The sequence below is a fragment of the Musa acuminata genome, chromosome BXJ3-3 (genome assembly GCF_036884655.1).
Source record: "Musa acuminata AAA Group cultivar baxijiao chromosome BXJ3-3, Cavendish_Baxijiao_AAA, whole genome shotgun sequence".
Lineage (NCBI taxonomy): Eukaryota > Viridiplantae > Streptophyta > Magnoliopsida > Zingiberales > Musaceae > Musa > Musa acuminata.
Genome location: NC_088351.1, coordinates 28,857,487 through 28,970,000, shown reverse-complemented (window position 1 = coordinate 28,970,000; position 112,514 = coordinate 28,857,487). Strand labels below are relative to the sequence as shown.

The following is a 112,514-nucleotide window of genomic DNA, read 5'->3' as shown; positions in this document are numbered from 1 at the left end:
CAATGTTTGAGCATGCAATTTTGCTTCCATTGCAAAGTGCAAGTTTAGCATGTTTAGCATCTTGAGATAGCAACTGTTTGCTTCTCTTTAGACTACAAGCTAGCAATTTTTATGATATACAAGTTTTACTATATACAAGCTAGCAAAAATTTTGAAAGCAAATGCAAGATAGCTTTCTTGTGTAAGCTCATAATTCTTGCTTCCTATTTGCTTTCTAGTTGCAAGTTTTGCTTCTTGAGATAGGCAAGATAGCACATTTGCTTGAGATTACAAGATAGCATTTCTTGTTTTTGAGATGAGCAAGCTAATAAGTTTTGCCCATTTTTGCGATGTGTACGTTTGTAATTTTTTGCTTCTCTTGTCTTGTGCAAGCTAGCTATCTCCCCCTTTATCATTGTCAAAAAGAAGGGAAGACCCTTTACATCAATTATGACAAAGGTAAGTATCAATCTTGTTTGTGCATCATTATATTTTCGAATTAAAACATGCTTATTTTCAAAAACATTATATTTCATTCATGCACGATATTGAATAAATCAATCAACATTATGAGCATATCATCCATGATACTAAAATTTTTAACTATTTATCAATATTTTGATCATGATACCAAACATTCATCATTTAGAGCATTCATGATACAAAACATTAAATCAACATTTATAATACATCATTTTAGCAACAACTCATAGCATTTTAAATAATGATTCACATCATATATAATGCATCATATCATAATTAAAAAGCACAAGTATTGCATGCATCATTGCAAATCATAAATGTTTCATATCATGATGGTATCAATTTTGTCAAATTGCATCCTACCATGCATGATCATAACTTTTTTCATTTTATCATTGTAAACAAGAAAGAAGTAGGGAAGAGCATAAAAGTGTAAAATATTTCTATCATTTCAAAGTCATTTGTATCATAGATACAAAGAAATCATATCATCAAAGATAAGACCATTTGAATACCAAAAGGCATGATTCATTTTATCAAATCTCTTCTTTTTATAAATAACAAAAATTATAGGTGTACAAAGAAGAGATTGTGATTAAAAAAGAATCTCAAGTAGTAAATCCAAGAAATCAAGATCATAATTTGAATACAAACTGATTCAAATTCAAATCGTCAAATTCATCAAAATCTCAACATTACTTTCAAGAGATTCACAATGGTATACATAGATTTATCATAATAATCATCAAGATCAATAAGATAGAGAAAAATAATTTTTCAAGGAAAAAATATTTTTCACTTTTTAGTTGTTTCAATTCACATGATTTTATTTCATTTATGCCAAATAAAAACATGTATCATGTTTAAAACAGAAAGTGTAAGATTTATTACAACAAAGATCAATAAGGCACTTCCATTATAGTAAAAATCAATAATCCGTAAATCGTAAGATTCATCATGTATAATTTCGAAATTTATTAAGCATGATCATTATGTATGACACTAAAACATGGTTTCAAAATGTTTAATATTTTCATAACACAATTTCATCATTATATATCATCATATTTTCAAATTTGAACATGCACAATTTCAAAACTATACCTTTCATTTTTCATGCATGATACAAATAATTCAATGATCGATATGGGTATATCATACATGATATTCAAGCATTCATGATATATCATTTTGGCAACATGATCATAGCTATTCAAATGATGGTATCTAAATGTCAAAATTCATTACATCCTATCATGCATGATCATTAACATCTTATTTGTATTTCATGCATTATTTCATTTCATCACATAAGGAATATAAAGAAGAGTTATTGGATGATGAGATAAATATTTCATGAGTACAAAGAATTACATAAAAATCATATCACGAAAAGATAATACTAAAAGACATGTTTTCTTTTAAAAAATCTCCTCTTAAATAATCAAGGAAAATCTTAGGAGATTATGATATAGATAAATTCATTCAATCTTGTAGGAGTACAAGATATTAATTCAAGGATATAAAATTTCTCAATTCATTATGAATCATAAAAAGAATTGTGGTTCCGAAAAATCACGATTCATTTAGGAAAATTTTCTCTTTAGTGCACGATAATAAGAAATATAGCAATGATACCAATCATAATTCATTTGGATAGTAGATGCTAAAAAGGAACATTGAGGATAAAAGATCTTGATTTTTATAGAGTAAATCTCAAGTTATAAATATTGAAAAATCAAGATAAAGCTCGTTCAAATTCAAATCATCAAATCAAAATCATTTTCAAGAGATTCATAAAAAGATGATAAAATAGATTTATCAAACCAAGAATTTTTAAGAAAAATACTTTTATCTATTTAGTTGATTCATATAAGCATGCCTTTGTCCTTTTTGTGCCAATATATATATATATATATATATATATATATATATATATATATATATATATATATATATATATATATATATATATATATATATATATATCATCAATCATTTAGGATCAAAAAATAAATTTCTTCATAAAAACCATCAAGATCATCATGTATAACTTTTAAAATCTCATGCATAAAATGGTATCAAAACATTTCATATTTTCATTCCATCATTTTGCATTGGTTTTATTGAACAGAATTTTGAATGATTCTTATAGATAACTAAAACTTCTTTAGTTTTAATTTATATGATTGACTTTATCTTAGCATGCTCAAATTTTGTTCATATGTCAAAACCATACATCATGTTTGAAAACCAAAGACAAGGTTAATAAAAAAATCATCAAGCCTTCCATTCAAAAGCCATGCATTGTCATTGAAAATCAATATGGAAATCATCAAAATACATATTCTTGCTTCTCAAGCACATACATAAGATTAATCTTACTAGGCGTACAAGCATTAGATTTATATCTAACATTTTATTGTATTAACATAAAACATACAATTTTCATTGTCATGAACATATTTTTGTATTTTCATTTTTAAACATTTAATTTTAAAAAAAATTGACTCAAAACTAAATTACAAAAAAAGTGCATTATGAAAAGAATTATGTAATTTCGAAGTAAATTAGGGGGGTTTCGATTATCTCATCATTGAAAGTGGTTAAGGCATAGTTTGTCACCTCGCCTTTCTTGATTTTCTCCTCGTCTTCGGAGGAGCTCGATTCATCCCAATTCTTATTTCTTTTCTTGCATTCAAAGCAAGTAGTTCTGTTCTTTTTGTTCTTAAAATTTTATTTTATTAACTTTTTAATTTATTAGTGAGAAGTTCAATTTCACCATCACTTGAGCTTATGCTCAAGTGGTCTTCATGTGTTCTATGTCCTAAATCCTTCATGTCCTTTGGAAGGTTGTTCTCGAGTTCTCTTTTTGTCACATTGTTCATTTAGTAGGTCATTAAAGACCTAATTAATTCTTCGAGAGGAAATATTTTAAGGTCCTTGGCCTCTTGAATGACCGTAACTTTTGGATCCCAACTCTTTGGAAAGGATCTCAAAATTTTAGTTACTAGTTCAAAGTTAGAAAAATCTTTACCAAGAGCTTTAAGTCCATTGATGACATCCATGAAACGGGTGTACATGTCTCTGATGGACTCACTTGGTTTCATCTAGAAAAGTTCGTAAGAATGCACAAGAATGTTGATTTTGGACTCTTTCACTCGGCTAGTGCCTTCATGAGTGACCTCAAGAGTTCTCCAAATATCAAAAGCCGAATCACAATTCGAAACATGATTAAATTCATTTTTGTCAAGTGCACAATATAAGGCATTCATAGCCTTTGCATTTAGAGAAAACATCTTCTTCTTCAAATCATTCCAATGGTTCATTGGATGAGAAGACATTTCAAATCTATTTTCGACTATGTGCCATAAATTCAAATCCAAAGAAAGTAAGAAAACTCTCATTCGAGTTTTCCAATAAGTGTTGTCCATCCCATTGAAAAGGAAGGACGAATGAGAGAGCAACCCTCTTGAAGGCCGAAAAGAGCCATTTCTATTTTGGTGTTAAACCAAAGTAGAAAATCGTGGCTCTGATACCAATTGTTAGGATCGGAGCGGCACTAAGAGGGGGGGGTGAATTAGTGCAGCGGATTAAAAATCGTAAGTTTGAAAATGATTTCGTAAATGCGTAGAGATTTTGATTCGACAATGAATGACTTGGTGAAAGTAGCTTGAGGAAAGTGAGAAGATAAAAACCGAAAGCTTGCTGCTATGTAAATAACGGTTTAAGAAAGGTAAACACTCACACATTCAATGAACACACCAATTTAAAGTGGTTCGGTCAAAATGACCTACATCCACTTGCAAAGCTTTCTTCAACGAGGCTCCCAACTTCCACTAGCAAATCACTTTGAAGGGGAAGGACAAATGCCCCTCTTACAACATTTTATAAGTGGTTCATACTCTTATAGATTTTCAAAGAGAAAGAGGGAGGTGAACACTCAAACAATTGAAAACAAGACTTGGTAAAGACTTTGCTAAGGCTTTTTCTCAATCTCTAACTTCTCAAAAGGTTATATTCTCTACTGATAATTGAGGGGTATTTATAGGCCCCAAGAGGATTCAAATTTGGGTTCCAAATTTTGAATTATCTTGGGTTCCCGATGTTGGTGGTGCCATTGCCTGTCAGTGGCGATGCCACCACTTGTCAGTGTCTGACACTGATAGTGTACTGGCGGTGCCACCGCCCAGTCCAGCGGTGCCACTGCCGAACCTCTCAGGTGCTGGGTGGTGCCACCGCCCAATCCGGCGGTACCACCGCCCAATCCTCGGGTTGTTGGCGGTGCCACCGCCTAGTCCGACGGTACCACCGCCCGGTCCTACGGGTTACTAGATGGGCTTCAAATCTGACCCAAACTAGGTAATATCGGGCCTAGTTAGCCCCTAACTAGGATATAGGATTATCCTTTAATCCTAACCCTAATTACATGCAAACGACGTGTCACCCCCCCTCAAAATATCCATGATATTTAAAATTTCCATCACAGACCAATCCAGGATCCAAACTAACGTTTGAGGACACTGAAAAACATTCAATCAAATTCACATCCATAAAACCTGTGCATTTTAAAATCATATATCACATAACTCGATAATTCACATTTATGGCAACCCAAGCCAACTTGACAAACATAAACAATACTTATAAATCCACAAGCTAAATAAATTATACAATCAGAACTCCAACTATTCACCACAAGTTCATATCATCATAAATTAGGCTTAACATTTCGAAATTCCAAATAAGAGAGATCTTCTAACACTTTTACACAGTATATCCATTTCGATTCATCAACAACATTTCATTACATACAAAATATGCTTATACAACAATAGCATAACAACCAACGAGACTTGCCCATAATTCTGAATAGCTATCCACTGCCTCAGCCCAAATCAAACATCTCGAAGAGTGACACGCTGACCTGAAAGATTTATGTAACAACGGAGTGAGCCAAAAACGGCTCAGCAAGTGACAAAACATATTCAGAACAAAAGGAACGGTTTCAAACGAGTAAGGTATCATAATGTAAGGCAGAATACAAGAATTCTCAAGGATACCATCTCATTAGATACAAAATCATATGTATCAGGTCATTCAAAACATATTTGATTCATAACAAATGGAGCATAGAGTAATTGGAGCATATCAATGGCAGATAGGACAATTCAGAACATATCAGTTCATAGCAAATGGAGCACAGAGTAATTGGAGCATATCAATGGCGTATGAAATGTTCCGGAGTATATCAACGACATATGGAACATTTCGAAACATATCAACAGTGGATGAAACATTTCAGAGCATATCAATAACAAATACCGTACAGAAGCTCAAACGTCGTCTTTGACGTTGCAAACATATCAATCTTATCCAAAGCATGTATAGAAACACATAACCAAAGCTCTGGATATCATATCAAACATACAGAAGGTGTAGTGGGATCTCAGTCAGAATGTGATTCATCCATTTCTGAATGACCACCTGACAAAAGTCTCCCACGTTTGGGAGCTCCATCCACCCACGTCTAGGTGAAGTCAAAGGGGGCCGGCAGAGCATCGCAGGCTCTAATCACATACCCACATAGCGGGCAACAAGCGCATACCCTTTACCATTTCTGGCAAAGGTCCAGAATATCCCATATAACGGGACCCCTCATTGCGGGCAAATAGCGCATACCCTTTACCATTTCTGGCAAAGGTCCAGACAATCCCACACACCAGAGTACAAAAGGGCAGTTTCAACAATAAGTAGTATATATCGGAAGCACACGCGGAACAACGAAACGTGCATGTGCCTTTTCGAGATAATACGAAACAAAGAACAAATCTCTCACAAATGTATTCAGATTTGGAATGAAATGAAAACAAGAGTGTACAGGGATTCCAAGCAATCATATTTAGCTCAATTCCAATAAGAAGGTTAGACAAATTCAAATATCCAAAGGAAATGAAACTAGAATAGGCACACATCGAAAGCAAATGCGGAATCATGGGTTATACATGTGCCTATAGAAGTCAATACGATATAGCTTAAACGTTACACAATAGTTTTCAAGAATGCAAATAACTTTAAGGACAAAAGCATACAAGAATTCAGAGCAGTATTATAAAGCTCAATTGAATAAGAAAGCTAAAGGATATCAATTTCCAAAGGAATGAAACCAGAATATAGAAATCGACCAAAGCTCGATTTCTGGCAGAATACAAGAGGCACATTGAACAAATGATTCAAACTATCAATCGTGCTCCAATTGACTCAGAAATATATCATTGGATTATACTTTCAGATAAGACATGCTTTATATGAATTGAACTGTCCAATAGAGAGAGTTACAAATAATTTGGTAAACAAGGGTCGTAGAACAAAATCTCTGTTTGGCAGAATTCATAATGTCAGATTCAACAGATAACTGGGCAGGTGTTTGGATTCCAAATCTTTCAATCCATATATCAAAAGAAAGATCTATGAGTCTGGTTTCCAATGAAATAAGCTTTGAGTAAATCAATGTTTGCAACAGGGACTTATAAGCAGTTCAGTATCAAAAGGTCAGAAATTACGATCCCTGTTTTGCAGAATCTATAGGCTCATTTGAAACAGAAGTTTGGGCAGACAAACTTACTCCGAATTCTTAAAATAAGCTATCAAAACAAAGGTTTATGAGTCTATATTCTGATCAAATAAGTTTCGTCCAAATCAGAGGTCAATACATGAAGTTATAACCATAACAAAGTAGAAGGGTCAGAAAATCAGAAGTTGCATAGATTCGGATCGATATGTCTAAACAAGAGATATATCAAATGCAAGGCTAGAACAATTCAAGTTCCACATATTCAAATCAAATGTAGAGATCAAATTACACTAAGAAAAGATCAGGATACTTGCAATAGGAAAGACTAGAACAATTACAGGAGGAACGAATCGGGAACTTGCAATAAGAAATATCAAAGCAATTATAGGAGAAACGATCAGGGAACTTGCCTTTCAAAGATTTCGATCCGAAGATTCAAAGAAGGTGCTAGCCCAAATCCTTCTACTTTTCCTCCGTGTCCTCTCTCTTTTTTCGTTTTGTGCTCCCGTTTTCTTCCTTTCTTCGCAACTACACCACGTGTCGAACATCGAGGCACAGTCACCTGCTCTCTCTTACTCTCATTCCTTCTTTTTCTTTCCCAAATGCAGCTGCCACAGCCGCCCTGCTACCGCTGCCACAATCGCAGCCCCTTCCACCGCACTACCTTCCTTCCTCCCTTCTCTCGCAGACAATAACTGCTGCATACGCAGTCGCTGCCGCTGCGGCCGCAATCCCGTCCGCAGCCCCTTTTTCCCCCTTTCCTTTCTTTTCTTTCCCGGCTGCAACTGCCGCAGTCGCAGTCGCAACCATGGCCGCAGCCGCCACAACCGCAGCCTCTTCTTCCTCCGCTACTCTATTTCCTCTCCTTCTTCTCTTCCAACTGCAGCTGCCACTGCCGCAGCTACCACCCCTTCTCCTCTTCCTCTCTTCTTCCTCTCCTCCCCTTTCTCTTCTTCTTCCTTTCCTTCTCTTCTTTCCCAGCTGCACTGCTGCAGTCGCAGCCTCAGCCACGGCCGCAGCCTCTTCTTCCTCCCCTGCTCATCTTCCTCTCCTTCCCTTCTTCCTTCCTCTTTTTCTTTCCCTGCCACAGTTGCAGCTGCCACAGCCGCAGCCGCAGCTGCTTCTTTTCCTTCTCCTCTTCCTCCTCCTTCCTTTCTTCTTCTTCTCTTCTTCTCCTTCCTCCCCTTCTTCTCCCCGACGAACAGCACCTCCTTTCCTCTGTTTCCTCCTGCAGGAAACAGAGGTGCCGCCTCTTCACCCGCTTCTACTTCTTCTCTTCTTCCTCACCATCTCTTCCTCTCCTTCTCTTCCAGCTGCAGCTTCCACCGCCGCAGCCGCAGCTCCTCCTTTCCCTTCTCTTCTTCTTCTCCTCTTCTACTTCCCTCCTCTGTTTCCTCTGCAGGAAACAGAGGTATCACAACCTCTTCTCCTGCTTCCTCTTCCTCTTCTTTTCCTCTTCTTCTTCTTCTCCTCTTCGAATGCCCCACACCTCTCCTCTGTTTCCACCTGCAGGAAACAGAGGTGCTGCAGCCCTAGCTGCTGCCACCTCTCGCTCCTCTCCCTCTTCCCTCTCTTTTCCCTCTTCTTCTCCTTCTCTTCTTCTCCTCTTCCTTTTTTCCTCCCCAACGCCACACACCTCCTCGCTGCAGCCTTGCCGCAGCTTTCCTCCTCTCTTCTTCTTCTTCTTCTTCTTCTTCTTCTTCCCTTCTCCTCCCCAACGCCCCACACATCCTCTCCTCTGTTTCCACCTGCGGGAAACAGAGGTGCAGCAGCCCTAGCTGCTGCTGTTGCCTCTCCCTCTCCTCTCCATCTTCCCTGTCTTCTTCTTCTTCTTTTCTTCTCTTCTCCCTCTTCCTCCTCTCTTCTTTTCCCTCTTCTTCTCTTCTCCCTCTACTTCTCTTCTTCTTCTCCCCACGCCCCACCGCTTCTCTCTGTTTCTCGAAGAAACAGAGAGAGCGTGGGAGGCAGGGGGATAAAACCAAAATTTTCGGTTTTCTTTATTTTCTTCTTTTTACAACTTAACAGTTTAGTCCTTGAAATTTCCATATTTACATATAGGTCCTCCGATTTATAAATAAATCTTTATTAATAATTTTCAAAAGTGAGGGATATTACACTACATAACTGAAAACATAGTCCTAAGCAAGTTTTGAACCGGCAAACGTCGAGTCTCCTTCCTGCAAGCTTTCCGACGATCTTCCGGCGGACTTCCGATACACCCTCGGATTTCTTCTGGTGGACTCCCAGCAGGCTCCCGATCTTGTTGCGTGTTGAACAAGTAGCCGAGCCTTCTCGGTGATCTCTGCGAACCTCCGACGATCTCTTCAGCGGACTTCCGAAAACTCCGACAAGTCCTCGATTTCTTCTCGGTTGGTTCCGGCAATATCTCCGACAAATCTTCGGACTCTCGAACACCCATCGAACATGACTCCGGTAGACTTGTTTTATGTCTTCAATCTATCATAGTTAATCTTGCACATGTAAAACAAAAGTTCGATCTAGACAATTACTTCTAAGCAATTAATCAAGTTGTCCGGCATGTCATTGGTCCCTCGACGCTTAATCCGATTCTTTGGCGCATCGTCCTCTCTTGCGGCCTATTGCCCAATCGGTTAGTTAACTCTGTAACTCCGATATCCTTGGCGCAATACTCGCTCTTCTTGGCCCAATACCCGAATCCATGGCCCGAAGCCTTCTATCGATACGTCGATTGATCCACCGGCTCGACGTCTAATGTTCTGACATGTTCCTCCGGCACAACATGGTTTTCCTGTTTTAATTGTCTTATCCTGATCGAAGCATCCTGCGTCACTCAAAACACAGATTAAATCATAAACACATATCAAGTGGTTTCATAATCAAAATACGAGATTCAACACATGTCGCCTCCTGGTGATATCTCTATTGCATTATGATCCTTGTGGGATGAACTCGAATTGTGATCCCTCCATGTGTAGCCTCTACCAATACATCACAGGGTCTCTTCCACCTTCGATTTTGTTCACTCCTTTGGCAATTGACCTTCATCCACCCGCTCTTGGGTCACACCTAAATGAAGCACCGCTCTAGGATAGTTCATCGCTTAGTAGCTCCCGAAGTCCACCGACTTTGCTGTAATTAGTGCTAGGTCTCTGCCCCTACCAGCATAATCTCCGCTATGCACCTCTTCCTTCATGACAACTTGAATGGCAACACTGTGGCATATTCTTCAAGAGTACCCACCTCCGCGTCCTCTTGCCTCGTGCCAAGGCCTTCTGAACCCAACTTCGCCTTCGCAAGTTGAGTCGCCTTAGTTCCTCCGTCAAATGCTTCTCCGAGATAAGGTGCATGTGCCCAAAAGCTCCCTTCGTCTTTGGCATCATGCAAGATGAGTCCTCTCCATCAGAATAAAGGACCCATGGAACAACATGAACCTGCTCTCGCCTCTGCAAGAGTTCATGTCCTTGACCTCTATCCATGGAAAGCTCTGTGCCTCCGCTCCATGTGCCATCTTCTATGCTGGCTCCCTTCATGCGACTTGGGTACTTCGCCAAGTTACACCCAAGTTGCTCCGCTCCTTGTTTTGCATTAAGTTGATAGTGGCTCTCACATCCACCATTTCACGGGTCAGCCCTCCCTTAAGTCTGATCTCCATATCAGCTCCAAGTGTGCCTTCATTTGTGTTGCTTTAGGTTGCTTCCCCACTTGATCTCGCAATGCATTCACCAATGCATTCTCTCAAACGAGATCATGCGGCGACTCCTTACCGCTTGCTCAGTCCATTGAGTTTCGTGGAGTTGTTGTTTGTTGAGGTACTCCTCAACATGTGCGATCTGTTACACATGATTCTCTCTCTGGAGAAACCGGGATCTATCCCTCTTGGATAACTGTCCCGTTGGAGCAACATCTCTCTTCGCTTCTTTCTCTCTGAAAGTTTCGAAGACCACCATCCCCTTCGGACTACTCTGATTTGCTGAACAAACTGTGCATTATTTTGTCTCCTGCAAATGCACTTGCTAGATTACGACACCACATCAATATATCCCCCGCTGCACCACTCAAGGCCTAGCAACGTGTTGAACTCATTGCACGCTTCAGCCTCCTATGGACGTATCCTTCATATACCGAAGAGAAAGTTTCAATGCTCCATGGTGCCGAGTTTCAGTCACTTAGGGATGGCCACGAACATTCCATCATCCACATACAAGCCCATGCATGAGTACCGAATTCTTCGAGTTAGCAATTCCCCTCACCTCTGTGAGCTTTGCACAACTCTTTCAGTCGCTGAGCAACTCATTCCACCTTGCATTGTCTTATCCTTTACCAAGTGCCTCGCTTGCCTTGAGCACCATCAAGTATGGTTATCAACGTTGAGGTTGGTAGCAAGTCCTTGAATATAATCCTTGCTAATAAGGATCACGTTCATAGAAGAGACGAAATTGGATTTGTGAGTAGCTCTCACCAAAATCCAACCACCTTTGTTAAAGGCCCTACCCTGCATATATCACCTCACACCAAATGCAACTTCTTTTGTAAACCCGGACATGTTACATACAAATTATCCATTTAAGATATATAGTTCTCATAAATTGATTTGGGTTCTTAAAAGAATATCAAATGACTCAATGCAACATGATAAGGTGTGTAGATCGATTTTTTAGGCACCCAAGGTCAAATTGGTACATAAAAATCATCCTTTTTTTTTAGAAATATCTACCATTACAAGCTAGGAACAAGAGATAGTACCTTGATAGTAGATGCTTAAGTCACATAACCGGAGATCCATCTCAAATCATTAAGCTCACTAGCCTAGACGAAGGGTATGTCATCTTCGGAGACAACAACAAGGGTAAAATCATTGGCAAAGGAACCATAGGTAACAAATCTAACTTGTTGATCAAAGATGCATTGTTGGTTGATGGTTTAAAGCATAATCTCTTGAGCATTAGTCAATTATGTGATAAAAGATATGTCATTAAATTTGAATCCTATGTTTGTATTATTGAACAACCATACAAAAACTCCTATATGATTGCGCTAAAACAAAATAATGTGTACACTATTGACACTGATGATCTTTGTAAAAAAATATATTTTTTGATTTTGAATAACGATGCTTGGCTTTGGCATAGGAGATTAGGTCATCTTAGCATGAAACTAATCTCTCAAATCTTATTTAAAGAACTTGTTAGAGATGTTCTTAACATTAAGTTTGTGAAGGACAATGTGTGTGATGCATGTGAACTAGGAAAACAAATAAAAGGTAGTTTCAAACCAAAGAATCAAATAAGCACCTCAATACCATTGCAATTGATCCATATGGATTTGTTTGGACCAATTGATACATCAAGCCTAGAAGGTAGCAAACACACCTTTGTAATTGTGGACGATTATAGTAGATACACTTGGACATACTTCTTGGTACACAAAAATGATTGCTTTAGGTGTTTTTTAAAGTTTTGTAAATTTATTCAAAATGAAAAAGGCTTTATGATTTTATTAATTCGGAGTGATCACGGTGGAGAATTTCAAAACCATGATTTCTAAAATTTTTGTGAATCTAATGAATATAACGATAATTTCTCTACTTTAAGAAATCCGTAATAAAATGGAGTAGTAGAAAGAAGAAATAGAAACTTACAAGAAAAGACAAGAACTATGCTAAACGAATATAACATACTCATGTATTTTTTGGCTAAAGCCATAAATATGACATGTTATGTCATAAATAAGGTTCTAGTAAAACCATTACTTTCCAAAACTCTTTATGAGTTGTAGAATAATAAAAAATCCAATGTTTCATATTTTAAAGTTTTTGGTTGTAAATATTTTATCTTGAATGAAAAAGATGCCTTAGGAAAGTTTGATACAAAATCTGATGAAGGAATTATTTTTGGCATTCTTCTATTTCTAAAGTATTTTGTATTTTTAGCAAAAAAACCTTTGGTTATAGAAGAATCTATTTATGTTGTCTTTGATAAAGTTTTCGAACTTAAGAAAAATAAGTTTAATGATGATCTTGATTTTGATGCTTTGAATTTAAATGAACCCTCTCCTCTAAATAGTAACTTGGATGTATCTTCTTCCGAAACATCCTTACCCAAGGAATGAAAGTATGTAGATGCTCATTCTAAGGAGTTGATCATAGGAGACACATCAAAAGGGGTTCACACTCGTTCTTCTATTAAAATTTTTTGTACCAATGCCGCTTTTCTTTTTCAAATTAAACCTAAGTGCATTGATAAGGCCTTGAAAGATGATTCATGGGTTATCGTAATACAAGAAGAGTTGAATTAATTTGAGAGAAATGAGGTGTGGAAGTTTGTTCTGAGGCTAAATAACTATTTAATTACTAGTACTAAATGAGTCTTTAGAAACAAGTAAGATGAATTTGGTATCGTGGTTAGAAACAAGGCTAGATTAGCAACTAAGGGTTTCAACTAAGAAGAAGGTATCGACTATGAAGAAACATTTGCTCTTATGGCATGATTAGAAGCCATAAGGATACTCCTTGCCTATGCTAGTAGTAATAACTTTAAGTTATTTCAAATGGATGTTAAAAGTACTTTTCTTAATGGCTTTATTTCTGAAGAAGTTTATGTTGAACAACCTCCCGGATTTGAGAATGATAATCTTCCTAATCATGTATTTAAATTGACTAAAGCTCTCTATGGATTGAAATAAGTCTCAAGGGCTTGGTACGAGAGACTTAGCTCATTTCTTATCCAAAATAATTTCTCTAAAGGCAAGGTCGATACTACATTATTTATTAAAAATTTTAAAAATAATTTTTTTATTATTCAAATTTATGTTAATGATATTATTTTTGGTTCCACTAATGAATCTTTATACGAATCATTTGCCAAAAGTATGAACCAAGAATTTAAAATGAGTTTAATGGATGAATTAACTTTCTTTTTAGGCTTACAAATCAAATAACTTAGTGATGATATTTTTCTTCATCAAACAAAATATGCTTTAGACTTGCTAAAAATGTTTAATATATATAGTTCAAAGGCTATCAACATTCCTAAGAGTACCTCCACTAAGTTAGACATTGACGAAAGTGGAGAAAGCTTTGATCAAAATGCTTATAGGGGTATGATAGGTAGTTTACTATACCTCCCCGCAACTAGACCGGACATCATGTTTAGTGTAAAACTGTATGCTAAGTTTCAATCTAATCCTAAGATATCTCATTTTAAAGTAGTTAAAATAATTCTTAGATATCTTAAATGAACCACTAATCTAGGATTATGGTATTCAAAATCCAAAAACTTCGAATTGATTGCTTATGATTGTGCGGATTTTGCTGGATGTAGATTAGATAGAAAAAGCACATCTGGAACATGTCAATTCTTAGGTTATGCACTTGTCTCTTAGTCTTCCAAGAAACAAAACTCGGTTGCATTATCTATAACCGAAGCCGAATACATTGCGGGTAGTGCATGTTATGCACAAGTTGAATGAATGGAAAATACATTAGAAGATTATAAGATTCACCTTAAGAACATTCCCATAAAATATGATAACACAAGTGCAATATGTTTAACGAAAAATCCTATTCAACACTTTCGAACTAAACATATTGACATTAGGCATCACTTTATATAAGATCATGTCGATAATTATGATATAATCTTAGAGTTTATTGATACAAAATATCAATTAGTCGATATCTTTACAAAACCTTTAAGAATAATTTGATTTTATTAGAAGAGAGTTAGGGATGTTAATTTGTCCGAATGTATGAATTTGATGTATATCTTTTTCGGACTTTCTCGATTCTTTAAATAAGACTTTCATGAAATCCGAAATATCAATCTACTTAGTATTAAATTTACTTCATACAAACTTAATGATTGTGTTTATACACTTAGTCCCTTCACTCATTCATTGACAAATTTTTTTAAGTTAGTATGAAGTTTAGTCCATTCCGAATGCATGGTCTCTCATAGATTTGACTCTTATGAATTTTTAATGAGAAACAAATTTGATTTACGAAGGTTTATTCATAGAATTTATTTTATCATTTATTTGATGTTTTTTTTTATAAATTCTATCTTACTCTTCTCATGAAAGAATTTTTATGAATTTTTAAGTACGAGAGGATCACTTGTAAGAACGAGGATTTGGTTTCACATGAATATTTTGATCCTTTTCATGAATCCTTTCTTCTTCTTTTTTAATTAAAGTATGATTTAATGAAACTCATTTTGACTTGGTTCAAATCATTTCACAAATTTGGTTCTTAATGGATTCCCTCCTTATCTTCCATTCCTCTTCTTCATGCAAAGTTTTGATGACAAAGAAAGAAAAATAATATCAAAATATAATAAATTGATGAAAATATATAAAATATATTGCATCAAAAATACTTTGCTTGATAAATGTCTTGTTGGAATAACTGAGCAATGGGTTCCACCGGTTGGGGCTTCGAGCTGTCAGAACGAACATGATGACTTTGGGGGGACGATCGCGGAATGTCTTCATCTTGTTCTTAAAGGATGGTGATAGAAGCGTGTGCCTAAGCTCCCTCAACAGGTCCATAAAAGAGACGTTGGACAGGGTAGCTTCTTCGGGTGTGCTGCAGTCCAACGTATTCGTGAGCAGAAGACTCAAAGCCATGCGATCCTATTATGGTATATATGTAGGACATCCATTACGTGTGCTTTGATGGCGTCATTCTTGTTATGTCGACTGATCCCATTTAGTCAATGATTGGACGCAATATGTTGTTTAAAGTATGTAAGTTTTATGTATTCTTAATTTTTTGTTATTTGTGATACATTGGTAGTTATTAGAAATAGAAAATTTAAATGCGAAGATACCAAATAAAACAAAAGGTGGCTGTAGTTTAGTGGTTAGAATTCCACGTTGTGGCCGTGGAGACCTGGGCTCGAATCCCAGCAGCCACAGGATTTACTTCCTGTTTATTACCTCTTTGTAATCAACATTTTAAATCATTCACTTCAGCCGCGTGGAAGCAAACAACATGACCCTATCCAATCGAATGTTTAAATCCAAAATCTTATGAAGCTCTTTAATTTTTCCATCTGCCTTGTCAAAGAGTGACAATATTCCTTTGTTTTTTCTTTTTTTTATAAATGTGTTTTAGCATTTACTTAGCCTGAAAGAAATTTTTTATAATAAATAGAGTCATAAATATTCCAAACTCATATATGTGGAGCGAAGCATTCGGAATTAGTGTGGATTGCATAGATTTTTATAAATTTTATTACCGAAAACGTGACGAAGTTAAACAATGAAATGTTCAAGATTTGAGTAATGAAATCAATCGATAGTGTTGATGATTTGATATGCGTTTTGAGTGACGCAGGTAGCTTCGATCAAGGAGAGATAATCGAAGCAAGAAGAATCATGTTGGGCCGGAGCAAACATGTCAGGAGATTGGACATCGGGCCATAGGATCAGTCGACGTATTGGCAGAAGGCTTCGGGCCGTGAATTGTCTAGATCGAAGTTTTGCTTTATTTGTGCAGGATTAACTACGATAGCTTGAAGACATAAAGTAAGTCTACCGGAGTCAAGTTTGATGGGTGTTCGAGAGTTTGAATATTCATCGGAGATGCTATCGGAACCAACCGTGAGGAAATCGGGGACTTGCCGAAGTTTCGGAAATCCGCCTGAGAGATCGTCGGAGGTTCACAGAGATCACCGAGAATGATCGGCTACTTGCCAAAGACTCATTGAACTTGCCACAAGACCGGGAGCCTGCTGGGAGTCCGCCGGAAGAAATCCGAGGGTGTATCGGAAGTCCGCCGGAAGTTCACCGAAAAGCTCGTCGAAATGAAACTCAATGTTGTCGGTTAAAAACTTGCTTAGGACTATGTCTTAATTTCATAGTTTGTATGTAATTAGGGTTAGGATTAAGGGTTAACCCTATAACCCGGTTAGGGACCAATTGGGCCCAAGTTCGGACTAGTTTAGGGCAAGTTTGGAGCCCAACTAGTGAGCTGAAATAGTTTAGGCAGTGGCACCGCCAAATTGGGAGATGGCACCACCCAGAACCCAAGGATCGAGCGGTGGTATCATCGGACTAGGCGGTGGCACCGCCCAACACCCGAGAGGTCCGACGGTGGCACCGCCAATACACTGTCAGTGTCAGACACTGACAAGCGGTGGCACTGCCACTGATAGGCAGTGGCACCGCTAGCATCGGGAACCCAAGAGAATTTAAAATTTGGAGCCTAAATTTTAATCCTCTTGGAGCCTATAAATACCCCTCAATTCTTAGCACAGAATACAACCTTTGAGAAGCAATAGATTGAGATAAAAGTCTTAGCAAAGTCTTTAGTAAGTCTTGTTTTCAATTGCTTGAGTGTTCATCTCCTTCATTCTCGTTAAAAATTTGTAAGAGTGTGAACCACTGTAAAAGGTTGTAAGAGGGGTATTTGTCTTCCCCTTCAAAGTGATTTGCTAGTGGAAGTTGGGAGCCTCTTCGAAGAAGGCTTCGCAAGTGGATGTAGGTTATTTTGATCGAACCATTTTAAATTGGTGTGTTCCTTGAATGTGTGAGTTCTTACTTTCCTGAAATTGTTATTTATACTACTGCTAGCTTTTGGTTTTCATCTACTCAAGTTACTATCGAAACGAAATCTCCTCGTATTTACGAATTCGTTTTTAAACTTACAAAGTTTTAATCTATTGCACTAATTCACCCCGCCCCCCCCCCCCCCCCCCTCTTAGTGTCGCTCCGATCCTAACACTTGGCCCGATGCCCGAATCTATGGCTCGAAGCCTTCTATCGATACGTCGACCGATCCACCGGCCCGATGTCCAATGTTCTGACATGTTCCTCCGACACAACATGATTTTCCTGCTTTAATTATCTCATCCTGATCGAAGCATCCTACGTCACTCAAAACGCAGATTACATCATAAACACATATCAAGTGGTTTCATCATCAAAATATGAGATTCAACATATGTCGTCCCCTGGTGACATCTCTATTGCATTATGATCATTGTGGGATGAACTCGAATTATGATCCCTCCATGTGTGGCCTCTGCCAATACATCGCAGGGTCTATTCTACCTTCGATTTTGTTTGCTCCCTTGGCAATCGACCTTCATCCACCCGCTCTTAGGTCACACCTAGATGAAGCATCGCTCTAGGACAGTCCGTCACATAGTAGCTCCCGAAGTCCACCGACTTTGCTGTAATTAGTGCACCATTGTCTAGATCCTGGGCCTCTGCCCCTACCAGTACAATCTCCGCTGTGCACCACTTCCTTCATGGCAACTTGAATGGCAACACTGTGGCATATTCTTCGAGAGTACCCGCCTCCGTGTCCTCTTGCCCCGTACCAAGGCCTTCTGAACCCAACTTCACCTTCGCAAGTTGAGTCGCCTTAGTTCCTCCATCAAATGCTTCTCCGAGATAAAGTGCATGTGCCCAGAAGCTCTCTTCGTCTTTGGCACTATACAAGATGAGTCCGCTCTGTCAGAATGAAGGACCCATGGAATAACATGATCCTGCTCTCGCCTCTGCAAGAGTTCATATCCTTGACCTCTGTCTATGGAAAGCTCTGTGCCTCCGCTCCATGTGCCATTTTCTATGCTGGCTCCCTTCATGCAGCTTGGGTACTTCACCAAGTTACACCCAAGTTGCTCCGCTCCTCGTTTTGCATTGAGTTGATAGTGGCCCTCGCACCCACCATTTCACGGGTCAGCCCTCCCTTAAGTTCGATCTCCATATCGACTCCAAGTGTGTCTTCATTTGTGTTGCTTTGGGTTGCTTCCTCACTTGATGTCGCAATGCATCCACCAATGCATTCTCTCAAGCGAGATCATACGGCAACTCCTTGCCGCTTGCTCGGTCCATTGAGCTTCATGGAGTTGTTGTTTGTTGAGGTACTCAACATGTGTAGTCCGTTGCATATGATTCTCTCTTTGGAGAAACCAGGATCTATCTCTCTTGGATAACTGTTCCGTTTTAGCAACATCTCTCTTCGCTTCTTTCTCTCTGAAAGTTTCGAAGACCACCATCCCCTTCGGACTACTCTGATTTGCTGAACAAACTATGCATTGTTCTGCCTCCAGCAAATGCACTTGCTAGATTGCGACTCCGCGTCAATACAACCCCCGCTGCACCACTCAAGGCCTAGCAACGTGTTGAACCTGTTGCACGCTTCAGCCTCCTACGGACGTATCCTTCATATGCCGAAAAGAAAGTTTCAATGCTCCATGGCGCCGAGTTTCGATCACCTTGGGATGGCCGCGAATATTCTATCATCCACATACAAGCCCATGCATGAGTATCGAATTCTTCGAGTTAGCAATTCCCCTCACCTCTGTGAGTTTTGCACAACTCTTTCAGTCACTGAGCAACTCATTCCACCTTGCATTGTCTCGTCCTTTACCAAGCGTCTCACTTGCCTTGAGCACCATCAAGTATGGTTGTCAATGTTGAAGTTGGTAGCAAGTCCTTGAATATGATCCTTGCCAATAAGGATCACGTTCATAGAAGAGACGGAATTAGATTTGTGAGTAACTCTCACCAAAATCCAACCATCTTTGTTAAAAGCCCTACCCTGCATATATCACCTCACACCAAATGCAATTTTTTTTGTAAACCCGGACATGTTGCATACAAATTATCCATTTAAGAGATATAGTTCACATAAATTGATTTGGGTTCCTAAAGGAAAAATCATCCTTTTTTTTTGTAGAAATGTCTACCATCACAAGCTAGGAGCAAGAGATAGTACCTTGATAGTGGATGCTTAAGGCATATAACCGGAGATCCATCTCAATTCTCTAAGCTCACTAGCCTAGACGAAGGGTATGTCACATTCGGAAACAACAACAAGGGTAAAATCATTGGCAAAGGAACCATAGGTAACAAATCTAACTTGTTGATTAAAGATGCATTGTTGGTTGATGGTTTAAAGCACAATCTCTTGAGCATTAATCAATTATATGATAAAGGATATGTCATTAAATTTGAATCCAATGTTTGCATTATTGTACAACCACACAAAAACTCCTCTATGATTGTGCTAAAACAAAATAATGTGTACACTATTGACATTGATAATTTTTGTAATAAAATATATTTTTTAATTTTGAATGACGATGCTTGGCTTTGGCATAGGAGATTAGGTCATGCTAGCATGAAACTAATCTCTCAAATCTTATTTAAAGAACTTGTTAGAGATATTCCTAACATTAAGTTTGTGAAGGACAATGTGTGTGATGCATGTGAACTAGGAAAACAAATAAAAGGTAGTTTCAAACCAAAGAATCAAATAAGCACCTCAATACCATTGCAATTGATCCATATGGATTTATTTGGACCAATCGATACATCAAGCCTAGGAGGTAGCAAATACACCTTTGTAATTTTGGACGATTATAGTAGATACACTTGGATATACTTCTTGACACACAAATATGATTGCTTTAGGTGTTTTTCAAAGTTTTGTAAACTTGTTCAAAATGAAAAAGACTTTATGATTTCATCAATTCGGAGTGATCACGGTGGAGAAATTTAAAACCATGATTTCTAAAATTTTTGTGAATCTAATAAATACAACGATAATTTCTCTACTCCAAGAAATCTATAATAAAATGGAATAGTAGAAAAAAAATAGAAACTTCAAAGAAAAAACAAGAACCATGCTAAACAAACATAGCCAACCCAAATATTTTTAGAATAAAGCTATAAATATGGCATGTTATGTCATGAATAAGGTTCTAGTAAGACCATCACTTTCCAAAACTCCTTATGAGTTGTAGAATAATAAAAAAATCTAATGTTTCATATTTTAAAGTTTTTGGTTGTAAATATTTTATCTTGAATGAAGAAGATGCCTTAGGAAAATTTGATGCAAAATCTGATGAAGGATTTTTTTTTGGTTATTCTTCTATTTCTAAAGCATTTCGTATTTTTAGCAAAAAACTTTCGTTATAGAAGAATTTATTCATGTTGTCTTTGATAAAGTTTCCGAACTTAAGAAAAATAAGATTGATAATGATCTTGATTTTGATGCTTTGAATTTAAATGAACCCTCTCCTCCAAATAGTAACATGGATGCATCTTCTTTCGAAACATCCTTACCCAAGGAATGGAAGTATGTAGATGCTCATCCTATGGAGTTGATCATAGGAGACACATCAAAAGGGGTTCACACTCGTTCTTCTCTTAAAATTTTTTGTACCAATACCGCTTTTCTTTTTCAAATTAATCCTAAGTGCATTGATGAGGCCTTGAAAGATGATTAATGGGTTATAGTAATGCAAGAAGAGTTGAATCAATTTGAGAAAAATGAGGTAGAAGCTTGTTCTAAGGCCAAATAACCATTTAGTTACTGGTACTAAATGAGTCTTTAGAAACAAGTAAGATGAATTTGGTATCGTGGTTAGAAATAAGGCTAGATTAGCGGCCAAGGGTTTCAACCAAGAAGAAGGTATTGACTATGAAGAAACCTTCGCTCTTGTGGCACGATTAGAAGCCATAAGGATTCTCTTTGCCTATGCTAGTAGTAATAACTTGAAATTATTTCAAATGGATGTTAAAAGTACTTTTCTTAATGACTTTATTTCTGAAGAAGTTTTTGTTGAACAACCTCCCGGATTTGAAAATGATAATCTCTATAATCATGTGTTTAAATTGACTAAAGCTCTCTATGGATTGAAACAAGTCCCAAGGGCTTGGTACGAGAAACTTAGCTCATTTCTTATCCAAAATAATTTCTCTAAAGGCAAGGTCGATACTACATTATTTATTAAAAAGTTTGAAAATAATTTTTTATTATTCAAATTTATGTTAATGATATTATTTTTTGTTCTACTAATGAATCTTTATACGAATCATTTGCCAAAATTATGAACCAAGAATTTGAAATGAGTTTAATGGATGAATTAACTTTCTTTTTAGGCTTACAAATTAAATAACTTAGTGATGATATTTTTCTTTGTCAAACAAAATATGCTTTAGACTTGCTAAAAATATTTAATATGGATAGTTCAAAAACTATCAACACTCCTAAGAGTACCTCCACTAAGTTAGACATTGACGAAAGTGGAGAAAGCTTTGATCAAAATGCTTATAGAGGTATGATAGGTAGTTTACTATACCTCCTCATAACTAGACCGAATATCATGTTTAGTATAAGACTGTATAATAGGTTTCAATCTAATCTTAAGATATCTCATTTTAAAGTAGTTAAAAGAATTCTTAGATATCTTAAAGGAACCACTAATCTAGGATTATGGTATTCAAAATCCAAAAACTTCAAATTAATTGCTTATGATTGTACGGATTTTGCTGGATGTAGATTAGATAGAAAAAGTGCATCTGGAACATGTCAATTCTTAGGTCATGCACTTGTTTCTTAGTCTTCCAAGAAACAAAACTCGGTTGCACTATCTACAACCGAAGCCGAATATTTTACGGTTAGTGCATGTTATGCACAAGTTGAATGGATGGAAAATATATTATAAGATTATAAGATTCACCTTAAGAACATTTCCATAAAATATGATAACACAAGTGCAATTGTTTAACGAAAAATCTTATTCAACACTTTCGAACTAAACATATTGACATTATGCATCACTTTATACGAGATCATGTCGATAATCATGATGTAATCTTAGAGTTTATTGATACGAAACATCAATTAGTCGATATCTTTACAAAACCTTTAAGTGAAGAATATTTTGATTTTATTAGAAGAGAGTTAGGGATGATCATTTATCCGAATGTATGAATTTGATGTATATCTTTTTCGAACTTTATCGATTCTTTAAATAAGACTTTCATGAAATCCAAAATATCAATCTACTTGGTATCAAATTTACTTCTTACAAACTTAATGATTGTGTTTATACACTTAGTCCCTTCACTTTGACAATTTTTTTTAAATTAGTGTGATGTTTGGTCCATTCGGAATGCATGGTCTTTCACGGATTTGACTCTTATGAATTTTTAATGAGAAACGAGATTTACGAAGGTTTATTAGTGGAATTTCTTTTATCCTTTATATGATTGTTTTTTTTTATGAATTCTTTCTTACTCTTCTCGTGAAAGAATTTTTATGAATTTTTAAGTACGAGAGGATCACTTGTAAGAACGAGGATTTGGTTTCATATGAATATTTTGATCCTTTTCATGAATCTTTTCTTTCTTTTTTTTTAATTGAAGTATGATTTAATGAAACTTATTTTGACTTGATTCAAATCATTTCATAAATTTGATTCTTAATGGATTCCCTCATTATCTTCCATTCCTCTTCTTCATGCAAAGTTTTGATGACAAAAGAAGAAAAATAATATCAAAATATGATAAATTGATGAAAATATATAAAATATATTGCATCAAAAATACTTGAATGCTTGATAAATGTCTTATTGGAATAACTGAGCAATGGGTTCCGCCGGTTGGGGCTTCGAGCTGTCATAGCGGACATGATGATTTTAGGGGGATGATCGCGGAACGTCTTCGTCTTGTTCTTGAAGGATGGTGATAGAAGTGTGTGCCTGAGCTCCCTAAACAGGTCTATAAGAGAGGTGTTGGATAGGGTAGCTTCTTTGAGTGTGCCACAATCTAACGTATTCGTGAGCAGGAGACTCAAAGTCATACGATCGCATTAGGGTATCTCTGTAGGACATGCATTATCGTGTGCTTTGATGGCGCCATTCTTGTTATGTTGACTGATCCCATTTAGTCAATGGTTGGACGCAATATGTTGTTTACGTAAAGTATGTAAGCTTTATATATTCTTAATTTTTGGTTATTTGTGATACATTGGTAGTTATTAGAAATAAAAAATTTTAATGCAAAAATACCAAATAAGACACCGTGGCTGTAGTTTAGTGGTTAGAATTCCACGTTGTGGCCGTGGAGACTTGGGCTCGAATCCCAGCAGCCACAGGATTAACTTCTTATTTATTACCTCTTTGCAATCAACATTTTTAATCATTCACTTCAGCCACGTGGAAGAAAACACATGACACTATCGGCAGAAGGTTTAGGACGATACGTCGAAGAATCGGACGAAGCGTCGATGAACCAATGACATGTCGGACAACATGATTCAAGCTTTGTAATAATTGTCTAGATCGAAGTTGGTTTTTATGTGTGCAGGATTAACTACGAAAGCAAGGCATAAAGCAAAATGAAGTCCCGAAGTTAAGAACGAGATTTCGTTGGGAGTTCGAGAAGTCCTGGAGCTTGCCAAAGAAGCTTGTCGGAACTCTTTGCAATCAACATTTTTAATCATTCACTTCAGCCACGTGGAAGAAAACAACATGACACTATCGGCAGAAGGTTTAGGACGATACGTCGAAGAATCGGACGAAGCGTCGATGAACCAATGACATGTCGGATAACATGATTCAAGCTTTGTAATAATTGTCTAGATCGAAGTTGGTTTTTATGTGTGCAGGATTAACTATGAAAGCAAGGCATAAAGCAAAATGAAGTCCCGAAGTTAAGAATGAGATTTCGTTGGGAGTTCGAGAAGTCCTAGAGCTTGCCAAAGAAGCTTGTCGGAACTCGCCATGAAAATCATCATGAAGTCCAAGAGCTTGCCGAGAGTCCGCCGGAACATTACCGAGAGATCATCGGAAGTTTGTCAAAAGATTACCAGAAGAAACCTAGACTTACAGACTTATTTAGCTTAGTAAATGTCTTAAATTTCATAGTTAGCACATAATTGGAGTGTGATTTGGGAGGTAATATTATCAACTCTGTTAAGATCTAACTGGGCCCGAAGTTAGGTTGGTTTAGGTCGGATTCAATTCAAAATCACGATACTGAAAGCCCAACCGGCAGTGGAACCACCTGGGAGACAGTTTCCCAGGATTTTTGGGCAGTGGTACCGCCGGCAATGAATGCTGCCAGCAATGGTACCGCCCTTGTCAAGCAGTGGTACTGCCTAGTGACAAACCAATGGCGATAGTACCGCCCAGTAACAACGGTGGTACCATCAGTACCCAGGAAACCTGGGATGAGATCTTTTTAGGCTCCAAGTTTAAATCAACTTGAAACCTATAAATACCCCTCTCATCCCTGGTTAAATAATACAAGTATTGAGAGTGAAAAAGAAAGAAACGCTGCTATAATCTTGTGTGAACTCCTCTCCTTTTCTAAGTGTTAGAATAGTTTCAGAGAGGAGTAAGTGGGGGTGTAAGGGTTATCTCCTAAACTTGGTAAAAAGAGAAAGAGCTGTAAAAGGTGGTTGGTCTTTGCCTATTGAAGGAAGACCGATAGTGGATGTCGGTGGCCTCGACGAAAGAGGAATCGGTGGAGTGGACGTAGGTCACGACGACCGAACCACTATAAAATTGGCGTGTTCTTCTCTGGTTTACATTTCTATTTTTTAGCAATTTACTTTACTGCAAACTACTTTACGTACTGCTTTCAATATATTTCCGTACACGTTCAGTTTCAAGCTATCTTTCCGAGATCGGTTTTAATTGTATGAAAGTTTTTTAGAACCGACGTTGTTTTTATCACTGCACTAATTCACCCCCACCCTTTCTCTTAGTGTCGACTTGTTCCTAACACCATATTCGTAGGTGACCTGTCGCGACCTCTGCAACTTGAGCTAAAACCCGTGTGACTCCTTGTATTCTTCTATGAGTTTCTTGTTTCTTTCAGGAGCCATTTGGCTCTCCTTGGCGAGGGCATTGACCATATCTGTTCAAGAAATTAAACAATTGTCAGTAGCGCAAAATAATGGTGAAGCAGCTAGTGAAAAGGGGATTGGCCCGAGCCATACCCCGGGGAGCTGGACTAAGACCTGCCTCGACCAACCACTCCTCTGTCATGCCCATAACAACCTGGGAGGTAAAAAGAATCTCCTTCAAGCACCCAAGCTGCTCATACTCGTCGTTAGACAACCCAGGGTAGCTATTTTTTATCACTCGAGCCAACCATCGGAGGCTAAAACCCCACCCCCGACTATAGCTAACAAAAAAGTAACGCCTTTTCCACCCTTTATTATTATTGGAAGGCGCCCCACTCACCCTAAAACCATCGCGAGATAGAAAATTGCTGCCCGTCCCCTTGGAAAGACGGAAGAAGGATAAAAAAAAGGGGATCGGGTCGGAGTGATGCCTGCTCCTTGGCATTCTCCGAGGAAGGCCACCATATATCTTCATTAGTTTGGGGCCATCTGAGATGGCGAGATCCACCACAAAGAGAAACAAGCCACAATCACCGGGCGTAGAGGATGTTAAATCTCATATTTTGATAATGAAACCACTTGATATATGTTTATGATTTAATATGTTTTGAGTGACGTATGATGCTTCGATCAGGATGAGACAGTTAAATCAGGAAAATCATGTTATGGAGGAGGAACATGTCAAAAGATTGGACGTCGGGCTAGTGGATCGGTCGATGTATCGATAGAAGGCTTCGGGCAATGGATTCGGGCATTGGGCCAAGAAGAGCAGGTATTGCGCCAAGGATATCGGAGTTGCGGAGTCAACTGGCTGATTGGGCAATAGGCCGCAAGAGAGGACGATGCGCCGAAGAATCGGACGAAGCGTCAAGGGACCAATGACACGCCGGACAACTTGATTGCTTAGGAGTAATTGTCTAAATCAAAGTTTTGCTTTACTTATGCAGGATTAACTATGATAGCTTGAAGACATAAAGCAAGTCTACTGGAGTCAAGTTCGATGGGTGTTTGAGAGTCTGCCAAGAGTCCGAAGATTCATCGGAAGTGCTGCCGGAACCAACCGAGAAGGAATCGGGGACTTGCCGAAGTTTTCGGAAGTCCGCTGAAGAGATCGTTGGAGGTTCGCGGAGATCATCGAGAAGGTTCAGCTACTTGCCAAAGACTCGCTAAACTCGCCACAAGACCGGAAGCCTACTGGGAGTCCGTCGGAAGAAATCCGATGGTGTATCGGAAGTCCGTCAGAAGTTCGCCGAAAAGCTCGCTGGAAGGAAACTCGACGTTGCCGGTTAAAAACTTGCTTAGGACCATGTCTTAATTTTGTAGTTTACATATAATTAGGGTTAGGATTAAGGGTTAATCCTATAATCCGGTTAGGGGCCAATTGGGCCCAAGTTCGGACTGGTTTGGGCCAAGTTTGGAGCCCAACCAGTGAGCTAAAATAGTCTAGGTGGTGGCACCACCCAGAACCCGAGGATCGGGCGGTGGTACCGCTGGACTAGGCAGTAGCACTGCCCAGCACTCGAGAGGTCGGGCGGTGGCACAGCCAATACACTGTCAGTGTCAGACACTGACAGACGGTGGCATCGCCAACATCGAGAACCCAAGAGAATTTAAAATTTGGAGCCCAAATTTGAATCCTCTTAGGGCCTATAAATACCCCTCAATTCTCAGTAGAGAACACAACCTTTGAGAAGCAATAGATTGAGATAAAAGCCTTAGCAAAGTCTTTAGCAAGCCTTGTTTTCAATTGCTTGAGTGTTCACCTCCTTCCTTTTTGTTGAAAATTTGTAAGAGTGTGAACCACTTGTAAAAGGTTATAAGAGGGGTATTTGTCCTTCTCCTTCAAAGTGATTTGCTAGTGGAAGTTGGGAGCCTCATCGAAGAAGGCTTCGCAAGTAGATGTAGGTCATTTGACCGAACCACTTTAAATTATGTGTTCCTTGAATGTGTGAGTACTTACCTTTATGAAATTGTTATTTACACTACAGCGAGCTTTCGTTTTCACCTTCTCACTTTACTCAAGTTACTATCGAATCAAAATCTCCTCGCATTTACGAATTTGTTTTCAAACTTATAATTTTTAATCCGCTATACTAATTCAAACGCCCCCGCCCCCCCCCCCCCCCCCCCCCCCACCCCCCCCCTCTCTTAGTGCCGCTCCGATCTTAATAGAGGAAACCTAAGCCCGGCCTCGAGGGCATCAAGAGTTAGTCCAAACCCATCCGAGAATGGGTCATGGACCTATTGTCCAGACTGAGGGGCATATACCTCATATTCGGTCATGATACTGTAACGATCCCTAATGTGGCCGAACCACGCCACAATTATGATGGAGTCAAAGTTGTATATAGATTTCGTGACTTCGAGGGCCCGAGCGACCTTCTTGTTCATAGGAGATGCCCCACCTGACGATAGACCGCTACTCGAGGTTGGCATACAACCTTAGATTCCAACCTACCATATGACGAAGAAGAGGAATAGAAGGAAGAAGACGAAGAAGAGGAGGAAGGAGACATCTTGACCGACCTGAGATGTTTACCGACCAAGGAGGACAATGGGAGAGGTGAGCCAAAGCGCAGGAATAGACTTAGCAAGGACCGGTAGGCAAAGGGGGAGAAGGGGAAAGGGGCTTTTATAAGGCAAGATTCTGCCAACCAACAGACTTAGCTGGAATTGCCTAAGGCGTGAGGCACCCTTGCGGCCAAAGACGTGAACTTAGCTTGCGTTGCCTAAGTCGCGAGTTACCCTTATGGCAAAGACGCGAACTTAGCTTGCGTTGCCTAAGTCGCACTTCGCCCTTGCGATATTGCTCCGCAAGGATCAACTCACTTTGTAACCTCTCGCAGGTCCCGAAGGACCTGTAAAAAAGAAAGATGGTTAGTTCGAAAGAATGAGCAACGGACAAGTCCCGAAGTCTCACGAAAAGGGGAAGCTTTACAAGCAATTCAGCGAGCACCTTGTGTGCACAAGAGAAAAGAGGGAGAGGAGGAAAACAAGGGCTTTAGAAGGTTGAACCAATAGCTGCAAGCCCACAAACAGCCACTCACCTGGTCCCGGGCGCGACAACAAGTTCTCGTCAAGGCAACGTGCGAACTTGCGAAAGAGTGTTCAACGTCCGGTATATATCCGAAGCCCCATCCAGCCCTGTGCCACTCGGGGTTTTCAAAGGGGCTGAGATGGCTGATGTTTTGGTGAGCGGAGGCAGATTGCAGAAATCAGCCCGCGGCACGCGAAAACGGAGCTGTTTTGGGGTTGTTTTGCTCGGTTCGGTGAGCGGTCGCTTTGTAACGTTGCAGCTTATTCGAACTTACATTTTTACAAGCAAAATGACCCAAAACTAAGAGAAAACATGCTGTCAAGTAGCTGTACATGTAGGTGTGAGCGACAAATGATTCGTTGAACGGAGTTGTTACGAGTGCGCGACGACCGTTCGTGACATTCTCCCCCACTTAAACTGTCGACGCCCTCGTCGACGCTTGTTGGTAGTTTTTAATGATTTCTTCTTCATGTCGCTGGGTGTCTTCAGGCTCCCAATTGGCTTCAGTTCGAGGAAGCTTTCGCCACTTCACCAAGTACTCTGTGTGTTCAGCTCCGTTGGGTAGCTTTATCTTGCGATCCGCCAGAATGGTTTTAACTCGCTTCTCGTAGGAGGCTTGTTAGGATCGAGAGCACTAAGAGGGGGGGGGTGAATTAGTGCAGCGGAAATCTTACAGCGATTTAAAAACCGAAAGCTGCGTTCGTCCGATAAAAATCGATTTCGATATAAAAGCAGAATCACAGTGCAGTTTGCGTCTAAGCGCAGTTTTGCGTCTAAGCGCAGTTTGCGTCTAAACACAGTTTGCGTCTGAGCGCAGTTTGCGTCTAAGCACAGTTTGCGTCTAAGCGCAGTTTGCGTCTAAACTCAGTTTTACGTTCAAACGCAGTTTTACGTCCAAACGCAGTTTTACGTCCAAACGCAGTTTTACGTCCAAACGCAGTTTTGCGTCTAAACGCAGTTTTACGTCTAAACGCAGTTTTACGTCTAAACGCAGTTTTGCGTCTAAACGCAATTTTACGTCTAAATGTAGTTTTGCGTCTAAAAGCAGTTTTGAACCTTGAAAAGTGTTTTACGTAGAAAGCAATTTGCAGTTATAAATGGAATCCGAATGTAAGCGAAAACTTCAGTGTGAAGATCGTACGAAAACACGATTTACGTTTGAATGCAGATTCTGAAAGATCAGAGCTTAGAAACTTGTTCGTGAAGGCGCAGAGGGCAGTAGCAATGTAGGAGGTTTGCAGTAATGATAAAGTGCTCAAGGTAAAAGCAAACCAGAGATTTAGAGTGGTTCGGTCAGTCTTGACCTACTCCACTTTTGGCTTCCTCCTCCGACGAGGTCACCGACGTCAACTAGCTGCCTTCCTTCAATGGGCGAAGGCTAACTGCCCTTTTACAGTTTCTCTCCTTTTGACAGGCTCAGGAGACAACCTTTACAGATCCTTTCTCTCCTCTCTTTACAACTCAAAACTTGAAGAACAGAAGGAGGAGAACTTTAGGACTTTACACAAATTTGAGCTCTTAGAATCACTGAAAAGATCAAGAATTCGGTGTGGATCTGTATCTGTTCAGTGCTGAATGGGTGGGGTATTTATAGGCCCCTACCCAGTTCAAATTTGGAGCTCAAAACGATCAAATCGATCAAATCCCAGAATTCTGGGATCAGGCGGTTGCACCTCTTGACTGGAGAGGTGGCACCGCCTGGCAGAGCTCGAAGACTGAGCTCAGGCGATTGCTCCTCTCTGCCAGAGCTCGAAGACTGAGCTCGATGGTTGCATCACCTGGCAGAGCTCGAAGACTGAGCTTGGTGGTTGCACCGCCTGGCAGAGCTCGAAGTCTGAGCTCGGTGGTTGCATCACCTGGCAGAGCTCGAAACTGAGCTCAGGCTGATGCACCTCTCTGCCAGAGCTCGAAGACTGAGCTCGGTGGTTGCATCACCTGGCAGAGCTCGAGACTGAGCTCAGGCTGATGCACCTCTCTGCCAGAGCTCGAAGACTGAGCTCGGTGGTTGCATCGCCTGGCAGAGCTCGAAACTTGAGCTCTGGCGGTGCTACCTCTTGACAGAGGAGGTTGCACCGCCCAGTCTAGCTCGAAGACTGAGCTCTGGGCGGTTGCACCTCTTGGCTGGGGCGGTTGCACCTCCCAGCCTCGCAGCCCTGGCGGTTGCACCTCCTGGCTGGGGCGGTTGCACCTCCCAGCCTCGCAGCCCTGGCGGTTGCACCTCCTGGTGCAATCAGGGTCCGAATGGTTCACTCCATTCGGCCCAATTTGAATCTTTTCAGGGGCCCAATTGCCCCAAGATTAAGCTAATGGGATCACCTCCCATTTTCAAGCTTAATCATCATGCTAACTACGATTAACTCTAAGACAACTTCTGCAGCTTTGCTCCGATGCGTCAATCGCTTCTTCCGGCGAGTTTCCGGCCAACTTCCGTCGATCATCCGATAAACCCTCGGTGATCCTTCTGCGGACATCCGGCATACTCCTGGACTTTGCGACGATCCACTTGGCGAGTTCCGACGAGCTTCGCTTGGCAAGCTTCTGGACTTCTCGGATCTGTTCTCGCTGAACCTCCGACGACCGTCCGAACTTCCGTCGAACTCTCGAACTCCCAACGTGATCATGATCTTGACTCCAGCGCAACACCTGTTGCTTGTCTTACTCTCATCGTAGTTAATCCTGCACAACAAATCAAAACTTCGATCGAGACAATTAATCCTAAGCAATTAACCAAGTTGTCCGACATGTCATTGGTCCCTCGACGCTTCGTCCGATTCTTCGGCGCATCGTCCTCTTCTACAGCCTATTGCCCAATCGGCCAGTTGACTCTGCAACTCCGATATCCTTGGCACAATACCCGCTCTTCTTGGCCCGATGCCCGAGTCCACGGCCCGAAGCCTTCTGTCGATACGTCGACCGATCCACCGGCCCGACGTCCAATCTTCTGACATGTTCCTTCGGCACAACATGATTTTCCTGCTTTAATTGTCTCATCCTGATCGAAGCATCCTGCGTTACTCAAAACGCAGATTAAATCATAAACATATATCAAGTGGTTTCATCATCAAAATACGAGATTCAACAAGGCTGTGATGGGAGGTAGCCGAGTTGGAACACTTCGGGAAGCATCTTGCGGATCCGAGTGGTAGGCTTTTAGGTTGCTGGCATGAAGAAGGTTGTGAATTTTGAACCATGCCGGCAGCTGCAACTTGTAAGAGACATTGCCTACCCTGCTGATAATTGGGAAGGGCCCTTCATACTTGCGCACCAATCCTTTGTGGACTTTGTTCCTAAAGAATTGGAGTGATGCCGGTTAGAACTTTACCAACACCAAATCGTCAACTTTGAACTCTTGCGGTCGCCTTCCCAATCTACCCACTTCTTCATCCTTTTTGTCGTCTTCTCCAAGTAAGCCTGCGCAATATCTGCATTTCTATGCCACTCCTTTGTGAAATGATAGGCTGATGGACTACTCCTAGTATACCCAATTGTCTTGGTGTGCGGAGTCGACGGTTGTTGTCCTGTGATGATCTCGAAGGGGCTCTTATTGGATGCAGAGCTCCGCCGCAAGTTGTAGGAGAATTGGGCAATGTCCAACAGCTTCATCCAATCTCGTTAGTTGGCACTCACGTAATGCCGGAGATATTGCTCCAGGAGCGAGTTTATCCTTTCAGTTTGGCCATCCGTATGGGGGTGGAGGCTTGTAGAGAAGTATAACTTCGACCCCAACAATTTGAATAGCTCGGTCCAAAATCGTCCCAGGAACCGAGCATCTCGATCACTAATGATATTGTGTGGGACTCCCCAATACTTCACCACATCCTTCATCATCAGCTTGGCCGCCTCCTCTGCTGAACAATGTAGGAGAGCAACAATGAAAGTTGCATACTTTGAAAACCGATCGACCACCACGAGTATTAATCCGAGTCTCCCTACAAGTGGCAAGCTTGATATGAAATCCAAGGAAATGCTCTCCCACGACCTTTTTGGTACGGGCAATGGCTCCAAAAGTCCCATCGGCTTCCGCTGCTCTACCTTGTCTTGTTAGCAAGGCATGTTCAAACATATTCCTCCACATCAGTCCCCATCTTCGGCCAGTACAAGGCCCTCTCCACAAGAGTCAACGTTCTGTGAATACTTTGGTGTCCAGCCCAAAGGGAATCGTGACACTCTTTTAAGAGTTTACGTCTCAAATTCTCTACTCGGGGAACATAAACCCTATTTCCTTTTATGTAAACGAGTCCCTCCTGGACCCAAAATTGTTATGTCTTGCCTTCTTTGATGAGCTACATTAGGATAACTGCCTGGGGGTCACTATACAGTCCATCCCTGATTCTAGAAAGGAAGTTGGAGTGCAACTGACTTGCTTGGTTTCCGCCCTCCAATTGTGCGACATTCACACGCTCCACCTTCCGACTCAATGCATCGGCCACGACATTTGCCTTCCCAGGCTTATACTCCATTGCCATATCAAATTCAGCCAGGAAGTCCTGCCAACGCACCTGCTTTGGGGAGAGCTTCTTCTGAGTTTAGAAATAGCTCAGAGCGATGTTGTCCATCCTTAGCACAAATCGCGATCCGAGGAGATTGTGTCGCCAAACTCGTAGACAGTGGATCACTGCTGTCATCTCCTCCTCATACACTGGATACCGCTGCTCGGTCTCGTTGAGTTTGCGGCTCTCGTAGGCCACCGAATGACCCTCCTGCATGAGTACTCCCCCAATAGCGAAGTCCAAAGAATCTGTATGGACTTCAAAAGGCTCCTCATAGTTGGAAATTTGAGTACTAGTTCTTCCATAACAGCAACCTTCAGATCTTGGAATGCTATTTCACATTTATCAGACCACTTCCAAGGCTGCTCCTTCTTTAGAAACTTCGTCAGTGGGGTTGCATGCTTCGAATATCCCGCTATGAAGCGTCGATAATAATTGACGAAACCAAGGAAGGATCTCAACTCTAGCACCTTCTTTGGAGTTCGCCATTCCGCAACCGCTTGCACCTTCGACTTGTCCATCTGAATGGAGCCATCACCGATTCGATGTCCCAAGAATAATATCTCAGTTTGAGCAAAGTAGCATTTCTCCCTTTTCACAAACAAAGTGTTCTCCCTGAGAACCTTGAAAATCGTCCGAATGTGCTTGACGTGCTCCTCGAGCGTTTGACTGTAGACGACGATATCATCCAAGTAGACGATCATGAACTTATCCAAATACTCCTTGAATATCTGGTTCATGAGAGTGTAGAATGTGGCCGGAGCATTGGTTAAGCCGAAAGGCATCACCAAGAACTCAAACGCTCCATACCTGGTCACACAGGTAGTCTTCGCTTCGTCGCCTTCAGCAATGCACACCTGCCAATACCCTGACCGAAGGTCGAGTTTTGAGAAATACTTAGCTTTGCCCAATTGGTCGAACAAGCCCACAATGAGCGGGATGGGATACTTGTTCTTCACTATCACTTTGTTGAGGGCTCGGTAGTCGATGCATAATCGGAGGCTCCCATCTTGTTTCTTCTAGAAGAGAACTGGAGCTCCGAAAGGTGCTTTAGAGCTACGGATGAGACCACCGCTTAGCAGTTCACCTAACTGCTTCCTGAGTTCTGCCAACTCTGGCGGGGGCATGCGGTAGGGTGGTCTCGTTGGAGGCTTCACTCCTGGCTCTAACTCGATGCTATGATCCACGCCTCTGCGTGGTGGAAGAGTCTTCGACAACTCGGGTGGCATAACGTCCTTGAACTCTTTCAAGACGTTCGCCACTACAACAGGTTCTTGAATGGCCTTCTCGTTGAGTGGCTCTAGCTTCATAGTAGCCACGAATGTCAATTCGCCTTTTCGCACCCCTTTCTTCAGTTGTAATGCCAATATATGTTGGGGCTCCTTGGTTCCTCTCCGAGAGACAGGAACCACGCAGGGGTCATCGCCTCCCATCATACATAGGGAGTTCAAGAACGGCATCGGCACCAACTTCGTCGCGTGCATAAACTCCATTCCAAGAATCACTTGGAAGTCATCCAGTGGCACGGCCATCATGTTGGTGTTCCCTCTCTATGTCCCGATTTTGATGGGAACTCTCTTCGCCAACCCGGAGATTCATCTGGCCTCCGAGTTCACCGCCTTCATTCGGCTTGGGCTCTTCTCCAAGATCAACCTAAGTCGTTGTGCTTCTCGATCGGCTATGAAGTTGTGGGTAGCGCTTGTGTCCACCATTACACTGGTCGTTTGGCCATTTAGCTTGATGTCCACATACATCAGCTCACTACTTCCTGCTTTTTGTAACTTTGTCTTCATGTTCTTCCCCACTTGACCCCGCATAGCATTCAACAAACGCATTGCTCCCATTCGGGGTCCTTGCGACTCCTCGTCGTCGCTGCTGGATTCAGAACTGCTCAAACTAAGAGCAACATCTTTGCCCTTGTCCGATCAAGGGGGGTGGATGGAAGTCATCAAAGCATTGAGTGCTTGTTTTTGTGGGCACTCCCTCACCATGTGCAGTCCTCCGCACAAGAAACATCCTCCAGGTTTTGAGGCCTTGCCTTTCGGGTTTGGCCCTTTGTAGGAACTCTTCTTCTTTTGCTTACCCCCGAGCTCCTTCCCCCGAGAATGTTTTAGAGGACGATTACCTGAAGATTGTTTCCTTCTTCCTGGGTCTTCAGAGGAAACAAAGTCGGTGAGCCTTTCTGCAGCAGCAATTGCCCCGACCACATCGGTAACATTCCTTCGATTTAGCTCCTATTGAGCCCATGGCTTCAAACTATCGAGGAATCTGAACAACTTGTCCTTCTCGGACATGTCCTGTATGTCCAGCATTAGTGTAGAAAATTATTTCACATAGTCTCATATGGTGGTACTCTGGCGGAGTTGTCTCAACCTCCTTCTTGCGACGAACTCTGTGTTCTCCGGTAGGAACTGAGTTCTCAACTCCCGCTTCAAGTTCTCCCATGTGTCGACTTGACACCGACCTTGTTGGATTTCCTCCCAATGGATTCACCACTAAAGTTTTGCATCTCCGTTCAGATACATTGTTGCTATAGAAACTTTGGTATCTTCAGAATCGAGCCTTGTAGCTCGAAAGTATTGTTCCATGTCAAATAGAAAGTTCTCGAGCTCTTTGGCATCTCTGGCCCCTCCATATCCATGAGGCTCGGGTGCCCTCAAATTTTGTGGCGGTGCAACGCGGGTGTTGCTTCCTCCTGCATTTAGTGTTCTTATGAGCATGGCCACCTTTGAAGTGAGTTCCGCCACAACATCTTGTAAGTGTTGCACGGAGTCTTTGGTGTCATCAGATAGTCGGTCGACTAGGGCCTCGACCTTATCGATCCTGGACTCTGCTTCCTCTTGCGAGCTCTCTACCCCAACAAGCCTTTGTTGGCCATAGTAGAGTTCCTTAATGCTCGCTTCAAGAACTTCCAGGCGGGTTTCCGCCTTTGTGAGTCTCTCCTTGTGACTCTTTTTCCCAGTTAGCGCTCCAGATTGCGCTTCCTCCACTCGCAGAGAGTAGCCAACTTCTCGCTCATCATGTTTGATGTCGCGCTCCTCTTGAGCGGCTCCAACAGCATGAGAACGAGTGTGCACATGCAGCCCACCTACGGCTGCTTGGGGCAAGGGTCCGGCTTGCCCCGTCTTGCTTGATTCACCACGATGCTTTGCCATGGCGAAGTTGCAAAGTTCGTTCACTGCTCGCTCGAAGTGCTTGCCCACTCTGATACCACAATGTCACGGCCTTAGCTGGAATTGCCTAAGGCGTGAGGCACCCTTGCAGCCAAAGATGCGAACTTAGCTTGCGTTGCCTAAGTCGCGAGTCACCCTTGCGGCAAAGACGCAAACTTAGCTTGCATTGCCTAAGTCGTGCTTCGCCCTTGCGATATTGCTCCGTAAGGATCAGCCCACTTGTAACCTCTCGTAGGTCCCGAATGACCTATAAAAAGAGAAAGTTGATTAGTTCGAAAGAACGAGCAACGGACAAGTCTCGAAGTCTCGCGAAAAGGGGAAGCTTTACAAGCAATTCAGCGAGCACCTTGCGTGCACAAGAGAAAAGAGGGAGAGGGGGAAAACAAGGGCTTTAGAAGGTTGAATGAATAGCTGCAAGCCCACAAACAGCTGCTCACCTGGTCCCGGGCACGATAACAAGTTCCCATCAAGGCAACGTGCGAACTTGCGAAAGAGTGTTCAACGCCCGGTATATATCCGAAGCCCCATCCAGTCCTGTGCCACCTGGGGGGTTCAAAGGGGCTGAGATGGCTGACGTTTTGGTGAGCGGAGGCAGATTCCAGAAATCAGCCCGCGACACGCAAAAACGAAGCTGTTTTGGGCTGTTTTGGGGCAGTTTTACTTGGTTCGGTGAGTGGTCACTTTGTAATGCTGCAGCTTGTTCGAACTTATATTTTTACAAGAAAAATGACCCAAAACTAAGAGAAAACATACTGTCAAGCAACTGTACATGTAGGTGTTAGCGACGAACGATTCGTTGAACGGAGTTGTTGCGAGTGCGCGACGACCGTTCGTAACAGTCGGGCCAACGCTAAAGGAGGATTTTCTCGTTTTCACTCAATTCTAACTAAATCTTCAGAGGGGTCGAGTCGACAAATCTCCCTCCCAACCCTGACCTCTGTGTAGGAGTCAAGCAATGGGAAAGGAAGCGACTAATCAAAGGGGAACCCTCGTGTTCCAAAAGCAAGGTTCGAGCTCGACCCAATTGGACAACGATTTCCGCTGCCCGAGTATCCACGCGGGCGATCTTGCGCATCTGGGACGGGACCGAACCGTGCTGGCACCTCAGCCACGGTACAAAGGTTCACTAACACTTTTAAAACTGAAACTATTTACAATCTTTAAAATTAAATTATTAATGAAATGATTTAGTATAGCCCATATTAGTTAGGTTCAAATTCGGGTAAATTTAGAAATGCTTTACGAGGTTGTCATAACTTTTTTTTTTTTTCTTAAAAAGATAATGATAATAAATCTAGCCAACAATTTGATGAAACAGTCCTAATTAATCTCCCAACATAAGTTCTGATATTTGGGCTCGGGAAGAGCCCATAGTATTTGTAGCCGAAACTGTTAGTCTAATGGAGATATGAGCCCAAATTCAAGTCCATCATAACCCTCCTGAACTTTTAGCAAAACAATATTATTGTATTTTCTCAGCCATTTTATTTTAGAACAATGATAAATATAGGTTTAATAAAGCTATCGTAAGTAGTGTTTTCTTTACAAAGCGAGAAGAATATTAATACCACTTCAACTCTCATCATCCATGTTAAAGACGAACAATACAGTACTGATGATGACCTCACATCAATTTCTGTGATAATATATGTACATACATACATCAAATGTTGCATATTCCAACATTTTCCAAGTGGAAAATAAGGCCTCCCTATTTCAACATTTCTTCATCGCACGTATTTATAAAGTGTATGTCAGACTCAGACAACACAAAGCTCGCAACGTTGGCATCGATTCCTTAAATTCCATCAAGTAATATTCGTTACATCATGTCAGGTTAACAAGTAAAGTTTCATATATTACTTCCACACATCCATAAAAAGATATCCATCGTTTGACCAAACGATCCAACTTCCTGCCTTTATCATCTTTCACTTCCTTCATCAGATTCAAGAAGTTATTCCAACGCCCAAAAAATCTATGAAGGGAACGCCATCGCGCTGCAAGGATCCGTCGTCATCCCCACCATGCTCGTTGCTAGGATTCGTCTCACTTGAATTAGGTGCCTCATCTCCGTATCCATGTCCCAGGGAAGAAAGCTTGACGGAACGAGGAGTCACCCTGTCGCAATTAGCATCCCCCGCTAAGCTTCTGTACGTGAGATGGTAAGGGTGAAAGGACCAGCTGCGGAGCTTGGAACTACCGAAGGTACTGAACTCCCATGGAAGCATTGAAGTGCCGCTCCCAATTCCCAAGAGCTTTCTAGTGTGCAACTGTGGGTGTTGTGTGGTAGTAGCGGTGCCCTTGTGAGGGACCGAGAATGAAGTTGTCATGTTGAACAGTCTGGATCGTTCTCTGCGCCGTCGAGCCATGACGACATGCCAATGGTTCTTCACGGCGTTGTCGGTCCTCCCGGGGAAGAGGCGTGCGATCAGCGCCCACTTGTTTCCATGAATCCTGTGAGCCGCGAGGAGCCTCTCTTCCTCTTCGTCCGTGAAGGGCCTCTTGTTGATCCTGGGGTCGAGTTGGTTGAACCACCTCAATCTACAGCTCTTTCCTGCACCGAGGGTGGAGGATGATGACCTTTGAGTTAACCCATTTCTTAGAACGCAAGGGAAAGAGAAACATGACACAGACGCCATCACAGAAGAGAGAGAGAGAGAGAGAGAGAGAGAGAGAGAGCAAGTGGAAGCTTGATGGGATTAAACCATAAGATTACTAAGCTTATTATGATGATCGAACCCTTGCGAGAACAGTAGGGCAGTAGAACTGCTGCGTCGATCGACTCACCTGATCTACCTTGCAGCTTCTCTGCAATCGAATTCCAGTTCTGCGGTCCGAACTGCTCCACCAGCTGCCGCAGCTTCTCGTCTTCTCCTGGCCTCCAGTGCCCGCGCAGGCATGCACGCCTCCCCTCGTCTGATCCACCAGCCGACTTGGAGGACGATCCCATCACCCCAAGAAGAACTTCCCCTCCCCGACAAGAAGGTGATCGCACAGCAGGCGTTGGAAGAAAAAGGATGAGAGGCCGGAGGAAGGACAGTAACAGCTACGAAGAAATTAGGGTTTTGGATGGGAAGTCCTTTTTGTTAGTTTTACACGACAAAGAGGGAATTAGCATTCTATCTATCTATCCATCTTTCCCTCTCGACTGCACTCCTTTAACAAAGTCTCCCCCCACATCACACATGCACGCATGCCAACATCAAACTACAACAATAGTACCTAATATTGTCCATCACTGAGATTTGTGCAAGCCAATACACCCTTATTTAAACTAAGCACAGCAGTTTCATCCTATCATTTCGTGATGAACGAGTCTCAAATGCTTCATACATTAACATGGAGAGAAGTTACAGATGGCTCATTAATCCGTATCAGTACTGTGGTCCTCCATGTTATATATATATATATATGGTTATTCTTGTTCTCTTCAACACACACTCTAATCTTGTTCTCTCCAAAATGGCAGGCAGTTCTTCTAATAACCAGACCACGGACGTCAGTATTTGTACAGTAACCATTCTAAATGCACCATCGATCAAACCGGCAAATGGCTTTCCAGATACGTACCGAGTACTGTTTTTGTACAGTATGTTCTTATAGTTTCCACAGGTCCAAAGTAGATGGAATAGCAATTGCACCGAGTTAGGTGAGGGACATGAAATTTCCAGGTGGGTGGTCTTCGAGGAAGGGTAAGACAAGTAAAAATGCTTACTTGGTCTTGATTTCTGAACTTGGTGACTCTAATGGCGTGCAAGTATGGCATCTATAGGAATGGAGATAGATAGGTAGCCTATCTCCCTTTCTCCACCCTCATGCAGATGCCAAGTCCAAGTTTACTGATGGGGAATTAATTTCTGAAGGGTATACTTTTTCTTACTGATGGGGATTTCACATCTCTTTTGGCTATATTATTCTCCCAATTCTTCTTTTTTATAATCCCTTAAGATTTATGTTGCCACAACTTTGACTCAAATATTTGATTAAAACCTATGTCTTTGCATGTATAGTTAATTATATATCAAAGCCAAAATGAAGGACTGCTCAAATTTTGGATCATTGGATCACTAATGGAACTATATTCTTAATTAAAAATATTATTACTTATAAATTTAATTAAAATTATATGCAATATAAATATATCACTAAAGCCTTTACTAGCAAAACTAACAAACACCTTATATATATATATATATATATATATATATATATATATATATATATATATATATATATCTTGTCAGCTGTTTTATCAATGTTTATCAATAAAAATGATCTAATAAATGAATTGGCGATTTAGTTTCTGATTTTTTATCCAATCATCAATTAATATTAATAACTTTACTTGTAAGTATAGTTAGATATAGACATTGATATTGAGTGGGTACAACTCATATGTCACAAACTCATCATGTTTTCTTGGTCAAAGTAGCTCCACCGGTCAACATATATACTAGGATGATGGAGGGCTGACCCGGTCAACATCAATTAGTCCACCAAACTAAGTAAAAAAATATGGTAATTGGATTTAGAATCGATCGATTTTTGCAAACTAATTAAAAGAATGTATCGATGCAACCAAACCAAATAATCTTAAACAATCAAAATTTATTTACATCCTCTTTGTACTAATCATCGATAAAAATGATATTTTTTTTAATCTTTTAAGTGGTCATCATAATGAAAATACTTAGAAAATAACATTAAGATGTTGATTCAAAGTCATAAACCATTATTTAGAATGTTATATAAAATATTAGTTTCTTATTAGACATATAGCATGATTCATTGAACCATAGGCATATGTGTTCCGTGAACTAAAAGATGGCACAATCCACATCAAGTACAATGGTCCAATCCATGCCTTCACATTTTACTTGGCATTGAGAGGGATGCTTAAACCAATGGCCATAAGAGGAAGGAACGAGGATATGCGTTATGTTTGAGCATTTAAGGAACACCTTCCATGATCATATCTCTTCGCGTTCAAGATGAAGTGCCTTTATCTAATATCAAACAAGTTAGATGAGTGGATATGGATTTAAAGAACTTGTACGTCACGCATGAGAACACATATGCATCATCATATGTCATGGAAAGGATTATAGATACTAAAAGTGTTCCATGACATACATAAATCAATTACATATAATTATCATATCCACTCATCTTAATTATCATATAATTCGATAAGTCAATTACATACATAAATCCGTAGTGTCAGATAAGTTTCCTCCCCCTCATGACATCAAATGAGGTGCCATCATAACAATAATGTCATTTCATCATCACAGGCTTGGAAGTACGGTTACCACCACATGCTTCCTTTGACCACCCACCCGACTTTAAAGCCACATCAGCCTATCGGACGTCACGAAATGGGTGGGAAAGATTTGAAGTAGCTCTCCCCAAGTAATTAATGAGCTCGGCTTGTTATCTGCATTCACGTACATTTCCTTTCCTTGGGAACGACTCGAAGTCGACACATGTCTCCGAACGCAACAACCTTGTATCTATTTCCATCACCACACTTAGTTTTCGACGCCGACATCGGCTTGACAGCAACCAAAATGATTCCACCCTCACCAAATTCATGACATGTTTGTTCTCCTTAAAATTAAATAGAGACAATTAGTGGTGATTATATATAATTGATTTATGTGTGTGTTTTGATAGGTAGCAAAGATGTCGATCCACCAATTTACCAGAGTATCAAGTTTAAATCACGTCCGTTCCTTTTCGTATCATCAAGTTTACACGGCACACGTTTCGGCCATCCGCTGCTCACACGTGTACGCGCGAGCCCTATAAATAAAGCAGATGCTTCTAGACTCCGCAAAACCGTTCGGGACAACGAGATCGGGAAGCCATCGAACCGTCTCTCCCTCCCTTCCGCGGATCGTCGCCGACCGGGCAGAGGACTACCTGCGGCTCCCATGCCGAGGGGCAGGAGGACGGAGCCGTCGCGCGGCCCAAGGCGTTGCTCCTCCTTTGGAGCTATTGATGGGGTTCACTTGGGCCGATCATCATCGGAGTCGATGTGGAGTGTGATCTGCTCTTGTCTCGTGCTTGACGTTCTTGATCTTTTGCGCTGTTAGTTTCTCGATCCTTTTTTCTCATCTTGAATTCGGAAGACATGATTTAGATTCCGATCCTACCTCGTCATCGGACTCCGCTGCCGCTCGCACGCGGGTCGTCGCTTTCTTCTGCTGCTGCCGTGGCGAGACCGATGACAAGGAGCAGGAGGACGGAGCCGTCGCGAGGCCCGAGGCGGTTCTCCTTCGTTGGGGCGCATCATCATCGGACTCTCCGGTTTCTCGTCGATGTGGAGTGTGATCTGCTCTATTCTCGTGTCTGATGTTCTTGATCTGGTACCTCTGTTTGTTTCTTGATTCTTGTTTCTGGTCTTGCATGTCGAAGACATCATTTAGATCCCGATCCTACTTTCCCCCCCAAGACTTATGGAGCTGTCGCGAGACGTTCAACAAGTTCGCCTCTGTTTAGGCCCAAGCCGGCTTCGCTTCGGCAGATTATCATCGGAGCTTCCGGTTTCCCGCTGATCCCGATCTCAAGGTGACATCTACCCTTTGTTCATGATCTGTTGCTCTCTCTCTCTCTCTCTCTTGAAATCTGCCCTCCGTTCATGATATGTTCTCTCTCCGTTTCGTGAATCTTTGTTTTGTCAATCTTGGATCTTCAAATGGTAGAAGACATGGTGTAGATTTGGGTTCAATCGAGGGGAGTTCTTATTCGTGGGAAGTTGTTGCCGATGATCAGTTAATATGAAACTTGAAATGATATTAAAGGCTTTCACTTAGTGTTACAGAGGACTGGACTTTTAGAGCATATATGGGGTTTGGAGTAGTTCTTTCACCAAGAAGGAAAAAGATAAAAAGATATAATAAAGACGAATCTTCGGAAAGTTTTATCTTAATTTGTTCTCATCTGTCATTGTGTGTACTACCTGAATCATCTTTCGAATATGAACATAATATTATGTATATGTGTGTATTTATTCAGTGGGATTAACAAGGCGAGCTAAATATTATTATAGATACCTTGGTATGTGCAATTATAGGAGTAACAAGCTCTTGCAGTAATACTTGGTGCTATGGTGTTGAAACAAATTTTGATGGATCTTATAGTTATTTAGTCAATATCCTTTCGTTTTTTTAGAATTTAGGGTTATAGAGCCTTACTTGAAGCACCACACTAGATGAAGGTTACGTCAACGGAGCACAACACTTCTCACTCAGACCATGTATTGGTCGTTTGTTGAGCCTCCTGTAAATATGCTCCTGCTTACATCCATATTTCACTAAAAAACAAGAAGAAAAGAAAACAAGTATTTGTAATCAGGAATTATCATACCTTTTTTTTTTGTGTGTAGATTGTTTCTTTTGTTTTCTTAACATTGTGATGCTAGATATCTTCTTAGTCCCTAAGATCTTTGCTTTAATTAGTCACTTTTCTGTAACTTCTAGGATTTTAGTTTAAAATGGTCATTATTGATAATTCGTTCGTTTTTATTTTGTTTTCGTTGGGGGGTGGGGAGTGGGGAGTGGGGGTAGAGGAGAGAGAGGGAAATCTCAACCACTGTTAGTGCATCCTTTGAAGATGTGGTATTTAATCTGATACGCAAGAAATTCATTAACTATTACGCTTAACTAACTATTAGTTTAATCTGATTAAACTAATTACATGCGTTGTCATTATCAGTGTCCCCCAACATAAAAAAAGGACATACTCTCAATATACGAGGCTTCCCTAACATATGAGAACAAATTCCATTAAAAATTGATAGTTAATGTTGCTTTGTCTTGGGCCCCATAATTCCAATAAATTAATTGGATCCAATGACGGATGGGAAATTCAATATCCTTTAGGCACAATCTCATTCCAACGAGGGATGGGAGATTATTCTTAGGCTCAGTAGTCATGTGCTATATTCGCTTTGCAGCTTTATCTTAATTGCATTTGACGGTAAAATTAGAATGTATATTGACAAAAAATGTCTTTAAAGGCATCATTGTATCAGGCGAAAAAAAAATTAAAATTAGAACGCGGTGCTTTTCATCAAGTGCTTATAATTTAATAAGGGTGACTGTGGCTATTCGAAAGTTCAGTTTGAATAGTGAGGAGTTGACATTACGAGACGTTGCGCTCTGATGAGGTTGAAAATACAAATAGATTTTATTGTGATCTCTGTTTTATGTTCTTGATATGTTTACTCTGTTTCTATATTCTTGCTTCTGATCTTGCATATAGAAGACATGATTTCCGTCGTCCCTCGTCGAAAGTGAAGGCCTAACCCGGCTTCACTTCAGCCGATCTTCAATCGAGTATAAGGTTTCACATCTGGCGAGTTTGAAAGTTAAGATGCAAACTCATTCATCTATAATTGTTTTGCCTCTCATTCTGTGCTAACTCCCACATTAAAGTCAGATTAGTGTCGTTTCAGCTTCCTGAACAGGCTTCCAGAATCTTGTAAATGTCAAGAAAAATCTGTATATGCAATGATTCCAGAAACTCTACAACGAATGCTCTTTAAATGGTCATATGCCAAGTAGAGCCGATCCAGAAGATCATCAAAACTTGATGATCCTGCAACTTTAATATTGACCCGGAAATTACTATTCTTTACTATAACGAAGAGTGTTTATTAATCCAAAATATATTACTACAATTTCTTTTCTTGAAATTGTGGTACACTCGGAACAACCTACCATTCAGCAACTTCTTATAATCAAGCGAAACATTTTCTTTTCAAGTCAAAGATGTTTGAACTGATTGGTTTAACAGGATACATTCAGTAAAGACCTCGAATGAGATCAGCATGTTCCAGAGGGAACTTTACAACCAAATGACAGACATTACAAATAAATGATTCAATATCTTGATATAGAATGAAGACTATACTCAGTGAACTGTCATCATATCAACAAAAAAAAACCTTGTTAATGACATCTTAACATGTCAAACTTTAAAATATGATCCAAATGGAAACTAAATATTAGGCTTTGATACTAAGGCTCAATAGATGATTGTCCCACACTTGTACATTGACAGAGTCCAAAAAGGCAAGGGAAAAAAAACTCACAAATGCAACATGAATTTTGATCATTAATGCAACCATTGGAGGCAATGTTTTCTGCTTGGCTAAAAGAAGCTTCATCTCAGTACAAGTCACAAACTCTTTCAAGATCTAACTCTTGACGTTAATTTCAAACACGATATTAAACGGAACCTGTAACTGTCAAGCAATCAAACTAAAATCCCTTCGATTTCAAGACGATTAATAATGAGTGCCAAAGCAAGGATTATTCTAAACGTTCAACACCAATCAAATGGAATCTGTAACTGTCAAGCAATCAAAATAATCCCATTCCATTTCTAGATGAATAATAAAGAGTGCAAGGCAAGGATTCTTGTAAATATTCAACACCAAAAGCCATTGATATAAAAAGCAAAAACTTCCTGATGATAATCCCAGTAATTAATTATAGCCAACGGAATAACCAATAAATCGATCTTAACAACTACGACTTTTCCTAACTAACTGAGAAGGAATGCTCCCAATAGTCCAAAAGCAATCTCGAAACGGAGATTGCCAACGTTAACTCCGCAAGTTGCGTAATAATAAAAAAAGAGAATAATACTTGATTCAACATCTTTGGAGCAACCACGTCGGTTTCACATTATCCTATAGATACATATAATCATGGGGTGGCAACATTCTTTAACAGACCCATGAAAAATGATCAAGACAGACAAGAACAGGCGAGCAGAGGCCAGGTTCGTGACAGACGAATGTGGCACCTGCGATGACCCAACTCAAGAAAACAAGCAAAAGCGAGAGGGAAATATCTTTAAAACCTAAAGAACCGTGAAAAAGAGCTGCGATAAGGAGAAACAAGATAAGAAAGAAAGTGCCAAAGGCCATGCTATCATTTACATGAAAGAGTACATGATGGAGAAGAGAAGGGCAGAGAGGATCAACACAGTGAGAGTTAAGATACCACGAGACCTGGACGGGTTTGTCGCGGGCTTCGTTGCTTGCGTTGATCTTATCCGAGAATCGAAAGAACCACGAGAACCCTCGAAAAGAAATGGGAGAGAGATCGTTTACCCTCCGATCGACGACAAGATGATCGCTCGGATCCTGCGCCTTCTTCGACCCCTTGCTCGAGGGTTTCACAGTGAGATCTTAACCATTAGCTCACCGACGAGAACGAAGACGATGATCACTCGGATTTTGCTCGACGGTTTCACGGTGAGAATGGATCTCGCTCGTTCTTCGACTCCTCGCAAGAGGGTTTCATGGGGAAGGGAAACACCGTTGCGACAATGAGACAGACACGTCATATATAGTACCGAGAGACGGGCACTTGCTTTGGCAGGTGAACATTCTAGACACTGCCAACTCATCGCAGATCACGTGCTTCAGGTCTTTGTACAAACGACTTGCGCGGCAAGATCATCGCTCGACTGTAGCATGAACCGACTGAAACGGACGGTCCAGATTTTGAACCCTTGGCGAATCGAGGCTTCACCAAACAATCTACTTCACATTAAATATGCACATTTCTCATTCATGACACGGAAGAAGAATGAGAAGGCGACGGCAAAAAAATGTCATACAATAAGAGTCTGGCACATTATCCCGGCGTGCTTTCAAATCATTTCGTGGGAAAATATTGTGCCCACACTCAAAACTGTTTGTACCTCTCGTGCTTTGCTGTATTCTCATCCACTACGCCTCTTGACGAATCCCTGGCAAGCGAACAGTAATGTTAGCGAAAGCAACCACCAACCAAGAGTAAAGAAGGTCAGAGACGTTCAAGATGTCCATGCAAAAAGGGCCTACCATAATAAAAGAAAGATATCAATGTTTGACACAGACAAAGCAAAGTGCCACTTCCGCTCGGGCTTGGAGTTCTTCCAAGGCTCGCACAACTTCTTCACGATTAATATTTTCGTCACAACCATCGGTGAGCATTTTCCTTAATCTTCACATGTACAAGGATAAGAATAAGTGGTAAGTGGAACCAAAGAGAAGATGAAAAAGTAAAAGAAACTAGGGAACCAATTCTAGAACTAATATCTAGAATTAACACCAGCATAATACAGTAAACAGAGAGGAAGCACGCTGTTTCTATTTGCTGGAATTCACCACTCATGGAAATCTTGTGTAGGGGGGTACGTATGATGACTTAAAGATACTGAGAATAACTAAAAGTATTGGACTTTGGACTAAACATGTAATTTGAACTGACAGAACATGATATTATCATGAAGATTAAATAAAAATTCCAGAATAAGTGTGTCCTGAACATGAAATAGTTTGCAGATTGCCAAAATGTACAGTAGTCAATAACACCCTTAAACAGGCCTAAACAAAAGGCTAGGGACATAGACAATCAACTAGAAATTGTATAAAAGAATTAAATGCTAATACTTCAACAAACCAGCCTTGTAGCACACATGATATATCATATGCAATTCCCGTCTATTAGTTTTTGTGTGCATGGGTATATGGTGTTCTTTTCATCACATCACAGCCAATAGTTGCTAGATTTTCCCCTCTAAATAAAATCCTTTCCCATAATGTTTTCATGACAATACACTTTCTCCATATTCCCAAAAACCACCCAATATCTGAGAAAGTAAAAAAGTGTTCCAATTACCATTATAGCTAAAAGACATCCTTCTTGGCCTTCAATGAAAAATATGAATCAAATTTGCAATTTGCACTCAGCTAATAAAAATAAAAAGGAAAAACTTCTGTTCAACTATATTCTTTCCAAGTTTACTTTCTGCTGCACCATCTGTGTACTCTTATTCTGCCCCCTTGTTTGATTTGACCCTTTTTTTAATCTATTGCATCATTTTCTTTTTTTTTATTGTTTCACTAGGGAGTCCTTGAAAAGAAAGGTCCTAAGAAAGAAAAAAGCGGATAAACTTTGACCATAGTTTCAAAAGTATCAAGACAACTGCCAACCTAAACATGGCCAGACTAAACACATCACTAGTTCAAGTCATTTGCTCCAAAAAAAAAAAAGAAAAAAAAACAATATGAAATCAGATCATTCTCATAAGATCAGCAAAAGTAAAAGAGTAGCTGCTCTTATTGTAGAGACGGTTAAACTTACCTCTGAACAATAGCTGTATCTCCATGACCGGTAGAAACTATTAATAAAGCATTATTAGGTAATGCATTGTACAGCTTTTGAATTTTAACATCTATCCCAGTTAGGATATCCTTCAATTCTGAGCATACTGCACCATGCTTTATGGTTGTCCTGGCTTTTTTTCTCTTACATGTCAGGGACGATATCACCTCCGCAATTCGATGTCTCAACCTCTCTACATCTTGAGCTTGCTTCTTGAAATAAGAGAACAATCCAGAAAAACGGGTCCAAATAAAGCTTACTTTTTCATTTTTTACCTACATTAAGAATAAAAGTTCATATTCAAAACCAATTGATCATTAATAAAAAGCAACTCAGAAAGCTGATTCAAAGAGTTAAAACATTTTGAACCTCTTTTATAGCTCTGGAAAGCGCCTCAGAATCTGAAAATACTGGAATTGAATTGCATGATTCATCAGAATATCTTTTCAGAATCGATACATCATCAACGAGAGAACAACTTTTCCCACTCTGATGCAAAGCAGAAACCAGCTTGCTTCGAGTGAATTTTGGTGGTAAGCCAAAATCAGGTCCTGGTGCAACAGAAGTTAAGAAAATAAGGCACTGAAAGATTGACTCATATTTGAATAAACATGTATCAGATACAGCACAAAAGAAGCCTGATTCATGTTATAATCCAAAGCAAGGAAAGAGTATGTCATGCAACAATGGGCATGTATAATTCTAAATGGATGATCATGGATATAAAAAAAAGTTGCCATGATATTGTTTTACCATTTTCACTGCTTTGAAGTAAACTGCAAGAACTACAAAGCCTGATTTATGCAATTCAGTAGTTTTGGGGGATGAAGTGAATGTTTCATATTTTATACCAAAAGCTCAAACTTCAGAATCAGCAATATCAAGACAATTCAATCCTCTCAATCTCAATGTAACTTCTTGTCTCATCCCTCACCAAGCATAAAATAACAGTAAAGTTCAAAGCCCCCCATATCTGGAGGGTAAAAACAAGACAGCTCTTCATGTACAACTCTACTTTCCAAATGAAAACAAAGATTTATCAGATGCCACGTACAAATTAGCAACTCTCATATACAGCATAAACCCAAATCTACCCCCAAAAATTTGAAGCGTACAGGTGACTATCAACTCACAGACAAACCAACTAAACAGGGCACTTTCAGTAATTAAAACCATTCCTTGCTGATGAAACAGTAAAAACTCTACATCCGTCTCACTGCTCAAGCAAAAAAAAAATATATCCTCAATTCAGATATGCACAAACAATTTTCTGTTTACAAAAAACAAATTGTACAAGTAGGGTATAGAGGCCTAAAAATGATGTACAGCTGTCACGTGAACTACTTAATCCTAAGTTCCTCCCAAGAAATCAATTGTACAAGTGACACCACCTTGTAAGGAAAACACAATTCTACATCAAACTTGCTCAAACAACAAATGGAACAGTACAATGAGTCAAATTAGATATACAGCACAAAGAAACAGCTGTTTGCTGCAATCTCCAGAAATCAAGCTGCTCTCTGTTACTTGGGATCATCCTTCACTGTCACTGCCACACTAACTTTTGATCTTATAGCCTTTATAATATGAGACGATGGACCATTTTTCTCAATTTCCCTTTTCTATTTATCCCAGTGTTGTCAAAAGAGCTAGGCGCTAAAAGATGCCAAAATTCCAAAATGATCAAAGCACTAGGTGCTTCAGTCCATTTGTTTGTATATCTATCTGAATGGTGGTTTGATACTTCTAGTCATTGCCACACTAACTTTTGATCTTACAGCCTCCATAATATGAGACGATGGACCATTTTTCTCAATTTTCCTTTTCTATTTATCCCAGTGTTGTCAAAGGAGCTAGGCGCTAAAAGATGCCAAATTTCCAAAATGATCAAAGCCCTAGGCGCTTCAGTCCATTTGTTTATATATCTATCTGAATGGTGGTTTGATACTTCTAGTCATGTTCATAACTGTTGCAATAGAAGCAACAGTTATCCAAAGATTATTTACCAGACCATGTCCAAGTTCCTTAAGTTCATTAATTTCCCCTAATGTGTAATTAGAGAATAAAACGTCAGAGCAAGAACAGATATCATAATCATGTACTGAGTCATATTAGTGGAGAAACAACAAATACCATGACAACTTGCATATGCCATCAGCATCTAGAACAAAAGAATACAGTCTTTAGTGTGATAGTAGGTTTCTCAATGAAATACGGAAGACAATGGACACTTAGGATGGTCCTTCTAATATCATTTTCAGCAACCTGTCACAATACTAGGATACCAGGTACTATACCAACTTGTACTCCCTGATATCATGGTTTATAATTATTAAAAAAAATTAAAAACCAGACTAAAAAGAACATTAACTGCTTGAAAAAAATGTAGTGCTTTATAGAACTTCTGCATGGTGCATGAATACCTCCTACTACAAAAAGGTGAAACTAGGTCAAGACCTGAGAAGATTTGGTTGAATAACCTAAGTAATCCAAAAGTAATCTATTGTTGGGAAGAAACTGTAAATATCCTTCAAAGACATCTGACATACATGACTATAGTTGGAGAGTGACACATTAACAATACATCAAGCCTTGTTAACAAGATAAGTACTGACAATTCACAAATAGAAATAGCATCAAAACCAAAAAAATAAAACATAACTCCCTAAACTATAATATTAGGATAGGTTGATCACAGTGTCTTGCAAAACATACCATGTCTAATCTTCAAAAGTGCTAATTCCATAGCAGCTCTTGCATCTTCGATACTGTCATGTCCATTTCCTGATGCCTGAATCTGTCGCGAAAGAAATCTACTAGATAGAACTCGCAGAGCTATCTTGTAGCAAGCACCACGAGAATGCTTGTACAAAATAGCCGTATCGATTACCAAATCATGAGATATCTTTAATGCTAGAAGGTCATTCTCAAGAGAATGGCCAACAAGAATTGTTTCTTTGTGCACAAGCTTAAGGAACTCTTCCTGATGATACAAATCAGAACTACCATCAGATAAATCAATTTATAATGTACTTATAGTAAAAAAGAATTACCCTATGTTAAGGTAACAAAAAACCAAGTATATATTACCATATTAAGCAGAAAGAGTAAGAAAAAAAAATTAATATAAGCATATCTAAAACCATTAAACAAAAAAAAGAATATGCATTTCCACTATACCTGAACGTCCTTGATTGTGGTTGTCACATCATTTAGCATCTCACGAGTAATTCCACTGTACCTGCATAAGCTAAAACCTCATTTTTCTGCAATAAAATTAATGCATTCCAATAGCAAAGAAATACTGCACATAAAACTCCATAAGTAGGCAGTCACTAGCATAAGAAATAATTTATCGAATATTAATTAATTTTATTCGTTATCCTTATCATAAAACACCAAGTTACTACATAATATACTATGTGGATGTGCACTGGGCGGCATAATACATAAACAGAGTACATGATCAGCCATAAAAATATAAGAACATTCACAATTACAATATGTGACCCTCGGCGACTACCTAAGGGTACTGTAGCATCAACATAATATTCGTACATGTCAGACATCTAAGGAATTAGCTATGTACCATCCCAGCACACTATTTCAGATCGGATAATCAGCATCCAGAAAGAAGACAATTAATTTCCTTGAAGAAAGCCCAGATATCTATGAAACTAAATTCCTGACAATTGCAAGACTATTGCCTTCCATATAAAAACATGAAATAATTGCATCTTCCAATCATCACAAGGCAACCAATAAATAAACTGGTCAAAAAGAGCAAGTATAATGTCGAAAGCTAGCTATTCATTCTAATAATTGATATCCAGTAAGCAAGAATGGTATCATTTGGTTAGAAGGAAAACTACTAATTAAATTTATCTTAAATGTACCTAGTATTGTAGTCGAGAATGCTGTTGGAAGGTTTGACTAGTTTGTCAAGACCTGAGAAGATTTGGTTGAATAACCTAAGGAATCCAAAAGTAATCTATTGTTGGGAAGAAACTGTAAATATCCTTCAAAGACATCTGACATATGTGACTATAGTTGGAGAGTGACACATTAACAATACATCAAGCCTTGTTAACAAGATAAGGACTGACAATTCACACATAGAAATAGCATCAAAACCAAAAAAACAAAACATAACTCCCTTAACTATAGCATTAGGATAGGTTGAACAGTGTCTTGCAAAATATACCATGTCTAATCTAAATTCCTGATAATTGCAAGACTGTAGCCTTCCATATGAAATCATGAAATAGTTGTATCTTCCAACCATCACAAGGCAACCAATAAATAAACTGGTCAAACGGAGCAAGTATAATGTTGAAAGCTAGCTATGCATTCTAATAATAAGTCGATATCCAGTAAGCAAGAATGGCATTATTTGGTTAGAAGAACGAAAACTACTAATTAAATTTATCTAAATTTACCTAGTATTGTAGTCGAGAATGCTGTTGGAAGGTTTGACTAGTTTGTCGAGCACCACCTGCAAGGAAAATATTGTAAGCTCAAATAAATTCACAGACTCACGGTAACCTTTAAAGGCTAAACAAGAAAAATCCCATATCAAGGATAAAGCATCCATATGACATCCATTATACATAGAATACATGTGCTTGGAATAACAAGAAGACAATGGCATTTTAATATACCATAGATTTTAAGAAATTTTATTTTATTTATTCTCTACAAGATAGAAAAGGGAAGCATAGTTGTATTAATGTACCCATTTTATGCCATTCAGCATGAATATCGACATAGGCAAAAGTTCGGCAGAAACAGTGACCCCTCAGATTTTGTGTTTTGACTCTTGAACAGTCAGTTTTAAAAATTTGAATATTGCAAATTTTACAAATAGCTCCATGTTAGATTACTCGTAAGAACAAACTTCAGAACAAACAAAACATTTAACATACGATCCCTTTGACTTTTTTCTCACTATTACTCATCAAAATCAAGATCATTCTCACAAGAAAAAAAAAAGTTAATGTAACTCTATTTAGGAAAGCCTCCAAGTATAGATCCTTCATATCTATAATATATAGCAAAAAGAAAGTCAGTTCATCTAATAGATTTTGGCTAAAATAAAAATTTTAAGGTCAGCACTAATTCTTAAACATCTTGCAGGAAGTTATGCTTAATACAATGGGCCAGACATCTGCAACAAACAGAATTGTCTTAAAGGTTGTTAAAGGACAGTTAAATCCTATGCCCGTTCAGTGTGTGACAACGCAAACTTTAAAAAAGACTAAGAAAGCTACAAAATTTACCTTCCCAATTAGAATTTGGAGTCTCTAATCAAATTGCCTAATGAGTGCCCAACGATCAACTACATAACTAACACGATCAGTAGGAGTGGAAGCAACAATCCACATAAACATGGGTGCAACTAGTTATGCAGTCATCCATCACCCAAGATGGAATTTACTTGGAAACTCCAAAAATTAAGGAGAAAAAAAAGGAATAAATTCAGAAGATAATGTTCATTTAATGTAACAACAAAGAGAAAATCAGAAAAAAACCAATCAAGATTTTTCTTTGAAGCAAGACCTAGATGTTTACAATTCAGCAAGAGAAAAGACACATGGGCGATAAATAACAAAACTGGAATGCTAGATCACCTTTTCTACGCTGGAAAGCGTAGAACTGACTCAACTTCTTTAAACTCATGCAGAAACCCAAAAGGAAACTTACCACTTCAAACTGAGAACAGGTGGTAATACAAAAGAGGGCTTTTGGCTGTTGGAACTGGTCTACCAGACAATAACCTTACCCTGGGTTATCGGAACCGAAGAGACTCATCAAGGGTCTATTTTGACTTTTTTAACCCTCCTTTCCCTTCCTTTCCTCCCATCTTACATCTCTCTTCATTCCCTCTCCCAATCCTACTCAAATTTCACTCAAATTCTATCCCAAGCTCAAGATTTCTCAAAGGAAAGCTCAATCTCAACAAATTAAAGTCTCATTTTGAGATCCAAATTGGGTTTTCTTTTATAAAAAGGTTAATCCATGAGGATCAATTTATCTTTCAAGCTAATCACTATCTAGTTTGTTGCAGTTATTTCATGAATCTAGGGCTAGGTTTTAGATGATTCCCTTAACAGATTCAGGGCTAAATCCATGAGGATCAAGCTGTAAACATTGCAGATATAGGCTAGATCCATGAGGATCAAGACCAGATCTGCGAGGATCAAGGCTTCATCCGCCTAGATCCACAAGATTCTAGGCTTGATCCTATCATCTCTAGCTTAGATCCATGAAAACCTAGCTTAGATCGATATTAATCAAGTCTTGATCCTCGCAGATCTGACCTAGATTCACAAAATTGTAGCCTAGATTCAAAAGGCTAGATCCGCATAGATGAAGCCTAGGTCCATGTTTAGAATTCTTCTATGTATGTTTTCTCTGAATACAATTTGTAATCCACATGTTAAACATGTTTTGACTCATCACTCATTGTTTTCATAGTCAAAATCGACCCATATAATTAGTAGATTTTGACTCTAACAATGTAGAATTCATTGAAAAACCCTAAACTGGGTTCATTTCTTTTTATGGTCCAGCCAGTCCAGACAAATCAAAGCCATGATACCAACCAGTACACCAGCATATGGACCCATTGTATGCTGGTACAAACCTGACCACTACCGGTCTGACTGGTATCGTTCCAGTACTAAGACTTGAAACTTACATAAATAATAGCTTATCCACAATTAAACACATAATTAGACAATTATTGGATGGTTGTTAAATAACTGTCCAGCCAAGTATAGAAGGTGCTACAATATGAAAAAAAAACAATATTACCTAAACTTAATGAGCAAAATTGAAAAGGGAACAAACTGCCTACCTCTCCAGCAACATTTACCAGTGTAACTCTTGTGAGTTCAAACCCTTCTGCAGTCACGCACTAACACCAACAAATGAAAGGTGTCAGTTTTAAATTATGAAATTAGGAGAGTTCTTAAGTCTCAAAAGAAACACATGAAATAAAAGGAAAGTTACCCTACAAATAAATATTATAAGAATAAAAAAAACATACAATTAGTCTAAAAGGATAATTAAATTACTAGGAATCAAGTTTTAAAATATCTGTCACGTTATATAGGATTTGGATGCTCCCTATGAACACTCTGTATCTTAAAGAAATACCTTGTCATGTAAGCCTATATGAACACACCCTATCTTAATGAAACAAAACATTCAACTACAAGAAATTAATCTAAGAAAATTTCCTTCTTGGCATATGGTCTGAGGCTGTAGATTTTGTATGTGCACAAAGGGGCGATATGGAGTGAGTCCACAACCATAATAAGTTCAGCCCTTTATCCCTTATCATCTTTTTTCATCTGAACTCTTAACTTTCAAATTTATTTCCAGAATCATATTGCTAGTTTTCTTAATTGTTTGGCTCTCAATCTCTATGCAACCTCTAATATTCCATTATTCTTATGAACATTTGACTGACAATCTCAAACTCATCCATACCCACATTTCACTAATCCAAGTTCCTGACTATCTTTCCCATCAGTTTATTTTGAAATATGTTTCATATACCTTGAATCCCTTTGCATACCATCCATGCATGAGGCCTGTTATCCAACTCATAATCTCAACCAAGTTTATTTACTTAGGGAATGGCAGTGCCTATACTTGGATCAGGACCTTCTCTGGGTCTAGAATCAAGGTCTCTTATATCGTAACAGATTTGTTTGTTAACTAACACTTTTTTTTCTACAGGTAAAACAATATAAAAATAGTTTCATATATCATAATGTGACAAAGAACGCAAACCTAGCATTACATAACAGCAGTCTCAATCCTATAATCCTTATCTGATCCAAGGAAAAAGGAGCACTTTAAACATGACAACCAACTCCTTTAAACAAATGGTGGGTACATAATCTTCAACTCATTAAGTTCGCAGGATCATTTTTGCTTAGTAAAAAAAATCTGTAATGGGTTATAAATTTGCGCTGAGGTTCTTCTTGATAAGGTTCCTACAACATAATAACTAAGCATTAAGTTACAATGGAGGATAAACACACCTCAAGATGATAGAATGTTATCTGATAAGCTTATGAGCAGCATCCACTAGAAGTTTGTAATGAATAAATTCAATCTAAAACGTTATTTTTAGTAAATGTTACCATCTCACAGTCAAGTGCAAGAATTTCATGCAATGGGGACCCTGAAGGAGAAGGAAGAGTGGCGATCACACCTGCATAATATATTTAGCATCACAAACTAATAGAAGGAATAAGAAATATATAAATCAGCAAACTACCTGGCTGATTCAAGATATATCCATTATCCTCAAGTTCCTTTCTGGAAAGGGTATAATAGTGGATAGGAAAAGGTAGTTCCCTTAAATTTTCCAGAGCAAATAATTCTCCTGCAAGAAGCATAGTTATTATTTGTTTAAGAATATAACGAAATTTATGTTGTAGACAACTAGACATATGAACTGAATATAATAGATTGCATAAATTGCACTGTTGGGTAATACCACAAAGAAAATGAAATTCTAATTAGACATTTAGATTTCATCAAACGATGGGTTTAAGGAAGAATCAGACTAAAAGCAAAAAAAGAAGTCGATGAATCCACTTAACATAATGGAAAGGTTAACACATGTGAATTAGTTCTAACAACACAAGTACTCAGTTTGGGCACAAATGTAATTTAACAGTAACAATTTAGGATTTGCTAAGCAGTAGATTTTCAAATTTTGGAAAGTTTCCAGCCACGCTGTAACATGTCGTGTGCCATCAGCATGAAGGGTCCATGCCATACTACACTCAAGAATGGAAAGCCAAATGCACTATCAAGCAAAACTCTCATTGCCCATGTCATATGGAGTGTTCGCCAACATCAAATGCATCATGTCACTGAGATCTATACATACCTTGTTCGAAAGTTTGACCAGATGTCTTGGGTTTTAAATCAACCTCATCACGCTTTCTTTTCACTTTGCATGTTAGAAGCGCATCAATTGTTTGCAATTCATCTGAAACACAACTGACATCTAACATAGTAAATTAACAATACTGATGTCTATGTTCCAGCAAGTATCTTAAAACAATAAACATAAGCTCATGTGCTGACAGAAATGTTCCAGAAGCAAGTCAAGAAACTAATACTCAGCCACAGACCTTAAAGCCAATGCTGGCTTGGGAGCACCACAACTGTCCCTTAGACCAGTAAGTAGGCCAGAGTTTTCCATGTACAAAGCTGCATCCAGGCCTGGAATATAGAGTAGTATGACTTTCTGTATAAGTGGCTTGTTCTGAGAAAAATAAAGAGATTGATTAGGTGCTACTAAAGACACAAGAACTGCATCACATGTTATTCAAATAAATCAGTCATGATACAAGTACTTGACTGCAAATGAATGGCATTAGGGCAGTTAAAAAACTAGCATAAGGGTGGTCGATGTTTCGCCAGACAAGAAGGTTTTTAGCGTGAGCAGATGAAACAACAAGAGCTAGAAAGATGAATGACATCAACACATTGACAAATGCAACTAACATATACATCCTTGGTAGTGTCATTGAATATGAATCCACATTTTAGTTGAATGATAATCAATGAGAAACAGACCAACGGAATATTGTTGATCACCATGAATATTGAGTTTTCATTCTAAAATACAATTTTCAAACAAATAAGCATAAGGACAAAATATCTTAATCAAATCACACAATTAATAACCAAATCACATAATTTTCACAACAACCTCAATCTGTGATCATGTTCCAGCATTTCCTATCCCTAAACTTGTTCTGACATGTCCATGAAACATAAACCACAAAAAAATTGGAGTTCTTCCATCCCACTGCTGAATCTCAAGAAAGGGTTTATCCATAGGGACTCTATACATTCAATGATGAACCAGAAGGTATCATATTGTGCTATGTTAGTGATACATCTGGCAAAGATAACTCCTCAACTACGACAATAAGTAGACACCAGCCTTTATAATGCACTACCATTTCATCCAAATAATATCCGACTGAGATCTGAATGCGGATTAGGCAACAATGTTATCCATCACTAAGGCAAGAAGATGTGAGCAGCAGGTGCAACAAAAGATTTCAATGATTAAATTATGGACTCATGAAAGACAAAGAACATTCCTTTTTTACCAAAGATATTTATAGGAAAAAAACCTCACAAGCATAAGGTAAAAGGGTGAGAGTCTTCCAGTCCATTAAATTATAGGAACAGCTAATAAATCATGGTTTATTGGGAACAGCTAATAAGTAACACAAATTTGGCCTCTTATCAATTTCAACTGAATACATAAGGTAAAAGGGTAAGAGTCTTACAGTCCATTAAATTATAGGAGTTAAACATGTTGAAAAACATATACTAGACATCATCATAGTAAGAAGGACAAAGCATTTGTACCTTGACAAAAACCCAGGATGGCATGAGACCATCACCAATGACCCAGGTTACAAGCCCTTGAATATCCTGCTTCACAAGAAACACATGTCAAAATTTAATAGAGCGAGAAACTTCATTAAAAAAAAAGTACTACATAACCTGAAGATTTAGAGTTGAATCAGCTGCAGGGGTGTTATATATAACATCAGCCTTTCCCTGCAAGACATAATCCATAACATATATTAAACACAAACAGGATAACTGCACATCAGATCACCAAATAATTAGATAGAAACATCATGCAATTTATAAAAAAACATAGTTTTAAATAGAAATTAAATTATTTACTTGACAATGCAACTTTATATGCCAACTTTGTCGGCATCATCATCTTCTTCAAACTAACAAATATTTAAAATAAGTTAACATTCGCAACACATCTCAAGTCATTTAAGGACCAAGGATATAGACAGAACATTTTGTTTGAAAGAGTCGGTTGATCCCCCACTAGCTTTAAACCAGAAATGTCCAAAGTATTGACATGGAAATTACATTTGGGTTGACCTAAAAAGTTATTTGATGGCTCTCCTGGGACAGAGGCATAGACAGTAGCTGCACCTAGCAGGAGTGTTGTGCCCTTATACTAAACCAAAAGGTAAAATATGAGTCTTCGGTAACCAAGACAATAGACAGTCGATGACAATGGAATACGTAGCAACAGATACAGGCAAAATCCCATGTCTGGTAGCGGATTAACTGCAAGCATTGCATCTCATGGGACTTCAAAACTGAATCCACAATAGTCACATTCTATTCAGTAAAAAATTATTCCATATTACTAGGAAACCAAAAATCCAACTTTGGTCGCCGAGTACCTCTCAGTAAACGCATCCCAGTGGTACTCCGGCTTCGCTTCAGCCAATCTTTGACTAATCACACACCACTTACAACGATGACCAGAGGGAGATTCAAAAGGGTCACAACTTTCTTCAAACAACTTCAAGAAAGAAAGAAAAAAAAACAAGCAAGACAACCTCTCGGCACGCAGGGAAACCCTAGGTTTCCAAGAGATCATGCTTCGAAGATGAGAGAGAGAGAGAGAGGACAAAGGATGCTTACGTCAGGTCCATAGATGTCGAAGAAAGAGGCGGCGGAGCCATCATCGTGGTTCTCTCGGTTAAGGCTCTCGGGGGCTATGGGGGAGGAGGACGAGCCCATCGAAGGCGGCCGCGATGGTTTTGCGACGTCCGATAGGGGAGTCAAAGCGGAGAAACAAAGGGGGCTTCGAGTCATAAAGAGGCCTAAAAACCGAAGGCTTCCTTCCCTTCTCTTAAATTTTTATGCCTTTTCCTTTTTTTTATTTTTCTTTTAGAAACAGTTGGGTAAAACTACAGCGGTCGGATACTCGCTTAAGTCGAATTTAAATATTATTTATCATTATTCTTTCAAAGATTAGTCGATTAAGAAAATTAATAACAACTATTTTCATATGTTAAGTTCGAGTTTGAAGAAGCAAAAAAAATTGCAGGTAAATCGGTTTTGGATCGAGCAATTCTACTATTCTCCCAACTATTTATGGTGTGGTGCGAACCCAACTAGGATTCGATTTCCGGCCACCTCTAAGTTTAGGAATGACTCGACAAATCTTACCAATTGACCCAACAAATTAAACCGAGCCAAACCTGAGTTTTGGTTTAGTCCACATTAGATGCGAAGAAACTCATCTCGACGAACACACACTGAGTTGTCCCATTGACGAAGAAAGGCAGGTAGCCAAACTTGAATTGGACTACCCACACCAGACTGCACTGTGCGAAAGAAACCACAAACGAAAATATGTGTTCACGGAACATATATTTTTGTTGCAAAATATCTGTCATTGAACATATAAGAAAAACAAGAAACAACTTTGGTGTGAATGACTTCATTGATCTCTGCAAATATATACTTCATAAGGATGAAGCTCCCTCCCAGGTCACATCCTCTCGTAGTCGAGTTTCTCCGACTGCAAAAATGATGTTATAAGTGTGAGGGATATATGTGTGGATGATATATAATCACTTGACCTCATTCTCCTGCTTCTTTCAGTAATAACAAACTGTTCATTCCGCTAGTTAGTCCCTACAGTATGTCCTCCCCAATTTCACTGAACATTCAACAGTAATCTTACAACGTGAATAGTATCAAAAGTGTTTTAGATAGAAGCGTTAACCTTGATAAGCATGTCTGTTGGTAGCCATGCAGGTGCAGTAGGAATCCCTACCCAAGCGACCTGTGGTTAGAAATAAAAAAAGTTGAAATTATATTGAATTCCAGCCTCTGGTTACACCATATATTGGCCAAAAAAGGAAATCTCTCTAGTGGCAGACATATCGAGATTGAAGTTACTTATCATTAAAACAAAATAAAGGAAGTACTGATGAAGAATAGGATCTGATCGAACAAAAGATACATTTGAATGATAGATTTAGATGCATCATTAATAAAAATCATAGTTACACAAACAAGCCAATGGCAGAAGGTTTATTAACAGTGAAAGTATTATGCTGTCGAGGTAAAAGGCCAACTATAGAAAAGCTGAATCTGATGAGGTTTTGCCATGACTTTCGTAACTAGCAACATGTGGCGCTAGCACTTGGACTTCTTGATTTATTCTTAAGCAATCATATCTGGAGAAGGCACCAGTGGTTGGTTCAATCAAATTAGTCCCTGATCAAACTCAAAATGATTTTAATAAAAACTAGAATGGCATATCAAGCTAACTAGCTTGATAAAGATCAAGCCTAATTTCAAGCAAAGCCATACATGACTTGACTACAATCAGCTTGATAATCTTCAACATTATGTATATCAGATCAAACTAGACTAGAGCATTACTTATAAAATTTTAGATAGCCTCAAGCTTGAGAAGAATTATAACTAGGGGTGTTCAAATTGAACTCGAAAATCAATTCCAATTGGAACCAAACCTGAACCGAACTGGTTCGGTCCAAACCGATTCACCATCTTGAAGGCTATAAACAGTTCTGATTTGAGGGTACTCTTCTTTGGTTCGGTTAACTGGTTCAAGCTGAACTGATTTTAATTTCAAAGATATCAATCTGGTTGAGTTCACTATCCTAAGCTCTTAACTGGTTCAAACTGATTAATCAAACCAACTCAAAGGCCCAATTTTACAAATGACATGGGCTCAATTTCACAAATCTTATCGTGTCGCCCAATTAGACCAAGATTCTGGTTCGATTTGATTAAATTGAATCGATTCATTTAATATATATATATATATATATATATATATATATATATAAAGTTAAAATTATAAACCGATTAACCGAATCGGATTATCCGGTTTTAAATCAGTTAGGTTAGGTAGATCCAAATTGGTTCCAGTTTGGCCTACCTTACTTTAACTAAACCGAAAAAATGGTTCGATTCAGTTCGATCCTTATCTGTTTGATTTGAACCGCTAACTGTAAAACCTCGATTAGTCTCACATCGAAAATGGGTAAAACTAAGATTCACTTATAAGAGTCAACTAAGTATACTATTATCAACTTCAGCTTAAGCATTTGACCAATGGTTTGGACTAAACGAAGTTGACAAGTCAATTATCACATCGTTATGTTGGGCCTTAATGAGGATGTCAATTAAGCATTTTGAATTGAGTTATACAATCCAAAGAGAATAAAGGTAACCAATATTTTTTCGACTTTTGGTAGGATTAAAAAGCTTCAAGAATATATGATCAATCATTGATATAGCTTGGATGTACCATCATGAAATAATGCGATCAAGATGTTCGATAGGCTAGTTATCCTATCAAGTCAGGTTGTGACAAGAACACTTGCTTGAGTTATATAATACAAAGAGAAGAAAGATGACAAGTATTTTTTCCATGAACCTCAAACAATTTGGCCTGAGTTATATAATCCAAAGAGAATAAAGGTGATCAGTATTTTTCCAACTTTTGGTAGGATTAAAAAGCTTCAAGAATATGTGATCAATCATTGATATAGCTTGGATGTACCATCATGAAGCAATGCGATCAAGATGTTCGACAGGCTAGTTATCCCATCAGGTCGGATTGTGACAAGAACACTTGATTGAGTTATATAATCCAAAGAGAAGAAAGGTGATAAGTTTTTTTTCCATGAACCTCAATAACCAACCATAACTTTTGGCAGGATTGGGTCAAAAAGCTTCAAGAATATATGATCAATCATTGATATAGCTTGGATGCACCATCATGGAGCAATGAAGTCAAGATTTTTAACACATGCTCATAACGCTTTTCAGTTCTTGTTTCCCATTGTTTTTTGTGTTTTCAAGTGTTTTCTTGTAGGTAGCATGTATAGGGTAGAAAGTACCCATCAACCTCATTTTGATTTGTTGTTGATTTTTTTGTTTTATTTTTTTTATATTTTGTAAAACTCGGAATATTTCTAACTATGTGGCATCACGCGGAGAGGAAAATAAGCCAAAACAAACCAGTTCTTAGGTGCCATGAGCTGGTTTCTAGGTGATCTTCTTACAGTGCGAAACATTCTCAGCATCCTAGAACCCCCTGGGTAGCACTAGACCTGATGGGGCCTTGGTTATATGTCTGAGATGTAGCGCAACATCTTTAGTGTGCCCGCTTTCTGTTCGACGAAAGTGCTATGTGAACATTGGGCATGCACCTGCCTTCAAACCCTCCCCCCCTTTGCGTGACGTCATTCAACCCATTTCCGAGAGCTTTTTGTGTCGAGTAAAAGCAAATTGCTTTGGGTTTCTTGCGATCCTAGTTATCTTATTACCCACATATCCGTTTCTCTAACATTTTTCTTCTTTCTGCAAGTCCTTTGTGGATTGCACGAAGTTAAGGTCTAAGATGACCCTTGTGGATGAATATTGTTTGGGTGTCGCATACCTTAGGCAATCTCAGCTAAATACGTGACAGTATGATGATATAAATGTCAAACCCTATAAGCTACAAGTGAGTTTTCAAGCAAAGCATTAAACAGCCTTTCAACTTAAGTATTCATTTACAACTCAAGTAGTATAAATCAGAAAAAGGTATAGTAAAAGGCCATAAACAGATGGAAAAGGAGCAGATTTTGAGCAGTTTAGTTCAGTTACAGTAATAAAATGCAGAATACTGGAAACTTAAACAACACTTACAAAACTCAACAAGATTTTTTACTGCTATTTCCTACAATGCCTTTAGTTGCTTATCTACTGCTATAAAATTCCATAGATTTCTCTGGGACTTCGTTTAAGTGAAGATAAGCTGTAAATATAGTTCACAGAATATGAGAAGCTATCATGCGAGGTATTTCCTTTATGGACACGTATAGTCCATGGATTCATGAACTTAATTCCTAGTAGGTTTAAGACTCATTTGGCCAACATAAACCAAAGGACTCGGATAAAAGAATGCAGCTCAAAGTAGTACCAGACACTTTTTGAAATAGCAGTGTTTTCAAAAGGCACTCGGGCACTCCGGCAAGGTGAGGCCCGAGTGCCTTGCAGAAACTCTAGGCGCAACGCTTCAATGAAGCACTACTCGGGCGCTCACCTGAACCCAAGGGCCAGGCGCCTCGGGCAAGCGCACGAGCCAAATTTGGTTGAGTTCAAACTTTGGTTCGATTGGACTTATAAGTTGGTTCGATCGAACCAACTAACGTAGTTACCCTAACACCGTCCAACCCCCTCCCTTGCCCGACCCAGTAAAAGAAAACAAAGGTGAAATGAAACCCTACATCTGTCGCCTTTGTTCACTCTGGCCGCCATCATCGGCAGCCTCATCCAATCTCGTTCGTCGTTGCAACTCGATTGCCGTCACTGCAACTCGTCCATCGCTGCAGCTCGTCCGCCACCACAGCTCGTCTAAACCCTAAACCTCACCCACCACTATAGCTTGGTCTGCTACTGTAGTAGCTCTCTCTGCCGCCGATGGTAGCCTCTTTCATCGCCTTCGCTCACCACCTTTGCACGCTCCATCCGACACTGCAGCTCTGTCCGCCGTCATTAACATCATATGCTGCCTTCGTCCTCCGCTGTAGCTTCGTTCATTCGTAACTGCAGTTTCTTTCACCGCCCTCTGCTTCCCTCACCTTCCTGTTAATTAAACTGCTTCGTCCATTCCCTCACCTTCTAGTTAATTAAATTGCGAATGGATGAGCAGCAACTCATTTGGAGCAATTTAAATATATTTGTTGTATCTACAACACCATGGACAATATGCACTTTGATTTATTCATGAAACTCCCTTAGCTTTTACTTAATGATGTCTTAGAGGAGCAAAGCATTCCTAGTTAACAAGATACTTTTGGAGCAGTTTAATTCTAACATAGGTCTCCATAAACGTATTTAGCGTATTTCTATTTAGCCGCATATTATTTTAATTATAATATTCAGGAGCGCCTCGCTTCGCTCGGGCAGATGCCTAGGCGAGCACCTAGCGTCTCGGACGTTTTGAGACCTTGGCACCCAACGCTTTTAAAAACACTTTGACATAGCAATCAATAGTATTAGCAATTAGATCTCCACCGCTCTAGGCTCATCAATAGTTGGCTATGTGCACTTCTTTCGTACTTAAGAAAGCTCCAAATAAACTTAGAGGGAAACAAGTTTCGGGATAGCATAAAACAGCAACATATGGAAAGAGGCAGGTTGTAGTAGTTATATATAGCACAAGAATTTGACTGTTATTCAACATAGAGTAACAGTAAAAAAACTGGAAGCTGGCCAGACTTGTTATGAAGGTTAATCCAAAATAAATTGAAATGAACAAAGTAATATTACAAAAAGCCTCCAGAGGAGCCTTTGCAAGCCCATCAGCATAAAATCATTAAGGAAGAAGGATATCTTTGGAGTAGTAAATAAAGAAGAAGAAGAAGGGATCAGAATGAGAATTACTTACAAGAGCATGTTCCCCAGTCTCGAAAATTCGGAGTTCCAAGACCTAAAAGTACAAAGTAAACAGCAAAGAGATAGAATACAATATGAGCACAAAAAAGCACAACTACTGGATTGATTATGCAAGTGGAAATAAAACATGAGAAAGACAAAAACAAGTTGAATGTGCCAATATCAACTCAAAAGGTGTAACAAAGTGGGGAGCACCTCACCGCGGTCTTCATATATGTAATCCAATCCCTTGTAATAAGGAGGGTGGCCAACAGACAGATACTGAAATGTAAAGTATAACTGGTTATCCATATGACAACTTTGTTATGATAGTATAAGCACTCAGAACGTAATGTACTGAACACAAACTTCAACAAAGATATAAGGAAGTCAGCAGCTAAATGTTCTTTTTAACCACTCTGTGAAAATAATCTGACAAAATTTGAATCAACTTCTGTTCAAAATTAAACAGCAGAAGCAAATCTAGCTCTCAATCCTAACAAAATTAGACAAACAACTAAAGGGAACAAATGACACTCTTCATAAGTCGAACAACATGTCTCGATTATTCCTTTTAAGATAGGGCTTGGCTTTTCAAATTCCAGCCTATTCCATGACTTAATTCTATAGTCAAAATCTATCAACCCTCCAATTTGTACAAATCCTCCTCCCCCATCCCACTGTGCTCTCTGTTCCCCTAGTGCTTTGTCCTCTCTACGCTTTTTCTCTTTAGGCTTTGTAAATCTTGTTTGTGCTGTGAAAGACAATGTGGCTCATCTGTTGTCAACGCTCACCACCACCAAACCCTTACTTATGCTGCATAATATAAGAAAAATATGCAACTTATGTCAATCCAGCATGCATGACCTAAAACCTCTTTCTCATTATCTCAATCTTTGCACATCAACTATCTATCTACCATCAACATGCACAAACCATAGCTTTTAAAATTGAATTCCACTTTGTAACGAAATAGAGTTTGGAAAGCTAATGCCGATGCAACAATGCTGATGTATGACACATTGCAAGGAGAGGCTTAGAGAGCAAAGATAATATATTCTTTTAGGATAACTGGAGAATCAGGAAACTTGAATTTGTTCTTAGAAGCTCATTCATAAACAAAATAACAATGGAGAAAAAGAACATAAATAATGGCACAGATAGGAAGAGTGCATGTCAGAACAGGCTCACATTGATGCTATTTAGGTATTTCTCTTTGTCCACTCGCACAATCTGCCCTTTTTTCACTGCAAGAAAAGAACAATGAGCAAAGTCTCCTTCATCCCTCCCACAGCAATTGAAGAGGAAACATAGTTGCTTTCATATAGAATCATAACTTCTTTCCATGACCAATCATCCATCGAGATATTTTTTGTAAGAATTTTCAACTGATATTATTTTCTACACTTAAACAAGCTTAATTTCAGTAGAATATTTCAACATGTTGGCTTATCATGACAAAAACGAATGTGGACTAGAAAAACAGATTCTTTCAATATAATCAAGGATATAAATTCTCCAGAACAAAGCCAGTTATCAATTTTAATCAAACCAAATTAATCTTCAGACTTCAGCTAACAGTTCAACCAACTATCTTCCGATCCTCAAAATCACATCTTTTTATCGAATAAAATCGTCTGCCGCATAACATTGTTCACGTATGCGGAGAAGAGACATGATCCATGCTAAGAACTATTTTTCATCTCGAAAATTAGGGTTTATCTTAAAATCCAAGAATCGGCTTGACGAGATAGAGGACGGAAGAGGAGAATACTCGAATAGACGGGCTTCTTGGGCAAGGAAGTAGGTGAGCGCGTGGGGACGGGCGTCTTGGTCGCTTCAGCGGAACTCTTGGCGGGCGTCTCCTTCTGGGGCTCGGCAGAGCTGACGGCCCTGATCCGCGGCAGCCGATGCGGCCCAGCCCTCGCCAGGGCGGCGGAGGGGGAGGTAAGGGAGAGGGAGTTGTGGTGGAGAGTGGCAGAAGACGAGAGAAGAGAAGCCATGGGTCGGAACGGGACCGCGACGGACTGGGGGGTTCTTGGAGTCTCTTCCCCACCATCGGTTCTTTCTCGCCTCTCCTTCCTTCGCCCTTTTCGGATAAGACGCGCGCCGTTGCTCAGTCGCGGGTCGCAGCTTTCACCGCAAACCGTTACGACAAGGTTGCAAATGACGCGGCTCGTCGGCCAAGAAATCCTCAGGCGGGCCTACACCACCAACCAGGAAACGACGGCTTCCTATTGGTATCTGAAGAGGCGCCATCGCAAAACACGTGTGACGCAATCCCGTTCCTCCCCCAGGTGGCGTGTTTGGTCGCTGGATCGAGACACAGGAGCACCGTCAAGGTGAAATGACTTCCGTGGAGACATCTCATGGCATATGAGCCCTCGTCGATTTATTCGATTGATGTATCCAAACATTTTGAGTTAAAGTAGATATGTGACCTTATAAATTAATTCAATCTACTTCGATTTCTAACCCAAAAAAAAGAAATTAAATTGGGTGCCATAATTTCTCTCGGTCATCTCTCGTCAAACTCATTAAACGTATATTATTGATATGTTGGCCTATTTTCTATAATGCCATTATACGCATACCGCACACGTCCCTTTTCACAGAGCATTGCAAAACAAAAAAGTACGGAGAGCTCAGTTGAATCTGGAGCAGACGCGCCTGATCTCGCCGTGCGAGCCTGTGTGCACGTCAAGCATTCCCATCCTCACCATGGACTCCGCGAAGTCCCTGTCGAAGGACGGCACTGGACTTAGGGAGCCCAAGTAGGAGTCGATGATGGCCCTCGTCGACGCATCGGCGTAGAGCTTGGCGTCCGATTCGATCACCCCGAGGCCGGAGCGGATGTTGCGGAGTATGTGCATGTCGAACACCGTCTCGCTCCCGGGGTCGAGCGGCAGCCGGACGTTGATGTCCCCGCCCGCCGGGCAGCGCAGCTTCAGCTCCGGCAGAAAATGAGGGTTGATCGAGGGGTCGGAGCCGCCGCCTTCAAAGAAGTTGTACAGCCTGTCCTGCAGGAAGAAGCACGCCGTCGTTCCGATCGTGTGCGCCGCTGGAAGAACGCCATTGCAGATTAGATGGAACGAGGTAGCGGATCGATCGTGCCGCATGCATGGGAGAGGAAGGAGTCGATCGATTACCACTGAGGAGGACCAGATCCTTCTCCGAGAGGCCTTTCTTAGCGAACTTTGCTTTGAGGACTGCGACGGACTCGCGAATGTCCGGCATGTGGGAGGCGTCGGAGACGTTGGAGACTCTGCCGTCCCTTCGCCCCGTCGGGACATCGTAGTACGGCCCTCGGCTCTGCTTCATGCACAGCAAGATTTCCCATGAAACCTCGACGCAAGGCGAAACGTCACCCAATGATTCATTCGGCTTGCAGTCTGTACCAGAAAGACGGCGTCGCGGGCTGCGAGAGCGACGATGTCCGCGCAGGAGACGACGCCTTCGCACTCGGCTTCCAACCTGGCTTTCGCTCGGTCGATCACGTCGAAGCCGCGCACCCCGGCGTGGTTTGACGATTTCTTCTCTAGGCTGGCGTCATCTGGGTCTCTTATCAGTATCGATCCATCGCATCCCTCGAACACAGACAGATGGAAACAAAGAAACGCTCATGCTCGAGCAATCACAAGTAGTAAAAAGGACGAAGGTGGAAGAGCGGAGTACTCGAACAATGCAATCATGGTAATGGAGCCTCAGCAAGGCTGCAGGAATGGCAGAGTCAGAATTTGCAGCTTCGGCGACTACCCAGCGAACAATTTCCTCGGCATTTGGGCAAGAGGTGGAGTAGAATCCGACCTCGAGTTCACCCACAGAAAACCCTCGGAGCGAGGAGATGAGAACCATGACCGATGGAACGAACAACATGAGGACACATGGTGGTGTTAAGATAGCCATGAAAGGAGGAGCAAAGAACTTGGATACGGTCAAGAAGAGGAAGGAGCTGCATGTTACATAAAGAAAGGGTGAGGGGAATCGGATATGTGTCACAGTCATCGCATGTAACAGAGGGTGTAAGAAGCAGGTGTCATTGCAGCTCCACCACCATGTGTCACCATCCCTTCCTTGACTTCAGCATGGAATTCCCAAATCTAGTCTTTTTCTCTCTTGATTTGGAAGCTGCTCACTACCTGTCAGCTGAAATAATGCACTTTGTATGTTCGGGTGGCATTGCATCCAAGTTTAGACTCTGTCTTGAAGTGGTAGCACAGTAGTGGAAAGAGCACTCTGTTTCTTCCTTCCCTGAACTGGAATTCCCTGTCCATTATTCCAAGTTGGGATGTGTTCAGGCTTTTGCATGTTCTGAGGCCAATTTTGGGGTAGAAAGAACATGGATTTCGAAATCACAAGCCCACGAGAGGTAAGGTGTTGTCATCTTCTCCCCAGCTACAACTCTGTTGCATGTCTTCTCTGCTCAATTCACTCAAAGATAGGAATGACATAAAGAACAAAACAGTTCGTGAAACCAATACAAGATTACCCACAGCAGAAAACGGAGCTTAACACTCCACAGAACATGACAAAGCATGATATCAAGGTAAACAAAAAGAAGATGTTCACCTCTCTATATATACGTATATATTATTTGCAGAGCATCATCTATCCTGTGAAGCTCTTAAACAGCCTAGTTCTAAGAACTTTTATGTCCATCGGAGAAAAGAATTCAGCGAGATTGGCAAAGCAAGAACAATGGATGATTATGATTTTGGTGTGGGATTAGATGTGGTGTCATTATCAAACCAGTTGGGATCGCCCCAGTGCCATAGCATGCTCTCCCAGTAGCAGAAGTCTTCGAAACATATCTTTAGACGAGGATCGGTAATGTTTCGTCTCCAATGGCCATCAGAATAATTTGCCTTCTCCGCCTGCCTCCGATCCCACTCCAGTCCAGCTTTCTGCTTTGATCTTAGAAGACAGAAGCTCTGCAAGTGTTGCGGCATCGTATCGTGCACTTTCCACCAAGTTGCATGCGCGACATCACTCGCGAACTCCTGCATTATGTCCACATTCCAGTTGCAGTCATAGTCCCGGAAACACAGCCATGGCTTCAGGCCCAGGTAGTGAAGAACATAGAGAAGCGGAGGATCAGCGCCAAACAAACGAATCTTCTTCGCTTTGATCTCCTCCTCATCGCCGAACCAGAAGTGCTTCAGGAAGTTCATGTGCCTCGGTATACGGTGCCACCATGTAAAGATTTCATTCAAGTAACCTTGGTCTCCACCATTGTAGGATTCTATCTCGTTGATATGATCCATTAACAGCTGAAACGTGCAGTTGGAAGGCTCGACAACCATCACGCCCGAGTTGAAGAACGTCACGTTGTTTCCTGTGGCGGTGATCTCAGGCGTAGTGAACAAGAAATCAATGTTTCGTAGGATGAGAAGGTCTGCGTCGATGAATATGATCTTGTCATACTCCGTGAGCTGCCAAAGCCTGAATTTGCTGTAGTTCCACTCGTTGTAAGCGTCACGCTCGGCCTTGGGATTTCGGATCCTTGTGATAGTTTTGATCTTCCATCCTGCAGCTTCGAGACCGCCTCGGTGGTGATCACTGACTGTTTCATCAACGAGGATCACTAGGTCTCTCTTTGATCCTGCTAACCGAATGCTTTGGGCTGCTGCAATGGCACCACAGACATAAACATTGGCAGAGTGGAGTATGGTGGCATATGCTTCTCGGTGAGGAGTATCAGATTGCGGCCGCTCTGTTATCACAATGAGTCGAAGGTGAACATGTTTAGGTTCTACAGATTCAATGATGCTAATTGGAAGTACAAGCGAGAAATTGATGAGCCTTTCAACTGCCAAGTCCTAAACTTTTAATCTGAGAAAAACCTGACAAATAAAAAGGCAAATTAAAGAAAAGAAATGAGAATCATACTGACCTTTTGCCTCGAGGGGGAGTGCGAGCTGACATGATCCGATAGGAAGCTGTAGCTTCTCCTTCAACAGATGCAAGTCTGGTTTGTACAACCAATTATTTCCTCTCCTCATGACGAGGTTCTTGCACGTAAAAAGGTTCGGGATAGGGAAACGGTCGGTCACGAAAAGTACATGAACAGGGTGGCGGCCTGCCGGAGACCCTGCAGCGACTTTCGCAGCTGCAAGCTGCAAATGCAATCGAGCAACATCTCTTGACCAGCTCCCTGAGCCACTGCAAGGAAGCTTGACTGCAATGAGGTCCAAATGGAGGCCTTTAGAGAACTTGGGTTCAGGTAGGTTGGGACAAGAGGGGACTTCGGATTCTTCTTCCTCATCGATCCATTCAGGATAAAGGACCTCCCAAGTAATCTTACTCTCTGCATAATCAAGTTGGATGACAGAAATCCCTGCGTTCGGTACGAGTTGGCGCCACTGGTTGATCTCAGAAATGTTAAAATTCAGTAAGCCAATTTTCAGATTTCCTTTACTGGCATCCATCTGTGCCACACACATCATGATTTGAGCCCAATCAACATTCGAATGCGACACATACCGCGGATCAGGTTTGGATTTGTCCCATAACCATCCAACATCCTTAAACCTGGTCCTGCAATGGCATTTCTGACGAGCATAAGCTAAGATTCCCAGCAGAAACAGTAAAAAGTCATGGAATATGATCATCTGTTTGTGGAAAACAAGCACAGAACATGTGTGATGATTAAAGTCCAGCAATGAAAAGCAGATCAGGAAAAGGCACTTACCTAGAGCCAGCATGCAACGAATGATCATTATGATAAGCCGCAGGAGAGTGGAGAAAGGTCAAAAAGGTGCAAAATACAATGAGTATCAAGCCAAGTTTCAATGTGTGCAGCTTCCAGGATGAATTCCTCTCTGGAAAAAAACTGTTGAATGGCTTGTCGGCTTGTCTGAAGTCACTGCTTCTGCAAGAGCTCCTTTTGTTTGCACAGACACTAAGTCAGGATGAAAGACTAATTAGGAAATCTAATCGGTCCATGTAGATTCAGAATACATGAAATTAGAGAAGCAGGTGACAGCAGTGAAGCTTGTATGATGCAGTAACAAGACATGTTGATGGCAGCTAACCTCACAATGACACTCATACATCCTGACTCACCATTGTTCCGAATCAAAAATTAGTTTCTTTACCATTAATTAGTCAAACTTCTTACAAAATAACATGGAATTTTGCCTACTCATCTAAACCTTCATCATCCTTGTTTAGATTTGTTGCTTCTTGCACTCGGCCGTTCTTCCTTCGACTTCCCCTTAAATCAAGGTTCAATTAGGAGCATGCATTAGATGTCCTGAAAAACAAAGCACCATCTACGATAGACCGAAATAACACAACAAAAACCTGAACATTATGAAACCTTGTTACATGGTATCACAAAATTTAATCTTGGCAATTATAGGTTTTTCCATCATGTGTCTGTCGATGTGGCCGAAAAATGGTATAGTTTGTAGTGATGACACTGCCTTCCTGCCTAGGCAGCAAATATTGCTAGATTCCCTGTGAACAAGACTTTATGGCCAAACTACTATATGTTTGATGGTGAACTTTCTTCATTCTTTATATTCTAGCATATGTGATTAGTCCCAAAGCATTCCTGCTAATATAGTCTCTATCCAATTATTCTACAACTGAAAATAGTATAATTCAAACTAATTTTACTTAAATGCATTGTAAGTGCCACCATAGTCGATTCTTTTTAGAACCTCCTTAATTGATTAGACTATAGAATTAAATTCAGATTTACCTAAGCAACATAAATTAGCCTTCAGAAACATGCTTCTAACTCAAAGACATGGTGAGCATCAGCAGTTCAAGGGGAAGAAGAGACTATCCAATGATGCAAGGAAACTAGAGAACAGATGAAGACCTACATCAAAATGATAAATGACTCTGCAACAATAGAAGAGCAGATTTAACACAGCAGATGAAGCTGATTATGGAGCATATGATAGGAACGTAGCCAAGAATTCTTCCTTCAGAAATTTTGATTCAAATCTCTTTTCTGAATGATTGCATAAATCCAAGAAAACATGAACTGGAGAGCCATGAACTAAGCTAAGCAAAGACGGAAACAGCAAGCATTCATTGTTAGGGTCAATCTTGATTCTTAAAATGGTAGTTTATCTCCAATTCCAATCCTATAGCAGCAAAAGCATCAGAATATACTAATCGGAACCAAGGGAAATAGTCACTGCCGACTTCAATTCTACACTTCCTTCTTGAGCAAATCATTGAACACAAAGATGGCAAAACAAGAAGCGACGAACAGAACAGAGCAAAAGTAAGCATTTCATGATTACTTGACAGTAGAACGCAAGAATTCAAGATGGCTATATCGAAACACGAGGCAATTGAACATCTCAAGAACAGAGACACTCACGGACTTCCCCCCGATCGGTGCCTGGCCTCGCTCTGGCCGGCCCCGGCAGCGCCCGCCCCACCTCTCATCTCGATCCGGCCACAGCAAGCAACGCCATCATATGCCCTCGATCAACGCAAGAAACCGATCTCAACTGTGAGACACAAAAGAGCAAACAAAAATCAATTTTTTACGACGACCAGCAACCCTTTCTCTCCTCCCGAGATCGAAAAACCAAATCTTTGCGACTAAACAAGCGATAACAGACGAACCACTCCGACAAAGCGGAGTCACCCACTCCCGGAGGGACGGTGGCCGTCAAAAGACGACGCGGAACCTTCCACGCGTCGTTAAAACCACGAACTCTCTACCGAAAAGCGGGAACGAGCAGAACAATCCTTGAAGAAATGGCCAAGAGCGAAGCCGAAAGAAAACGATGACAGAGAAGGAAGGAGGTCACCAACCAAATAAAGAATGGATGTGATGAACACGCTAAAGCAACCGCAAGTGGAGTTTGGAGGCTGCGACCAAAGCAGGATAAGAACGAGGAACCAAGTGGCACCTCAAACCAGGCGAAGAACAATGGAGGGAGGGATTACACAAAAGGAAGGATTTTTCTATAACAAAAGAACGAATTAATTACAGGAATAACGCATGCAATAATGACCAGTGTTGATTCCCCCTGCAATCCAACGCGGCACTGAGCATGGAGCAATGGACACCTCCGAGCAGGCCAGGAACAATGGAGGGAGAGATCACGCAAAAGGAAGGATTTTTATAGGAGGAAGTGGAATTGATTAGAGAAGGAAAGCATGGAACGATGACCAATGTGGATTCTCACTGCAATCTTGGGGACCTACAGCACTACAGTCCATGTTCCAAAGATCACTGTTCCTTTACTTGCAGAGAAAGAGCGAGAGAGAGAGGTTGGGCCTTGCAAAGGAGATCTGCAATGCAATGAAGGGAGTGTGAGGTTGGTGCAAGTGACATGGTCCCTGGGGGACCTTCAAGAGATGTGTTCTTGGGGAGTGGGTGGGAGGATGTTGAGAGAGTTGGCTGGGAAGTGTCAGTGGGAATTCTGAGACAAGCTTGTACTTGAGGAAGGAGTATAATGGGAAGAGTGTTGGATTGAGACCCCATCTCAGAGATTTAGTAATTGAGATTTGGAAAATAATGTATGAAAATGCTGAGATTAAGATAGTACATTATTTCTCAAATCTCACAACAATAATAATAACAACAATATTAGCAATAGCCTCCTATTTAGGTAATAATAATCACTAGTTTCCTCTTTGAGGAGTTTTCTCTATTTCAAACCTTGGTAAGGTTCTGATTAAAGTATTTCTCATAAAATATAAACTCATACTCAATGTATAAATAGTATAATGATAATAATAATAATAATAATAATAATAATAATCTCATTTATAACCTCTTCCTTTTCCTTGAATGTTAGTCCTCTTTTCCTTGAAGAGGTTAGGTAGGAATATAAAGATAATTAGTAAAGAATAACCTCATTCTAAGTAATTTTTCAATTAATTAATTTGTTTATTCTAAGATAATAAAAAAGACTAATACATAACTATATGACTTACACAAATAGTAAATATTTAACTAAGAGATACTTTACATAAATAAAAACTATACACAAATAATGATTAATGTTTCTATACCAATTCTAAACATGCATAATGTTAGCAATAGAGACAATATTTTCTTAATGAAGAGTAATAATAAAATTGAATTAACTCAACTAATCACCTCATGCAACAATTAAAACAATTCATAACCTACCATTTAGACCTCTTTCCAGAAAATGAGCAAAGCAAACATAATGCTTGGTTGGATGCACCATAAGGCTCCATGCATTGAATTTTGTTGCCAAATCTTTGATAGATGGAAAGTAAACATCCAAAAGGAACAAGACACAGTTTGAGGATCTCCCACCAACCATGGTGACTGTCTCAGTTAGTACACAGCCTTTTACAAAAACCAAATTGGTTTTGGTGGAGAAGGAAAGCCTCATTGGGTTTATTTGCCTCTCAGGAAATGAAAAGTCACATCTTCATGAGGTGGATCAGTAAATGCTTTCATGGCTGCAGCAGCCTTAGAGATGATAAATAGACAAAAGTCCCCTAAATTGCTGGCAGATGTTGATAAAAGATTGTGTAAGCTGACAAATCATGGCCATATCTATCTGCCATTGGGATGAAGTGTCTCACATGATTCCTTTAGGTTACATATTAGGTGGAGTTTGCTGGCACTGATGCACATGACAAGCACTCAAAAAGTGTCAGACAAACATGAGGTTAAACTCCCACTTTAAATGCCTGCCAAAATGTTACTTGTTGTCTATCCTGGATTCTGTGTGGTCACTGCCTGCCACATTTCTTTCTCCTCTCTTTCTTTCAATGGCAGATGAACTATGATGAAAGTCTCAAGTCCCCTCTTTATGTCTCATGTCCAGCACTGGATGTGAGTGCAATCAGATAAATTGGAGTCCCATGAGAAGGAATTACTACTACCCTTACTTTTTATCTTCCAATATCTTAGATATATGGAATTAAATGGATGTGGGTGTGGGTTGGATGACATAAAGTAAGACAGATGAGAGACTGGAGTTGGGACATCTACAGAGAGAAGGATAAGAATCTGGTCTTTTTCCAAAGGTCTTCTCTCACATCACATGAACTTTTGTGGCTTCTCATGGATTCACAGGTATACTGATGTCTCTAATAAGAAAGAATTAACTGATGCCACATTGCAGGTAGATGCAGTGATCTTGTCTTGTTACCATCTTTTATGTTAAGTAGATCTTGGATGCAAATACTATATATATGTGTTTAGATTTGTAACCACAATTCAATGATTGTAACCTTAATTCAACTTTATGTTTTGGTGCAAGTGATAATCCAAATTTTGTAATCCTCATCAAACTCTCATGAGAAATCAGACTGTAATTCTAGGTGATATGATTTCATCCTTTAAAGTGTCTACTAGACTCATGCAAAGGTTGCAGGTCCACACTAGGGTGCCAAAAGCCTAACCTAATTTGTTGATTAGGACATAGCAACCTAAAGAGTTGAAGCTGATGGATAATAAGAACAAGACAAGTGTATCACTGAATCTCTGGAATTGTCTCAGATGGGTTTGTCTGACCCTGACTGACATGACTCTACCCACCTCCCCAATGTCACCTTCTTCCCAGATCATGGAGTGTGTGTTGGTGATACTGTGAAGTGAAGCTTTGGGATGGATCAACAAAACCTAAATGAGGTGGCTTTTGTTTTTGTTGATACATCACATTACAAGTTGTTTGGTGGGGATAGAAACTTATCTGGTAAATGTTCCAATGAAATGACAAAATCTCTCTCCCAGCCATGAGTTGAATTCTACGCTGTAGTTAAACTCCCAAGTGGTGCAGCGAGCAAATGCTTATAGGTTTGCGTGGGACACAGTAAACCATCTTTGCAAAGGAAATAAAGCCATGGTAAGTACATTCACAATTAATCTCTCTTCCAAGTTGCTTGAGAATTGGATAACATGGATTCAACTTCAATGACCGGTGAACAATAAAACAGCCACACGTTAAGATGATAAGTGTTGTAAATGCAACATCTTCGATCATCCTAACAATGAACAAAGACGGAATTATCTTCTGCTAGAAATAGTGTTTTTCCAACGATTTCTTGGAGCATCTGCTTTGATACATGCATTACAGACTTGATATTGCTTCAATATCTGAAATTACATTTCCTGTTGCTACCGAAAAATGGAATTAAAAATCTCAATCTGATCTCGAGGAGACCGGAAAAGTAACCATAACAACACACAAAATCGCAACCTTACCTGCATATTTGTATGGGAAGGCAGAATCATATATGCACATACACACATCCAGACTTCGATCCATGTTCATAAGTTACTTCTGCCGTGTCTTTGGCTTCCATGCCACGAAAACTTCTACAGACCACAGTATGAGAGGAAATTTCAGCGTTTGGCAGAACCATCACATGAACACTTAAATTTGTACCTACAGTATTTAACCCACAAAATTTCTACCATGGCGGCTACTTTTCTGAACAGGAATGGAAGTGTTTGAATATGGCGATCAAAGGCCAGATTAAGCTACAATCAGTTCATCGCCGAACAAAATTTCAACCCACTAATTCACCAACTAACGACATTAAACGAGGCTTGTAACTGAAATGCACTTCAAAACGGTGTCACGTAGGTTTTCATCGGGAAACCTGCCAACAGTAAATGAATTAGAAATGTCCTGTGCCCATCATTCTAATATCACTAAAGCAGAAATAATAAAGTGAAAAGAGAGGTGGATACAAGCCAAAGGTAGCGAATCTTGATACTTGCTCTCATTGCACTTCCATGAGGCCTTTACTCCTAGAAGAAGATCATAATATTACGTTTATCAGGTCAAAATACAATCGTTTGACAACTCAAATAAATAATCTCAGTGAATGCCATATCAGTGGTGGTCACGAACAAAACAAACTATTTCCAATACTCCTATGATCATCGAAGCTCCACAAGTAAATAAAGCACCTAAGATGGACTCGCAGTTCTCCCTAGGAGCCTAAGTCATGAAACCCTGGACCTATATAGGCTCGCGTGGTACTGATTGGAACTATTTTATTTTATGTTCTCTCACAAAACCCACAATTTACCAAATAAGCTGTTTGTATAAAACTGCTCTTTGTGTTGGACAACATAATAGCACGATCATATATGAACTTCATGTAACTATTTTAAAAAAGGCATTCATGCAGGCCGACTAATCCATATGATGCAACTTATGCACACTGGATATATGCTGATAAAGCATTAACCCTACTTCCAGGCTGAATGGATTTCATTGTGGAAGCTCTCCAATTCTTCTAATTTAAACCAGTCCTCGTTAACCTGACAAAAGACAAAGAAATCCAGAAATGACATATAATCCCTACAGTAATTCAAAATAAGGAATATTCATATGGAATTAAGACTTACAAAGCAAGGGCATCCCTCTTCTGTGTAACTCCTTGGGACGTTTTGCATAAATAGGTGTAAGAAATATAAAACAAAAATGCCACACTCTTCGCCTTTTTTTTGCTGTGGCACCTGCAAATAATTGTCAGCTGTTCATAATTAAGAAGCTACCATAAAGGGAAGATGTCAGTGGGGCATGGCCACCTTGGGAATTAAAAGAGGAATCTCAGATAGAAAGTCTTCATTCTCTTCCCTTTCTTCTGATCTGTAGATGTCGAGCACAAACCTGAAAGTGAAGATAGAGGAACACATCATAATTCATGCATAGAAAATTATGTAATTTGATAAAGAAGCAAATTAGAAGAAAAAACAAACTTTCTGATGTCTGGCTCTAGCCTCCTTGGATCTGTCTTGTGTAGAGAATCTAGCAGAAGCATATATGGCTTTCTTGCCCTGGATTGTCGTTTTTCTCCAAAATGGCATAAGATAAGAAGGCTCCAATGGCTCCTGTTATTTAGGATCAGTCAAGAGAGTATAGTGTTTTAACAAAATTTAAAAACACCAACGAGCGAGAAAACTCACCAACAAACAATGGGAACAAAGATATATCTCTTTGAGAATATCTGCTTCTTTTTGATCCAGCTAAGCACTTTTGTTCTTGTCAATTTATCCTTATACAGAAAAAACCATAAACAGTCAAGATATATACAGGATCTTCTTCTTTGTTCAGGAGTCCTGCTCCATAATTCTCTATATAAATAAAAAAAAAAAACAACAACTCAGTTATGTTGTTTGAACGAGAATATGTATAAAAGTTGACGGATATGGAACTCACTCTAGTAAAGACTGAAACAAGTTACTATCTAACTTCTTATCATGTCTGCAATTGGTCTGTTTGCTAGCTCTGAGTCTCTTTGAACGCTTGCACAAAGGAAGTGCACTAAAAATATTTGATGTAGATTCTCCAGATTTCCTCAATGTTTTGGCTGCTTGCCTTGTTATCATCTTAAATTCTGGTAAATACTACACACACAGAAAATAAGTTGCATTGTTGGTATCAGTAAAATGTAAGACAAAGAACACCTTGATAAATGTGAAACTTTAGAGCAATCACTAGTGTCCAAATCATCACAGATACTGGTAGAAGAAATATACAGTCCTTTTCCCTGACCTAGGAAAAAGGATTTTGTCCAAAGCATTACACAGATTCTGGTGGTAGAACCATGCAGACCATTTCCTCGGACTAGAAAAATGATTATGTTCAAAGTGTAACACCGTGGTAGAATAGCGAGCAGTCCTTTTCCCTCATCTAGAGAAGACCTAAGATCAAGAGATCAGGTTCTCATGCGAAGAAGAATTTTTTGTTTAGTAAATAGAAAGAAATGGTGTTTGGTACAAATTGGTATTTAATCCTTGATACTAACAGTGGTATTGCATGCCTAGGAACACCTGCAACCAAGGCATCCTGTACTTTACATGAGATACTCGTTCTTGTTTGTTACTTAAGACTCCAACAATATGCTCAAACAAGTGTCAACCCTGTGCAATTGGACCATGAGAGGTGGTTACAAGAAGATGCTCTGACGGATTTGCAGAGGCAATTTAGATAATTAAGGGGAAAGAAAGGCCAAAATAAAAAATTATTTCAAAGGCTTTTGTCTTATGATCTATGGTAATTATTTATTTATAAACTTAACTAAAATTTCAGGAAGGCAACTAACTGCATATATATTAAGGTCAAGATAATGAGATTTTGAGCAGGAGGAAAACATAGAGAAGGAAAATGGAAAATATTAGAGTCGTAATGGCTCCTAGAATTCAGACCTAGGGCTTCTATCTCTCAAAATTTTAGGTTATATCAAGCCAAGTGCTTGATTCAGATGTAAACATTAATTGTATGCTAGAGAGATTGAATTTTCAGCTTGAAGTTGGTACACTAATATATTAGCCTTTCATTTGATACAACTAGCCCCATCAAACTAGAATGTCTAAAATGCTTCTCGATGATCTTGTAACAATGTACTTGGGCACACACCTTTCCGATCTGAGATGTTCGTACATTAGCCAGTTTTGAAGGCTCCACAATATTACTTCCATTATCATTCTATTTTACAAATAACATGACCAAAATTAGTTCTTTCACAACCACAACATCTCTAGTCAGTTTTGAGATACTCGTTCTTGTTTGTTACTTAAGACTCCAACAATATGCTCAAACAAGTGTCAACCCTGTGCAATTGGACCATGAGAGATGGTTACAAGAAGATGCTCTGACGGATTTGCAGAGGCAATTTAGATAATTAAGGGGAAAGAAAGGCCAAAATAAAAAATTATTTCAAAGGCTTTTGTCTTATGATCTATGGTAATTATTTATTTATAAACTTAACTAAAATTTTAGGAAGGCAACTAACTGCATATATATTAAGGTCAAGATAATGAGATTTTGAGCAGGAGGAAAACAGAGAGAAGGAAAATGGAAAATATTAGAGTCGTAATGGCTCCTAGAATTCAGACCTAGGGCTTCTATCTCTCAAAAATTTAGGTTATATCAAGCCAAGTGCTTGATTCAGATGTAAACATTAATTGTATGCTAGAGAGATTGAATTTTCAGCTTGAAGTTGGTACACTAATATATTAGCCTTTCATTTGATACAACTAGCCCCATCAAACTAGAATGTCTAAAATGCTTCTCGATGATCTTGTAACAATGTACTTGGGCACACACCTTTCCGATCTGAGATGTTCGTACATTAGCCAGTTTTGAAGGCTCCACAATATTACTTCCATTATCATTCTATTTTACAAATAACATGACCAAAATTAGTTCTTTCACAACCACAACATCTCTAGTCAGGATTCGGTACTTAACTCTCTGGTAATTTCCCCATCCTGCAAAGCATGGCAATACGGTATACTGTAACACTATCAGGTTCAAGAGGAATGGACAACAATGGGAAATCCAACCTTACGACATGCTGCAAGAGGCAACAAACATGAAAGGGGCAAAACAAAGAAAGTAAAGAACTGCAAAAAGCCGTATAAGTTTATAAGATTAAGTGCAGGTTTCAAACTAAAACTACAGAAAGATCCAGTTTTTAGATCAATTCTGAGGAGGGTCAAGAGAAAAGATTTATGAGATAGACACCAACGAGAAAGTTACGAACAAAGAAAATTAGAATGAGAACCCATAAATGAGCTTAATAAACACTAAATCAGTGCAAATCCGTTCCTCGAATAGTTAAAGAGTGCAAAGATCGAACCAATAGAGACAAACAAAAGTCATCCACATCTGAAGACATTCTTCAATGATTCCCCAAAAGGTAAGAAAGAAACCGAATAATTTTGAAGAAATTGAGGCTTACAGCACGACGTCAGAGTTGGTGCTCCAGATTTGCTCTCCAGCGCCGGAACGAAGAAGCTACAAGGAACGCAAGAATTTTACTGTCGTTAATGGGCGATTCACAGTCTAAAAGAGAGGGCGAGGTTCGAAAGAAAGACAGCTAGGTAAATAGGAAGACAGAGGGCGGTGTCTAACACCCACTGCTTCCGGTGATGCAGTGGTGGCCGACGCCACTGGAATGAACGATAGACAAGTTGATCGGATGCCGGCTGCCGGCTGCCGTTGCCGGAGTTGCCGCGGTGGGGAGGAGACATAGGAGAGGACAGGAAATAGAAACGATCTTACGCTGAGCGGCGGATCGGCGGCAGACGAGCGGCGGGTGGAGCGCCGGCGGAGACGGGCTTCTTGTTTTATCAGCCTTCCCACATTTACATTTATCGGTGTCGTGAACTCTTTTAGTCGGAGACGTCGGATTCGGGAAGCAGGGTCACGATTCGCCTTAAGTCTCGCACGGCAAATCAATCAAGGGAACGGATCGTCAATCAATCAACGGAAATCGAACGGCGAATGGTCAGATTGGATGCCAAATTGTCCGACTAGTGCATGAGCGGATCGGTTACGTCGAACTCGATGATTTAAATATTGACTGCTCGATATAAATGATAATTGAAAAGAGCGAATTATGAGGACAAATTACTTTTTTTATTTTATTTTAATCTTTCTTTATCGTAATCTCTAAAATATGTCCTAACAAGACAACTGGCATTAATTAATAATTTTTCAAAAAATTATTACATAATTAAGACCTATTAGTTATATAATAATGTACTAATTATTTCGGATGACTCGATAAAAGTATATTAATTAATAAGTCAAAAGATAATAGGGAGAATGATTCATATGCTCATAATAGTCACAATAAGAACAGGGTTTTGAGTATATTAAGAGTTAGGAGTCTTCCTCTTCAAGAGAGAGCCTCGTATTGAATTCTTGGATTGTGTTCTTTAGTAAGTGCACCTAGAATTCATCTTCAGCTCGTACATTGGTCTTGGGTTCTAGTACTGCCATGTTTCTGCTGCATTATCACTGTTACTTCTTTCTTTTATCCCATCCATCCATTGTTGTTGTTATCTGTATTCGAAGCTCACCTGTTCAACAGCCGTAGAAAGTTTCATGATCCTTTTCTTCACATTCTCGCATCTCTGGCATCTCCTACCAATTCTGTACAGTCTGTCCAACTGCTACAACTGTTCACCATCATCAATTCATCCTCTGAAGAGTGGAGAAGGGTTCAGAGATTCGCTGCAACTACTTGTACCTATATTGATCTTGTCTCTTTAATATATTAGATTTTAATTATAATTATAATTTAATAATAAATAAAAAAATTTAGTTATAATAGAATTTCTTAGAAGATAATCTTGATGGATGAGACTCTACTCTTGTCTATAAAAAAAATAAGATATTGATAGATTACACAAGGACAAAACAATCAAATTAGTTATCGAGAGATTAGATATCTTTTATAAAAGATAAGATCTCTTAGAGGTGAAACAACTTTGTTATTTTTTCTTTGTCTTTAATTCGTCGCTCGTAGTGATCTTATGAAGAATGGAAAGATAGGAGAAAACGAGTCTAGCTTTTTTTACCGATCGATATCATTATAGCTTTCAGATCCGATGATGGTGCACCTATAGATTAAATAAAAGCTTTTTGAGTAGCATAAAAAAGTATGCATCGTATATTTGATCTACTATTATTTGATTTTATTTTTTAATATTAAAATTATTCACATAATAGCATAATCATGATTTTTATGCTTAGAGCCATGTTTTGAAATCAAATACTTTATATCTTAAAAATATTTTAGATTCATTTTATATTTAGATTTGTTTATTAGTACCCTTTACTTGTGAAAATGTGTTATCTGATTTTGATTTATGATGCTTGAACGATTTAATTATATTGTCGATCTGCTTTCAATCTAGTTCATCCTATTATTTATTTGTGAGCGATGCAAGATTCATGGTGTTTGATCGATGGACCACTTTTCGATGGCTATCTATTAGCGATAAAATTGTTAAGGGTGGTGGCTTCTGGTGGTCACCAGTCTAGTCATGGGCAATAGCTACAAACACAACAGAAGCACCGTGGGGTGTAATAATCTTGCGGTGGTCGACCTTTGTTGCATGCGGCTACAGCAACAGTGTTATTGCTTGCAATGACTACTGATGTGACGTTTGCTTGCTGCAGTCAACATCAATTAGACCTCATAAGTCATGATTCCCATTGGTTGAGCAATAAAAAAGGAAACGACGACAATGGTTGGTGGGTTGTATCGCTAACCCATTATAAGCGATGACTCCACAATGGGTGACGATGTGGGTGATGCCATGACAATCACAAGCGATGCACACTATGCATCGTCGATGAGACAAGCATGGTGGAATTCGACAACGACAGTTGAGAGATGTTTTAGGATTTCTTTCCTTTTTAACTAATATAATATTTTTACCCCTAAAAAAATCTAATCAATGTCTTTAAATTTACTTTCTAATTATGCCCTTAAGAAATTAAAAATTTTCATTATATATCCCAAGAAAAATTATAGTTTTACTCCTTAGAAATTAAAAATTTTATGACTTATGTCCTTACTTATAAATAAACTAATTCAATTTATTTTAATCATATTTTGATCGGACGTTATCATGATTGTATTTTGATTGCTTGATTGGATTTAGATTTGATCAATCAAGTTTTAATTGAATTCAAAGAAAGTTAAATTTTGATTTTTTTTTTACTTTGATCAACTTTAATTTTGATAACTCTAATTGGATGAATGATTATCCCAAATCTTTGAACCATAATAATAAAATTTTATATGTGATAGTTAAAAAATTAATTATTATTTTTTGATACTTATATGATTATTTCAATATATATTTGAAATTATAAAATAATTATTATTTTTCATACAAGGACATGATTTATTATTACAGTTATCATATGAGTTTTTCTTTATATTGATTAATGTTTGATAATTATTATGATTGTGCTTGGGATATTAGGCTTATGAGATATGAATTATAATAAAAAAATTTATTATTTATAAGATATTCTAAAATATTTTTTTATTATTATATTAATTTTATAGTCGCCAAAGTGGCATAGGCCAACAACTTATAAAATTATATTAAGGAATTAGTCTAAAATGATATTAAAATTATATAATTCATAATGACATACATAATTAGGATATTTAAATAATCTCAATGGAGAATCTATTTTGAATAATTATATAATGTGGTAGGATGATACTGTTTTAGATATCCTTATAGTTCAGGGTTATATATCTAAAGATAATAATATTATTCTATAAGGATGATATCAATTATCCATAAATAATTTTGTTCGAATACTATAAATATTAATATTTCATTCAGGAGTGAAATAGAGATAATATTAATAATTTAATATTTATTAATAATTTAAAGTATTAATATTATTTTATTATAATGATACTTCTATCATTGTATTTGTATAAATGTCCTTATATTTCTAGATTAAATTATTATAAATTGCTTAAGTATATGCAATTTATACTATGTATATTAGACCTTGATCAAACTATTTGAAAAAGCATACACATTACTACTAAAAGTTCTATAAAATAAATACTTGAGATATATAATCAAAAAATAATTTAAAAGATTAAGTTTTATAGTAATTGATAATAATATTTAGGTTTCATTACAAACTACAACGAATATATTAAAATATTTTAAAAATAAATTTAAATTTACTAACATTGGCTGACATATTAATAAAAGAATTGACTAAATCTTAGTATGTCGATAAAGTTATAAGCTTAAGAATATTTGACATGAATGTAGTTGAGTCATTTCTCATATAATTTATTATTAATTCTATTTCTTCTTAGTTTCACTCATTTAAAATTTAGTGTAATAAAATTAAGGATAAATAAATTTTTAATAAGCTAACTAGTATATGTATTTAAAAGGAATTAAGATTAAATGAGGAAAGACTCCTAATATTTTGGATACTACTTAAGGAGTAAGTAAAAATAAAGAAAATATTAAAACGTAAATCATTCAAGTTTTTAAATATTATATAAACTCATAAAATGAAAAACTTCATAATAAAGTGTTACTTTTGTGATAAGAAATGTCACGTGAAAAAAAACTATAAGGTTTTGGTTTAACAGGAAAAAAATATAAGTTCAAGTCAAATATTATAGAAGTCATTTTCTAATACTTAGTAGATTGATTGCTTTAAATTATGTTAACAATAATAGAGACTTATTTTAATATGAGAACCAAAAGAATATAAAATATTCATTGTCTAGGAAATCATCTTAAAATAAAAGTGATAATAGTTAGTACTTATCGCGTGCTTAGAAATGATTCATTTGATAAATATTAAGGATACATGTTATGTTCTTACGATTCTAAAAGTTTAGTTTCTTTATCTAGAATTATTATGATATTATTTCTCTTTTAATGGTTATAAATTTAATATATTTATAATTCTATATAAGTTAATTTTAAAATTTTGTATGATGGTTTGTATGAAATTAATATGAATATTGAGTTTACAAATATCCTATAATCAAATATTGAAATGAAACGTAGTTTCATAAACTCTCTAAGATTATATATGTTTGCATCAACGTATCATTCAATATTTCTTATTTAGTAGAGAGAGATATTTTATCAAACTTATATATTACCTGTTGAGATATAACTATTCAAGGTCTCAGGTTATTAACACCATTAGGTATACATAAGTAAAGTCAAAAAATAATTAGATAAAATATTAAAATTATCATATATATCATAATAAAATCGAATTACTGAAAGGTAAAATCATACTATTATAGATATGGTTAGGAGCATGATAAGTTATTCTTCTATACCATTGAAGAGAAACTTTAAAGACAACTATTTTATATCTTGAATAGAGTTTCTAATAAGTCAGTTTTATTAACTTATTTTGAGTTATGGACTAGTAGCAAAACTTAATTTGATATATTTATATATTTAAGATTATACTATAAAGATAATGATCTTCAAATCATATGAAAAGAAATTAAATTTAATGACTATTTTTATATATTTTATTATTTATCTAAAAAGTTAAAGAGGTATAGTTTTTATTACCATATGAGAATATGGTTATATAAGATTTCTATATTATAACAAATCATGAGAGTGAAAATTTTAAATTTTAATTTGTTACTAATGAACTTATAGAATAATCACAATCAACATTTTGAGAAGATCTCAAAGGAAAATAAGACTTACTATTTCTGATTATTATTTAGTATATCTACAAAAGTCAGATTATAATATAAGAATTAAAAGGATCTCTCATTATTTTTATAAATTATGAAAGTAACGAAAAATGATACGCTACAATAAAAGAACAATTAAAATCGATGAACCAAAATGGTATCTGAGATCTCGTTGAATTACCTAATATAATGATCAGACTTATGGTTAAATATTTTAGCATCGATCATAATGAGATATTTTCTTTAGTTTTTTAAATAAACTCGTTAAGAATCATCATGACACTCATTATGATTTTGAGTTATATCATACAGATATAAAATAAGCTTTTTGGATGGAGATCTAAATTTATATGAATTAACTTAAATGATTTGTAAAGAAAATAAAAGAAATATAAAATTTGGTATGTAAATTTAGGTAATCTATTTAAGACTTTAAGCAAGTTTTTCATATATAAAGTTTCTTAATACCATTATTTCATTCAACTTTATTATATTGGTCTTATATATATAATATTTTATTCACTAATAGTAATCTTAGTTTATTATAAATTTATTATATTGGTCTTATATATAGATAATATGTTGCTTACCGATAGTGATCTTGATTTATTATATAGAATCAAGAAAATTTTCACTAAGAATTTTGATATTATTGATATAAATGAGACATATTATGTTATTAGCATTGAGATATTCAGGGATAGATCTCAAAGATTACTAGAATTATCATAAAAAATATATATTGATTGAGTCTTGGAGAGATCAGTATATAGTCTTCTTCAGTAAATGATCAATGTAAAAAATTCTAATCAAAATAAGCATTTTTAAAATAATTTTAAAAAAATATTTATTATGTATATGTAGTTGAAGTTTATTACATATTTAAGTTTATATTATACCATATATCAATTTTGCAATCAGAATACTGAATATATATGAATATATATTAGAGTTACTTAGGAATAAAATACTAAAAGACTACAAAAAAAAAAAAAGATACCTAAAGGGATAAAAGATTATATGCTCACGTATATAAAATTAGATCAGTTTAAAATAATGATATTTTCAGATATTGATTTTATAAATTATCTTGATAATAGAAAGTTTAATTTATGTTTTATATTTATATTAGTTATAGGGGTAATTTATAGGAAAAATATAAAATAATATATTATTACATTATCAATAATAGAAGCTAATTTTGTGATATGTTGTGACATAACTAATCAGGCTTTATTACTATGAAATTTTATTTCATGACTTAGTCCAGTCAGACTCATTTGTCAAGTCACTGAATATACTCTATGACATATCGTAATAATTTTCTTATCTAAGAATAACAATTTTTTTGACAGTTATTTATATTATGATATAAAATACTTAATGGTTAGAGAAAATAGTCTAAAAATAAATAATATCAATTAACAACTTAAAATTTATTTTATTGATTACTAATTCATTTACTTACAACTTAGATGTTTAAAAGAACATATTCTCATTATTGGGTTTATAATCAACATATAGAAGATATGATGATGCATATTTGAGTATATATTATAATTAACATTCTTATTTATAGAATTAAAGTTATTTATTTTTTTATCCTATTCATATTTATATATTTGTATATTATAGTTGCATGTATGAATAGGACTGTATTAACAATATAAATTATAGAAATTATTTTAGACTATATTAAGAAGGGCTAACAATATTATGACACATAGAAAGAAGTATGACATTGATAACATATAATCATTATGGCTTGTATTAATAGTTAGACTTAATGTGATATTATTATGTTTATTGAACTTATTAGAATATTTTATAAATTTCATACACGTGTAAAATAAATTTTCAAAGATTTAGAATTCAATTAAATAAATTTATTTTAAAATAATAGTTTATGTTTATTTATTTTGATTTTAAATTTCTTTTATATTTTACCAATTAATGGTTTATGTGGAAGAATGTTAGATTATGTGACCCTATCTAATTAAGTAAAATATATTATATATATGATTAGATTTTTATTATTAATGTTATCGATCAATAATAAAGAGGTACAATTATGGTAGGATTTATTAGGATATGAGCTTGTATGAGAGACTCTCATAATTATTTATCTTAAATCCTCTATTTTTGATAATTTTTGAGATATTATAAATCTTCTCTCATTTTGTTCGTTCATAGTGATTTTATAAATAATAAGAAGAAAGAAGAAGATAAGTCTAGGTTTTCTTGCAAATTAGTATCGTTGTAATTTTTGAATTCGATGATGATACTCCTACGGATCACATAAAAATTTTCTAAGTAATATTGAAAGATACGCATCGCATCGTATATAATAATATAATCATCAATTTTCTTACTTAAGGTTGTGGCTTAGGATCTGGGCACTTAATTGGTGATACGGTGCCCAATCGATCAGAAAATTAATGTGTGAAAAAAATAATTGATAAATCCTAAGGTTTTACTCCAAGTTCTAATTTTGCTGATTCCTTTAGTCACAGTACTCGCTCAGAGAAAATCAACAGCTAAGAAGTCATAGCAAGCTCATTTGCTTCATTTCTACGGTTTATCTTATTCATGGATTTGATTAGGATCAAGAAGCAATGCTTGATTTTTGTATCTCATTTTTGTTAACTCAACCATGAAGTTAGCTATAGAAACTCATTATAGTATGACTGACACCTAATGTTCTTTGTTTAATTTCACCATCATTAGTGATAGATAAGTCTTGAGAATTCATCGTTGGATTTCCAAGGTTACTGTTCTTGTTAACTCAAAAAGAAAGTTTTCATCTCGAGGATTGACCGTGGTGTTAGATTATGTGGTCCGATTTAATCAGATAAGATATATTATGGATATAATTAGATTCTAATTATGGTTATTGACTAATAGAAAATAAGTTCATGTTAAAGTATGATTCTTTAGGAAATAATCTTGATGGGAGGAACTCTTGTAATAACTTATTCTAGACCCTCAATTCTCGTCTATAAATAGACAAGACCTCTAGGGGCTAAAAAATAAAAGTAGACATCTTAATACAATTTCAATGCAATTGGGAGATTAAAGTTTTTCTTTTAATCCCCATAATCCATCAATCTAGGTGGTCATGTGAAAATATAGGAAGAGAGGAGAAGGATATAGTTCTCCTTACATATTGATATCTCAGATTCGACGATGATGGGGCACTCGTAGATCAAATAAGATTTATTCTTCTAAACAACAATTAGAAGGTATCTATCATAATATTGTTAGATCTAATTTTATTTAATTTTAATTTTGACATAAATTTTTTTCGCATGATTACAAATTTTATTTTACGCTAAAATGTGGACCTCCCAACACTATTGCTAGTCTAACTTAAAAGAACTTTTTCATATATTGAATACACTGAACATATATGTTGATAGATGCTTTTGCCTACTTTCTTCACTCTTTTATTTTTATTTTTACCCATACCACTCAATTTAAAAGATTAATGGAAATAGTTTGAACTAAAAATATAAAGTGATTATTTTTTGGTAAAAATAGTTATATTAATCATACATCTCTACGATAAATATGATATTGTATCCATGATGATAACCCGACAATAACAATATTTTCTAAGAGACATTATAGAGATTAAGACATTATGTATCGTTAAGATCACGATCGATACGTAACTTTGATATCGATAACATTTAGATTATCCAAAAAAATCTAAGAACACAAACAACATTTAGATTATCCAAACGAGGTGGAGGGTATTAAAATAGGCACCGGAATTTTCTCTACCAACGACCATTGTGGTGGCTGACAACCAGTGCTCTAACTCAATCCACACACACAAACACATGGAATCTAAGAGAGGACAAGAGGATAGCCACACTGTGAACGACCCATGGCCACAGCCTCAAGGAATCCAGAGGCCATGGCAGGTCCACAGCCGAAGCTCCACACTCTATGATGCTGTCATGATGGTATAGTGTAGGATGTGACACCGTTGGTGGTGGGCAACACAGCAACAATTTCAGCCACAACATTGCAATATGAGATACAATATCTATCTATCTATCTATCTATACTAATTATCCTTTCCTGCAACTATATTCCTGATCTCATCATTTCTTCATTGCATCGCAATAAATGCTACAAAAAGTTAAAAGCCCTGCATAAATGCTTACCTGCCCAAATTAATCACCATAACGATGGATAAGACCTTGAAGCTAAATAAATAATTGAAGAATCAATAACAAAATACAAACTCAAATGATAACAAGTAAAAATGGCAGACATATAGCCATCAAGTCATTAATGGCAGACAACAGTCCACATCATAATTGTCTCCAATTTCCTTGTTCCCAATAATTGGTCAATGCGGAATGATCTTATCGTTGAGGATAAGTCAACCTGGGAGTTGAGAGTAAATGGCATGCCATTTACTCTCCATCAACTCCAAAGACAGTTTAGCCTTTTGCTCCCCAACAAGCAAAGCCATCAACATCATCTTTCTTATTTAAATGATGATTCAACTTTACGATGTGATTTGACAGTGTTCATTCACATCAAAATAGATTCCCAGAAGGATCAATACATGCAAAATTTACTTCTACAAACAAATTATTATATTATTATTTTTTGTTCATCCTCCTTTACCAAAACATCGATAAGGAATTGTATTGATATTATTGATCTCAAATTCGAATCTGTATTAATATCATGTATACTATTTAATATAAAATATATTTTAAATTAAAAAAGCATGAGCAAATGCAGCGATATCTAATCCAATTCCAACTTTGCATCTAGAAAGGTCGATGAAGGCACTCGGTTGACGCCGTCGAGGAAGAGATAACGAGGTCATCCAATACGAGAAGCAATTCAATTGGTCCAATGAGAAGGTCCGATAAGCCAAATCCATTCAAGATCATGAAACATGCATGGATAATGCATCAAGAAACGTGTGAGACGTGCATTCCATGATCTGTACAAGGACTTTCGAGCTTCTTTCATTTTATAATTAACTTATATATATATATATATACTACTTCGCCACGCGTCGCGTAGACGGAGATCCACGTGGTATATAGAATACTTTTTTGTTATTTATTTATTAGGCCTCCACGACGAGACGTCAAAAAGCCTACGACGCGTCGGCCGAAGTGGGCCCCGCCCTCGCTCTGACCACTCCGAAAAGTCCAACCGCCGACATCAGCGCGCTTCCGTTGGTTTCCCAAAGAACTCACGGTGGATCCAACGGCCAGCGTTTCATCCAGCGGGCCCCATGAGGCCGATCCTCGTCGGTGGCCACAACGAATCCGTACCCTGTTTTGAACGGAACAGGATATCGCGGCCCGTCTTTGGAACCGTCGACGAAGACGGGAAGTAATTCTGCTCTCCTCGTAGGCCCGATTTGGTAATTCAGCTCTCCTCGCAGGCCCGAAAGGCAAGGATTTGCTGCGGGAAAGAGGCGTCCGCGATCGGAGAACCGGCGTGTATTCTTTGGTTTCGTCGCTGTCGACCGCCGCGTCAAAGAGGTCGGCGTTGGCGCGCTTCGAGGGAAGCAAACACTCGATCCTCCGCAACCCAACGCGGTTACATAGAGCCGTCGTCTCGTCGTTTCCACGCAATGAAGACGATGAGATTGATATAAATCCTTTTTCTTCTTTTATTATATTTCGACCATTTTTTGGCTTTAAATTATCTTCATAAACAACTTCGCAGGTTTGTACTCATTCGACGAAGTGCAATTGGGAGAGTCTCGTGAATAGCGGTCCTCTTTTTATTCGATTTATTCCCGATCGCACCAAATATAATTTCTAAGGTCTGCAATCTGTACGACGAAATGCCATTCGTGTTCCAACCGAATGATTGATGGAATCGAACTAAATAAAAGTAATCATTTAATTTGATTAAAATTTTAAGTAGCATCGGTTCTGTTTTTGAGATTTTTAAGTTTAGTTGATATTTTTATTATTAAAATTAATTTAATTCGATCTGAATCGATTAATCGAAATTATTTATAAATTTCAAAATTAAATTATTGACGAATCGACGTGGATGAAGTCTGTTCGAAGCTGATTTGACACAGATTTAATCCGGTTTAATTTTTCGGTTCGATTTGACCACAGGAAGCTTAGGCCACAAAATGAGGTAGGTGCGGGTTTGGCCGTGGCCGTCTGATGTTAAGGGCTTTTCCGTCCAAAACGTCGCCAACTGGCATTAGATGAGCCTTCTAAGTTAGCCGTTCACTAACTGCTCCGTCAAGAAAAAGCAATTAAGATAAAGTTACTCAATTATAATTACTTTTGCCACACGTGATTCTCACCCGAATCCTTACCCGTCGTCTCAGGCGGCCCACAGGTGACGCGAACGATTTAATTTTCCAACTGAAATGTGGGTAAGAGTGAGGGTGCCGAGGAAGGGAAAAGGTCTCGTTCCCTCAAAAAGAAGCCATCCCTTTATAAAGCGACCGGAGAGAAGAGAGGCGAGGCGAACTCAAAAGGAAACGTGTGTCCTTCGTCGAATTGATCTCGATCAATACCTTCCCATTTCCGTTCTTCTTCGGGTCTGGTCGGAGGAGTCTCTACTTGGCCGATTCCTTCGTGGAGGGTTTGTGGAGCGACCGTGGTAGGCCGATGGATTCGTGCGGGGCGGTGGAGTCACCGGGGGCAAGGCCTGCGGCGGTGGCGATCGACTTCACCGATGGGGACACGTCGCCATCCCGCGCGAGGATCCCGAGGAGGATACGGCGGAGGCTCCTTGAGGGCAAGAGCAGCGGCGGCCGCTCGAGCGTGGAGGAGATTGAAGCTAAACTCAGGGATGCCGACCTCAGAAGACAGGTGGTTTATTCGAGAAAATTTGTGTCTTCTATCGTATTTTGGTTATTAGGTTTACGTGTTACTTCGATTTTTTGTTCTTTCATGAAATTTTAGGGTTTTTCCCCCTCCGATTTTAGAGTCTGTGGTTCTCTGAATACCAGTGTCGTTTCGAGGTTGAATTCAGAGAAAACTAGCTCAGAAGTCGGCTTTTGTCGAAAGATCGAAATTTTCGTTGTTCTGGAGTCATTATTTGGTTTTATTTTCTTTGCTTTGCTTTTCTCTAGTAAGTTTGATTACAGGTTTGAAGTATGGGGCTTTTTTGGGTGTCCTTTTTAATGATCTGGAAGCTTTGTCTTCTTTTGTTTTTATTCTTTCTCGGTTCTTTCTTCTTTGGATGCTTCTTGGGTAAATGATTTTGTTTCTTCTTTGTGTTCGTTGGTTGTGTTTCAATTATGTCCTCCGTCAAATTATGTCATATCTTTGGATGTTCGATCCTTCTGCTATCATATCAGGATTTATTAGCTCCTTCAAGTACTTGCCGTAAGTTTTTGTTCGAGAACCTAAGACTTCCATGTGAATGATTTTCTTTTTATAAAAAAGGTGCTTTTTCCTTGCCATATTTTTTATTCTTCACTATAGAACACTGTGGTATTAACAACTAATTTTGTTTATATTACACAACTTTTGTGTTTTTTGTTATTTGTCCGAGTCAGCAGGGGTAGCTCTTTCCAATTTATAACTTGTAGTACTCCGAGAACAAAAAAAAAACTGTAGCACTCCGGGAATTTTAAATATATATTTTTTATATTCTGCTGTCCCTTTTGTACGACTTTTTTTTTTGTTTTATATTCACATAATTGCCTGAACCTGAACCTCTCTTTTACTTCTTTTTTTCTTACTCATTGAATTTCCTTATGATGTATGGCTAATTTTTTCTCTATCCTCCATGTTCACAAAATTGTCTGGTAATCTATCTTACTTTCTGCTTGTTTTCTTTCTCCTATCTTTTACATCGGATTTGCTCATGATGCATGGTTGGTTTTTTTTCCTTTATGTATGTTTCTATGGAAATAAATGGTTCCTTTGCGATTTTTATTACTGCTAGATTGTAAGGCATCAATGTGGTCCTTTAAGAAATTGCCTTCTATCAATTTTGATAAATTTCCTTCTATCTATTTGGATCCTAAAAGATTGTTTTTTGTTAAACATGTTCTTTCTAGTTCTTGATGTTGAATTTATATGCACATACATTTCCTTGTGGAGGTTTTGTACTCTTAGGTCCTTTATCTGGTTGTCACTTCTTTGTTTTATGAATTGTAGAAATTTCTTTTTCATTTGCAAGCAAAGTGTTGGTTTGCATTGGGCTTCTTCTTTTACGTGACATGATAGTTGTTGTGTATTTTGACGTTTGTTTTTCGTGTGGCAGCAATTTCACGAATTGTTATCGAGCAAAGCAAGGCCAAAACCAAGAAGCCCCTCATGGTCATCTCAAGAGGATGATCCTGGTCAACGGATTGAAGCAAAACTTTTTGCAGCTGAGCAGAAAAGGTGATTTTCTTGGTAGTCTCAACCTTTGGTTGTTTTATCAATCCTATTATTCTGTAATACTAATTTTTCTGTAACAGTTTAGATTGGTATGAAGCATTAAATGGCACGCATCGCTATTTCCAAATATTGAAAATGTTTTGTTTTTGTTTAGATTTGTACAACTTGAAGTTGTTTATAGCTTACTGAGCATTCTTCCATTGACAACTACATATTGTGAATTTTTCTGAAATTGTACCTTATATTTCCTATCCACTTTAGCTTGTTTTTGAAAGCCATTTGAAGCATCCAAAGCACTGTGGTGGTCTACGGTTAAAAGTTTAAAGTTTAAAGTTGAGATTACTTGGTTTTGTCAGTTGGAGCAATTACATTTTTTGGTCATTTTGTCCAAACTGAAAATTGGTTCTTCCTCTTTGAGTGGATAGGTTGAACCTTTTGGCAAAGGCGCAGATGCGGTTAGCTAGATTGGATGAGCTACGACAAGCTGCTAAAAGTGGTGTAGAAATGCGTTTTGTAAAGGAACGTGAAGAGCTGGGTACAAAAGTTGAATCCCGTGTACAACAGGCTGAGGCAAACCGTATGCGCCTTCTTAAGGCTCATATGCAGAGAAGAGCTGCCATTCGCGAGAGAACTGCATCATCTCTGTTGCAACGGGTAATCCGAGAGAACAAACATAAAGAGTGTGTGCGCTCTGCAATCTTTCAGAAGCGTGCTGCTGCTGAGAAAAAACGTTTGGGATTGTTAGAAGCAGAAAAGAAAAGAGCCCATGCTAGAGTAGTGCAGGCACGCAGGGTAGCCAAAACTGTGTACCATCGAAGAGAAACTGAAAGGAGAAGATTGAAAGAGCAGTTAGAATATCGGCTCCAAAATGTATGTGCCAGTCATTTTAGGTTCTTTTTCAATATTTTGTAATATTGTAATCTCGTCACTCTAGTCTAAATACTATCTACTGGTGTAGGATTATAGCTGGATACTGTTTTAACTTATTATAGTAGGCATAGCTGATTGGACTTATTTTGGCTGCAATTGGTTTATAAGATTATAGCTGGACTCAATGATTAATATGAAACTGTTGTCGAGAAAATTAGGGATGCATGGTTTGCAATTATGTAGTTTCTGTCATTGTTATAAGGTTTGGTTGCTCGTTCTTATACAAGCTACACTGGTGTTCAGGCAAAGCGACAAAGGGCAGAGTATCTTAAACAAAGAGGTGGCTCTCATGGTTCTGCACGGATCAATTTGATCAGACATGGAGATTTTCTTTCAAGAAAATTAGCAAGGTGATATTTTTTACTAGTTGATAATTGCAGTCTCTGATTTTTATTTGCTTCTCAAGGTTGACTGGGTATTTAGGTGCTGGAGGCAGTTTGTGAAATCAAGGAGGACTACTTTTGCCTTGGCTAAAGCTTATGCAGCTTTGGGGTTAAACGAGAACTCTGTTAAATGTATGCCATTCGAACAAGTCGCTCTCCTTATTGAATCATCCAAAACACTGGCCACGGCGAAATCCTTGCTAGATCGGTTGGAGAGCCGTATCTCACTCTTACTTTCATCTGGACCTTCAAGTGTCGAAAATATTAATCATCTGCTTAAGCAGCTAGCCTCTCCAAATAGAAAAGTCCCATCCAGTAGAACCTCAAGAGAGAGAGGTGGGACAAAAAGAGTGGCTGTCAGAGAATCTAGAAGTTCTGAAACAAAGATGTCAAGGTATCCGGTCAGAGTAATACTCTGTGCTTACATGATATTAGGTCATCCAAATGCTGTTCTCAGTGGCCAAGGGGAGCGCGAAGTTGCCTTGAGGGAGGCAGCTATAAACTTTCTTCGGGAGTTTGAATTGTTAGTGAATTCCATATTGGATGGTCCTAAAAGTGCTCACTCCTCGAGGCAATCATCACCGGATGCCTTGTCTTTGAATCATCATGAAGACTCCTCTACCGGTTTGCCTCGGGAACAGAATTTTAGATGCCAGCTGAGAACATTCGACACGGCATGGTGTTCTTACCTTTACAGGTTTGTGGTATGGAAAGTGAAAGATGCTAGATCTCTGGAGGAAGACCTTGTGAGAGCTGCTTGTCAATTGGAACTGTCGATGATGCAGACATGCAAGATGACTGCAGAAGGACAGACAGTTGATCTTAGTCATGATATGAGGGCTATTCAAAAACAGGTTTGTCTGATCTTAACCGATTATTTTTCTTCTTAAGAAAACATGTTACTGGAACATGCATGAGACAATGATTTTCCATTACTGTAAAGAAGTGGGCAATAACAAGAGTTGGATGGCACAAAAATGTCCTTGTAGCCAGACAAAAATCTAGTAGTTGAAGTTTGTTTTATATTAATCATTGACTTTGTTTGTTAAACACGAGTGACAAATTCATATAACCCAACATTCTAAAGTTTTTCTGCCTTTATCTTTAACTAGCACTGTTGTTTTGCTCTTTTGGAAGGAGGCTTCAAAATTCTGAGAGAGAATTACATGAGACCTTTATTGTGATGTTACAAGGCTACTCAGGCTTTTCTAAATTATATATTCCGATCAAAAAATTTGGTGTGGTTTACTTCCACTGGTTGATTAGGAGAATTGTTGGCGTGTTTTATGTTTACTGTTATCACCTGACTATTGCAATCTGCATAGAGAAATCACTGATATTTTTCCAAAATGAAAATAGCTCCTTTTCTTTTTACTCTTTTCCAAGGAGGACAGCAAGGCAACTTCCTCATCTATCCATTTCTCTTTGTCACCCTCCCCACGCTTCAACCATATGTTTTACTTGCTAGCGTCATCATAACTGAGAGAGGGAGTAGGGTAATGATAATAGAGGTGAAAGAGAATGTGGATGACTAGGAAAGGGAAATAATTGACACTGAAGAGAAATTAAGAGATAAATGAAAAGAGGAGCAAGTTGAGGAGGAAGTTGGGCAAATCAAGAGCAAGAAAGGTGGGGTTGGAATTAGAGAATTTGATGGGTAGTCGCTATCAAACAGAACTGTCGGGATGGAATTAGAGCAAGAAAGGAGGGATTGCCTTCTTAAGAATTTTCACTAATTAAATCCAAGAGTTCTTTTTGACTTTTTAGAAGACAGAGTAACAGTTAAATCATCACTATGGTAAACCTAACAAGACCATCAGATGTTTTCTGCAATAAGTTCATAATTTTCTGAGTCTTATTAACAAAATTATAGGTCTTAACTAATAGATACATATCAAAAACACAGATGTATATATGCCTAACTTCATTAGCGTAAAGGAGTTAACTGCTTCACAAATGTTGATTAATGGTAGAATAATTTAGCACCTCGAAATTACAAATATTTGTAATATTTTGTTCGTCAGATTGAAAGGTTCATGGCTACCATCATGTTCTTTCTTTTACGTTTGTGTCATGAATATTCTAAGGGTGTTTTGATGTAGGTTATTGAAGACCAGAAACTTCTGAGGGAGAAAGTGCAACACCTAGGTGGCAATGCTGGAATTGAACGAATGGAATGTGCTTTATCAGAAACACGATCCAAATTCTTTGAATCAAAAGAGAACGGTAGCCCTTTGGCAACATCTGTTGCTCATATTTCATCACCTTCAGCACCCGACACTTCAGGAAAAAATGAGGTCTGTGTGCCTCATGAGCAGAGTGTTGATATTAAAGGGAGATCCAATCATGTTGTTCGTTCTCTGTTTGGTGCTTCATCTTCCACTCAGCCTACGGTTGGTGCAGAAATTCAAAATGTAGATGTTCAGTCAAGTTTCAGAACGGTCACACAGTCGCCCACGGAAAATGAACTGCTTGTCAATGAGATAATGCATTGGGGCAATGGAAATATTGCTGATAATCTTGACCTCAAAGCTGAAGAGATTGGTATCCAGGTAATTGGACTTCTTTCCCCAAACATACAGGTGGCGCTCAAAACATTTTTTTTTCTTATATGAGCCATGCCATAATGCATGAGAAAAGAATCAGTAAGACCATTTTGACATCAGATGCTTTAGGCATGAATGTTCATATTTTATGCTCCATTGTTTGATAATCTTTTAAACCTACTCGTATAGAGGGTTTAATTTTCAGATTGATGATGTCTTTTGAGGATGATTGGTGATGCATGATTAGGCAATTTTTTTCTCTTGTTTTTTTTCCAAGTCACTGGCTCATGTGAATAAATTTATTGCACATTGCTGGTCTACTGTTCTCTTGAGGTTGATCCTTTTGTATTAGGTTTTTCTTCAAGGGGCCATTAACAGATTTCGTTTCATGTTTTGTCTGCCTGGTAGGTTAAAGGGACGATGGAGAAGGCATTTTGGGATGGAATATTGGATTCTCTAAAGGAAGACAGACCTGATTACAGTAGAATACTGGGTCTTGTCAAGGAAGTACAGGATGAATTATGTGATTTGGCTCCACAGAGTTGGAAGCAAGATATTCTCAATAGTATTGATCTTGACATTCTCTCCCAGGTAAATCTATGATCTCCTAGATTGTAAAGTCTCTATGGTGTTAGTGTTTCTTTTTGTCCCTGACATTTATTATAATATGTCACACATATTGACCCAATATACTTTTTAATCCCTTGGCCTTGATTTCCAACTTCAAGCTCATACTTTCCTTGTTAATTTTGGTGAAAGGTCCTTGAGTCAGGCTCTCATGACATACATTATCTTGGAAATATTTTAGAGTTTGTGCTGACCATGCTTCGGAAATTATCTACTCCTGCAAGTGAAGATGACATGAGAAAGGACCACCAGAAGTTGTTAAATAGTTTGGAAGATATTGCTCGATCTAATGACAAACAGAACAACCTTTTTGTTATTGCCGCAATCAAGGGTCTGCGCTTTGTTTTGGAGCAAATACAGGTCAGATCCTTAAGTCATTCGTCAAAGTACTTTTGTGGATATACTAGATGAAAATGATTATTATTGTGTTTTCACCAACTTAATTGATTTGATTTTATATTGAAACATGGATAATTATAATTGTCTTTTCAGAGTTGTGGATTTCGTGGATGATACATATATAAATGTGAACAAAGTGATACTTGTATATAATCTTTAGTTAAATTGGCATTCAAATGTTCAAACTATTTTGATGCCAGTGCAGATTCTCTAGTTAAAATGGCAGAAAATGACCAACATTTCAAGAGTGAAGATCTTGTCTGAGGAAACTATGGTTTCTGATAGTTCTTATGAGGAATCTTGGCTTTTGAAATATGTGCACTCTTTAAATGTTGTCATATTTTTCAAAAAATATTGAACTATTATATTTCACTGCATAAACTATTTGTCATACTTTTCAAAAATTTGATTGAGACATTCTGTTGACAGACACTGAAGAAGGAAGTTAGTCTTGCCCGTATAAAGTTGATGGAACCAATCATCAAGGGATCTGCAGGATTGGAATATTTGCAGAAGGCATTCATGGACCGCTGTGGATCTCCTGTTGGTGCTGCCAACGCTCTTCCAAAAACTTCTCGATGGTTATCCTCATTTGTTGACAGTTTGGAAGAAGAATGGAACGAGCACGTCGACCTCTGTTCTGTTCTATCGGCAAGTCATGTGAGTTTCTCTTAAATTGGCTTTGGCACATATCATGTGTAATAAATTGCCTAACAAAATGTGCTGGACATCTTCAATTTAGGGACTTCCTATTACTACCCTCCGTACAGGTGGTGGCCTTTCATCCTCATCAAAACAGTATGATGTTCTTTTTAATGCTTCAGGTAAAATTCTCTGTTAATTTTCTTTCTTCATAACTTTCAAGATGACCAAGTTCTAGGCCATTTGAATAATTAACAGTGATGTACAGTGCATGATTGTTCGTAATCATCAATGCCATAGTGATTTATAGTGACCTTGCTTCCCGAGCCAGGTGGTGACGAACTACCAGAATGCAGTGGAGAAAAGGTGGACAAGTTGGTTCGGCTTGGTTTGCTAAAACTTGCGAGTGCAATAGCCGGATTGACAACTGAGATGGCTCCTGAAACTCTTGAGCTTAATGTTTTGAGATTGAGAGCTGTTCAGAGCCAACTCCAGCAAATAATTGTTGTCGCAACAAGGTGATTTTTCTAATCTGATTAGGCTAGGTGTGCTCTCCATCAGTAAATAAATGGTTCAAACATTAGTAGTTTGTCATCTGTTAGTTACTCCTTTATTCATGGCATGCAGCATTTTGGTTCTCCGACAAGTTGTCCTCAGCGAAAAATCTGTTGCTCCTTCAGAGTTGGAATCTGTAGTTTCAAAAACAGTCGAGGGGCTCTCCGATCTCTTGAAGAATTCACCTGATGTAGGTTTTGAAGAGATCACTGAGATGATGGTGAGCTTATCTGGCTCATATTCAACTTCCTCTCTGGAAACAAAGCTTCAAAGCAGAAAGGAGATTATGGCAAGAATGCTCACAAAAAGCCTGCAAAATGACGATGCCATATTCGCAAAGGTCTCACGGTCAATTTACTTGGCTGTACGAGGAGTCGTACTTGAGGGGAGCGGTGCCCGAGGCCGGAAGCTGGCAGATGCAGCACTCCGACGAGTTGGGGCCGCCATGCTTTTGGACCAAGTGGTTAATGCAGGCAACATGATTGTTATAATGGCAATGGTCACCAGCCGAGTTCATGGGCCGTGGTACAGGGTCTTGGTGTAAAGATTCAGTGATTCAGTTTGCATCTTGTACGTAAGAAATCAGCATAAGCACTTCCGATTGGAACCTGTGGGGAAGACCTGCAAGATATGGTGTTCATGATTCAACCTCTAGCGTACGTAGGGCTGTATTTTTAGCTTTAATCTGTTTAACATTGCAAAGTGTTGGGGGGAAGGAACTCTGCATTGTTGTGTACATAATTGTATAAAGATGCATAGATAAATGCGAATGCATTACATGTTTCAGGTCCTTTGGTCGTATGCACGTTGTTCCCTAATGTAACAACCCTTAATATAAAGCTTTTCTGTTTTTGGGTTTGCCAGTTTAATGTTGATGTCGATAAATCAGATTTCGCCTCTACTGTGAGAGGATTTCTCTCATCTGTGATCATTTACTTTATAGGCTATATATATCTTTTGGTAACTTTGCACATGCACTAAACTTACTTTATCAATGTCGAAGAATTAAGTCAGATAATGGTATGAGATAAGTCCGATAACATTTTAATGGGATATCTGAAACACGATAGAATCATTCATATAAATACCTTTAAAAAAAAAAGAGGAGCAAATGGGTGAGGATAATAAAAAGCCATATTTGCAAAATATTTAACATCTAACACAGAAAGGAATTGGTAATTACATATTCGAAAACAGTGTCAACCTAACAACAGTTGGAGGAACAACTACATGGAGTCAGATACCAATCATCCTCAGAAGAGAAAACTTCAGTTGCTTGACAGATCTAAATCCTTTTCGTGTTTGGTGCAGATGGTCTCAGCTTGTTACCTTGCGATGCCATATATGGTCACATCGGGAATCAGTTACCTTTAGGAGGGGAGCCGCTGCTCCTACTGTTGCTGGTGCTTCTTCCTCTAACAGGTCTGCATGATGTATCCAAGAGTAAGTCGAGAGAATATTCTACTTTGTCCGATTCAAAATGAATCTGTAAAACTACACTCTTTAAGAGGAGGAAAGTGCAATTCGGTGAAGTTAAATCTATTGTGCATCCACTAGAAGGAAAATAAAAAGTGTACCGCAAGCAACGCAGCTCACACTGAAACCAATTTTCAGCGATCATGACACATCTACCACTATGTTGTGTTTCAACCTAAATGTAATCATGAGATGCAAATGTGCTCAATAAAAAAAAAGGCGAACAATTACCTTCTAGGACTGCGATTTCTTGATATCTTGCGAGCTCCCTGGGAGGCAAAACAAGAAAAATAAATATTAATATTCCCAAATGTGTACCATCCACAATTGAGGAAGGTGCAAGAACGTGCTTCCATGTAAGTGCACATATAGCATGCTGAGATAACTACCTTGCGAGGACTGGGAGAACCAGAATATGATGAACCAGAACTTGCACGCCTTGGTGGTGGCCCTCGCCCCCTGCTTTCAAAGATGGTCAGAATTGACAAATTTTAAGACAGGCATGCCATGCAAAAATAACCATGGAAAATTAGACAAAAGATCTTTTGAGCTTGGCTTATAAAAACTAGGGAAAAGGGGGAACCAAATTGAACTAGATAAACCAGAATGCAATACTGCTGTTACCTGCGAGGAGAAACTGATCTAGAATGCGAATGAAGAGGCCTCCTTATCGGTGAACGACTACGACGGCGAGGCGGTGGTGACCTCCTTGGTGGACTCCTTGGTCGCCTAGGAGGTGATCTGACATGAAAGCAAATTCATTGAGAAAATTAGCACAATAATCAAATGGAGCATAAGTTCCTTCGAGACATCATAGTGTATGTCATCATGACGTAATAAGAAAATTTAGTACTATATTGATTTATTCCAAAAACAGCTCACTGGACTATTAGAACAACAAGATTTAATGAAAAGAGAAATGCAAGGTTTAAAGAAGTTTGTCTAGCAACGGGGTCACAAAAGTGGCAGGTTCGGGGTAGTTGCACTGCTTCAAACAAGGCAAGCAGGTTTGCAGATGGTAGAACTCGTAGATCAGTAAAAACATATAATTCAACCAAATCTAAAATGGGAACATGTACCTTAGTTAATCGAGTTTGAATGCTAAATCATACACATCACGATCCAGATGGATTTCTCATTAGGAAGAGGTCAAAACTTATTAGCATGGAGACCATAGATGAAAGATTTGGAGTTGATTTGCCTAAATCTGAAGTAACTTTCCTCAGCTTTTCATTAGGAAGAAAGAGGGCGGGCACTAGTTACACCAAGTTAGTGTCACTATAGACATCAGGAAAATCTGCTGTCAGTGTCTATTAAGATATTTTGGTTGAGAGTTCCTTTCAATGATAATGAAAAATATACTATATATGTATATGTTACAATTTCAGATATATGTCATGATCAGATGCTCTAATGAAGGTTGAGAGCTCCTTCATTGGAACATCAGATGCTACAATTTCAGATATTTTGGTTGAGAGTTCGTTTCTCATAATCAGATGCTCCAATGAAGGTTGATCTGATCATGATCAGATAAACCTTCATTGGAGCATCTGATTATGAGAAAGGTAACTAAAGGATGGTCAAGCTGTTGGTAAAAAAAACTCTTCTTAAATGTGAAGATCTATTCCAACCAGATATAGGGACGAGTCCATTCACAGGCCAACTTAATGGAGTTTCCACTTAAATAATGTAAAAAACATAAATACCATGCTTGAGAACAAAAGACACTGAAAGCAATAGCAAAGAATGTCAGCATAAGACATTCACCTATATCCTCCAGAATATAGGTATGTCAATTCCTGCAACAAATTATGATTAACACTATTTTCCACTATCATTTCCACAATCAAAGGACGATTGACATCACTGTTTATCAGATAAACTTCAGAAAGAAATTCAAAACATGACAAGTGACAGTGATTAAAAATAGCATATCATATTGATCTTTCTTCAGTGTCATTGAATGACACATCATATTCATAATTTTTGCTTAAATTCACAGCAAAACACAGTATCAATACATTATCATAAAAGACAACTTACCGCCGCCTTGGAGGAATAGGGGATCGTTTACGGACAGGGCTCCCACGCCCCCTTCTTGGAGAAATCCTACAAATATATACCAATTATATTAAATATACCAATTGACATGATAAAAACATTGAAAACTTCAAAAAATTAACTAACCGAGCCGGTGACCTGTGCCTTCGAGCAGGAGAAGGAGAACGTCTTCTAGGAGGAGATGCTGCTCTTCGTCGAGGTGGTGTTTCACCACGTCGGTGTGGGGAAGAATCTACTCGGCGACGTACAGGAGACTCCACACGACGGCGAGGAGAGGAATCAGGTCGACGTCTGGGTGAACTAACTCTTCTATTTGGAGGAGGGGATCGCCTCGGTGGCGGTGACAGAGGTTTCCGCCGTGGAGAAGCTAATATAGTAAATCAGAAAAAGAAGATAAATTTGCAAAATCTCGATGACAAGAAATAACAAATAAAACAACATGCTATTGGACACATCCATTTTAAGTCGGAGTCCTCATATGAAAGAAAATAAGTCACAATTTGTCAAAAAGGAAAAGTGGAAGAAGCATATAAATCACCATGAGCCCCAAAAGAGATCCTCAAAATAATAAGTTCCTGGAGAAGAGAATGTCCAAGTACAGCTAAGAAGAATAATTTGAAAAGTTAACTTACGCTCTCTAGGATGCAGTGGAACATCTTTTTCTGCACTAGTACCAACTTTATCTCTCAGTGGAGCTTCTCTTTTTGGAGCCACAGGTATAGCCTTCGGGGGGGAAGAAGGTTTTTGGCGTTGTGTTAATGTAAATCTCACACGCACAACACATCCATCAATCTGGCCCTGCAATCCAAGTATGAAGGAAGCAGGTTTGAAAAAGGATCTTCGAGTGTCTAGAGTTGGGTCAAGAGGGTCTCAGCTTAAGAACCATATGTATTTGCAATATTTTTATTTAAAGGAATGAGAAACATACACCATCCATGTAAAGAAGAGCCTTCTCAGCATCGACCTTCTTCTTGAACTCAACATACCCATACCCTCGAGGAAGATTAACCTAAACAGCACGTAGAACAGGTGATCAGATGAAAAAGCTAGTGGCCATGTCCATAGGTTACAACCAGAAATTGTTAACATACCAGGCGGTCCATTGCCAGTTCCACATTAATGACATCACCAAAATTGCCTGCAAAGCCAATAACATGGCATTACAATTTTCCACCATCATACTTGAAAATAACATATATAACATGGATTAGCAAGCCCTATGCATGAAAACAGAAAGCACTTATATAATCAATAAAATGAACTTAAAAACATATGCAAAGAAACTAAAATGGCTCAAAACTCAATTAAGATCTGATATCAGCACAGGATATTTTGATATTCAATTATCAACTTTCTTTCTTGCTTTATAAACTGATCAATTTCAGGTAAAAGGATCTTCATACTCATTCACTACTAAGAGGATCCTCGTTAATGTTATATATAGCCCGTGGCAGGCACACAGAAGTGAAGGATACTCATAGGTAAAACATATTTATATAAATTCTACACTCTTGGAAACAAATGAAATGGGGCTGAAATTAACTTACCAAAAATTTCTTTAAGATGTGCTTCATTAACATTCCTAGACAGATGATCAATGTGAAGAACCACAGACTCTGACACTGGAGATGGTTTCCTGAAGCAAAAGCAAATTCCATCATATAGAATTACTTTCCATCACGAAGAAAATGAGTAAATAACCTCTATGAGAGTCATGAGGAATTATCAAGTGTACAGATAAATGTTGCTTTTCTTCTTTAATTTTGTTTCTGCTTACATATTTATGTGAGTCCACTTTATCCTATTTCTAAAAGAACTTCTCTATCTTTGCAAAATTATTATCCTTTGAACTATTTTTTAATTGTATTGTTCACTGCTTGGGTATTCCGCTTGTTAGGCCAAGCAACTAATTGTCTTGGTCATGGTGTTTTGCATAGATCCTATTCAATGTGTAAATCGTGGCATTCTTTTTTATGTTTAGAAACTACTTGAAAATTATGGAAAACCAAAAAAAAAGTTTAACCAGAATAACTATCTTGTTCAGTTTATACTAAACCTGCCTACCTTGTTAGGATGCTCCATAACAAATTCCAAGTTCTAAACTCGCCACAGTTCTCATTAATCACAGTGAATTTCACCATTTAAAACATCCCTTTTACAGAACATTATAAAAAACTTTAAAGCAACAATATAAGAACGACTGAGCATTGCTATGTGCCTGCAAGGGAAAGAAATTATTCAACAAAGAAATTGAAGACATGCTCTATGTTACTGTTTACATAACAATTGAAAGAAAAGTACAATGAGTGTAAAGCATGTAGTCGATATAATCAAGGTTCTAGGTAAGAATTAAATAGGATCAGTTCAGATTGGGCAGAGCTAGGATCAACACCAACAGCAATCAACTAGAACTAGCTATAATATATTGGCTGGTTCTTATAACCAATCCATGATTTTTTAGGAATTCAGGAGTCAGCAATATGGATCCTCCTGATTTTGTTTGACCAATTCTTCAAAGCATTCACAGAGTTTACTTGGCATGGATAACAAGGATCAGAACACATTTTAAAGATAATCATACCTCTCTGGTGAAGCTTTTTTAGGCGGTGGTGTTGGCGAATGAGCTCTTCTACCAGTTAGAGGCGGACTGAGTGGACAATCATCATGCATGAGATAACTTGTTTCAGAGAAATTGACAGTCTTTGACAAAATGGATAAGATACATACAAGAAAGTAAACTAGTGAACACATTGCTGTAAATTTATCATCACTAAACAAAAGAATCATTCAATAACATCAAAAGCGTATTGGAAGGATATTAAAGGTGAATCTATTTATGTCTAAGCATACCTCATTGAGGAAGAAACAGGAGGAAATGCATGAAAGCGTTACCAAAAACAAGTTTTGTAGCACCAATCTACTATGTTGTCATATAAAAGCAAAATTTATAATTTATGTTGGATCAGTCTGCATAGACCATTATTTCTGGTTGGTGAAGACATAAGCTAGATTAGTATAAATCTAAAAAATATTTGTGCATATCTAGGTTAGATCCATGCAAATTCAGCCTAGATCTAAACAAATATATTCTACATCCCCTAGACCTAGATTGTATGTCCACTATAGTGTAATTATTTTTATTATATACCTGAAATCCATATTTTAGCTTTTGTAAGATAAACACACTGAAGCAACTCTGACATGGTAGCAAGCTCATCGCTTTGAATACCTATGTTGATTGCATTGTAAGACTGATAAAACTAAAACTGCATTTGACTAGTGGATTCGACATGGACAAATGCACAAAAGTCCCACAAGAAATCAGATGGACTTTCATGGTACTATTGGATGCCCAAAAAGCCCAAATAGTGCCAAAAGCACAGAGGGAGGGCTCGATGGACAAGCATATGTGCAGTCTGATAGGAATCAATCAAAAACTGGTCTGGACCTAATCGAAGAAATCAAGGATTCATCTGAACAAAAGAATGGAAACTCAGCAGAATTGCAGGAGACCAGCTGCAACAGACCAAATCTAATTTCAATACGTGTGGGAGCACAAGTAAGGATTAATATCTCCAACAACTGATCGATTCAGGTGATGCTAGACGACTCAGCATATCTACCAGCATTTTTGTGCTGAGCAGGAAACAAAGACAACCACTCTTATGCAAACAGAGATAATATGCAGATCCCAACAAACCGCCCACCAAGAAAAAAAGACAAATATATTTAAATCAACAAATAGTAATTCAAAGGTGATCAATTATCGTCAGATTTTGTTGCTCCAGAGTACTACATGCACGAAAGAACACATGGAGAACAGAGTAAATAAAGGTCGAGCGGAGACACATTTTCCTAGCTCAACAAACCCGACTCAAAAGTTTGGACTTTCCGGAGGGTCTCCAAAGCGACGTTTCGGGCACAGATTTAACGTGACCGACTCACCTCTTTCTCTGCGGGGGAGGGGACCGGCTTCGCGAGCTCACGCTTCGCGAGGGCGAGGAGGAGGAGGAGAGTGACCCGGAACGGGATCGGGAGCGGGAGCGCGACGGGGAATCCGAGCCGGAGAAGGAGCGCGAGGGAGACGAAGATCGCGACGGCGACACCGACGGGCTTGTCGGCCGCACTCTGCCGGGCTTGGCCATGGGAACGGTGGGTGTCGGTGGAAACCCTAGAGAGAGGGTAGGGTTTTGGGGCGAGGAACGGCCGAGCGATGCAACAATGAAAGACGAACACGTAAAAGTGCATTGACCTTTCTCCGTTTACTAAAATACCCTCAAGTTTTGCCCATATTTAGTCATTGGGTCCGACGAATCCAACGGACCCATAAGGGAAATATTATGTGGCTTTTGCTGATATTAAATAAAATTATTCCAATAAATTTCTTCTTTTTTTTATGTATCAGACTTATAACAATTATGTGGCTTTGAGGGTTATTATATTAGATATTGTGATGTTATACTAAATTTATATATCAAGTATTGATGTTTGGAAACTTCATGTTATATATTTTAAAGATGTCAACTATGTTAACTAATAAATATCTTGATTATTGATAATAATAATATCATTTCAAATTTTGATAATGATATTTTTATTTTCTAAGTGATGTTATATTTGAAAAAAATATTATTTTCTAAGGGAATGCAGTCGAGTCGATGAGTCATGACTTACTCAATCAAGCAAAAATATTATTTTCGTATCACGTTTTAATTTATTTCTTAAAAAAGAAGATCGATAATGAAAAGCTTGTAAGTTAACATCTTACAAAACTAGTATGACTTATAAGTTAGTATGATATCAATCAAATATGAGTTATTAAGATGTTAAAATATAATTTAAAAATTCCAAGGAGAAAAACATATTTTAAAAAATATTTATATAATTTGTATAGGATGAAGGGAAAAAAATTTAAAATCAAAAGAATAGTCAATGACTAACAAGCTAAAAAGTATATCAAAAAATCGATGGAGAAAAATTAAAATTTTCAAGATCAATTACAAACACTGAGTTAACTCTACTTAAATATAATTTTTTTATAGATCCTCTCATATAATTTTTAAAAAAATTATATTATTTTCTTTCACTCCCTTTAAATATAGAAAAAAAATTAAGAACATCAAAAATATTTTTTCTCTCAATAAAAAAATTGTAAGATATTTATCAATCGTAAAACGATAAAACTTTGTTTTATTATCAATAGATATATCACATATAAACGGGATGGTTTGACCCGATTGACTATGTCAGACAAAGATAACTCCATCACAAACCAGAATCCAAAACATTACACTATTCTGCAAATGCCTAACATGAACTCGATCATCTGTAAATTGCATCACTAAGATGATGGCAGCAACAGCAGCAGCAGCAGCTTCAAAACAAGAGTTACGAAGGATTGCACACCACAGGAAACCCTCCTTCAAATCCCATCCATTCGTCCCACTCATCCCACTCGTCACCATAGCCATCCACCACGTCCGAGTTGCTCTCTTCCTCAAACTTGGCCATGAGGCTCTGTCCACCTTACACGAGCACTCGTCAGACACATGCAGGAAGAGACACCAAACGTCTATCGCCTCCGTCACTTACCTCGTAAGCCGACTTGATCTCCCTAAACGTCTCGTCCTTCTCTCCGCCCCCGTTGTCCCCTCTCACCACGTCCGGATGATACTGCGCACGTTGGCAAAAGAGTTGCCGAGTCAACCAACAGGAAATGGTCACAAACCAAAGCTTCAATCTAATATAGACAGTTCCTTTTCGATAAGAATTGGATATGAAACTATCCATCATGTTCTAACATAGAAAAGTCAACGTTTATGCACTTTGACTTTGGAACTGCTGCTCCACGATTGTTTCCACAGAGAAACATATATCAGCGCTAAGGAGTAAATGTAATCCAGAAAGAAAAAGGATGCAGATTGCTTGCCTTCAACGCGAGGCGCTTGTACGCGCGCTTGACGTCGCACCTGGACGCGAAGGGCGTCAGCCCAAGAGCCACGAACTCGCCGGCGATGGGGAGCGACCTGGCCGGGATCCTAAGGCACCGCCCGCCCTTCGCCAGCCTTGCAGCCGGGAAGCGGTCCATCGGTCCGTTCCCGAGTGCCCGCGGAGTCGCCGCTCTCCTCATCGATCCCCTCTTCTCCTCTCCTCTCCTCTCCTCTCGAAGGCCTTAAGAAAAAATCTGAAAGAAATAGACCTGAGACTTGGTCTAAATGACGACGTTGCCATTGCATGACCACCCGTCGATTAGTGTGGGAGTGGTTCTTTTGTAATAGGGAGGGCCTCCTGGAATAAAAAGACGGATATAGCCCTTAGCTACTTACTCCTCGCGACGTGTACTTTTCTCCACGGAGTCGGGAATCTTCCGTTCGTTAGCAGCCATTCATCTAAAACATGTCATACGAGAACGCTAATCTAAAAGCTCCGATGTGAACCACCTCATGATGCTCGGTGCGATGAGACCAACGCGCATGAGAGAAGCACCGCGTCGCGGTCGCGTCAATATCCGTGCGCGAGCATTTTGCCGAAGTGCACCGGTACTGATGCAGCACGCACAATGATGAGATTAGATTTTGTTGATGTATGTATACAACACCGCATAGATTCTGAATCAAGAGGAGATGATCGTTCTGATGTACCTTTCAAGTTGGGCCCAAATTATATATAAGGCCCAATTTAGGGCGGGGTTAGTTTCGAAAATATCAGTCTAATATGTACGTATATGTATA

The 112,514-nt window shown here is 38.6% G+C and overlaps 9 protein-coding genes, 1 long non-coding RNA gene and 2 other non-coding genes across 23 annotated transcripts; 4 read left to right on the top strand and 8 right to left on the bottom strand.

The window, feature by feature from the left end:
- The first annotated feature begins 15,861 nt into the window (after window positions 1-15,861).
- On the top strand, window positions 15,862-15,933 carry TRNAH-GUG (transfer RNA histidin (anticodon GUG)). Its single transcript has one exon. It is a non-coding gene; the product is annotated as a tRNA-His (tRNA).
- A 7,912-nt stretch (window positions 15,934-23,845) lies between these two features.
- On the top strand, window positions 23,846-23,917 carry TRNAH-GUG (transfer RNA histidin (anticodon GUG)). Its single transcript has one exon. It is a non-coding gene; the product is annotated as a tRNA-His (tRNA).
- A 14,252-nt stretch (window positions 23,918-38,169) lies between these two features.
- Window positions 38,170-39,494, bottom strand: LOC135632871 (transcription factor MYB117-like). The gene is made up of 2 exons (XM_065141709.1): window positions 39,167-39,494; window positions 38,170-38,933 (listed from the first exon to the last, which is right to left on the bottom strand). The coding sequence occupies exons 1-2, from the start codon at window positions 39,327-39,329 to the stop codon at window positions 38,326-38,328; spliced, it is 771 nt and encodes a 256-aa protein (XP_064997781.1). The 5' UTR covers window positions 39,330-39,494; the 3' UTR covers window positions 38,170-38,325.
- Window positions 39,495-42,231: 2,737 nt separating this feature from the next.
- LOC135632238 (uncharacterized) lies at window positions 42,232-44,916 on the top strand. The gene is made up of 2 exons (XR_010494643.1): window positions 42,232-42,952; window positions 44,651-44,916. It is a non-coding gene; the product is annotated as an uncharacterized LOC135632238 (long non-coding RNA).
- Window positions 44,917-46,927: 2,011 nt separating this feature from the next.
- LOC135583928 (small RNA degrading nuclease 5-like) lies at window positions 46,928-60,246 on the bottom strand. Its single transcript, XM_065141335.1, has 15 exons — window positions 60,073-60,246; window positions 59,113-59,169; window positions 58,975-59,040; window positions 57,717-57,850; window positions 57,470-57,582; window positions 56,849-56,956; window positions 56,712-56,782; window positions 55,412-55,471; window positions 52,992-53,047; window positions 51,733-51,793; window positions 51,268-51,535; window positions 48,922-49,103; window positions 48,532-48,827; window positions 47,247-47,388; window positions 46,928-47,152 (listed from the first exon to the last, which is right to left on the bottom strand). The coding sequence occupies exons 1-14, from the start codon at window positions 60,244-60,246 to the stop codon at window positions 47,265-47,267; spliced, it is 1,770 nt and encodes a 589-aa protein (XP_064997407.1). The 3' UTR covers window positions 46,928-47,152; window positions 47,247-47,264.
- Window positions 60,247-60,790: 544 nt separating this feature from the next.
- Window positions 60,791-67,973, bottom strand: LOC135583931 (NAD(P)H-quinone oxidoreductase subunit O, chloroplastic-like). Its single transcript, XM_065141338.1, has 6 exons — window positions 67,619-67,973; window positions 67,036-67,091; window positions 66,061-66,126; window positions 65,858-65,899; window positions 61,166-61,225; window positions 60,791-60,958 (listed from the first exon to the last, which is right to left on the bottom strand). Exons 1-6 carry the CDS (start codon window positions 67,845-67,847, stop codon window positions 60,929-60,931), a joined length of 483 nt encoding a protein of 160 aa, XP_064997410.1. The 5' UTR covers window positions 67,848-67,973; the 3' UTR covers window positions 60,791-60,928.
- A 394-nt stretch (window positions 67,974-68,367) lies between these two features.
- Window positions 68,368-69,988, bottom strand: LOC135632673 (peroxidase 43-like). 2 transcript variants are annotated; one of them, XM_065141337.1, is made up of 4 exons: window positions 69,520-69,988; window positions 69,243-69,431; window positions 68,994-69,156; window positions 68,368-68,905 (listed from the first exon to the last, which is right to left on the bottom strand). In XM_065141337.1, exons 1-4 carry the CDS (start codon window positions 69,847-69,849, stop codon window positions 68,490-68,492), a joined length of 1,098 nt encoding a protein of 365 aa, XP_064997409.1. In that variant the 5' UTR covers window positions 69,850-69,988; the 3' UTR covers window positions 68,368-68,489. The 2 variants fall into 2 exon arrangements, with proteins under 2 accessions (XP_064997409.1, XP_064997408.1); XM_065141336.1 differs by having other exon boundaries at window positions 68,994-69,159; window positions 69,520-69,793.
- A 348-nt stretch (window positions 69,989-70,336) lies between these two features.
- Window positions 70,337-75,252, bottom strand: LOC103978479 (putative UDP-glucuronate:xylan alpha-glucuronosyltransferase 3). 6 transcript variants are annotated; one of them, XM_009394278.3, is made up of 6 exons: window positions 74,811-75,252; window positions 74,632-74,688; window positions 74,189-74,321; window positions 72,536-72,745; window positions 71,738-72,381; window positions 70,337-71,557 (listed from the first exon to the last, which is right to left on the bottom strand). In XM_009394278.3, the coding sequence occupies exons 3-6, from the start codon at window positions 74,254-74,256 to the stop codon at window positions 70,551-70,553; spliced, it is 1,929 nt and encodes a 642-aa protein (XP_009392553.2). In that variant the 5' UTR covers window positions 74,257-74,321; window positions 74,632-74,688; window positions 74,811-75,252; the 3' UTR covers window positions 70,337-70,550. The 6 variants fall into 6 exon arrangements, with proteins under 6 accessions (XP_009392553.2, XP_009392550.2, XP_009392552.2 ...); XM_009394275.3 differs by having other exon boundaries at window positions 74,632-75,252; XM_009394277.3 differs by lacking the exon at window positions 74,632-74,688.
- A 2,827-nt stretch (window positions 75,253-78,079) lies between these two features.
- On the bottom strand, window positions 78,080-82,954 carry LOC135583944 (probable ubiquitin-like-specific protease 2A). Of its 4 annotated transcripts, none has more exons than XR_010494712.1 (11): window positions 82,839-82,954; window positions 82,516-82,571; window positions 79,989-80,176; window positions 79,736-79,903; window positions 79,529-79,660; window positions 79,358-79,439; window positions 79,175-79,285; window positions 79,020-79,087; window positions 78,509-78,568; window positions 78,230-78,417; window positions 78,080-78,130 (listed from the first exon to the last, which is right to left on the bottom strand). XR_010494712.1 is itself a non-coding variant. In XM_065141085.1 (11 exons), exons 4-10 carry the CDS (start codon window positions 80,156-80,158, stop codon window positions 78,541-78,543), a joined length of 759 nt encoding a protein of 252 aa, XP_064997157.1. In that variant the 5' UTR covers window positions 80,159-80,176; window positions 82,023-82,128; window positions 82,516-82,571; window positions 82,839-82,954; the 3' UTR covers window positions 78,080-78,417; window positions 78,509-78,540. The 4 variants fall into 4 exon arrangements, 3 of the variants coding, with proteins under 3 accessions (XP_064997157.1, XP_064997156.1, XP_064997158.1); XM_065141085.1 differs by adding an exon at window positions 82,023-82,128 and having other exon boundaries at window positions 78,080-78,417; XM_065141084.1 differs by having other exon boundaries at window positions 78,080-78,417.
- Window positions 82,955-94,248: 11,294 nt separating this feature from the next.
- On the top strand, window positions 94,249-103,115 carry LOC135634023 (uncharacterized). The gene is made up of 12 exons (XM_065144150.1): window positions 94,249-94,640; window positions 96,046-96,167; window positions 96,590-97,034; window positions 97,338-97,444; window positions 97,518-98,331; window positions 99,580-100,029; window positions 100,432-100,614; window positions 100,783-101,010; window positions 101,479-101,709; window positions 101,792-101,873; window positions 102,023-102,209; window positions 102,319-103,115. The coding sequence occupies exons 1-12, from the start codon at window positions 94,437-94,439 to the stop codon at window positions 102,788-102,790; spliced, it is 3,525 nt and encodes a 1,174-aa protein (XP_065000222.1). The 5' UTR covers window positions 94,249-94,436; the 3' UTR covers window positions 102,791-103,115.
- A 247-nt stretch (window positions 103,116-103,362) lies between these two features.
- LOC103978483 (serine/arginine-rich splicing factor SR45) lies at window positions 103,363-110,015 on the bottom strand. 2 transcript variants are annotated; one of them, XM_065144151.1, is made up of 12 exons: window positions 109,729-110,015; window positions 108,365-108,430; window positions 107,331-107,419; window positions 106,875-106,921; window positions 106,712-106,792; window positions 106,416-106,581; window positions 105,922-106,150; window positions 105,766-105,831; window positions 104,347-104,463; window positions 104,112-104,181; window positions 103,954-103,991; window positions 103,363-103,670 (listed from the first exon to the last, which is right to left on the bottom strand). In XM_065144151.1, the coding sequence occupies exons 1-12, from the start codon at window positions 109,926-109,928 to the stop codon at window positions 103,607-103,609; spliced, it is 1,233 nt and encodes a 410-aa protein (XP_065000223.1). In that variant the 5' UTR covers window positions 109,929-110,015; the 3' UTR covers window positions 103,363-103,606. The 2 variants fall into 2 exon arrangements, with proteins under 2 accessions (XP_065000223.1, XP_009392565.2); XM_009394290.3 differs by having other exon boundaries at window positions 105,910-106,150; window positions 109,729-110,014.
- A 938-nt stretch (window positions 110,016-110,953) lies between these two features.
- On the bottom strand, window positions 110,954-111,943 carry LOC135632327 (chaperone protein dnaJ 8, chloroplastic-like). Of its 2 annotated transcripts, none has more exons than XM_065140803.1 (3): window positions 111,713-111,943; window positions 111,376-111,456; window positions 110,954-111,308 (listed from the first exon to the last, which is right to left on the bottom strand). In XM_065140803.1, exons 1-3 carry the CDS (start codon window positions 111,911-111,913, stop codon window positions 111,030-111,032), a joined length of 561 nt encoding a protein of 186 aa, XP_064996875.1. In that variant the 5' UTR covers window positions 111,914-111,943; the 3' UTR covers window positions 110,954-111,029. The 2 variants fall into 2 exon arrangements, with proteins under 2 accessions (XP_064996875.1, XP_064996876.1); XM_065140804.1 differs by having other exon boundaries at window positions 110,954-111,300.
- Between the last annotated feature and the right edge of the window lie 571 nt (window positions 111,944-112,514).

Bases quoted from the DNA above. Each gene is read 5' to 3' on its own strand.
- LOC135632871 (XM_065141709.1), bottom strand. From the start codon at position 39,329: ATGGGATCGTCCTCCAAGTCGGCTGGTGGATCAGACGAGGGGAGGCGT. The intron at 38,934-39,166 runs GTGAGTCGATCG...CCCTCGGTGCAG, and splicing joins GAAGCTGCAAGGTAGATCAG to GAAAGAGCTGTAGATTGAGG.
- LOC135583928 (XM_065141335.1), bottom strand. From the start codon at position 60,246: ATGACTCGAAGCCCCCTTTGTTTCTCCGCTTTGACTCCCCTATCGGAC. The intron at 56,957-57,469 runs GTATGTATAGAT...TGCTTCTTGCAG, and splicing joins TGGTCAAACTTTCGAACAAG to GAGAATTATTTGCTCTGGAA. The intron at 47,389-48,531 runs GTAAGTTTAACC...GTACATGTGAAG, and splicing joins GATACAGCTATTGTTCAGAG to ATTAAGGAAAATGCTCACCG.
- LOC135583931 (XM_065141338.1), bottom strand. From the start codon at position 67,847: ATGGCTTCTCTTCTCTCGTCTTCTGCCACTCTCCACCACAACTCCCTC. The intron at 61,226-65,857 runs GTAAGTAATTCT...TTCTAACCACAG, and splicing joins AGACTGGGGAACATGCTCTT to GTCGCTTGGGTAGGGATTCC. The intron at 60,959-61,165 runs GTTAACGCTTCT...TCATTTTTGCAG, and splicing joins CAACAGACATGCTTATCAAG to TCGGAGAAACTCGACTACGA.
- LOC135632673 (XM_065141337.1), bottom strand. From the start codon at position 69,849: ATGACTGTGACACATATCCGATTCCCCTCACCCTTTCTTTATGTAACA. The intron at 69,432-69,519 runs GTACTCCGCTCT...TCTGTGTTCGAG, and splicing joins ACCATGATTGCATTGTTCGA to GGATGCGATGGATCGATACT. The intron at 69,157-69,242 runs GTACAGACTGCA...TGCATGAAGCAG, and splicing joins CCCGCGACGCCGTCTTTCTG to AGCCGAGGGCCGTACTACGA.
- LOC103978479 (XM_009394275.3), bottom strand. From the start codon at position 74,256: ATGAGAGGTGGGGCGGGCGCTGCCGGGGCCGGCCAGAGCGAGGCCAGG. The intron at 72,746-74,188 runs GTGAGTGTCTCT...ATCCTGACTTAG, and splicing joins CACCGATCGGGGGGAAGTCC to TGTCTGTGCAAACAAAAGGA. The intron at 71,558-71,737 runs GTCAGTATGATT...TTGTGATAACAG, and splicing joins ACTCCCCCTCGAGGCAAAAG to AGCGGCCGCAATCTGATACT.
- LOC135583944 (XM_065141085.1), bottom strand. From the start codon at position 80,158: ATGATAACAAGGCAAGCAGCCAAAACATTGAGGAAATCTGGAGAATCT. The intron at 79,661-79,735 runs GTGAGTTTTCTC...CCTAAATAACAG, and splicing joins TTTGTTCCCATTGTTTGTTG to GAGCCATTGGAGCCTTCTTA. The intron at 78,569-79,019 runs GTAGGGTTAATG...ATCTTCTTCTAG, and splicing joins GAAATCCATTCAGCCTGGAA to GAGTAAAGGCCTCATGGAAG.
- LOC135634023 (XM_065144150.1), top strand. From the start codon at position 94,437: ATGGATTCGTGCGGGGCGGTGGAGTCACCGGGGGCAAGGCCTGCGGCG. The intron at 97,035-97,337 runs GTATGTGCCAGT...ACTGGTGTTCAG, and splicing joins TAGAATATCGGCTCCAAAAT to GCAAAGCGACAAAGGGCAGA. The intron at 98,332-99,579 runs GTTTGTCTGATC...GTTTTGATGTAG, and splicing joins TGAGGGCTATTCAAAAACAG to GTTATTGAAGACCAGAAACT.
- LOC103978483 (XM_009394290.3), bottom strand. From the start codon at position 109,928: ATGGCCAAGCCCGGCAGAGTGCGGCCGACAAGCCCGTCGGTGTCGCCG. The intron at 104,182-104,346 runs GTAACAGCAGTA...CTTTGAAAGCAG, and splicing joins AGATCAGTTTCTCCTCGCAG to GGGGCGAGGGCCACCACCAA. The intron at 103,992-104,111 runs GTAGTTATCTCA...TTTGCCTCCCAG, and splicing joins GTTCTCCCAGTCCTCGCAAG to GGAGCTCGCAAGATATCAAG.
- LOC135632327 (XM_065140803.1), bottom strand. From the start codon at position 111,913: ATGAGGAGAGCGGCGACTCCGCGGGCACTCGGGAACGGACCGATGGAC. The intron at 111,457-111,712 runs GCAAGCAATCTG...CAACGTGCGCAG, and splicing joins ACAAGCGCCTCGCGTTGAAG to TATCATCCGGACGTGGTGAG. The intron at 111,309-111,375 runs GTAAGTGACGGA...TGCTCGTGTAAG, and splicing joins AGATCAAGTCGGCTTACGAG to GTGGACAGAGCCTCATGGCC.